The sequence below is a fragment of the Macrotis lagotis genome, chromosome 1, assembly GCF_037893015.1.
Source record: "Macrotis lagotis isolate mMagLag1 chromosome 1, bilby.v1.9.chrom.fasta, whole genome shotgun sequence".
Lineage (NCBI taxonomy): Eukaryota > Metazoa > Chordata > Mammalia > Peramelemorphia > Peramelidae > Macrotis > Macrotis lagotis.
The window spans coordinates 855,027,722-855,171,900 of record NC_133658.1 but is presented as its reverse complement, the minus strand read 5'-3'; the positions used below and the strand labels follow the sequence as shown (position 1 = coordinate 855,171,900).

At 38.7% G+C, this 144,179-nt stretch overlaps 3 protein-coding genes and 2 pseudogenes across 7 annotated transcripts; 3 read left to right on the top strand and 2 right to left on the bottom strand.

Annotated features, from left to right (window-relative positions):
* Positions 1-26,569: 26,569 nt before the first annotated feature.
* SYNC (syncoilin, intermediate filament protein) lies at positions 26,570-44,603 on the top strand. Of its 2 annotated transcripts, XM_074217729.1 has the most exons (5): positions 26,570-26,646; positions 31,447-32,620; positions 41,185-41,309; positions 41,484-41,563; positions 43,197-44,603. In XM_074217729.1, the coding sequence occupies exons 1-5, from the start codon at positions 26,576-26,578 to the stop codon at positions 43,205-43,207; spliced, it is 1,461 nt and encodes a 486-aa protein (XP_074073830.1). In that variant the 5' UTR covers positions 26,570-26,575; the 3' UTR covers positions 43,208-44,603. The 2 variants fall into 2 exon arrangements, with proteins under 2 accessions (XP_074073830.1, XP_074073831.1); XM_074217730.1 differs by lacking the exon at positions 41,484-41,563.
* RBBP4 (RB binding protein 4, chromatin remodeling factor) lies at positions 43,966-67,935 on the bottom strand. Of its 2 annotated transcripts, none has more exons than XM_074217732.1 (12): positions 67,832-67,935; positions 66,556-66,700; positions 60,556-60,701; positions 52,635-52,808; positions 52,071-52,186; positions 51,777-51,937; positions 51,547-51,673; positions 51,293-51,370; positions 46,573-46,649; positions 46,418-46,475; positions 46,224-46,334; positions 43,966-45,555 (listed from the first exon to the last, which is right to left on the bottom strand). In XM_074217732.1, the coding sequence occupies exons 1-12, from the start codon at positions 67,845-67,847 to the stop codon at positions 45,490-45,492; spliced, it is 1,275 nt and encodes a 424-aa protein (XP_074073833.1). In that variant the 5' UTR covers positions 67,848-67,935; the 3' UTR covers positions 43,966-45,489. The 2 variants fall into 2 exon arrangements, with proteins under 2 accessions (XP_074073833.1, XP_074073832.1); XM_074217731.1 differs by having other exon boundaries at positions 43,967-45,555; positions 66,556-66,703.
* A 566-nt stretch (positions 67,936-68,501) lies between these two features.
* On the top strand, positions 68,502-79,950 carry ZBTB8OS (zinc finger and BTB domain containing 8 opposite strand). Of its 3 annotated transcripts, none has more exons than XM_074217736.1 (7): positions 68,502-68,720; positions 72,754-72,778; positions 73,051-73,172; positions 75,098-75,180; positions 76,211-76,263; positions 77,991-78,027; positions 79,077-79,950. In XM_074217736.1, exons 1-7 carry the CDS (start codon positions 68,624-68,626, stop codon positions 79,161-79,163), a joined length of 504 nt encoding a protein of 167 aa, XP_074073837.1. In that variant the 5' UTR covers positions 68,502-68,623; the 3' UTR covers positions 79,164-79,950. The 3 variants fall into 3 exon arrangements, with proteins under 3 accessions (XP_074073837.1, XP_074073836.1, XP_074073835.1); XM_074217734.1 differs by lacking the exon at positions 68,502-68,720 and adding an exon at positions 68,728-69,599; XM_074217735.1 differs by lacking the exon at positions 72,754-72,778 and having other exon boundaries at positions 68,632-68,720.
* On the top strand, positions 79,271-83,986 carry LOC141508803 (deoxyuridine 5'-triphosphate nucleotidohydrolase pseudogene; annotated as a pseudogene).
* A 38,846-nt stretch (positions 83,987-122,832) lies between these two features.
* On the bottom strand, positions 122,833-123,353 carry LOC141490868 (cytochrome c oxidase subunit 6A1, mitochondrial pseudogene; annotated as a pseudogene).
* Between the last annotated feature and the right edge of the window lie 20,826 nt (positions 123,354-144,179).

Here is a 144,179-nt window from a genome sequence, read left to right as displayed (position 1 = left end):
TGGTCTTCTTTGAAAATGATGGATAAACATTATTCTCCTCTTTCTCCTCCTCCTCCCCTACTTTTCATCCTCCTTATCCTCCTTTTCCTTCTTCCCTATGATTTCAGTTGATATATGAAAAGTGAGATGGCAGGCTGGATCACATTCTGGAACATGGAGTCAAGAAAACCTGAGTTACAATCCTACCTCAGATCCTTACTAGCTGGAAGACCTGAGCAAGGTCTCTTAGCTGCCCCAATTTCCTCCTCTGCAAAATTGGAATTATAATAGCCTCTCATCCATGGGTGGTTGTAATGACAAAATGAGATGAACTATGTTAAGCATCTTGCTGTCCTCAGAGTGCAACAACAACAGCAGCACAGAAAGCCTGGAGTCACTTGTCTGAACCTTGCAGACTCTGATAGCTGTCCAGGGTTCCAAGGAGTTGTTTGTCTTGCTCATGGTCACACAGCTAATACAACAACTTGGCCCTGGACTCTTCTGACCCTAAGACCAGACTTTTTCCTCACCTGTCAACATTAGTGTGATTAACATCCTTTTAAAGATATCAAAGTTCATTCCACTTGGGTGACTTTCCCAGTCACTCAGCTAGGGAGTATCAGAGTTGTGATTCTATCTAACTCAAGATGCCTGTTACAGAAGTCCAACATTTTCCAGGTCGTCAGAAGGGCTAGAAGAAACTCAGGCTGGAGTCAAACTCCTGAGAGAGAGAGATTCCTAGCCTAGGGATGGGAGGGGTGGCATCGCTTGAATATCCCCCTTGGTTCTGTGGCCTAGAACATTCCCCAGTCTCTTCTGGGCTTTGAAGCTCTCATCTTCAAAGTGGAGCAAGCCTTGGGGAAGAACACAGCTATTAAGTTGGGGTTTGAGGGATCATTTGACCCAGACCTGAGATGTTGGTGTTCTTCCTTGGTCATTAAAGAGGACCATTGACATCACAAGGGTGATGTCTTGTCTTATGAGTGAATTGGATTTAGGTGAGGCAGAGATACCAGATTCATCAACCTTACTCTGACAAAAGTCAAGATGATTGTGATGCCTGGACTAAAATACAAGCTTTCCAGAAGCTACTGCTGAACATTTCAACTAATCACTTTGGCCAATGATGGATGTGGAGATTGGGGCCAGGGATCAGATGGAACAAGTTACAACCACCATCACCATCACATCTCCTACCACATGCCCTCAGATCCTAATGGAGTCAGCCCAGGACTCTATACAAAATGTTCTGGGAATAACAATGCCACCCATCCTAGTAAGTTTCCTGTAGCTATCATTCAGTTAGTCAGTCAGCAAGCATTTATTAAGCAGTGTGTGGTTCTAAGTATTGGGGATAAAAAAGAAAGGCAAAAATGTTATCCTCAAGAAGCTTATATTCTAATGGAGGAGGCAATATGTATATACTATCATATATAAATATGAATATAGGATACATATAGGATGTATGGAAGGTAATCCAAGAAGGCAAGGCACTAGCAGTTGGGGGCACTCTGAAAAGACCTCTTTGAAGAAGATGAAATGTGAAATAAGTAGTGGGGGGTTTTTTGAGGCAATTGGAATTAAGTGACTTGTCTATGTCACACAGCTGCTAAGTGTCTGAGGTCAAATTTGAGCTCAGGTGCTCCTGACTCCAGGGCAAGTGCTCTTATCTATTGTACCACCTTTCTGCCCCTTGGACTGGACCTTTTTTTTTTTAATGTTATTTTATTTTATTTTTTCCAGTTACAAGCAAAGATAGTTTTCAACACTCATCTTTCAGTAAGCTTTTGAATTCCACACATTTTTACTTCCCTCTCCATAATAGTGACAGGGACATGAAATGAGGGGGCAGTAGACAAGACAGATCTGAGCCTCACCTCTGATTGCAAAGGATTGAACACATACACTTGCCCTATACACTAAGTGCATGCCAGATGCATGTGTTCAACCCTTCACAATCAGATTATGATGAGGAATCTGAGATAAGTTGTATGTGAACAATCATTTTCATATTAGTCATCCTGTGAAAGAAGAGTCAGAACTAAAGGGGAAAAAAACCATGAGAAAAAGAAAACCCATAAACAAGTTTTAAAAACTGAAAATAGTATGCTTTGGTCTGCATTCAGACTGCATTGTTTTCTCTGAATATGGATGGCATTTTCTTTTTTTGTGGAACAATGGGGTTAAAGGATTTACACAAGGTTACACAGTAATTATCAAGTGTTCTAAGGTCAAATTTGAATTCAAGTCCTCCTGATGCCAGAGCCCAGGCTTTATCCTCTTCACCACTTAACTGTTCATGGATGATATTTTCCATCACAAGTTTTTCAGAATTTTCCTTGATCACTAAACTTCAGAGAGGAGCTAAATCCTTTGTAGTTGATCATCACACAAAGTTGCTATTAGGGTGTACGATGTTCTCCTGGTTCTGCTCCCTTCGCTCCAATCAGTTCATACAAGTCTTTCCAGGCTCTTTTTGAAGACTTGAACTGAGTCTTAAAAGAAAATGGAGAAAGCAAAAGGTGCCAGTGAGTGTGTGAGGGACTGTCCTTGAAAAGGTGCCATGTGATGAACTGAAAGGAGGCCAGTGTTGCTGTATCTTAGATACTGAAGTGTAAGCAGCCTGGGAAGGGGCTAGCTATGAAGAGTTTTAAATGCCAGATGGCATTTATGTTTGATGCTGAAGGTAATAGGGAGCTACAGGATTTCCTTGAGCAGGAATGGGTGACCTATGCAGACCTATGCTTTAGAAAAATCATTTTGAATTGTAAAATTCAAATAATATCTTTAATAAAAATTAGTTTAAAAAAAGAAAAATCATTTTGGATGCTAAAGGAATGTTAGATTGCTATGGGGAAAGACAAGGTAGGGAGACAGTCAAAAGTCTCCTGTAGTAAATAGTCCAAGTGGAGGTAATTATGGTTTGAACTTTAGTGGGGGCTTCTGGGTGAGTGGAGAGAAAGACACCTACAGGAGGGATGTTATGAAGGTAGAATCAACAAAATGCTGTTAAAATTGATGAGTTGTAGAGGAGCAACCTGGCAGCTGCCTCTTCAGGTGCTATACAGTCTCTGCCTCTGAAGTAGTCACAATTACTGAAGACCCAGAAAAGAAATCCTTGGATCATCAAATGGTTCAGCATCAGAAAATGATACAGTTTGAGAAATGAAAATAATCTCAACCAAGATGTTTTATTTCCTGCTTTACTGTTACACCCTAAGGACCACCAACCCTTCCCTCTCATTTGTAGCTGAAATCTGTATGTGCTGCCTCCCCCAATGAGAATGTGAACTCTTGGACCAAAGGAACCATCTTCTCTCTATTTACTCTGCAGAGAATAAGTGCGCTCAACAACTTATTTTTCATTCATTCATCTCCAGTTTCAAGAAGGTGGTAATCTACAGCTCCAAGAAACCTGTGATCTGGAACTCTACAAAAGCTGTAATTCAAAGAAGTTGATCAGGAAACTCAGGGTTGCAGGAACCCTAGGATGCTGGCATAGATGAGCTTTTGAGAAGGGAAGGATAGGATGTATCCTGGCCCTGTCCTCCATGTACACTCCCCACCCCCTTAGTCACTCACACACACACATTCTTATGGAATTTTCCAATGGAAACAATCTCTAACCTTTTTTTTTTTTTTTGTCCTCACTGTGACCTACCTAAGACTGAGTTCTTTGAGATCAGGAACTGCATTTTGCTTATCTTTATATCCCCAGCACTAAGCATAGGGTTTGGCACATAGTATGTGATCAGTAAATGCATAATCTCTCACCCTTTGGCCTTTTCCAGACCATCATTCCTGAAGAGATTAGATTCCCTTATTTTTCCTTTACACTAGCATCAATATTCCAGTTCCTGACCCATTTATTACAGATTCCAATCTTAGATTATTTACACTATTTGGTTTAATTGACAAAATGATGAATTGACCTAGAAAAAATCAAGAAATCATGTTGATTAGGCCCACTATAAATTTGCTACATAATCCTCATTACAGCAATGCAATCCTTTATATATCTCTAATCAGTTTGCTTTATCACTCATTAAAGCAGCTATTCTAAACTTTTTAAATTTTTCTTCAAACCTTCCAGGACACCTCAGCTAGAGATTTAACTTCTTCAATTTTGTTGGTTGTTTTTTTTTGGGGGGGGGACAATTGGTGTTAAGTGACTTGCCCAGGAAAAATATTGAGACTATTTGCTTAGAGCTCCCTCTTTTCTCTTCCTCTTCTCATGTCACTGATATCTTCCCCTATCTCCTTCAATGCTTTCTTGAATGATGTCCCTTCTCCTTACCCAATAAGGTAATTTCTTCTCTTTTTACTATCTTCTAAATCATCTTCAGTCTGGTTTCCAATCCCATCTTTCCACTGAAATTGATTTCTACTAAGTTAACAATGATTTCTTAGTTGCCAAATCTAATGACTTTTCCCAATGTTCATCCTTCTCCACCTCTCTCTAGATTTTCTGACCCTCTCCTCTTCTGATTCTCCTCATATCTTTCTAACCAAATCTGTTCCTCTTTTTTTTTTCCTTCTTTAGGTTTTTGCAAGGCAATGGGGTTAAGTGGCATGGCCAAGGCCACACAGCTAGGTAATCATTAAGTGTCTTAGGTCACAAGTACTCCTGACTCCAGGGCCAGTGCTCTATCCACTGCGCCACCTAGCTGCCTCTTTCTAACCAAATCTGAACCTTTTTTGTTGACTATCCAGTTTACGCTCAAGAATTGTAAGTATCCCTCAAAGCTCTGTCCTGGACCCTCTTCTCTTTTCCTTTTCCTTGCTCAGTGGTTATATTGGCTCCTATTACCATCTTTATGTTCATGATTCTGAAACCTGTTAGATGCCTGTTAGACATCTTGAATTGAATGTTCCACTAGCATTCAAAATTCAGTATGTTCAAAATAGAAATCATTATTTCTCTCCCTCCCCACCCAAACCTCTCCTCTTCCCAATTTTCTTATTACTCTGAAGAACAACATTCTACCAGTCATTCTAATCTTGGTGTCATTCTTGATTTCTCACTCTCACTCACCCTTCATGTCAAATCTGTTATAAACCTTCACAATTTATTTCCTATACATTCCCTTCTGTCTACTCACACAACCATAATCTCAGTATAGGCCCTCATCAGCTCTCTCTCTCTCTTGAAATATTTCAATCAACAACTTCTCATTCTCTTCCTCCTCCCCCTCCCCCTCCTCCTCCTTCTTTTTCTTCCATTTATTAAATGGCAAGTTCTGGGAATAGAAATACAAATAGAAAGAAAGACAGTCCCTGCCCTCAAGAAACTTATATTATCATTGGGGAAAAACAGCACATAAAAGGAAGCTGAAAAAGAGAGAACAAACAAAGGTACAGAGCATAGTAGAAGTCCAGTGTATAGCCTAGAAATGAATAAGATGTGACTGGTCTGGGCATGAATCCTCCAATCAGAGGGAAATAGCAAAGGTTACCTCCAATGTGTGAATTCTAGGATCAGAGTGAGGTTTCAGAATGAAGAACTGCAATATAGTAGAGAAAGTATACAGTTTAGCAGTTTTATATTTATTTATTTATTTCTCTCTATGCCCTGTGTCTGAACTTCAAAATTTCTCTGCAGCTCTGGTCTTTTCTTCAGGAATGCTTTGCTAGTCCTCTCTTTTATAAAAGATTCATTTTCCTCTCAGAAAATGGATGTTATTCTTGACTGTAAATATATATCTTTTTTCCTTTAAATTTTACTTATTTAAGACAGTTGGTTGTCTCTTGCCCAAGGTCACATAGCCAGGCAATTAAGTATCTGAGGCAGGATTTGAACTCAAGTTCTCCTGACATCAGGGCCTGTGCTCTATCCATTATGCCACCTAGCCTCCCTTATCCTTTTTCTTTTTTTTTTAAAAAAGATTTATGTGAACTGATGCTGAGTGAAGTGAACAGAGCAAAGAGAACATCACACACAGTCACGGTAACATTGTACAGTGATAACTATGATACACTTAGCTTTTCTCAGAAAGACAGCTTTTTTTGTTTTTGTTTTTTAGATTTTTGCAAGGCAAATGGGGTTAAGTGGCTTGCCCAAGGCCACACAGCTAAGTAATTATTAAGCGTCTGAGACCAGATTTGAACCCAGGTACTCCTGACTCCAGGGCTGGTGCTTTATCCACTACACCACCTGGCCGCCCCCCCCTTATCCTTTTTCTTAAGGAAGATTTTTCAAGTTCCCCTATGCTTTATAGTGATGATTGTTAAATTATAAGTGATCTTGACCAGGACTCCCCAGGACTTGAATTCTTTCTCTCTGGTTGCCTACAGTATTTTTTTTTCCTTTGATCAGGAAGCTCAGAATTTTGGCAATGATGTTCCTAGGAATTTTCATTTGGAGTTTTTTTTTAGGATGTATCCAGTAGAATCTTACTAGTTCTTTTTTTTTAGGGTTTTTTTTTTTCAAGGCAATGGGGTTAAGTGGCTTGCCCAAGACCACACATCTAGGTAATTATTAAGTGTCTGACGCTGGATTTGAATTCAGGTACTCCTAACTCCAGGGGTGCTCTATCCATTGCACTACCTAGCTGCCCCAAGTCTTACTAGTTCTATTTTATTCTCTCCTTCCAAAAGAACTGGGGGAGTTTTGTTTTAAGATTTTTTGAAATATGATATAAGTTCCTATTTTGATAGTATTCAGACAGTCTAATGATACTTAAATTTTCTTCTTCAGATTTATTTCTAGGTCAATTATTTTTGCTATGAAATATCTTCTATTTTTCTTCTTTTTTCAACCTTTTGGTTTTGTTTTATTTTGTTTTCGAATATTTCCTGTTTTCTTCTGGTCATTGGGTTCTATTTGGTCTATTCTAATTTTGAGGGAGTATGTTGCTTGGTTACCTTTAATGCCCAGATGCTAATTCCTTTTCTAATTCTTTCTTCCTTAGCTCTCATTTCTTTTCTAATTTCTTCTTCAAGTACTTTCATTTAATTTATTTAAAAATGTTTCTTTTAACACTTGCTTCATCTCTTCCAGAAATTCTAGTTGACTTTATGCCTAACTTGTGTTTTTAAGATTTTGCTATATGACTTTTGGAGGCATTGTCTTCCTTGCTTGTCTTGAGCATCCCTGCCATCCTTAGGTTCATTATGGTTGCGTTCCTTTTTTGTTTTGTTTTGTTTTTTTGATATTTGAAAGGCTATAGGGTTGAGTGATTTGCCCAAGGTCACACAGTTAAGCAAGTATTAAGTTTTTGAGGTCAGATTTGAACTCAGGTTCTCCTGATCCCAGAGCTGGTGCTCTATCCACTGAGCCACCTAGCTGCCTCTGTTGCATTCTTTTTTGTGTGTTCCTTCTTCCAGCTTATTTCCTGACTTTGGACTTGATGTTAGGGATAAACTCTGCTGCACTTCTGGAAGGAAGCTCTGTTACTGTTTTCTTGGCTTCAATAACCCATTCAATAATGTATTATTCTAAGTCCTCAAGGTAGACTGGGAACCTTGGTGTGATCCAGGCCAAAGTCTGATTGCTGTCCCTCAGGTCTGATTTCAGTATATTCCTGACCTGGGATTCAGTCAGATCAACTGTAGAATGCAGTTGGACTTACCACCTATCAGGGAGTTGTGTTGGTTCAGAGTCAAAGAACTTTAGGCTCTTCTTTGGGTTGGGATTCTGTCCTAATTATTCCTCTGCAGACTGGACAAGTTGCCCTGGATTGAGATCTCATTCTGTTTCTGGGACCTGAGCCATACATACTATTACTGCTGCTGCTAGCTTCTGAACTTCCTCCTTTCTCAGTATAGGTACAGGGTCTCCTTCCCAGGAATGTCACACTTGTGCTCAGGTCCCTTTCTCTGCCTGGATCTGTGACCCAGATCTAGGTAGTTGGCATCTTTCTTCACCTCAGAGTCCTAAGATAGGTCTGGGGTATCTCAGGATGGGTCTAGGACTTCTCTTTGCCTTGGTGCAAATCCTCTTCTCAAGGTGAAGTGCTCCTGCCCTGACTCAGTCAATGCTCAGTGTTAGTAGGCTTCCCTGTCTCCCTTTGTCAACCCTGAGCTGACAAAGAATTCATGACTTTTAGCAGGTTTCCCCATCAGAATTCAGTCACCAGCATTTTTATCTCTATTTAAAAGTTTTCATAAAAGATTTCTAAGTGATCTCCCTGCCTCAAATGTCTCCCCACTTCAGTCCAACTTCCCCACAGATGCCAAAGTGATTTTCCTAAAAAGCCAGTCTAAGCATGTCATCCTCCTACTCAATAAATTCCATTGATTTTCTATTACTTCCAGAATCAAATATAAAACTGTCTCTTTGGCATTTATACCTCTTCACAACCTTTCCAGTCTTCTTACTTTCTTATTTCTCTCCATGAATTTTCACAGAGAGTTTAAAATATAGTCCAAATCCCCTGGCCTCCTCACAGTTTCTCACATATACTCTGGATATTTTCACTTGCTGTTTCACAGTACTACCCTCTCACCTCTCTTTTAAGACTAAGCTCAAATCTCACCTTCTGAGGAAATCTTTCCAGATTTCATGCCATTTATCCTCTATTTATCTTATATGTACCTCATTAGAATGTGAGTTACTTAAGGGCAAGGGACCACCATGTTTTTGTCCAGATGAATACTTTTGTGAAGGTAAATGGGGCCATTTTTTACATCACAGAATAGGCCTTACCATGGTCATACTGAGACATAGAAAAGACTTTAATTTTGAAAGTCCAAGGTCACCTACTATACCCTGGGCTATCGTCAACCCTTTTGACTCTTGTCTTGCCACTGGACTCCAATGACTCTGGAGGAAAGAGTAGAGGCACGACTCTGCCTCTACAAAACCCAATTTACTTGCAAGTTAAGACATTACCCTTATGATATCACTGGCCTTCTTCAAGAATCAAGGATGGGGGCAGCTAGGTGGTGAAGTGGATAGAGCACTGGCCTTGGAGTCAGGAGTACCTGGGTTCAAATCCAGTCTCAGACACTTAATAATTACCTAGCTGTGTGGCCTTGGGCAAGCCACTTAACCCCATTTGCCTTGCAAAAAAAAAACCTAAAAAAAAAAAGAATCAAGGATGAACAACAGCAAATAACAGTACTTAGCAAAGTTCCTGGAACATTTTTTGTTGCTCAATCATTTTTGAGTAGTGTTTGACTTTTCAAGACCCATTTGGGTTTTTCTTGGCAAAAATACTGGAGTGGTTTGCTATTTCCTTCTCCACTTCTTTTTACAGATGAGGAAACAGAGGCAATGAAGAGTGTCTTGCCCAGGATCACATAACTAGTAAAGGCTGAAGTCAGATCTAAATTCGGGTCTTCCTGATTCCAGGACTCTATCCACCTTGCTGCCTGGCATATAGTAAATACTTAATGTTTATTAATTGATTCACATACAAGTGTCTTTTTTAAAAATAAAAGTTATTTCATGATCAGTCTGGTACAGAGTACTATGTATGGAGGAAAATTAATTTTCTATTATCCCTGAAGGACTAAAGGAAGAGGTGACATGTAAGCTTCAGTTTTAAGGCTTAGTAAGAATGTGACAATTAAAGAAAGGAGGGAAAATGATGAACAAAGACAAGTGGGAGAGTATAATATATGTTTGAGGGGAAAATGGTCATCTTAGTTGGATGGAGTTTAGTACCATGGAGAGGAATAGGGCAAAATGAAACAGGACAAGTTAGAAACTATGAGAAGTAGAATGGCATAGTGTAGGAATGGGGAACCTTTTTTCTGCCAAGGACCATTTGGATATTTATAATATCATTTGCCTATATTTGGTCAAATAATTAATTCACCCCTTAAAAACTCCTAGATTTATTGCATTTCAATTTCTGCCTGTGGTTGCTGCAGCAATGCCTTACCAAATGACCCTTGGGCTGGATATTCCCTGTCTCTGACATGGAAGATTGATTGGATGTCCTCAGAGTCAGAAGACCTGGGTTTGGATCTTGCCTTTGGCACATATTATCTGTGTCATGTTGGAAAAAATCACTTAACCACTCTGTGTCACCAAACCACTCTCTAAGACTAGAAGCTGTAAAGAAAATATAATGAAATCCCAGGCGTGATTTGAAAAAATAAAGGGTATGCTAGGTTGTTAGAGAGTCCTAAATGATGGACAGTCTAAGGAGTTTTTGAGTAGGCAACAATGGCTTTAAGCAGGACTAGTTCCTTTTCTTCTGCAAGGCACAGGGGTTAAGTGACTTGCCCAAGATCACACAGCTAGCAAATATCAAGTGTCTTAGGTTAGATTTGAACTCAGGTCCTCCTGACTGCAGGGCCAGTGCTTGATCCACTGCACCACCTCCCTCCCAGGATTAGCTTTTTAGTTTGGCCAAAGCTTAGACTCCATGAAGGGAAGCTGGAAAGTAGGGAACTGTTAGAAGCAGCTTGATGTAGTGGAGAGAGTCCTGGATTTATACCAGGAAGACCTGAGTTTGAATCCTGCTTTTACAGATTGTGTGATCCTATAGAAATCATTGAACTATTAGGACTCTTCATTTTCTGGTCTGTAAAATGAAGAATTGGATTTGATGACTTTGAAGTCTCTTCTATCTTTTCATCTATGATCATGGATCCTTTGACTAGATCTTTAACTTCAGGAAGAGAACTCAAGCTTCATATGAAATCTATGTTAGAGGCAGAGAGTTATATGGGGAAGAGCTGTTGAGGAATAGTCATGGTAATGACAGTCTGTACAAGTCAGAAAGGGCAGCTAGGTGGTGTTGTGGATAGAGCACTGGTCTTAGAGTCCTGAAACCTGGAGCTTGAATCCAGCCTTAGACACTTGATACTATCATTGTGACCTTGGACAAGTCACTTAGCACAGACATGCCCTCACTCAAATTCAATTTATGTGCTTGTCATGACATCACCTCCCTGATGTCTTGGTCTTCTTCAAGAATAAAGGGAAAATTGCACCATCATTAGCCAGAGAAATAAAGAGGAGGGGGATAGAGATGGGATATTATAGAGATAGAATGTACAGAGTTTAAGAATGGATAAGGCAAGAGGAATGAGTCACAGATAACATCAAGGTCTTTGATGAGTTTAAGTGATTAAATAGGAGCAGGTAGGTGGTAAAGTGGATAGAATTCGGTCCTGGGAATCAGGAAGACTCATTTTCCTGGATTCAAATCTTGTTTCAGAGACTTACCTGCTGTGTGATTCTGGTTGTCACTTAACCCTGTTTGCCTCAGTTCCTTATCTGTAAAATGAGTTGGAGAAGGAAATGGCAAAATACTCCAGTACCTTTTTCAAGAAAATCCCCCTCCCCCAACTCATTCTTGGGGGCCTGGGGAGAGTCAGGTGGGCACCCAGAGAAGGGGCTGAAAGCAAAGAAAGAAAAGTCAAGTTGGATGACTGAAGGGAGAGGAAGAATTCATTGCTCCTGTCCCCAACAGATCCCCATACCAACTTCCCTGACAAGGTTTCCAGAGGAGAGGCACACCTGCCCAGCACCTCTGAGAAGCCAAATCTGGGAGAATGGGGGCAGGAGTGGGGTGTTCTCTAACCCCAAAGCAAAGACATCACTCAATAAAGTCCTCCTAACCATGAAAAAAAAAAAGAAAATCCCAAATAATGTCACAAGTCAGCCACAGCTGAAATGACTCAACAACAACAAAAGGAAGTAAATGGGGGCTGCCCTTGAGAGAAGTAGCAGTTTTCCCACAGATAGTTTAAAATATAGGCTTGAGGCTCTGGATAGAGGTTAAGTCTTGAGATATGGATTTAGGAGTCATCTTTACAAGAGAGGGAGGAGAAAGGACAGAGGAGAGGAGAGGAGGGGGGGGAGAGAGAGAGAGAGAGAGAGAGAGAGAGAGAGAGAGAGAGAACAAGAGCAGGAAGTAGGAGAAGGAGAGAAGAAGAAGAGGAGGAGGAGGAGGAGAGGAGAAGTAGGAGAAGAAGAAGAAGAAGTAGGAGGAGAGGAAGAAGAAGTAGAAGAAGAAGAAGTAGGAGGAGGAGAAGAAGAAGAAGGAGGAGAAGAAGAAAAAGAGGAGAAGAAGAAGAGGAGGAGGAGGAGAAGAAGAGAAGAAGAAGGAGGAGGAGGAGAAGAAGAAAAAGAAGAGAAGAAGAAGAGGAGGAGGAGGAGAAGAAGAGAAGAAGAAGGAGGAGGAGGAGAAGAAGAAGAGGAGGAGGAGGAGAAGAAGAAGGAGGAGGAGGAGAAGAAGAAAAAGAAGAGAAGAAGAAGAGGAGGAGGAGGAGAAGAGAAGAAGAAGGAGGAGGAGGAGAAGAAGAGAAGAAGAAGGAAGAGAAGTAGGAGAAGGAGAAGAAGTAGGAGGAGAAGAAGAAGAAGAAGTAGGAGAAGAAGAAGAGGAGGAGGAGAAGAAGGAGAAGAAGAGGAGGAGGAGGAGGAGGAGGAGAAGAAAGGAAGAGGAAGAGGAAAGGGAAGGAGAGAGTCAAGGTATAGAAACTTGGGAAAGAGCTAGAGAAGAGACAGGGACCCAAAAACCAGCACTAGTGGGCCCTTCAGTCAGTTGAATGAAGCACAATCCAATCCATTCCTCTTCAGGGAGGAGTCAATGTCCTTCCATAAATCCTCCATAGCACCCGACATCTGTAGCTCATTTAACATTCCTCGAATGCCCTGTTGTTGTTTCTTTTTTTACTTAGCTAGACCATCTTTTGCTCCCCCCCCCCCCCCCTGGAATCAGCAGACTTCAGCTGACCAACCAACTCAGAGAGAGCCCTGGTCAGGCCCTTCTAAAGTATTGGATAGAGATTTGGGCACCACAGTTAAGGAAAGGCATGACTGACCCAAAAGAGGTTTGGGGGAGAGTTTGTTGTAGCTCATCGAACTACTCTGCCATCGTGGCTCCTCCTACCATACCCCATTCACCATGTTAGAAGAGAGACTAAACTAGCAAGAGACAATGCTTTCAGCTAGAAGACAGAGAGAAGTTGAGGATAAAGAAAAAGTTTCTAAATATTCAGAGAGGGGATTGACATGAAAAATTTTTAAGGTCAAAAGGCCATGGACTGTGATCAGTATTGGTGGCAGTGCCCACTGGATCTGGCAGCAGCATCCCTGAAGTAACCATGGCTGCGTGACAAAATTGGGAACTGAAAGTCACACAGAGACAAATTAGACAAAGGTGGTTTCAGGGATTCTACAAGATCACCGAGGTACACATAAGGGGAATTTCATGAAGAGTTCAGGATGAGAGGAAAAAGACTTCTAGGAACAAGGAACTATGATTACCTCTTTACCACATGAGTTGCCTACCTGTGGACTTCATTCAAAATTTTATCAAAAGTTTAATCCATCATCACATTCAACTTAGATCAGTGCATACCATGGAAACATTATAAAGACTAACAGACTGCCTTCTGGGGTGGGGTGAGGGGAGGGAATTCAGACACTTAATAATTGCCTAGCTGTGTGACCTTGAACAAGTCACAACCCCATTGCCTTAAATAAAATTTTAAAAAGTTTAAACCTACTCTCCCCATTGTCAAGAATTATGATTTTTATATTTATTAATATGAAATATGTAATGAATTTAATAATAATAATAATTTAGTTTCTACAGATGTTTTTTCATAGGCAGGCTCTGGGTCTGGGAAAACAATGGAAACAAAGTAGAAGTCATCTGTCAATCAGGGCAGGTTCTGCCTTTTCCCCTGAACAAGCCTGTGTTAAGTAAAGTACATCATGTAACTTATACTGTATCCAAGTCCTGATATCCCCCCAAGACTATACAATCAACTTAACCATTTCCACAAGACTTGAGGACACCTGTGTTGGCCTATTTGGACAGTCACAAGTGATGCAATTGCTGCATTGTCCTCCATGTGGGCTTCTCTTGGCAAGATCACTCTAGCCCCAATTCTGATCGCTCTATTATGTATACATTTTCTACCGGAACTAAGGCAGAGCTCCAAGGAAAGAGTAATACTATGATTTACAAATCATTTCCTTGCAAAGAAAGTAATTAACTACCATTACCTCCTTACTGGCCCTTAACACCATGGACCTTTTATGTGTTGGAAATGCATCCCCCAGTTTTGGGGAAATGTCTCTCTAACAGTTATCCTTGTTATACCTACTGAGTAAATATTTCTTCTAAAAGCTACGTCTGACCAGTAATCAATGGGAAGCACCCCTGAGGGGGATCAAGAGAGACTAGGAGGGGCAGCTAAGTGGCACAGTGGATGGAGCACCGGCCCTGGAGTCAGGAGGACCTGGGTTCAAATCCTGTCTCAGACACTTAATATTTACCTAGCTGTGTGGCCTTGGGCAAGCCACTTAACCCCATTGCTTTATAAAAACCTAAAAAAAAAAAAAAGACTAGGAATGTTAGCCCCTAAGGGGGACTAGAACTAGATACTTGTAGCATAACCTAGTCAATCTCATCTCTGAATATTTGGTAACTTTTTCTAGAAAAATTTTCTTTTTATTCTCAGGATGTTTTCCTCTACTATCAGCTGAAATATTAGAACTAGACACAATACTAGAACCCTAGCCCTTAAGAGGGGCTAGTCCCTAGAACTGGAGGAGGAGACAGTCAACCTCTTGGGCACCTCATCTGCTAATACAAATGAGAATTGGGGAAGTAGCCTGGGAGGTTGCTACATCCAGAAAAATTTCCTAACAATTGTTAAAAAATGAAATAAAATGTTTTTCTCATCCTGTAGAATAGGGTATAATTTCTGTCATATCTACTTCATGGGTGGAAAATAGACAGAGTGCTAGGTCTGGAGTCAGGAAGACCCATTTTCATGATTTCAAATTGGGTTTACTAATTTGTCTGGGCAAGTCATGTCATTCTGTTTGCCCCAATTTCCTCATCTGTAAAATGAACTGGAGAAGAAAATGCCAGTATCTCTGCCAGGAAAACCCAAATGGTGTGATGATGTCAGACGCAGTGAAACAATTGAATAACAAATTTATTTCACGGCAGTCCATGCCAAACCTTTTGCAAATCTTTATTTTCTATTTCTGAACTAAAACATCAAATAAAATGTATATTTCCATATGTGAAGTAACTTTTTAAATATTATTTTATTTCATTTTTTCTAATGCAAAGATAGTTTTCAACATTCATCTTTTTCTAAGTTTTTGAGTTCCACATTTTTCAACCTCCTTTCCATCTCTCTCCCCCACATGACAGTGAGCAATCTGATATATCACCCTAACTTTCAAAGCTTCCCTACTTGTTGTATTGACTTTGTAAATATTAACTATATAAAGAAAATAAAAATATATAAAATGTAAAATATGTATCAATAAAAAGTTATATAATTCCAGCTATTTTATTTTATGTATATATCACATCATCTTCCTTATCCCCCATTCATTTAGAACATAGCTCCTTGAGGACAGATGTGTGTGTGTGTGTGTGTGTGTGTGTGTGTATACAATATATAATTGCATATAATTTGCTGTTCAGTCATATCCAACTTGTCCCTTTTGGGGACAAAGACACTGGAGTGGTTTGTCATTTCTTTTTCCAGCTCACTTTACAGATGAGAAAACTGAGGCAAACAGGAATAAATGACTTGCCTAGACAATTATTAAGCATCTAAAGACAAATTTGAACTCAGGAAGATGAGACTTCCTGACACATGGTTCTATCCACTGTGCTACCTAGTTGCCCATGTAACAGATACAAACAGATAAATGGTTGTAAAATATGAGGGAAAGGCTATGAAGTGCCTAAATATAATAAGTTTCTGAGACTAGTTGCTGAGCAGGTGCTAGTCTGCATTGTTTCTTTCTGGGGAGTTGTCTAAACCTAAACCAAGGAAAACACAAATCCCTTTAAAAAATCATAATAACAATAAGATAGGGTTTGTATTCTATTAATTCTAGGTGACATTTATATAGGACTTTAAGACTGGCACAATGTTTTACACACAAGATCTCATCTGGCCGTTGATATGGTCAATCTGAACTGGGTCTTAGGTCAAGTCTTGGCTGAGTTAAGAAGGTTAAGGAGGTTGGGTGTTGTTAGGAAAGAGGTCTCAGATTGAGACTAGGAAGGATGAAGCACTAACAGTTCTGGATGTCTAGCTAAGGCAAAGTTCTCTGGCTTGGCTTATCACAGAGGAGGGGGGCCCCCTACCTCATGCCACCCTTAGTGTCGTTGCTAAGCTGCCCACAGCAAACATCACAGCTGGCAGCACCAATTGAGCTACTTCCCAACTGACAGAAGGCTGGAGGCAGCTGCTGTTGTTTCTGTAGTCTCCTCCCTGGGAATAGTTCAGAGGTAAGTCAGGAAATGACCACCAGCATCCAAAACCAGACTTTTCGGTTTCATGCCTTACAAGGGCTTATTTTTGCCAGCCTGGGCCCTGGACATTTATCCTGCTCAGTCTTTGAATAGACAGAAAGACATAAACACAGTAACAGCCAAGAGGCACAAGGTTCAAGCACAACCCCCAAAACACATGCACACCAACCCTCTCCCACCATTTTCTACTTCATCCCTCTGTTTAAAGATTTTTTTCGACTCATTAGCTGAGGAATGCTGGGAGTTTAAACAGATCAGTCATCAGATGTGGGCACACTATCCCTTACAGCTTTACAATCACATGTAAGCACATATACATTGGCCTTCACAGATCCACAACCACAAATGGATTCACTATCTCACCAAAACCCATCATCACACCTGGACATGCTGTCACACAGACAGACACACACACAAATCTATTCAGAACTATAATCATATATGAGTACTCCATCCTATAATCACACATCATCACAATACCCCTTAAAGTAGATTGACAATTGAGAGAGGAGTTAGGAAGATCTCAGTTCAAACTGAAATATCAAACTTCAACACACTATCCCACACATAGATCCACTATTTACATAAGTAGACTATTCTCACAGAAAGACCCACATCCTTATACAAGCACACAAGCACAATGGACCCACAATCACACATAGACCCACAATCATATTATGCCCCACACAAAAATACAACCATATAATCACATACAGACTTAAAGTCATTCAATGACACACATACTACCCCATCCATACACTTTGGGTTTTTTTTGTTTTTTTTGCAAGGCAAATGGGGTTAAGTGGCTTGCCCAAGGCCACGCAGCTAGGTAATCATTAAGTGTCTGAGCTTGGATTTGAACCCAGGTATTCCTGACTCCAGGGCCAAGTGCTTTATCCACTGTGCCACCTAGCCGCCCCCCCCACCATCCATACACTTTGAACAAGCACAGTTATCCCACATGGATTCATTATCTCAGTGAGTTATGGTCACATGCAAATAATCTAACTTAGGAACCATCTCTCTTCATAGTTTTAAACTTGGGGTCCATGAACCATTTAAAAACATATATTTTCTTTTTTTCTTTTCTTTTCTTTTTTAGTTTTTTGCAAGGCAAACAGGGTTAAGTGGCTTGCCCAAGGCCACACACCTAGGTAATTATTAAGTGTCTGAGACCGGATTTGAACCCAGGTACTCCTGACTCCGGGGCCGGTGCTTTATCCATTACACCACCTAGTTGCCCCCCAACTTATATTTTCATCATTGTATTTCAATATAATTAATTTCATTTGTAATGTTCTAGATTTTATTTGATGAATTTAAAATTCTGAGAAGGGCTTCTACAGACTGACTGCCGGGTGGGTTTTTGACACTGAAAAAGTGAAGAATCCCTTATCAAGATCTTATTCTCTGGTCTTATTATGTGCCTATCCCTGCCAACCTTTGTAAACTGGCAGCATTCCTCAGTTATTGAGTCAAAAACCTCTCCAAACAAAGGGATGAAGTGGAAAATGGGCGGGTCCCAAAAGATGACAAATGGTTTTTAAGATTCCTTAGGGGAATGGGAGTAGAAGCATTGTAAGGCAAATTTCCTGGGTTTCTAGACAGACTCTAGTCAGCCAATGGAGCTAAATCTGACCTTCATACTGATATTGGTGGGATTGGCTGAGTACAGATAAGACTTGGGGACTGATGAAGGACTGTGCAAAATTTACAAAAGTTTTTTTTTTTTTAGCAAGGCAAAGGGGGTTAAGTGGCTTGCCCAAGGCCACACAGCTAGGTAATTATTAAGTGTCTGAGACTGGATTTGAACCCAGATACTCCTGACTCCAAGGCCAGTGCTTTATCCACTACGCCACCTAGCTGCCCCCCCCAAAGCTTACAAAACTGATGGGGGTGCAGTGGGAAGGACTGGGGGTGTTTTAAAAAACAGTTTCATAGAATGTTACCTCTCCCTCCAAACTAATACCCTCTCCTCAAGTCTATTCATTTCAGTAAACAAACCCTCAGTTATGAACAAGGAAGACTAAGAGAAAATACAAATCTTGTTCTCAGGGAGCTTACAATCTAATAGGGAGAATGACAGGTTCACATCCAATAGGTATCTTGTGTTAAATGCTGTGTGGGGTCAGTGAGCAGGACAACAGAAATGACTATATGATACAAGTGGAGTGTGAGACAAGTACAAAAGGAGGGGTCCACACAAAGTGCTCTTGGAATGTGAGGAAGGAAGATAAAGGAAGACTTTGGGTTGAAAATGGTACCTGAAGAGGGCTTTGAGAGAAGGAAAGAATGTCAATGGACAGAGTGAAAGAAGTATATTCCAGGCATAAGGGAAAGAGCAAAAGTATGGAAATGGGAGAGGGTAGGACAGGAATAGGAATGGGAAATAGAATATAGTCTAGTTTGACTGGAGCTTAATATAGGGAGTAATAAAAAATTAGACTCCAGTGGTAGGTTGGTTCCAAAATGTGGAAGGCCTCAGATGCATTATGGAAAATCAATGTGGAGTCATGAAAGGTGTTTGAGTAGAGGAGTGACATATGCTGTCAATAGTACAGGGAGCTTTCATCGAAAGAAACTTCCTCTACTTATAGTCCAGCTCCTTCTCTATAGCCTTAGAGAATTCTCTGGGCCACTAACAGGCTAAGTGACTTGCCTAGGGTCACACAGACATTTTATGTCAAAAAGAGTATTGGAACTTAGGTCTTCCCCCCCCCCCCCATGTCAGCTTTCTATCCACTATGACCTTCTGCCTCAACATGGTCTTAGAAAGAGATATTAGATTATTTTTGCATCAGTATAAAGGATGCATTGCAGAGGAGATACCTTGGAAGTAGGGAGACCAATTAAGAGGATAGAACAATAGTGATGGTTGTCACTAGTTTTGTTAGGAGGCAGCTAGGTGGCACAGTAGATAGAAAACTGAGCAAGGAGTTAGGAAGATCTCAGTTCAAATCTTTCCTCTAACTTTTAATAGCTATGTGAGCCTGCATAAATCACTTAATCTGTTTGCCTCAGTTTCCTCAACTGTAACTTGGAAATAATAACAGCACCTACCTTTCAGGGTTGTTGTAAGGATCAAATACTTGTATTGTTTATTTACCAGGAACATAATAGGTATTTAATGTCTTTCCTTCCTTTTCTCTTTCTTTCCTCTCCTCCCTCTCCTTCCTCCCTCCCTCCCTCTCTCCCTTCCTTCCTTCCTTCCTTCCTTCCTTCCTTCCTTCCTTCCTTCCTTCCTTCTTAAGAGAACAGGAATTTGAGAAAAGATAGATTAGCAATTGATTATTGGCTACAGGATAAAAAAAAAATGAGAAAAGGAGGTTATGAGCCTGAGTGACAGGAAAAACAAAAAGACCCTTAAGAGAAAGAAAGAAATCAAGGGGAAGGTAAGTTTGGGGCAGGTGTGTCCTATTTTGCACAGCTTGAGCTTGAGGTGCTAGTGGGAATTTACAAGGTTTTTGTAGGGTTCTAATGACATAATCTGTGTACTGCACTTTGTAAATCTCAAAGTGCTTTATGAAGGCCAGTTATCAGCATCATCAGATAGGTTCAGATGTTCAGGAGGTCATGGGAAATCTAGGACCAGAACTCAGGGGAGAGAGTAGGAATGAAAATAAAGATTTGGGAGCTTTGACAGTAGATGAGATCACCAAGGGAGAAAGCAGAGAAAATAGGAAAAAGTCTGAGAACAGAACTTTGGAGAACACCCACATTTAAGGAGAGAGACGATGAACTCATAAAATTGTTAGGGGGAGAGCCCCTGCCAGGTAAAGGGGAGGGATTTTGCCACATCTTGGAAACCAAGGTGGGGGAAAGCATATCAGCAGTTCAATCTCAGGGAAATCTCAGGGGAAAAAAAGGAGAGGAGGTCAAGAATGTTTTGTACAGACCTGGGGATCTATGGATGTAGAATGCCACATATAATTTTAGACTTTTTGAATATGTTAGCTTTACTAAACTTTCCTCCCTTGTTTTTTTATTCTTTATTAAAATGAGTCTCTGAGAGGGGAACCAACAAAGGGGTCATGCCTATTAATCATGTATAATCACTCACCTCTCTATTAATTTTTTAGGAAATGCAGATGATGATGCAAAACCAAAATATAAAAACAAACTTTTTTTTAAAGAAGGAAGCTATATGAAATGATGCATAGAGTTCAGAGAAGATGGGGACAGGTCCAGCTTTGATGGGGAGGGGCACCATTTGATTTACTACCAAGGAAGCTATTAATTACCATAAACAGAAAAACTTTTCTTCCTTCAGTAAAAATGGAAGCTGCATTATTAGGTGTTGAGGAGGGAGAGAAAATGAGATCAAGAAACTGAGGAAGCCAGGGAGGCTAGGTGGTGCAGTGGATAGAGCACTGGCCTTGGAGTCAGGAGTACCTGAGTTCAAATCCAGCCTCAGACACTTAATAATTACCTAGCCATGTGGCCTTGGGCAAGCCACTTAACCCCATTGCCTTGCAAAAAAAAAACTAAAAAAATAATAAGAAACTGAGGAAGCCAACTAAGGGTTTACAAGGTCTCAGGGTCAAGTAGTGAAGGAAAGGAAGGACATATTGTAATAGCCTGGGGGAGAAGTAAGGTTGAGGGTAAGGTTCAATGAAAATGAGAGATTTGTGTTTGTTTGTATTTATTTTATATTTGATTTTAGAATAGGACCTGAGAATGCTTGTACATTGAGGGAAGGAGACATAATGAAAGATACTGAAGCAAGAGAAAGGATGGTTGATGGAGCCCAGACCCAGAGCGGACAGGAGAAGATGGAATTAGGATTCATGGTATGGTACAGGGGAGGAGATTTAGCTTTTTTTCCTTCTTTGTTTCAAGAAAGAAAGCTATCTTATCCTCTGAGGTAAGGATAGCAGGAGAGGATGGGTGAAGGCCTTGAGAGATTCAAGGGAGGGGCAAAATGGGAATTGAGAGAGTCCATGTAGGATGACCTCAATTTTCTCATTAAAGTGGCTAGCAATGACATTACTCAGAGTGAGGAAAAGGGAGTAAAACTGGGGTCTGATTTGAGAAGTTTGGAATGACCGCTGTGGAGAGAGTATGACGGGGATTTTATAAACGATGAATAAAAGGATTGCCAAGCAGGGGTGAGGGCCTAACTGAGAGACTCAAATTCCTAATGGATCTGTCAGAATGATTTAGTGACTTCCTCCAGTAGGGCTTGGCTAGAGCCATGTGGGGCTGAGAGTTAACAGTGTAGACATTGCAGAATAGGAAGACAAATTATGTCAGGATAGAAGGCAGGGAATTATTGAAGTGGCTGGCCATAGGGACAAAACTGGAGAGGAGAGGAGAGTTGAGGTCAGAATAGGAGGAACAAAGGGATTATAAGAGAGAAGAATAGGTATGGGAGAAGTAAAGGGAGAGGGAGGTGGGAAGGTCAGGAAAGAGTGATCAATGAGGAAAGCTCAGAGTTCAACTTCACTGACAAGGGGGACAAGTAAGAAAGTGTGATTGGTTCAATACAAGTCCCTCTACTGTCCTGGTGGAAGAACTCAATTTGCAGGTGCATATGGGCAGTTCATTCTCTTAGAGGGGAAGTAGGGGCTTTATTAGGATCCTCATTCACATAGACAGTGAATTGAATATAAACCTGGATAAACACTAAATCTCATCTTCCCCCTTACTTTTATCATAGGAAGGAGACTCAGAAGGAATATATCTAACCTGTTCCTGAAGCAGGAATTCCCCACTACACAAGAGCCTGACAAGTGGTCATCCAGTATATAACCCTCTAGTGATGGGAAATTCGTTCATCACTTAGCTTTCCTCATCTTAATCTGTAGCTTAGCCCAGATGGTCCCTTACTCCTAAAGACTTAGCAAAATGTAGTCTATGACCTAGAGCCCCCCCAAAGCTCTTTGAGGTCTCACAGGAGCCAAGAATAATCTGGAGGGCTGACTCAAGAGGGTCATCCTTTCATTGTTTGACTTGTTATACCTGCATCTAGAGTTTACTCTGAGAAACCTCCAAATGTAGCTTAGATATATTTTGTCTTGGTTCCCCAAATGTGTCTAAAGATCCCCAAGGATGAGCATTCAAGGCAATAAAAGCATATTAGGTAGGAAAACCTTTATTCCACTCCACACACACACACACACACACACACACACACACACACACACCACCAACACCACCAACAACAACAGCAACAACAACCAAAGAACTCACAGAAATCTTTAGAGATACATGCTCACAAAACACTCATAGTAGGGTACCCTTATTGATCAATTAATTGTTTTTTTCTCTTAAATAAATAACTTTGATTTATACCTTTCCTTTTTTCTGGCTTTTTGCAAGGCAAGGGGTTACCAATGGGGTTACTCAAGATCACACAGCTAGGTAATTTTTTTTGACAGAAGAATTCATAAAATTTATTTTTTTTTGTAAATGCATCATTTATTTTATTTTTTTCTTAAAGATTTAATTTTGAGTTTTACAATTTTTCCCCCAATCTTACTTCCCCCACTCCCACCATGGAAAGCATTGTGTCAGTCTTTACTTTGTTTCCATGTTGTACATTGATCCAAATTGAGTGTGATAAGAGAGAAATCATATTCTTAAGGAAGAAACTTTAAAGTATAAGAGATAGCAAGATCAGACAATGAGATATCAGTTTTTTTCCCCTAAATTAAAGGTAATAATAGTCATTGGTCTTTGTTCAAACTCCACAATTCTTTCTCTAGATACAGATGGTATTCTCCATTGCAGACAGCCCCAAATTGTCCCTGATTGTTGCACTGATGGAATGAGCAAGTCCATCGAGGTTGATCATCATTCCCATGTTGCTGTTAGGGTAACAGTGTTTTTCTGGTTCTGCTCATCTCACTCAGCATCAGTTCATGCAAATCCCGCCAGGCTTCCCTGAAATCCTGTCCCTCCTGGTTTCTAATAGAACACTAGTGTTCCATGACATACATATACCACAGTTTGCTAAGCCATTCCCCAACTGAAGGACATTTACTTGATTTCCAATTCTTTTCCACCACAAACAGAGCTGCTATGAATATTTTTGTACAAGTGATATTTTTACCCTTTTTCATCATCTCTTCAGGGTATTGACCTAGTAGTGGTATTGCTGGGTCAAAGGGTATGCACATTTTTGTTGCCCTTTGGGCATAGTTCCAAATATAGCTAGGTAATTATTATATCTGAATTTGGATTTGAACTCAGGTCCTTCTGAATCTAGATCCCATGCACTATCCACTGCTCCACTTAGCTGCCCAATTATTTATACTTTCTAAAATCATCAGTCTTGATCTGTTCTGTGTTCAGTTTGGCTGTTTTTCCCATCTTTGTTCTTTTTAGTATCACTTCAACTATCTTCTATCAGTACCTCAAAGACTGTGATGTTAGGACTCCAAATATGATGGTTCCACTATCCTCAATGGAAGAAACACTTTATTTTGTGTGTGTGTGTGTGTTTTCAAGGCAATGGGGTTAAGTGACTTGTCCAAGGTCACAAAGCTAGGCAATTATTAAGAATCTGAGACAGGATTTGAACTTAGGTCCTCCTGACTCCAGGGCCGGTGCTCTATTTACTTCACCACCTAGCTGCCCCTGAAGAAACATCTTATTGAAATAGTTTTTAGCAAACTGTTTCCATTTTTCTTCTGTGCTGCAGTCCTTGTGGTATTCTCAAATGTCCTTGGGATGACTTTGCTTAGTTGATTATCTGCCCAAGATTTCTTTAAACTGAATTTACTTTCCAGAACTTTGGGTGACCCTTCTGTGGTTAATTTTTGAGAGGTAAAGGTGGACAAGAATAGCACAGGATAGGTAAAGAGACTCTGGACCTGAGATCACAGATACATTTGAGTATTTAAACATTTGTCAATATGTCACTCTTCTCTCCCTCCCCCATCTTTCTATGTAATAAAGTCAAATATGATCAAAACCAACTGGTAAAGGACTATAGACTCTTCTTTGAGACTGAGATTGATGCTTTCATTTTCTCTAAGTTTTGAAGCATTTTAGTTATTTTTATTGATGTCAAGGCAAGCTAGTGTGCATATTTTCTAGTTCTATTCTCTTCGTTTAGCATCAATGAACTCAAACACTCAAATGAACTTGTAATTTCATTGACTTGGATTTTCTCACAATGCAAATGACCAACTCATGGCCTTCACTCATGTCCTTGACTCTTGTCTAGGTCCACCCATAAGTTCACCACAATGGGGCTGCCCACTATTCTAAGAGTTTTCCTGGCTTTCTCCTGACATTGTAAGAATACCAGTATCATTCATTTTTTCCCCCTCACTCTCACCACATAACTCACTACATATACATTCTCCTGATGATATTCTTCACTCCTAAGATCTTTGTTACCTACTGAAGCCTGATCATACCCCTTAAGTGACTCTCCATTACCTTAAGATATTCATTTTCAGGCCCACATGTATGGCACATTTTGATATTCCCTGCTAGGGAAACTGAGATTGGTGGATTATTTGAACTTGGTGGTTTTGAGCTGCAGTAGCAGGAAGGCCAATTGAATGTCCATATGAAATCTAGCTCCAATATATAATGACTACTCAGGAGAGAGCAGTCACTAAGTTTATAAGCTGCCAATCTGCCTAAGGAGGGGCATACCAGAAATAGAGTAAGTCAAAGCTTCCCTGCCCATCACAAGTAGAACCAGGCCTATGAATGACAGCTGCAGTTTTAGTCTGGGTGAGATAGGGACAGTCTCAAAACAAATTCATTTTCAATTATATGGAGATGAGTTTTTATGTCTTGATTCTTACATATAAACAAAACCAAGTCCACAGACTGCAAGTCCATTGTTCTTTCCACGAAACTGTTCTCATTCTTATGACACTGGGCAAGTCATTTAATATGGCTGAGCCTCAGCTCCCTCAGTAAAATCAAGGCGTTGCACAGGATAATATCCAAGGTGCCTTTGGATCTGGATCCTATGAACTCTGTCCAACTTTGAAACTAGAAGCTTAGGAAGATCCACTCTCCTCAGTCATCTGCAATTTCTCACAACTGTGATTGTGGAAGAAATGTATTGGAATATTGAATTCATGCATATTTTACCTATTTTATAAAGAAATCTACAGAATCAAGACTGGAAAGAACCTCAGAGGGTGGCCATCTCAGATTTCCCACAACTGAGACTCTGAAATAAATGTATTGGTGTGATGCATTCCATGCAGGTTCTACCTGGTTCTGGTTCTTGTCTCTCCTCATGGAAGAAGAGCAAAATGCTATCACTATGTTTGAGACAATCACAGTGGGTTCCACTGTGGCTGACCAACAGGAGCTCAAAATGCTTTACCATAGATCGGACACAAATAGACCAGATGAACACCTGGGGTGCTTACTTTAAACTTAGGTATGTCATGTTTCCTTTATAAAGGAATCGACAGAATCCTACTTTATATAAAGTATTTATATACTTTATAAACATATAAATATATATGCATATAATAACTATTGTAATATGTATATAATAATTATATATATTCCTACTTATATAAAGAAATCTACTGAATCAAGACTGGAAAGGACCTCAGAGGGTATCTAGTCCAATCTGCACCTAAACAACAATGGCATCCTCTCTGAGAGGGTTACTCAGGTTCAGGGCTTGGTGCCAGCGTCTCAACAGCATTTGCTATTTCAGCCTTATCTGGCTGGTCAGGCAGAGGGAGCTCTTAACTGGTCACAGGGTTGGGGGGTGGGGTGGGACAGGAAGAGGGTACCCCCTCCTCCCCTTCTGGGATCCTCAGATGGGGAGTGTCGAGCCTCAGCTGGGAGGGGTGGGAGTGGAGAGGAGGGGGGAGGGGGAATGGGTAGAGGGGCCAGCCCTTCTCGTCCTCCTTCCCAGCAACAAAGAAAAAGATGAGAGGGAGGGGTCGGAAAGGATATTGGGCCAAGGAGCCTGGTTCTAATTCTGACTCTGCCACGAATTTGCTGAGTGACCTTGGGCAAGTGTTCCCTTGTCTGCGCCCCGGTTTTCTGTCAAATGAGGCGGTTTGTGTTTTGTGGGGGTTTGGGGGCCATTGCCCCTTAGAAATGATGTCTAAAGTCCCTTCCATGGGAGTCTGGCCGCACCTCCCAGGCAGGGTCCCTTGGTCCACATTCCCCACCCGCCGGGCGCAGGCAGCCCAGGGCAGGGCCCGCTGGCCAGTCTAGGCCCGCTTCTCTCCGCCCCCCCGGGCCCGAGGCCCAAGCTGAGAGCCAAGTGGGCGCGCCGCCGGGGTGGGCCGGGCAGGGGCGCCGGGGAGGGGCGGGCAGCACGGCAGGGATCCGGTGTCTTGGGCTGCAGGCTGCTATTGCAGCTGGCAGCGGGGCGCGGCGAGGCCAGGCGCTGACCGGGATATTAATAACCCCGGGCTGCAGCTTTCCATGAGACCCTCCGGGCCATGGCCAGCGCGGAGGAGCCCCGGGAGGGCGGCCCCTGCGGGGAAGGCGCCGCAGTCGCTGGGCTGGAGAGGTAGGACTGGCCGCGGGGCAGGCTCGGCCGCGCCTGCCCAGCCCGGCCCGGCTTTGGGGAGAGCTCGGCGGCGCGGGCACTGGGCTGGGGAGGGCACTTTCCGCCCCCGACTTCTTCCCGAACGTTCCTTCACCCCTTCTCCACGTGCCGCACCCCAAGATCCTCGGTCGATCCGTTAAGTCAGGCCCCACCCAGAGCGTGGGGATGGGCAGAGGTGGGCTTCAGGGCTCCCCCAAGCGCCTTGCTTCGCGGTGGGGTGGGGTGGGGTCGGGTGGGTGGGTAGCCCGAGAAACCCAGAGAATCCAGCTAAGGGCAAAGGGTGTCCAACCCAGCCTAGCCCAGGTGTCTTTGTGCGAGTGAGCATATTCAGGAAAATCATTAATTTTGTAAGATTTTTTTTTGGGGGGGGAACATTTTCCCCCAAAAGGGAGTCAATCCTTTCCAATAGGTATGAATCATCAAATACCTATTGATGCCAAATATCGGGTCTCTTATTGTCTTCATGGGTTTTTCTCATGCACCCACCCCCACCCCCCACTCTTCCTCCAAAGGAGCAGTGACCCCATAGTCCTGAGTTATTGAGTTCTGCTGTTCCCCTGCACCTGGCCCCTTGGTCCTTGGCCAATATGAAGAGTGGCTGTGGGGTATTCACGCAGCTTGTTGCTTCTTCACCCAGCTTGTTGCTTTTGGGGACCCAAGGAGTTTTTCCTTTGAGATGGGAAAGCATAGAGGAGAGGGTCTGGTCCCTCCCTGTGGAAAGCGAGCTTCAGAGAAAAGGTTTAAACTTCTCCCTTCTCTTGTCAGGCAGCCAAAGCCCCAGTAGGGCATGGTCCTGAGTGGACTGGGTGGCCCCGCTTTCACTTGGGCTGAAACATGAAGTTACCAACAGAGAGACACACATACATATCCGCATAGAATCTCTCCCTCTCCCTTCTCCCAGGTGGCCAGCCCCTCTCATCCCCCAGGTTGCCAGCCATCCAACAGACACATTCTCTCTCTCTCTATCTCTCTCTCTCTCTCTCACACACTGAAATTTGGGGATTTTCCTTAAGGACTAGCTAGGGAAAAGGGAGGATCCCCGAGGCCCAAAAGAAGCCTGAGGTCATAGCCTTAGAGTCCCAGCTGAGCTCTTCCCCACCTCCCAGAAGCCTCACTTAATCCTGCTCCTCTTCCAATCCTGGACCTGCTTCTTTAGGGGGAGGAGCAGCTGTAAAAAGCTTTTCTGGACCCTCAGTTTATACAAGAAGCCAAGTCTTTACAGGATTCAGCCATCCTACAGACACCCCTGCCAAATGACAGGAGATTGAATTGAATAGTTGGAAGTTAATATAGTCACTTTCTCAATTACTGACACTGATATAGAAAGAAGGTATAGAAATAGGTATAGAAAGGTTGACCATATGTAAATTCTTTTTTTTAGGTTTTTTTTGCAAGATAAATGGTGTTAAGTGACTTGCCCAAGGCCACACAGCTGGGTAATTATTAAGTGTCTGAGGTCTGATTTGAACTCAGGTACTCCTGACTCCAGGGCCGGTGCTCTATCCACTGTGCCACCTAACTGCCCAATTCTTTTTTTTTTTAAGAAAGATTTTATTTATTTTGAGTTTTACAATTTTCCCCTCATTCTTGCTTCCCTCCTCCCACCCACAGAATGCCACAGAAGGCATTCTGTTAGTGTTTACATTGGTTCCAGACCACATATAAATTCTAAGCAGGAGATAATTCCCAAGCCTTTCTTGAGATTGATGGAATGAATCAGGTGTAACAGAGAGATCTACTTTAGGATCCAGAAAGCCCAGTCTCTGATACATTTTAACTGTGTGACTTTGGGTAAGTCCCTTATCCTTTCAGGGCTCTAGCCTAGAGAACTCTCTAAGATGTAGTGAAGGTGCTATTCCTTCTACATCAGAGGACTTCTTGCCTTTCCAATTTCTTGCTTAGTCATTTCATTCCTGTCCAACTCTTTTTTTTTTTTTTTAGATTTTTGCAAGGCAAATGGGGGTAAGTGGCTTGCCCAAGGCCACACAGCTAGGTAATTAGCAAGTGTCTGAGGTCGGATTTGAACTCAGGTACTCCTGACTCCAGGGCCAGTGCTTTATCCACTGCACCACCTAGCTGCCACTCTGTCCAACTCTTAATGACTCCATTTGGTGTTTTCTTAGCAAAGATACTAGAGTGGTTTGCTATTTCTTCCTCCAGCTCATTTTACAGATGAGGAAACTGAGACAAACAGGGTGAAGTGACTTGCCCAGGGTCACACAACCAGTGAGTGTCTGAGGCTAGATTTGACCTTGGGAAGATGAGTCTTCCTGATTCTACTGTGCCATCTATTTTTCCCTCAATTCAACATTTATCAAGTGCCCACTCTGTTGGGAAATGAAATGAAACGTTTAAGTAAACATTTAAGTCAGGGAAGTTGAGGAAGAATGGGAGCAAGTGAGGAGAGCCATATGTAGCCATATGACACATGTAGCTCAGTAAGGCAACAACATGGATCATTGAGATACAACTCTGTTAAGTCAAAAATTTAAAAGAGGAATGAGGGGTTGTTCTTTTCCCTTCTAAGTCCTGCTCCTTCCTAAACTGCTTCAGGAGTAAACAAGGAAATTTCAAAATATATTCTGTGTTCAGACAACTTTTTCTAAGTTGAAATGGCTCACTGGAACAGGGACAGTTACACTGGAACAGGGACAGGCACACTGGAACAGGGACAGGCACACTGGAACAGGGACAGGTACAGTGGAACAGGGACAGGCACACTGGAACAGGGACAGGCACAGTGGAACAGGGACAGGCACACTGGAACAGGGACAGGCACACTGGAACAGGGACAGGTACAGTGGAACAGGGACAGTTACACTGGAACAGGGACAGGCACAGTGGAACAGGGACAGGCACACTGGAACAGGGACAGGTACAGTGGAACAGGGACAGGCACACTGGAACAGGGACAGGCACAGTGGAACAGGGACAGGCACACTGGAACAGGGACAGGCACAGTGGAACAGGGACAGGTACAGTGGAACAGGGACAGTTACACTGGAACAGGGACAGGCACAGTGGAACAGGGACAGGCACACTGGAACAGGGACAGTTACACTGGAACAGGGACAGGCACAGTGGAACAGGGACAGGCACACTGGAACAGGGACAGTTACACTGGAACAGGGACAGGTACACTGGAACAGGGACAGGCACACTGGAACAGGGACAGGCACACTGGAACAGGGACAGGTACAGTGGAACAGGGACAGGCACACTGGAACAGGGACAGGCACAGTGGAACAGGGACAGGCACACTGGAACAGGGACAGGCACACTGGAACAGGGACAGGTACAGTGGAACAGGGACAGTTACACTGGAACAGGGACAGGCACAGTGGAACAGGGACAGGCACACTGGAACAGGGACAGTTACACTGGAACAGGGACAGGCACAGTGGAACAGGGACAGGCACACTGGAACAGGGACAGTTACACTGGAACAGGGACAGGTACAGTGGAACAGGGACAGGCACACTGGAACAGGGACAGTTACACTGGAACAGGGACAGGCACACTGGAACAGGGACAGGGCAGAACCAGCAGATGTGGGTTCTAGTTCAGACTCTCATTACCAGTTGTATGACTAATCAAATCCTTTCCCCAATTTCTTCATTTATAAAATGAAGGGATTGGGGGTGACTAGGTGGCATAGTGGATAAAGCACTGGCCCTGGAGTCAGGAGTACGTGGGTTCAAATCCGGTCTCAGACACTTAATAATTACCTGGCTGTGTGGCCTTGGGCAAGTCACTTAACCCCGTTTGCCTTACAAAAAGCCTAAAAAAAAAATGAAGGGATTGGAACCTTCTCATTCAAAAGTCCTGGGAAGCTTCTGGGCCTTCCTGCACAGATCTATCTGAAAATGTGTTGGTTTGAGGTTTCCTCTGGGGCTAATGAAGGGAAGACATCAAGAATATGGGGAATCCCATAGAAGGTTTTAGGCCACAATGGTAAGAAACAAGAAGGACCTTGACAGGAAATTTGGATTGTAAATGGTGAGGACTTCTATCCCAGGTACAAATCTTAAACTTGAATTCATCTTTCCAAGACAGAGGTATTATGGTACAGGGGAAAAAACAGTGACCTTGGAGTTAGAAGATTTGAACCAAAATCCCAGTTGTCCCATTTACTGCTAATAAACCATTTCCCTTTTATAAAACTCAGTTTCCTAATCTGAAAAACTAGGGCACTGGATTAGGTTCAATTGGACTCATAATATTCTATGAAATACTTTGCTGTGTGGGCAGTTCATTTAGATCATAAAATGTTTAGAAAGAAAACAGGTTCATCCTGTGACTCTTGTCACCCCTTTGTTAGTATACACAGACTATTGGCTGTCATGGATCCTCTGGTGGTTGTACTTTTTTTTTTAAGGTTTTTGCAAGACAGACAGGGTTAAGTGGCTTGCCCAAGGCCGCACGGCTAGGTAATTATTAAGTGTCTGAGACCGGATTTGAACCCAGGTACTCCTGACTCCAGGGCCAGTGCTTTATCCACTACGCCACCTAGCCGCCCCTATCAGTTGTAATTTCAATGAAACACTTTAGGAAGTGAGGGGGAAGGAGGGAGAGAGGGGAAAAAATGAGAGAGAGAGAGAGAGAGAGAGAGAGAGAGAGAGAGAGAGAGAGAGAGAGTATAAAAGCTACTAGAGGATGAAGGGTCAAGGTGACATCACCAAAGTCTCAGAAACCACTCTCTCATACAGAGTCCCATCCTTACTATGACTTTCCACAGACCTCAGAATTTTCTTTTTGCAGGGGTTCAGGGGCAGAGGACAATGCTTCACTCCAAGAGAAGAAATCTGAATTTCTGCAAGAGGAAGAGGTCCTGAATCCAGAGATGACTTTGTCTCAACAGGGGGACATCAACCTAGAGGACATTCTCTACCTTGGAGGCACAGATGATGCTAACAATGTACTCTATGTAGAAGAGACATTGAACTCAGAAGAGGAAGCTGAGCCAGAGGAGCTGCTCTTTGTAAGTGAACCAATCACTCCGGAGGAGACATTGTATGTGACTGAAGCAGTCCACCCAGAGGAGACATTAAACCAAGAGAAGACAGTCGTCCCAGAAGAGACACTGCATGAGAAAGAGAGAGTCAACCCAGAGGAGATTCCAGAGGAGTCAAATGCACAGGGGGTGGCAGCCAACTCTGAGAACTTTGCCTCTGAGGAGAACCTCAGGGTGGAGGACAGTCTGAGTCCAGAAGACCTGGAGCTGCTGGAAAATCGTTTCCAACAATGCATTGAAGCTGTGGCACAGTTGGAGGAGGAGCGGGACCGCCTTATCCATGAGCTAGTGCTGCTTCGAGAGCCAGTTCTACAGGAGGTACAGAAAGTCCACCAGGACATCTTGGTTGCCTACAAGCTACATGCTCAAGGGGAATTGGAATGTGATGGGCTAAGGGAAGAGATCCGAGTAGTGAAGCAAAAACTGTTCAAAGTGACAAAAGAATGTGTAGCCTGCCAGTACCAGCTGAAATGTCGGCAGCAGGAAGTTGCCCAGTTTGCTGCTTGCCAGGATGAGCTCACAGCTCGGGTTGCCCGACTCTCTGAGGAGCTGGCCCAACTCAAAGACACCTGTGAGAAGCAGAAAGGGCATTTTCGGCAGCAGCTGGAAGCCCCTCGGGGTCAGGGGGATAGCCATTTTCTACAGGAGAGTCGGAGGCTCTCCGCTGAGTTTGAGAGTTTCATGGCAGAAAGCCGCCAGGGTCTGGAAGAAGAGTATGAACCCCAATTGATGCGACTCCTCGAGAGGAAGGATGCTGGGACAAAAGCACTACAGAAAACCCAGGCAGAAATTCAAGGGATGAAGGAGGCTCTGAGACCACTACAGGCAGAGGCCAGACAACTTAATTTGCAGAACAGGAACCTAGAAGACCAGATCTTGCTTGTGAGACAGAAACGAGATGAGGAGGTGCAACAATACAGGGTAGGCCCACCAAGAATGATAAGAAATGAGGGTTGTTTAATTTGGAGAACTGAAATTTGAAGGGGATTTACATACTTTTTTTTTTTTGCAAGGCAATGGGGTTAAGCAACTTACCCAAGGTCATACAGCTAGGGAATTATTAGATGTCTGAGGACAGATTTGAACTTCGGTCCTCTGGACTCCAGGGCCGGTGCTCTATCTACTGCACCATCTAACTGCCCCAGAATTTCCCTACTTTCAAGGTTAAGGAAGAAGAAGCATCTATTTTACCCATACATAGGAAAGAGCTAGGTTATTAAAACAGTAGGAATGACTGAGGGTAGATGTTAGGGAAAAAATATTCTGGTTGGAATTCTCTAAATCACTGGCAGAAGTTTTGGAATTTCCTGACCTAAAGATCCTGATATAGTTAGGAAAAAAACCAAAAATGATATAGATGAAATTAGGTCTTGAGGCAATAGAAAATGGGAAGGGATAGAACATTAAGGGACTGGTGGAATCCAAATAGTAGAATTTGTTATCACCTAGAGTTCCCTTCTAGTTTTGTGTCTGTAAAGCACCTTCTACCATATTGTGCTAATTCAGCTAACAAACATCTATTAAGTGTTTATTTTTCTTTTTCTTTTTAGGTTTTTGCAAGGCAAATGGGGTTAAGTGGCTTGCCCAAGGCCACACAGCTAGGTAATTATTAAGTGTCTGAGACTGGATTTGAACCCAGGTACTCCTGACTCCAAGGCCAGTGCTTTATCCACTACACCACCTAGCCGCCCCCAAGTTATGAGTTTTAAATGCCAAACAAAAAATAATTACATTTATTCCTGAAAGTAGTAGGGAGCCACTGGAGTATATAGGGTTGGGGAGGTAGGGATAATCCAGATATGAAATGGTCAGATCTATACTTTAGGAAAATCACTTTGACAGCTCAATGTGGAACAGATCAATTAGGTTATTTTAATAGTCCAGGGGAAAGATGATGAAGAAATGAATTAGGGTGGTGCCCTGTGAATGGAATGAAATGAATGTTCAAGAAATGTTATAAAATTAGGAATAGGATTTTGTCAATGATTAGATATATGGCATCAAAGTGAGGAGTTGAGGATGACATCAAGGTCATGAACCTGGATGACTAGAAGAATGGTGGTGCCCTTATCAGTAATAGGGAAGTCCAGAAGAGGGATAAATTTAGTTTTAGTCTTTGTGTTTTTGTTTTTGTTTTTTTTTGCTGGGGGTAGGGGCGGGAAAGGATAATGAGTTCTGCTTCAAATATGTTGAATTGGAGGTCTCTAAGGGATATCTAGGTCAAAATACCCAATAAGCAGTTGGTGATATGGGATTGAAACTCAGGAGAGAGACTGGGGCTGGATATATAGAGGAAGGAATTATTAGCCCAGAGATGATAATAATCAAATTTATAGGAGCTTATGAGGTCACCAAATAGAAAGTATAGAGAAGGCATTCTTATCCCTTTTTTTTTTCTTTTTTTACCATGGACCCTTTTGGTAGTCTGAAAATCTGTGGACCTCATCTCAGAGTGTCTTTAAATAACTTAAAAAGATATATTACATTTCAGTTGGAAATTAGTGAAAATAAGGATGAAATTTTTTTCCTATCCAAGTTTACATACCCTCTGAAATCTATCCAGAGATGTCTTGGAAGTCTGTGGACCCCAGGTTAAGAACCACTACTATAGGGGCGGCTAGGTGGCACAGTGGATAAAGCACCGGCCCTGGAGTCAGGGGTACCTGGGTTCAAATCTGGTCTCAGAAGCTTAATAATTACCTAGCTGTGTGGCCTTGGGCAAGCCACTTAACCCCATTTGCCTTGCAAAAACCTAAAAAAAAACCCCACTACTATAGAGAAAAAGGGCAGAGTTTTGGGGGATATCCACTACTAGTGAGCATGACATGGGTGAGGGTCCAGTGAAGAAGACTAAGAAGAAATGGGTAGACAGGTAGAAAAAATGAGAGAGCAGTGTCAGATAAAAAGAGAAGAGTACCCAGAAGGAGAAAATGATCAAATACAAAATGCTGTAGAAAGATCAAAAAGCATGATGTCTACAAACAGTCCATTAGATTTGACAATTAAAAGAACATTGGCTGTGAAGAGAAGTTTCAACTGAATGAGATCATTCAGGTGGTAAAGGATTTTAAAAATAGTAAGATGAGAGGAAATGGAAGCCCAGAATGTAGATAACGTTTATTTGAGAAAGGAAGGAGGCATAAACGAGTATAACTGGTACATGGGTAATAGGGAAGGAATCATTAAATATGAGACAATTAAGAGATAGTGGTGATAATAAGAAAAATAATTGACTGGAGAAGATGGGAGGGGAGGGGACAGCATCCGACACTGAAATTGAGATGCTGGTAAAGAATGTGAAATTAGAAAGGAAGAACTTGGTAAATGGCTCTTTTTTTTTTAGGTTTTTGCAAGGCAATGGGGTTAAGTGGCTTGCCCAAGGCCACACAGCTAGGTAATTATTAAGTGTCTGAGACCAAATTTGAACCCAGGTACTCCTGACTCCAGGGCCAGTGCTCTATCCACTTCGCCACCTAGCCGCCCCTCTTTTTTTTTTTTTTTTTCAGTGAAGTGTGAGGCAAGATTTTAGTATGAAGAGTTGGGGAGATAGGAAACCATGGAAGGATTAAGAAGTGAGGAGATTTGGAGTAGTTCTATAGTGAATGGGACCAAGAATCAACTGAAGAGAAACTGCCATGTTGCTATGGATCCAGTTGAGATTAGAAATCATGAATTTGTAATGGACTAAAATTGCTTCTTTTTCTCCTGGACTTCTTCCATTTATTAGAAACATATGATTAGGAGTAAAAGAGGCAGAGGGTGGGAATAATTCAGGATTGGCAAAGCATGATCAGTAATAGGATGAAGGAGCTAGAGATTCAAGAGTAGCAAATAATAAATAATTTTATATAATGCCATAAGATTTGCAAAGCACTTCACAATTTTATGCTCACAATAACCCTGGAAAGGTGGTGCTATAATTATTCCCATTTTAAACTGAGGCAGACAGTAGTTAATTTTTGATTTTCTCCAGTGTCACTTGACTAATAAGAGTCTGAGGATGAATCTGAACTAAGATCTAGACTACTGGTCCAGCACTCTAGCCAATTGCCTCTAGGAAGGTGTAGAGTTGAACTGGTTCACTGACTTATTGAGATTAGAAAAAGAGGAAAGTGTAGCCAGGTTAGTCGTGATAACCTGGGAAAGTATTGAGGGGTAGTTTAGAGGTCACCATGAAGACCAAAGAAAGGAGATAGACATAGGGAGCATGTTGTAGAGGGAAACTGGAATGGTAAAATGACAAATTTTCATAAAATGGAAGTGAATATTTGCAGGTTCACCATCTATCCCTATGTGTTGCTAAAAGTGGAGTGGAAGAATCGATCATGGAAATTGAGTAGAACGAGGGCCTGGGAAGTTAGGATATTTGAGTAAAGAGCAGTTTTTATGGAAGTCTCTGGTAGGAAGGCAAGAGTTGGGCTAGAGGGCAAGACTGAGGCTCTAAACTCAATGAGGAAGGAGGGGAAAAGACCTGGGATTATTTGGTCATGGTCGATGGGCTCTAGAATGGCTGATATATTTGGATAGGGTAAATCTCAAAAGAGGTGAAGGTGGCAGAGAATCTGAAAGTCAAACAATCTCAGATCTCATTTCCAATTGACTTGGAAAAGTTCGAGCTACCTGGAAAATTATTCAGAGCCAGCACCTTTTCCTCCCCCAGCTGGAAGGAAAGCTGCATTACAGAAGGTGCTAAAAAGAAGGGATCAATATAGATGTGTGATATTGTCAGGTACCAGGTTGACAATCTTCCAGTGAGCAATAGGCTTAAACACCATTTACATGCTTCCTAAGTGATTTCTGCTAAAGGTCTCTTACTAGTACCTGATATTTCAAGGCTGCTCCTACTTGTAAACTTGGCCTGCCTCTCCTACCAACTTCTGTTTTATGTAGATGGTATCACCATCCTTCCAGTCATGAAACTTGTCATTTCAGATTCCCCCTTCTCCCTTTTTCCAGTCAGTTGCCAAGGCTGTTTCTACCTCCACATTTTCTCCTCTCATCTTCTCCATTTCCACAGCTACCCCGATTACTTCAGAAATTCATATTTTTGTTCCAAATTCTCTTCCTTTCTACCCCTTCTCCAGTTGAGGGCAAGAAATCCTATACTTACTATAAACATGAGATCATAATCATGTTTCTACATTAGCCATGTTACAAAACGGGGGGAGGGAGACAAGAAAAATAAGAGTTAAAGAAAAATGTTTTCATCAGTACTCAGTTCAATTCTCTCTCTGGAGGTGAATAACAGTTTTCATCATGAGTCCTTTGGAATTGTCATGGATCATTGTATTGATCAGAGTGGCTAAATCATTCAAAGCCAGTTGTCATTACAATATTGCTGTTACTGCTCACTTTGCATCAGGTGGTTTCTTATAGTATGCAACACTATTCCATCTCAGCATGTTCAACCATTTCCCAGTTGATAAGCATTCCCTCAGTTTTCAATAATTTCCTTATTACCCTTTGTTCAGCATATTGTAGTCACTTCCATATTGGTTTGGTCTCTAACCCAAATTGACAAAGTAATCTTTCTACAATTAAGATTATATCACTTTGCCAAAAAAGCCTTCTGACTTAATGTTTTCAATTACTGGATAAAATTTATACATATTCTTACATTCAAAGTCCTCTACCATTTGACCCCAGATGTATCTCACTTTATTTATCTCACTTGCTTCAGGCAGTGTGCTACCTGACTAGTTTCCATCTCATCTAACCCTTTCCTACTTCTGCCCACTTATATATGATTCCTACTCTGCCCCTCCCCTATCCCCAAGCCTGAAACAGTTTCCTCAGTCTCAACTATCAGAACTTTTCAAGATCCAGTTTATATATGCTTTGACTCACTCTTCATTGATAAGCTTTTAACTCTTCCTACCCTTTTCAGTTTTCTCAACTAAAGTGATCATTCCATGTTTTGACTTTCCCATGCTTGTACAATATTGAGTTATTTGTATAGGTCTTTTACTCCTTCCTGTACATCTTTTAAGGTTGCATTTGTTTTCTCCAAGGTCTTGCATAGAGTAGGTAGTAATTGCTGAAATCATTTCAACCATAAGTGCCTATCAATTAGTCGTCTTTGTTTATGGCCCATTGCTAGACCCTGAGGATACAAAGTGTAAAACAGCCTCTAAAGGACTTAAATTTTGGTGAGACAATACCTCCAAGGTGCCCAGAATTTCAGAGATTGAAATAGCATAGCAAGCCTAGGCAGTTGGGAAGTCTTAGAAGAAACAATGATTTTATTGCTCATTGTAGAACATGAATCACACAAAGGTTAGAGGAGTATTAAATATAAGCAACAGAATGAATACACTAGACGTTCCAGAATAATGAATCAGTCTGACTGGCTCAGGATCATTGGAAAATAAACGTCAGAGAGGCAGGTAGGGGCTCAAAACAGGGGAGTACCTTCAATGACAGACATGAATCTGAATTTCATCTTTTGGGCACTAGTAAATCACAGGCTTTTAAAACAGGTGACAATTGAATATGATAAATTAAGCTGACATGTGAAGGATAAATGGAAAGTGGCCTTCATGTCCTCAGAGGGCTCAGCTCTTTTGTCAGTGGTAAGAGTTTTCTCATTTGCATAATTGCTGCTGAAAGATATTGAAATAGGAAAACTATGTATCAGTATCATTACCCCACAGAATATTTAGACAAAATGCTATAATCAAGGGGCAGCTAGGTGGCCCAGTGGATAGAGTACTGGCCCTGGAGTCAGGAGTACCTGAGTTCAAATCCGGCCTTACAGACACTTAATAATTACTTAGCTGTGTGGTCTTGGGCAAGCCACTTAACCCCATTGCCTTGCAAAAACTAAAAAACAAACAAAAAACCCAACCAAACAAAAAAATGCTATAATCAGGGTATTGTACATGGATAATACTGATATTGAATATATATATGTATATTTAAAATATTGAATAACAGCTTCTGGAATCCAGGCAAAATTCCTCTTTCACTCATTTTTTTTTTTTAAATAGCCTACTGTGTATACTCTGCTGGAAAGGATAAAAAAATGAGACTGGGTTACTGCCCTTAAAAGGGCTTATGTAGTAGGAGTAATGAGGCTCTGCTCTTCAGTTATATGGTAGGTACTTAATAAAATAGATTAACAATACAATTGCTAATAAATTATGAAATATAGTAAGTATATAAGGGATGTGAAATGTTGACATCAGATGAGAGAGCTCTCTCTTCCAGTTAGTGGATAAGGGAATGTTCCCTCATGGAAGAGGGGAACATTTTTGCTGGGCAGGCTATCAATAGGCAGAGAGGCTGGTAATCCAGGTGAAGGACATAGCATGGGCAAATGGTCAGAAGTGGAAAAGCATAGGATGGGGAGAGAAATATAAATGAAGTAAAATGCTTTACTACTATGGACTCATTGCTGTATCACAGGTACAACATCAAGGATGACTCAGCAAATTTTTTGGCCCTTTTGAGTGAGATAGATGTACTAAAGCTGGATCACTGTTCCATTAGTCAGTCTATAAGAACAGGAAAAAACCCAAGATATATCTAATCCAAGCCCTTCACTTTTCAGAGGAAACTAAAGTCTAGAAAATGGAATCAACTAGACTTCAAAGTCTGAGGAATGTGAAATCATTGCTCTTTCAAAGTATACCTTCCAAGGGGGCAGCTAGGTGGTGCAGTGGATAGAGCACCAGCCCTGTAGTACCTGAGTTCAAATCCCACCTCAGACACTTATTACCTGTGTGGCCTTGGGCAAGTCACTTAACCCCATTGCCTTGCAAAAAAAAAAAAACCCGAAAGTATACCTTCTAACCCACACTCTAGCCATTGTCTGTGATCTGGACCAACAGCTCAACTGTTAACTGTGAATGGCTGACAAACACTTCACTTAATCACTTGGCAATTTATCCAGACTAAGCTGACTTATTCAATTGGTGCCAAGATCTGGTTAAGATCTCAGATAATGCTATTTGAGAGTAGCCTCTTATTAGTATCAACTTAATTCTTGGACAAATTCCCATAATTCTCTAGCTCAGTAGAATATGGATGTTGCAAATGAGATTCCATTTCAGATGCCTGTAAAAGTCATCATCACTACCCTAACAAGTATTTATTAAATATCTGATGGTTGATGATCTTATAGTGGATGTAGCCGGAGACACTAACTCTGCCCTTTATTGGCCTAAATTTTAACAGAGCAGAAATCAACCCCATAAGACCACTCAAGATAGTGGAGTATACAAAAATCACAGAAACTTGGAGTTGGAAAGGATCAAAGGGGTGATTTAGTTAACCTAATCATACGGCTTATCACTAAACAAAACTCTATTGCTCTTTAGTCTTGAATCAACTGCCACTACAGACATGGGGACTAGTTTTGGATTTGTCACTAGCTAGCCATTTAACTGTTTTAGGCCTGCTTCACCTACAAAATGCAGGACTTGAATCAGATGTCTTTTTTTTTTTGCAAGGCAATGGGGTTAAGTGGCTTGCTCAAGGCCATACAGTTAGGTAATTATTAAGTGTCTGAGGCTGGATTTGAACTCAGGTACTCTTGACTCCAGGGCTTGTGCTCTATCCACTGTGCCACCTAGCTGCCCCTACCCCTAACATTTAAAGAAAAAAAATTCCCCCAATTACACATAAATACAATTTTTAACATTTTCAACAAATTTTGAGTCCTCTCCCCTCCCCTTCCTGAAATAGTAATTAATCTGCTATATGCATGCAATCATGTAAAACATTTCCATATCTGTAATGTAAGAAAATGTAAACCAAAAGAAAAAGTGAAAAATAGTTATGTTTTGGTCTGCATTCAGATGCCATCAGTTCTTTGTTCTGGAGGCTGATAGCAATTTTCATGAGTCCTTTGGGATTGTCTTGGATCACTGCATTGCTGAGAACAGCTAAGCCATTCACCATTCTTCTGTTGCTGTTACTGTGTACAATGATCTCCTGGCTTTTGTTACTTCACTTTGCATCAGTCCATGGAAGTCTTTTCAAGATTTTCTGAAATCATGCTGTTTGATATAAGATTATATATACAATAGTATTACATCACAATACACCACAATTTGTTTAGCCATTCCTCAATTAATGAGCATAACCTCTATTTCCAATGATTTGCTACCACTAAAAGAGCTGCTATAAATATTTTTGTTCAAAACCTTTTCCCTTTTAAAGAAATCTCTCTGGGAATACAGATCTATTAGTGGTAATGAATCCAAATTGTACAATTAAAGATTATATTGGACCGAATGATCCTATCATTCCTGCTTTGGAATTTTAAAGTTAGCTTCCAAAGATGTGGTTCATCAAGTCTCTCAATACTAGTTTGAAAATTTTATCATAGACCCTCTTAACATTTAGTTGCTGTCTCCTTGCAATTGGAGATCTGTGGAACCTAAAGACAAGCCAGGAGACTGAGAAATTATGAAAAGTCCTTAGTCTCTTTGCTGCCCTGTCCCAGGCTCATTAGAAATTCTCTTGGCTCTTTCCTACAGGAACAGATGGAAGAAATGGAAGACAGACAGAGGCAATTGAAAAGCAGGGTACAACTCCAACAGCAGAAGAACAAAGAGATGGAAGAGCTAAGGATCAGCCTCACTGAAGAGCTCTCTATTTATAAGTCAGTTTTTATTGCTACGATCCAAAATTTGTCCATAAATGCTGGCTAAGGAGGTGGAAGAGGGAGGTAGCTCAAGGGGAGGGCTGTGAAAGGTTGCTTTTTTTTTTTAAAGGGAATGATTTTTAAAATTCTCGTCATCTGCCCTCAGATGAAAAATGGCTTTGTGTTTTAAAGGGCTATGCTACCCAAGAAGCCAGAGCAGCTCGAGGCCCCCACTCCTCCAGGAAGTGGAGTGGAGGAGACACAATCTCAAGGTGATCTCTCTGGTGGGAAAGCAGTGCCTGCATCCTCTGAATGCTAACCAACTTAACCATACTTGTCAATATTGTTCTGAATCTAGAGACCTGTGTATTGATACAAAATAGGCTTTTTAGATGCACAGCTCAAGCCATTCACAACTGTGAGAAATGAAGTCACAGTCTAAGATGTTCCTCTTTCTAACATAACTCAGGTTATTTCTATTTGCTGTTAAGACCTCTCACAATGTTGTTAGCTGGACAATGAAAGGCTTAAGGAAAAAGTCTCCAGGTTTTATTCCTCTGAATTAGTGTGATTGTGATATTCATAAAAACAACACAGTATCCTTCATAGAAGAACACAATATTTACTATCAAGCCAATCTAGGCAGTCTGACATTAAGCTCCTCATTCCTTTCCCAATTCAAAAGACTGAATCATATGAGGATCTCACATTTTGGTTAAAGTGGAAAGACTGCTCACTTTTCATCACAGCTTAGGATTCAATAAACAAGATACCCTGGTAAGAGAAGTATTCCATAGCTGCCAGAATTGGAGTACCTTACTTGACCAGCCATATATAATCACTGGTCAATGTTTCCATTTTGATATATAGATCTGGTTAATCGATTAGTCATCACTTGCTTAAAAAAAAAACCTTATCTGGAGCTCTTACCTAAACATTTTAAAATCTGATTAATTGGTCAACACTTATTTAAAAAAATCTATTAAAAGCCTCTTTACCATCAAGATCTGGTCCTAAAACCATTTCATTACAGTCATTATTCTTGACGTTGTTCAGGAACTGGGGCATAACAGTCCCTTATCCAGTTCTGTGAACAAGTGCCTTTACCATCTAATTCACTTTCTACTTATAATTTCAAAACTAACTTTTTGAGGCTTTTTTTGATTCATACTCACATAATACACACACACACACACATATATATATATTAGATTTTTCAAGGCAATGGGGTTAAGTGGCTTGCCCAAGGCCACATGGCTAGATAATTATTAAGTGTCTGAGGTCGAATTTGAACCCAGATACTCCTGACTCCAAGGCCGGTGCTCTTCACTGCACCACCTAGCTGCCCCTACATACAATATATTTTATCTAAGTTTATTCTTGGAAAAAAACACTTATGCAACTCCGATCACTAAAGAAAAGGACCTAATGAAATAATTTATACTAAAAGTCTTATGACATTTTATTATATATTCCACAACTCTATCTGCATTTCAAAAACACAAATAAAAAGCTATGTTAATGCCAAAGGAATTAAATGCCAATAGTAGAAATCCAGATATTCTGGCAGCTTGATGAGGGTGATAAATTGTGTTCAAGAAATCCTTTACTGGACACCAGAAGCTTATTTACAAGTCGTGAAAGAAAGCTTTTCATGGAAACCTAACAGCATCCCTGCCCCTAACTTTAACACGCAGAGCACTAACATCTTAGCAGGGTCTGGGGTACCTGGGCAGGACAGGACAGGGCAGGTTTCTTCAGGATATGAGCTCCCAAGAATGGAAATTCCTTTACTAATGGAGGTTGGCAACTTCAGTATTAATAGAGTTGCTTCAAAAGTATTTCTCATTATATTTCAGTTTATACAATGTATAATCTAAACCTGCCTCTCTCTCAACTTTACAGGAGCTGTTTAGAAATCTATGGCCAGATCTGTGACTCAGAAACAAAAGACAAAACCTGTTAGTGAAGGAGTACTAAAGCCTCACTGGACATTTTTTCTTTGCAGCATAAAAGGGAATGTGAGGGACCTGGTAAATGCTCCATCCTGTGAAAGGCATAAGCATCTTAAAACTTGCTGCCCCTCCTGCCAGAAGCAAATACCAGGCAACCCTCAGCTTATAGGACATAGAGCTTATTGCACTGAAGAATGGAAGCACCTGCTGCCCCCCAGCAGACTCATGTGCATGCTAAGAAAAGGATGCACCAACAGTGACCAATGTCTGCCTTGCAGTGTTCTGGAGCAGCAATTGTTGCCTTATTTTGATTCAAATCTCTAAGCCTTTGTAAGGCAGAACAAATGTCAACAAGGCAGCCCATTTTAATTAAGTGGAGTTTTAAAGTTTGATTTATCTGTACCACAAAGTGTCTGACTTTAAATACTAGTTTTTGTTAAAGCTAAATTTTATAAGGGTGCTGTAGGCTCCAGTAGTTTCGTTTCCTTATTCATAAAAATAGTTTCCACTACACAGCACACCACGTTGTCATCCTGATAACAAGGGACCAAAGTTTTCAGACCAAAATGGTGTACGGTCATTTGGACTTTCACAGAGTTTTAGCCTCATGAAGACAGCTGTGCTATAAGGCAATGGAATGCATTTGGCTAATAAAAGAAGTGGCCAAGCACCTGGAATACTATTTTGGATAAAACCACCACTGACAAACTATTTTTATTAACCTGTAAATATATGCCCCACTGAGAAAAAAATACACATTACAGGAAGGGTCAACTTCTTTTCCAAATTTAAAAGAACCATGCATTTATTTAGAGAAGGAAGAGTAATAAATTTCAAAACAAAAAGATGGCAAGTCTCTCAGAACAACACAGGCCCTGCTGATACTTTGTCTGATGTCTCTTCATTTACATCAATGAAAATATGAAGTTTTTTTTTCTGAAACTGAATTAGCTTTATTTTTGGTTTTTTTTTGCAAGGAAATGGGTTTAAGTGATTTGCCCAAGGTCACACTGCTAGTTAACTATTAAGTGTCTGAGGCCTCACTTGAACTTGGGTCCTGCTGATTCAAGACCAGTACTCTATCCATTGGGCCATCTAGCTACTTCTAAATTAGCTTTATTGATGTTCCTATTATGTCAGGCTCTAGTACTTGATGAATTCTGAATATACAATAAAAACACCAGCAATTTTTTTTGTAGAAAAACAATTTATTCCATCATAAGCACTTACAGTTAGTTATGGACAGTAACAGGCTGCTGGTTGGATAAGTTACCCCAAAGGACATTGTATAAAACGAGTGGTCAAGGACTAATTCCATTTGTGTGGGGTTTGTTGAAAAAACAAAACCACTTTTTTTTTTTAAAGAAAAAGGAAGAAGCCACCCAGAATTAATTTTTAAATTACATGTCTGCTACCAATTGTTTTGTTTTCAGATTACTGGGTAGTCTACCAGTAGTACACCTATCAGGTAAAAACAACTTCTTTATAACCTGGTGGTCCCAAGTTAAAAACAATCACAGAAAGGAAAGAAATAATATGAAAATATAACTCAAAAAATATACTAGCGAGTAAAACTATATGAGGCAAACAAAGATATTTTGCAGGTACAACTACATTTCACATGGCTGTTTCTCCCTCACCAGATGAGAAGTGGAAGGAGGGAATAAACAAGTCATTAGGGAAGGAAAAAACATTAAATAAAACAAAAAAAATTTTAATAAGAAATTTTGATTGGTTACAGAGGAAACCAGGAAGGGTAGGCCAGTCTACAATAGGATAAACTATACCCTAGAAAGTCAGCCATGCCAATTTTAGTCTTTGAATCTCCATAAAACAAAGGGAAACGAGTTCAGATACAATGCTAATACCTCAGTGGCTCAGACTCCTCACTTGGATATAAATCCTACCCCATTCTAATTTTATTAAATTAGTCCAAAAAACTTGCATTTATAGCTTAAGAAGAAAAATAAAACACTCATGGTCCATTTTCTGTGGCTAAATCAGATTTCAGAGCTGGATTTGCTCATAAAAAGTTCTTGGAAAAAAAATTAAATATGGGTCTGTGGCTCTGCTAAGTCACCCCCTCCCCCCCACAGTTAATATTCAGAAATCATTCACTCTCTGGGTTAACAGGTGCCTATAGAAGAATGTCTGGACAAAAAGTCTGTCTCAAAACCAGTGTTAAATCAATCTCAGTTTGGGAAGAAAGGGGAGTCTAAAAATCAGCACCAATGCAGACATGTCTAGGACCCTTGTCCTTCTGGATCCACGCTTCCTTCAGGGTCTTCATCATTGTATATATTCTCAGCCTGCCCCAAACAACAACAAAAGTTAGAACCACAGAGAGAAATCGGATTTTTTTCTAAGATAAGGTTCCCACTGAAATACATAAATTTATTATCATTATCATCATCATTATTATTATTTTTAGGTTTTTGCAAGGCAAATGGGGTTAAGTGGCTTGCCCAAGGCCACACAGCTAGGTAATATTAAGTGTCCGAGACCAGATTTGAACACAGGTACTCCTGACTCCAGGGCCGGTGTTTTATCCACTGCGCCACCTAGCCGCCCCGACCTTCAACTTTTAAGGGGATGCATTGATCAGATCAGCAGGCACAATTCTTTAATATCCAATCACTTAAAACTAGAGTTATAATCTACACAATGAAAAGGACTAAAGCTACCTGAGCCTTATTTCACTATTAAATGATGTTTCAATGCATTCAATAAGATGAGTATTTTTATATTCTTCTCAGGAGTAGAATTATCTGCTTTAGCATTAAAAACTCTAGCCAAGACCACAAAATTTGTCAGTGGGGAAAAACCTGGAGAACAAATCTCAATCATCCAAGCTTTCTGTCTCCAGCTACTGAGTGACAAAAGGTTCAGGCAAACATTATGTTTCAGTTCACTTACCTTGTCAACCTACCTGCTTCCCCTCTCCCACTCCTCATCCAAGAGAGTGAAAAACACTTACCATCTGCCAAACTTGCATGATATTGTCTTCTGATACAGAACAAATAACCCAAGGTTCATTGGGGTTCCAAGAGAAATCGGATATCTTGGCAGTGTGACCACCATGAATAAACTGAGAAAAGGAAAACAAAATATTAAAAGCATACAGAACTTGGTTATTAGCTAGTTCAGAATTCTTTGACTACAAAAACCTACCAATAATTCTGGTGGTCCATCTTCTGCATCTTCAGGGGACTGTTCTTCTCCAATTTTACTGCAGGAAGAAAAAATTAAAACAAACTTCACATCATACAGACATATAAATGAAATTTATTTTGATAATAGAAACTGAAATGATTCAAAAGATTTACCTTAAGTCCCAGACATTTAGCCTGCGATCAGTGCCACTAGAAGCCAAGATAGTTTCATTGTGGGGAGACCATTGAACCTGAAAGTAGGAGAAGTTGAGAATTGAGAGTTTGGTGGGGAAAAAAAAAATAAAGTTTTCTAAATATTTCTTAATAGACGAATAATGGAGATCTTTAAATTAGGTTATAGGATTTTAGAGTTGGAAAGTACCTTAGGGGTCAGTCATCTAAACTGATATATGGGATCTCAGAGGAGTGGTAAAATGATTTAAAGCTGCATGAGTAATAAGTAGCAGAAGTGGGATTTGAACCCAGATCTTCTGATTCCAAAGGTAAGTTTTTTTTAAAGAGCTCATACAATTGAGGACTCCATCCCACCCTAATAACTTTCTAATCTCCCTTTGTTCTTAAATATTTTTTCTTTTGTTCCCCTTTTGTTCTTTAACAAGTTTTTTATCAAACACTAAAAATCAAGGCCCCGAGCCACATCTTAAGGATAAAAAGACTGAAATAAAGACAGGATGTATACAGAGAGAACTACAATAAAAAAGTGTTAAGAAAAACATGAAGAAGGAGAGACCTCCTCATTGGAGGGGTCTAAGAAAAGCTCCACAGAGAAGATAGCCCTGGGGCTAAGCATTGAAGGGAAAAATTTGGAAAGAGATTTAGAAAGTAGTTTGGGGTGGTAGCCAGTTTAAAATTGCAATAGCTACTTAAAAAAAAGTTAAGTTAAAGCAGAAGTTCTTAAAACATGGTCTTTGATTCCCCAAAGGAAGTCCATAACATCAAAATTATATTCAAAATAATACCAAGACATTAATGCCTATTAAAATACTCCACTTTACAAGTACACATCTTTTCGAGGTTGGATTTTCTTCACATACTTCAACCAAAACAACATTATCATAATTAAATGCAGAAACAGATATGAATATCCAACTGTTCCCTACTAACTCAGATATTTGTAACAAATAAAATGTCATTCTTCTCATTTACTGAAACTATAAAGCATAATAAAACTTCACTAAAAATTTTCTGCAAAATTCTTTTGGTATATCATGGGTTAATTTTGATTTTTAAATGATTTAAGTATTTTAAAAATTTTAGCTTTAACTTCCAATGTGGTAAACATTAGTAGACAACCCATTTAACCTTTGGGGTCTTCAATAATTTCTAAAAGAATAAAGGATTTGAGAACACTTGAGAAACGAGCAAAAATCGAATAGATCTACTAATATCTCTTTAATATTACATAATATTCCATGGGAGATGCAATCACAGAAAATTTTGTTCAACAACCCTGTAATTATCAATATTGAGTGAAGGCATAAAAAAAGAATGATGTCAGTATCAAAAAGTGTTACGTTACCGTCATAGAAGAGATTCTTTATAGATGGTCAGGGTCTTTTAAATGTCCCCATTTGTAGATTAAATTGTGGTGAGTGAGCAAGCCACAGAATATCACAGGGCCTACTCAGTGAAACCTACAACCACTAGAGAAACCAGTCCAACATTCCACACAGGAAAGTTCAAGTGAATAAATAATATTGTAGTCAAGGCTTGACATGTCTGTGGTGGCCCATCAAGTTAGTCTAGCAATACATGCACTTGAGACAGCCACAGAAGAGAAGGTGGATACAGAATTGAAAGAGGAAGAATTTGAGGAGCTGGAAGGTGTTCCCTGACATAAAACCCTATTTTTAATACAATACTCTCCTGATGAGGTTATGTTCTAGTTGTAAATCATGAAATTATTATCAGAAGATTAAAATTATGAGAAATTCAAAAGACCAAAGTTTGCATTTGATATATGGATTAAAAACAAAAACATATACATCTAAGAGAAGACAGACAAGACAGTCTGAGTACTATACTGGTAAAGAAGAAATGTTCTGATACCTCCTGTATCAATGAATTAGTTATAATTTATGAAAATACATAGACAACATCAACCAGGAAATGACAATGTAATGGAACCTTACTGGGAGTAAGAAACAATGAAAACAGAAAAGCACATACAGATTGACTCCAAATGATATAGAAGTAATAACACCAAGACAATAATACACACACACAGTGTCTACAACAGTCTAAACAAGAATGACAACAACCAAAAAAATCCAACGAACAAAAACAAGCAAGGTTCCACAGAAAGAGCATAGCAGGGGGTGGGCAGTCCATATTGTTGATCACAGCATATACTTTCAGACCTTCTGGATGTACTGCTTGGTCTTGCTGATTCCCCCCCTCTCCTTCCTTTTTCTTTAAAGATACAATTAATTTGTTATAAGATAGCTATCTGGGAGAGGGTAGGGAGAGTTAATGGGAGAAATTCTGGTAATATAAAAAAAAATTATCAATTAAAAAATTTTGTCAGTTTATTTTAAAAAAAGAACAAGGGTGAGAATCTCACTATAGTAAAGGGGTGGATGGAATGGTGGAAAAAGAACCCCATGCAGCTAAGAACATAGATCCACAGAAGGAAAAAGGCCCATTTTGACATTCAGAAACTCATCCCAAGCCTTGTGTTTTGATCTATATAAATTCCCTTTATAAAAGACCATAACTACTCTGAGTTCTATTAATCTTGCAGTAGCCAAAACTATTATTTATGGAAAACAATGAAAATTGGAATAGAAAAGTTTTCATGAAGGAAGTAGGGCTCAATATGGGTTTTGATGAAAGGGTAGGAAAGCAGAAATGAGGAACTGAACAAAGCAAATTCAATGGTTGAGAGAATAGAGCAGAATATAGATAACACGTCATGGGCTAGAAAATTATAGTAAATACCAACTGGATGGGAATTGTGGAACTAATTCACAAAGCAGACTTAAAACAGGCAAAAAGGGGCTGTTAAGTGGCGCAGTGGATAGAGCACCAGTCCTGGAGTCAGGAGTACCTGAGTTCATTGAAATTACAACTGATAGGGGCGGCTAGGTGGCGTAGTGGATAAAGCACTGGCCCTGGAGTCAGGAGTACCTGGGTTCAAATTTGGTCTCAGACACTTAATAATTACCTAGATGTGTGGCCTTGGGCAAGCTACTTAACCCCATTGGCCTTGCAAAAACCTAAAAAACAACAACAACAAACCACAGAGGCAAAAGGTCTTAAAATTTATATAATAAGGTAACTGTCAAATTTTTCTTCTTTTTGTACAGGGTAATGACATCAGAGGCAGCATGCAATGGTGCAGAGAACACTGGATTTGGAGTCAAAAGACTTGTTTCTGGGCCAATCTCTTCATGTCTCTGGGTATTGAATTTCCTCATCAATGAAATAAGAGGGTTGATGTCTAGATTATCTCTGAAGCAAATGTGTTTAACTTATCCTATATTTAAATTAGTTAATGCTTCTGGCTAGATATCTTTGTAAAGATTTTTCATCACTGAAGAGTTACAGGTAAAGCAGCTTTAGATTCTCAGTAGAATTTGTCAATTCACACAAAGCACCATTAGCTGAACCACAAACAGAGAAAAAAAAGCACTGGAGAAAGTTGGAACAATGTCCAAATCTTACTTCAAACACTACTCTTAGGTTAATTGGTATGAATTAATAAAGAGAAACTCCCAGAGAATATCCCAATAAAACAAATGACTATTTTAAACACATGCAATTACCTATGTTTGAGAAATGACACAGAATCCTTCCTATTTCTCCATTTTCTTTTAGTTTATCTATTTTTATTAATTTTCCCCAGTCTCTGTTCTGTAACTGTTCGCTAGAGCTACATCTGGTTTACCTCAGATGTTCTAACTTCTGTCTACAGCCAATAATAAATTTTTATTTACATGGCCATTAAAGTTTATTTATTCAAATGGGTTTAAATTTTAGAATCACTTTACATCTGGATTAAGTCAATAGCTTCCTCCTGGGTAGACTCACAGGAAACAAAACAACACAACAATAATAATAAACAATTAAGCCAAAGCCAAATCCCTGGGGAAAGAAGCCTTTTGAAAAAGTATAATTACTTTCACTGCTCACAACAACTTCAAAAAGAAAAGAGCAAAACTGATTCTTATATGAATGTAAGCACCTGAATTTGACCTAATACCTCAAGAACTTGCTATTTCACTGGTGTTAAGTAATAACTCCTGACATGGACTGTGATCCTTCTAGAGGTCAGCAATATGTCTTAAGAGTCGTTGTGACTGAAAAATTCCAAATGTTTTGACCAACTTGGGAATGAGCTTCTTTGTATTTATTTAGGCTTGTTCACAGAAAACATAAATGAAGTGCAAACCTGGGCTGGGAAAAACATGGTTTTTAAGAATCTTAGGGTCATATTCATATTACAAGGAGTCAAAAGCAAGGACTTTATATATATAAGAATTAGAATTTTGCTTTTTCAAAACACTATCGCAGGGGCAGCTAGGTGGCACAGCAGATAGAACACTGGTCCTGGAGTCAGGAAGACGTGAGTTAAATCCAGCCTCAGACACTTAACCTAGTTATATGTGCTTGGGCAATCACCCCATTGCCTTTCAAAAACAAACCAACAAAAAACCCAGAAAAAAAAAAATCAAAATACTATTGTACAAGGAATTAAAGTAACAAAACTTCCCAAGTAAATCCTCTACAGGATTATTTACATGGGACAAGAGAATCTGCCTCTTGTTCAAAAGTCAAAAAATTCCCCTGAAAACATTTTTTTACACAAAATTGGAACCTGCTACTTAAAAAATACAGTCTAGATCCCCAATAGAAAAGTAATCATTCTTACCTGGAATATTTCATCTTTATGTGATTCAAAGGAATGCAACTTTAGTTTCAGATTTCTAAGATCCCACAATGCAACTGTCTAGATATAAGATGAAATGCAAAGAATTAAAAGGGGGGGGGGCGGGTTAGACAACTCAACACCAAAAAATCTGAATTCCCTAAAGGCCCAATAGCCCCTTCACCATAAGGAAATTTGGAAGAATTCATTCTATGAATTTAGGTAAGAGAAATTAAAAACCAAACAAAACACCTTACCTTATCAGCTGATCCTGTGGCAAGAATGAACTCACTATAAGGATTGAAAGAGAGACAATTTACTTCAGCAGTGTGGGCATCCACTGAGTGACTTGGTTTAGAAGTATTGTTTGACCGTGTGTCCCAGCTACAGTCAGAGGAAGAAACAGAGAAAATAACAAATTTAAGATTGCCTAAAGTGTAAGTTGGCTAAATGAGAGAAAAAGAAGAAAAAAATTAATTCTACATACATCATGAGCTTCTGATCATCAGCAACTGATCCAAAGAGAGATTCATGGAGCAGGTGCCAAGAAACATCTTCAACTACTGCTGTATGTCCTGTGAATATGGTCTTTGCATCCACTACTTTACCTTCCTTTGGAACTGCACTGATGTCCCATAAGCAGATGGTCTTAAAAAAGTAAAACAAACCTTTAAAATTTCATAAGGGCCCTCACTACCACCCATGATTCTTGTAAAAAATCCAAATCACTAACCCCAGTGTCTCACTAAGGGAAGTTTCAGGAGACGGGAAAGATACTCACATGATCATCTGATGCACTAAGCAAGTGTCCACTGAGATTTGGGTTCCACGATAGCCCATAACCCTCCTTTTGATGTCCCCGGAGACGCAAGTCTGGGTTACACTCCCCAGAAGGATCTGTAAAGGGAAATATTAGTGTTGTCATTTTGAGCCTATGCTGGGCAAAAGAAGGCCCATTGCTAATAAGTAAATTATTTTAGGGAGTTTCTCTTCCAATTCAAGATCTTCATTCATTAAATTCTATTCCCCCACCTGGCCCCCACTCTAGTCTTTCTCTCCCTTTGAAGAACACCCTTAACCAAACATGTAATAATTATCCAATGGAAATACCAAAGTCCTTTTGATTACAGAAAAGATGCTTTTTAAATAGGAGCAAAGAATCTCTATTCTGATACTGAACATAAAATGCTAAATCATGCAAAGAATAATTAACAGTTAGGCTAGATCGAAAGGAACAACATAATCCCACAGTGACTCATTATTTGGAGAACTTTTCTCTGGCACTAGGCAATTACTCCCCTCCCCAGTTGAATACACAAATAAGTTTATATGGAAAAGAGTGTACCTGGTTTCGAAGGGTGCTTGGTGTAGTCGAAAACAAGAACATCACTGGATGGAGTCTTTGTTGCAATGATACAAGGATTCTGGGGCATATAACGGGCCCTGTTCACTTCACCTTCATGGTTAATCTTGATTTCAATCTCAATTTTCCCACTAACTGAACCAAAGCCTCCAAATTCTGTAAATACAGGAAAAACTATTGGGAGGATGTCAAAGAACGAAAAAATATTACAAGAAGGCTAGCTTCAAGATATTAATATAATACCAAATACAGTCATGAAAATCTAGTGAATGTTGAAAATTATCATTTAAGACCACAAATATTATTAACTTTTAACCACAAAAGACTCAAAGGGAATGAAAACTTTTTTGAAAAGTTGTGAAACATTACAGACAGAAATATTACATATTAGTATTTTTGTTAGATATTAAGTTTAAAAGATGCTAGGTACATGAGAATCATTATTTAAAATTATTCTTCCTACCCAATTACTGACAATTTCAATTTTGTTTTCTTTTTTTTTTTGCAAGGCAATGAGGTTTAATGACTTGCCCAAGGCCACACAGCTAGGTGATTATTAAGTGTCTGAGGCCAGATTTGAACTCAGGTACTCCTGACCCCAGGGCCAGTGATCTATCCACTACGCCCCCTTCAATTTTGTTTTCTGTTTATAATTTTATTATGTACATCAATTCATAAAAATAAGAACACTCATTTTTTTCTTTCTAAAGTAATTCCACTGTCCTAAGGCAGTAGATAGTAGATAGATGGCTGGGCCTGGAATCAGGAAACTGTTGTTCAGAGTCAGGTCCAACTCTTCATTGACCCATTAGGATTTTTCTCCACAAAAACACCGATTTGTTCAGGGTCACAAGCTAGTAAATCCGAGACTAGATTTGAACTCACAAAGATGAGTTTTTTTGATTCCAAATCTGATTTCAGATACTTATTGGCTGTATGGTCCTAGGCAACTCACTTAACCTGTTTGCCTAAAAACTGTAAAATGCACAGTGGATAGAGCACTGGCCCTGGAGTCAGGAGTACCTGAGTTCAAATCTGGCCTCAGACATTTAATAATCACCTAGCTGTGTGGCCTTCAGCTAGCCACTTAACCCCATTGCCTTGCAAAAAAAAAGTTACAAAGTGCTTGGCATAGATAAATAAACTGGTTCTTAACAAGTGCTTATTCCCTTGTGTGGGATAAAAATCCACTTTAAAAAATATAGATTCCTCTGAGCAAGAAAAAAGTTTATTTTGGCTTTTCTAAAGAAAAGGGCACATTTCAAGTCTTACAAATGTAATGAATGAAGATCAAGGAGCTGCCCTGAATTTACAGTCAACCAAGATTATATGGCCTAACTCGAGCTCCTCCTCCTCCTCCCTATTGTCCCTCTGTTGACTCAGTCTTCAGAGTCATATTCTATTTGTGAAAATCTACCCCCAAAACAAAGAAAAGAATGAAAGATTTTCATAAACTATTACTTCACCATTCAGATGGTGAGAATAGCTTTCAGGATTATAACTATTTTATTGAAGTAATGTAACTTGTCTTGAACACAAGAGCCAGGAATAGTCTACCATCCTCCCATTCAGTACTTATATCATCAAACAAGAGGAGGCTTAGAGCTTCTTTGGAATGCAAGGTTTCTCATGGAAAAGTCTACTATCTTTCTAGTAGTCAGTAAAGTAGTCTTATCAAAAGTTAGCAGAGTGAGCCACCTTTGGAATACAAGGGGCTTTCTTCTAGAAATAGTTTAAGAATAATAGTTTGTTCTTTCTTCAATATTTCTTAACCCTGAGAGGCCTTCACTAGGAATATTAACCCTGAAATGGCTTTACTGGGAATATTCTACTCACCCTTCCTGGAGATAAGCAGAACTTCCATAACCAAATGTACTTCCCTAACTTTCAAAGTTAGTATGGTCCTACAAGTATCAAAGTTACCTATCTTTATGGATTACTATAAATGCTTTAAAAATCCTTCACAAATACAACTGCAAACATGAATCAATCTGTGTGACTTGGCATACCAACCATTTAAAGCTAAGTTAAATTAATACTGGAATCTTCACCTACTTTTTCTTATAGTTAAAAATATCTGTTCATTTAAGTACAATGTTGACAAAAGAAAATGCTTTAGATAAAGGTGCCAAAGTTTTCAATTGCTAAGTGAAAACAAAGACAGGACCTGATCAATAGATTGCAAAGCATCTCTGATCTCATGACACAGCCACTCTTCCCACCATGGAATAGAACCTATCTGGACACTCCCATATCCCTTCAGGAAGGTAGGTGGGTCTAATAGATACTGTGCCTATCTATATATATTATTGGATTTTTTTTTTTTGCATGCACTAATCAGTTTTGTTGATTTAAAAAATATTACTTATTATATGGAATGGCTCTTTAGTGGAAATGAGATATGCTGGAAAAAATTCTGATGCTGTTAAAAAAATTCACAAAGATATAAAAATATTTATTTTTTAAAAAGAGACTGTATATATTTTCTCCAAGACCCAGTAGAAGGCCTCCAATTCTCTGGGTAGATACTCTACCAAAGATTAATTTTAAGGAATTCTTTGGGACAAGCACACATACCCCTAAAACCTATTATGCACACAGACACAGACAGACACACAAAGACACAAGAGGTCCAGGAACAATGGCCTAATTGAAACACTGGAGGTGGGGAGTCCCTTAGAGTCTCTGAATAAAGCAGGCCAATACAGAGGAATTCTTTTCATGTTACTATGTAACTAAAGTCTAAGTGCACAGCAGTATGAGATATATACATGCCATCTCACATATTGGCATGATGATCAAGCTGGATGTGAAGGGCTAATAATCCAACGTAAGTGAGATGCTTTTTTTTGGTTCCCCAGCTTTTTCCTATCTAAAACAGGGGGATGTAATTTAATAAACACTCATTAATTTCCTACCAAGTGAAAAACTCATGCTAGAAATACAAAGGTCCTCAACTCTCTAAATTTTATAACACCTTCACCTTTTAGCTTTTGCTAAAGTCCTATAGAATGCTTTCCCCATAATAGTGCTCAGAAATGCCAAATATGCAGTGAAAACACAGGCAGGCCCGTGTCTTCCATCCAACATAACCTTTCTAAACCATCCCTTCCAGATTTAAATCAACTAAAAGGCAATGATTATTCCACAATTTCCTACCACTATAAAATATGGCCAGTGCGAACAAAGTTAAAGAAGCTCTTTTTCCACCAACAATTTTAGGAAGTTAATTTACACTGCAAATTTTATTATCTCTATTATTTAAAACATTTTACTACAAAAATACTAAAATTTAAATCACAGTTAATTAAGCAAAGCTATCTTATAATTTTTTTATTCATACAAATTAGCCATTAATGAGAAATTTTAGAAAAGGCTTTACAAATCTACTAGTAACCTAAAACAAGAGAAATCAGAGACTTAGCACAAGTCAGGAAATTGAAAAATTGACAGCCTTGACTCAGAGTACTTTGTTATAAATCTTAAAAAACCCCAACAAAAACTCCAAACTCAAAATTAGAACTTGTTGTTTTAATTTTTTTAAAGGATAGAGCTTTTAATTGAAAAATAAAAATAAATACATCTCAAATAAGACTGTTTTACAAAATACAATGTAATTGGTTGAAGAGAATGGTTTTCCTAAGTGGTATAGCCAAATTTTAAATTTTAAGCATTTCAATGTGAGCACCAACAGTAACTTCCCATTAGTCCTAGTTCTTCCTTATTAAGAAATGAAAGGCCTCTTTAAATGATCGTTTCTGACCACTTCAGCGACACTTAAATGTAGAGTTGTCAAGTAGAAGTTGCATCTCCTCTCTGTATTATCAGATGTAGATGTCTAACTCTTATCTAACTTTAATGACTGATTGGGCATTGCTGCAAACTGTGACCTGGGAAGGACCTAGCTTTGCAAAAGACCAGGGTATCTCACTGCACCTCCAAGACTCCCAGGGTCATCTCCTGTTGTCTGGATCTATATATGGTATCACCAAGATGGCTCCAGAGGAGAAAGTGAAGCTGGTGACTTAGTACAGCACCCCTCCCTCACTCAAATCCACTTCATGTGCATGTCATGGCATCATGGCATCACCTCCCTGATGTCATAGCCTTCTCTGAGAACCAAGGACAAACATCAATCAGTCCCACCATGGATTATACAAGGGCACACATACTCCTAAAGCTACTAAAATAGTAGGGGAGTAGATCATTTATACTGCCTCACAACACTTTTACCTTGGAAAAAAGTTCTGTAGAGTATGCTATGATTTTTTGCATTATGGAGGACATCTGTTGAGAATGTCAAAATGTTAAAAACAGAACTACAGTTCCATAGGGAACCAAAGGAAAATGACTACTACTCCAGTTAGAAGCCTTATTTACTGACATTTTAAATTTCAACAAGTATCAATTATGCAATTATTTTTTCTTCAAAATTTGATATTATCTTATTAATTGAATAACTGAGAGAATACTAAATGATGATCCTAAAACATAATGCTAAAAAAGAAAATGGTTTATATTAACTGTTTGGGTGTACTTCATCTAGAATGAAATTTCCACCTAAGCTCAATTAATCATTTTCTGTTTATAACATTACTATGTCCAGGTAGTTTCCACTATAAATCTATACATTCTATTTAATGACAAAAGCAGTATTTTAGCCAGATTTCACATTTTCCTTTCTTCTTTTTTTAAAGTTTTTTCAAGGCAATGGGCTTAAGTGTCTTGCCCAAGTCCACACAGCTAGGTAATTAAGTGTCTGAGGACAGCTTTGAACTCAGGTACTCTTGACTCCAAGGCCAGTGCTCTATCCACTGCGCAACCTAGCTGCCCCAAGATTTCACATTTTCACTGCCAGTGTTTCTTTGAAAATGTTTTATACAACCGACTGCCACAATTTTCCTGAAGTCAAATGGGATCAAAAAGGCTGTAGGTGTCAATCTCCTCATTAATCAACTTCAGAACCTTTGAGAGAGGCCAGAGGACTCCACTTGCTTGCTCTGGAAGATAAGAAGTTTGCCCTCCTTGGAGTCATCCAAGAAACTAGATTAATTACAAGGAAACCTCAAATAGAAGCAAGCTGCCAATATAGAGCAGGAGAAAGTGAAAGATACATGTGGTTAAGATCACAAGGATATAAGAATCAGTTCCATCTCTTTAAACCTCAAACTTTTTCCAAAAACCTCTTGCTGACTTTTGAGAGTAGTCCAAATTACTACAGAAAGCTAAAGGTTTTGTTCTGATACCAGTTACCCTTCTAGCTTTACAAGGCACTAAAAACTATTTTAATAACAGAAAAGCTAAAACTTACATTTGTTTTTATCATCACACAATAGTCAAAGTTCTGAAGATATGTGGCCCCCTTTCTTCTACATTTCCTCTTTTTTTTGAGGGCACTGCCAACCTTTTAGTCACCTAGGCTGCTAAGGTCAGTTATCCTCTCCTTTGCCTGAATTCTACCTTGACACTATCTTTTATTTAGGCCCTCTTTCACTTACATAGCTTTCATGCTAGTTCTGAGTCTCATCAATGTACTATTTTCCAAAAGCCTCCTGACTGAATTTCCTGCCTCCATGTTCTTCCGAAAGAGATACCAAAAATCATAGTCCCACTATGTCACTTGGGGGGCTCCCTAATGCCTCCTTCATTTGGCCCTTAAAGTCCTTCACAATCTGATTCTAGTCTACCTTCTTAGGCTAACTTCCCATTACTCCCTTTCACTTACACTATTCCAGTTAAACTGGCTTTCTCACTGCTTCTTGGACAAGACACCTCACCTCTCTTCTCTGGCTGTTCTCCATGCTAGAATGTTCTCTCTCTCCTCACTTTCTACTTCAGTCCCTCTTTAGCTCCTCTCAAGACTCAGTGAGCTCAAGTGAGAGATCTCCTATCTGGGCAGTATCCTGATTGTTGCTATTGTCCTTCTTATATCCCTTGCCAAAATCACATTCTGTATTGGCCAATGTCCATTTCCCCCAGGAGAATGTACCCTCCTTATTGATGGGGGCTCTCTGATCTTGTCTTTATTATTACCCCAGGATCTAGCAAAGAAGAGGCATTTAAATTGCTCACTCAGCTAATTTGACCCTTTGCCAGCGTTTAGTCCAAACTACCAGGGCTTACACTCTGAAGGTCTGATCTTTAAGAACTCAACTTTTACACCACAATGAGAAACTGGAATAGTATCCCAAAAATTAGCAGGGAAAAAAAAAAGGAAAATGTGAATAAATGAAAAGAAAAAAAAATTTAAGATGTTATAACACATGCAGGACTTCAAAAACCCAAATTTGGCAGAGGTCATCATCAAATTGCATTCAGAAAGATTATCAGGCTCACCTGATAACAGATTTGCTTTGGCCAGTGGCTCAAGACCAAGATGCACATAGCCCTTGATAAGAGTTTCTTTTGCACCTGGCAGTACTATTAACCAAAGAATTCAAAGCTGAATTGCACAATTATTCTGAAAAAGAAGTGAAATATTCTTCGGACTAGAGATAGGGGAAAATAAGTTTATCTTCAGTCCTTTGCCAATGACTCAATGTCTTCCTTTCCCAAGGGAAAGATATTAATACATCAGAAATACTTAAAATCTTATGGTCAATTAGAATAAGATAAACTGAATGGCTGACTTTGTTAATGAATACACATCATAATTTCCTGATAAATTTAACTTCTTTCACCAAGAATAGTTCCTTGCCATATAAATTATCAACCTACAGCACCAACAGGTTTATGTCTTCATCAAAAGGGTCCCAACTTTATTTTATTCTAACTGACCATAAGATTTTGAGTACTTCTGGTGTGTTTTATTAACATCTTTCCCTTGAGAAATGAAGTTGAGTCACTGGTAAAAGTTTGAAGATAAACTTATTTTCCCCCTATCTCTAGTCCGAAGAATATTATCAAACTTCAAATAATAAAGAAAATGTGGGTCACTTGAATAGGACCCTTCTGATGAAGATACAAACATGTCTGTAGGTGCTGTAGGTTGATAATCTATATAGCAAGGAAGGAAGTTAAGGATAAAAGTTTATCAAAAAAGTGTGGAAATGTATTTTTCCTCTATTGTTTGAAACTTGATAATATAAAACAGAAAGAAAGAAAACCATAGCATGCTGGTTTATACACCTCAGGGGGTAAATAAACACTTTGATGAGTGAAAATTCAAGAGATAAAAAGGCATGCCTGAAGACCTCTAACCTTTCCTATGCTGCTAATCACATCATTTAACAAAAAGAACACCAAATGGGAGTCAAGATACCTAGGCTCTTCTCTGGTTCTGTCATTTATGATTTTAATTAAGTTTACAATTCTCCAGGCCAATCGGTCTAGAAAACTGGGTTAACACTATCTGCCTTACCTATTATTTTTGCAAGGCAAATGGGGTTAAGTGGCTTGCCCAAGGCCACACAGCTAGGTAATTATTAAGTGTCTGAGACCAGATTTGAACCCAGGTACTCCTGGCTCCAGGGCCGGTGCTTTATCCACTACGCCACCTAGCTGCCCCCCATTTCTAAAAGCTATCATAAAGAGATTCACGTACCCTGTGAAGAGTTTATAAATTGTCCCATCAGCAGACAAAAGCAATCTAAGCATAGCTGAAACTTGGTATATTTCTTATGTGCCCCTACCATTATGCCAGGATTGGGTGTTGGGGGAAGGGGGGGGGAAATCAGTTCTTTGACTGAGGTAAAGGGTAAGGTAAAAGTACAATCAACTAGACATGTTTAAACTTCTCACTCTACTGTAAACCAGTAAGGATGCAGTAATTTTACTTTTCCATCCTAAAGAAGTTTTAGTATATCTTATTTCAAACATAATCCTTTTTTTATATTGTTTCCCACAACCCCTGTAGAAGTTCATGAAACAAAACACTAGAAAAAAAATTTGCCATGAATCCTACCTCCTTTCTCACTGTCATAGTGAGAGGCATCAAACTGAGCATCATCATTAGGAAGCTGCACACTAGCTATCACAAGATGGTTCTGTTCATCTGATGTGTGTGTACCCAGGACAAGTCGATGAATGCTGAAATCCTTCCCTTCAGGTCTGTAATAGGAAAGCGGATTACTCTAATTAATCTCTAAATACTGGATCTATGAAATGTTTTAAACTTAGGTAAAAAACAAAAACATAATCAGTGGCAAAGGGGGGGGAGTCTAAAGAACCTCCTGGACTATACATTCTTTTGGATTTTTTTTTTTATCATGGTGCAGGCACTTTGAACAATACTCTGACTTTATTAAAGTAATGTGGGGTGGGGACAGCTAGGTGGCACAGTGGGTAGAGCACCTGCCCTGGAGTCAGGAGGACCTGAGTTCAAATCCAACCTCAGACACTTATTAATTACCTATGTGACCACAGGCAAGTCACTTAACCCCATTGCCTAGCAAAAACAAAAATAAAAAAAATAAAGCAATATAGGGAGAACTGAAGAAGCAAAAACGCAAGGATTCATGAATTTAACAGGATAATTTCTCAGAATGGAAAGGAACCAAAAGACTGTGAGTTTAAGAGATCCTTGAAAAAGCATGCCCTATAAGAAAACTTTTGATTAAAGATCTCCACTAAGATCTCACTACTTCACTACCTCTCAAGACACTCATTTCATTTTAGTTTTTTGCTTAACTCTACAGTTTTCATGGCAATGATGCTGAAATGGTTTGTCAGGTAAGGAAACTGAGGTAATCAGGGTTAATGTGGCTTGCTGAAAGTCACCAAGATATTAAGTATCTGAGGCCATTTGAGTCTTCCTGACTTCAGACCAGGCACCCTATCTACTTTACTTCCTAGCTATCCCATTTCACTTTTAGTTGGCCGATATAGTTCATCCTTATATCCAGTCTCTGTGTTCCTTTGTACAACTTTGATGCAATGGTTCTAGTTGATCCTTCTGAGGCCAGAAACCAAATTTCATTTCTCTTCCACATGACAGCCCTTCAAATGCATACATACTACATTGTTATCTGCCCTTAAAAACATTTTTTCATTATAAATATGAATTTGAAAGATTTCTTGACTGAACATGCCAATTAGCCTAGTGCACAGACCCAGTTGAGACCTTTTAATATATTGTTCACCCTTCTCTTGGTTATCAATATTTTATCTAAAAGATGGTTGGTTCCTAGGATTGAACAATATATACTAGATGTAGTTTAAGAATGGAGAGTTATAACAGGACTATTATCTCTTATTCCTGGAAGCAGACTGATATTCATTTTCTGGATTTTCTACCTTATCACTTTTCATATCAAGTTTACAATCTGCTATGACTCTCCAATCTTGTATCTGTGAAGCTGTTTTTTGAACCCAAGGCTGTATATTTATCCTATTTGCTCCCCACTGTTAATTTCAGGTTCTCCTTTTATCTCCATCACTTAAAAACTTCTCTTCTTTGAGGATTATGCTATTCAGATCTACCATGCAATTAAAATCCTGGTAGATGTTATCCATAGATCCATTCCTTCTTCAGTGAATTTAAAACCTACCCTAAAAGTTTTCTCTCCTCTTCAACTCCTTCCCTCATTCTAGAGAATTTCAACATACATATGCTCCCTCAAATACCCAAACTACACTTATTTCTTGATCTACTCACCACCCATTTGGTTACTCCTCCACCCCACCTCAGTTACACACAAAGATGGTCATACCCTTGATTTTACCAGAATCTCCATGTTCAAGAATTCTGAAACCCCCTTATGCAATCATAATCCATTAGCTTTTCACCTCTCCTTCTGCCTTTCCTTTTTTGTTTTTGCAAGGCAAATGGGGTTAAGTGGCTTGGCCAAGGCCACACGGCTAGGTAAATATTAAGTGTCTGAGGCTAGATTTGAACTCAGGTCCTCCTGACTCCAGGGCCGGTGCTCTATCCACTGAGCCACCTAGCCGCCCCTGAAGTATAACAAATTTATAGTAGACCTAGTCAGAATAGTTGCTTGATTTTTTTTTTTTGCCACCTTCATGCAGCAACATGTTAGTAAAAGCTACAAATAGTTGGAGTGATCAAAAGACTCAAACTTAGTTGAGCATAATCAACAATATGATGAATTGGTTAGCAAGGAAGTCAACAAGGGGAGAACAATAGAGAGTGGGTAATGAAGGACAAATGGATTGGGAGAGATATTAAAGGTCACAGGACTGGCAGTTGCCACACAGGTGAAGGATAGAGTTGTAAGAGGAAAGGCAGAGGGACGGCTAGGTGGCGTAGTGGATAAGGCACCGGCCCTGGAGTCAGGAGGACCTGAGTTCAAATCTAGCCTCAGACACTTAATATTTACCTAGCCGTGTGGCCTTGGGCAAGCCACTTAACCCCATTGCCTTGCAAAAACCTAAAAAAAAAAAAAAAAAAAAAAAAAAATTTTGTTATATTTCAACTGGGCTTTCACTATTGCTAAGCAAAACTCGCCACCCTACTCTCCTCAATGATTCTTTCAAACCTTGTCATCCCTCCTCAAAATTCCCATGGCTTCTCATCCCTCTACTCTCTCAGCTGAGAACACTGTCTCATATTTTACAGAAAAAATTGAGGTCATTCTCTGTGAACTCCCACTTATCTCCTATCACTCAGAAGCATTCTCCCACTCTCACAAAATCAAATGCTTTATTTCTTACCAACGCTAACTCTAGTTTTTCAAATGATCCCATTCCATCCCATTTTCCCCAACAGATTGCCCTCATGTTCCCCACTTTCAATCTTTCCTTTCCAAAAATTTTCATTGAGTCCTCTCTCTTCTGCTCTTTGAAGCTAAACTCATTAAAAAGGCCAACTACAATAGGTGCTTCCACTTACTCTGCTCTCACTTTATTCTTATCCCCTAACAATCTAGCTTCTGATTTTTATCATTTCACTAACTGCTTTCTCCAAAGTTACTAATGATGAACAATGTTTTTTCTCATTCTCTATCTAGCTTTTCCCTCCACATCTGAACTATTGCAATAGCCAGCTGGGTAGGTCTGCTTGACTTGGCTCTCCCCACCCCAATCAACCTATTAGGCCATCAAAGTGATTTTCCTAATGCATAGTTTTGATTATGTCATCATCTTTTCCCCCTTCCCCCAAGTCCAGTGGCTTCCTATTGCCTTCAGGAGCAAATGCAAAATCAGCTGCTGGACACTCAAAGCCCTTCATAATAAAACCCCCCTTTACCTTTCTCATCACCTATCTTATTCCCCAACATATACTCTCCAATCCAATTACATTGGCCTCCAGGCTGATCATTGAATGAGATGTTCTATCTCTCAGCTCTGGGCCTTTCTCCCTTTCATGCCAGGAATGCTCTCCCTTATGAACTCTGACTCCTGACCTTCCTGGTTAGTATTCTAGTAAGCAACTTGAGGGTTGTCTTTTGCCTCTTGTTTTGTATCCCCAGCACTCAGCACAGTGTCCAGCACATAGGAGGCACTCGATGTAGATTTAGCTCAGTGTTTTATACTCTAAGACCTTTCTGAATTCTGATTCCACTGAAAGAATTACTTATCCCTCCCCCCCATCCACATGCCTTTGTCTTTATACCCATCACTAAAAAGTCTAAAGAGCTCCCTAGTCCACCAGAGGTCAACCTTCCCATCAGATCGTTCACATTTTAGATCCAGACCATTCCTGGATTCACCAAAATCCACAAGGTTAGAATCAAGGCACTATACACACCCGCAAAAAAGGGGAGCTATCTACCGTGGTAGTATTCAGTACAATGGAAAGCACTGATTCCAAACCCTGCCTCTGACAAGTCACTTTACCCCCTGGGCCTCTATTTCCTCAACTACAGAGTCTAGACTCTATCAAATAGACTTTAATGGGCCCATAATTCTGGATAAGAAAAAAAAAATTACACTTTTGTTTTCACTAACATCTAACTGAATACTGGCAATTTCTTAAATTGTAAATTTAAAACTATCGATACTATTCTGAGGAATTCAGAGACTTCATTTGGCTGTCTAAGGAGTATAAAGACAAAAAAAAATTAGGAATCATTGGACTAGGTGGTCACTAGGGCTCCACAATTAAGACCCTGCTACAAGAATTTTCAGCAAAGGTGCTCAAAAGAAAAAAGTGAAATAGTTCAATTAGTTTACTTTCAGTTGAGAAGACATAATACCTACATACATGAGTACATGTTATATAGGCTGAGAATGAAAAACCTTTGTTAATTGGCAATTTATTCTTAAAAAAAAATCATACATATTTATGTTCAAAATGAATAGAAAAAAATACCAACATAAACATATTTTAAACATCTGTAACCTCAGCAAATCAGAGTAAGGCCAAGGCTTATTAAATTAACGAAAGCTGAAATTATATAACTTTTTTGTTTGCAAATCGATTTACCAATATTTTATTCAAATCTCAGAACAATGTAAGTTCTTATCCCCTATTTCACTGATCTGGAAACTGAGGCTTAAAAAAGTTAAACAACTTGCTGACAAATACAAAACCAGGGTTAGAAGAATTTAAAACAAAGTCTGACTCCAAGTCAGATACACTTTAACCATTTTCTGCTAATACTACTTTACATTTGCTGTTAAAAAACAAACAACAACCAAAAGGGGGCCGCCAGGTGGCGCAGTAGATAGAGCACCAGCCCCAGAGTCAGGAGTACCTGAGTTCAAATTTGACCTCAGACACTTAATAATTACCTAGCTGTGTGGCCTTGGGCAAGACACTTAACCCTATTTGCCTTGCAAAACAAACAAACAAAAAAAACAACCAAAAAACCTAAGGTAAATAAATTTTTACGATCTATGGTTTTAAGTACTATACTTCTTCAGGATACTGATGACCTACAAGTTAAAGTGCTTTACTGCTATACTAAGTATAATAACAAGAAATAATTTTTGAAGGCTGATAATTAAAAAAACAAAAACCCTACAAAGCTCTCCATTTTAACATTCTAAATATACAAATGTATCTATTGTGCTGGCCAAATGTCAACAGTATTTCTGTACCTGGAGGATTTCTGGTCAGTGCATTGCAGATTATTTAGATTTAAAAGTTGGAAAGGACCTTGGAGATGTTCTAATACCAATTCTTTATTTTAGAGATTAGAAAACTGCAAGGTTAAGTGATCTGCCCATGGTACCATAAGTGCTAAGTGGTAAAGCCAAGACTTTAAATAGGGTCTTCTCCCTCTAAATCCATCATTCTTAGAATGCCAATCTATTTCAGTTTGCTACAACCTTCACAAGGCTACTCAGCTCACCAAAAAGTAAAGGCCAAAGTATTTCTTCTAGATTAGCAAACTGTTCACAGTAGAGTTAACTTCTGAGAAATTAGCCATATTATTTTGCCTCTTTCTTTCCATACACTAGTAAAAGGTATACAAATAGCAATTAACCAACTTAGATATAGCTAAGGTGGTATGGTATTGAGAGTCAGAATCTGGATTTAGTCATTATAGTAATCTCACTGAGTCCTAGTTTCTTCAACCCTGAAATGAGGACAAAAGAATTTGCCACAAATTTACCAAGACCCAACCTATGTTGATCAAATGAGACTGACTAATGAAAAGCATATTAGAAGTCTTTAAACACAATAAAAATGCTATTACTATTTTTGATAAGTTATTGGGGGTGGGGAAGAGAGGACAATGAATACATTCTGTCAGTGGAAGGGTCATTACTATGGGAAAAAATGTGGTCACAGCCACAAGACTAGGAGAGAGAGCTCAGTGGTGCAGTGGGTTGAGTGCTGGACCTGGATTCAGGAAGACAGGGTTCAAATCCAGCATGGGAAATTTACTAATAGTATAGCCCTAGGTATATCTCTTAATTTCTGCTTCAGATTCCTCAAGAGTAAAATGGGGAAAATAAAAACACCTACATCCCAGGGTTGAAGTAAAACTCTATAAATGCTAATTATTTTGATACCACTCCTAATCCCTTTATCTACTTAAGATATTCAAATCACCTGGTCACATCTGGAAGCCACTGTGCAGTTAAGCTGGGCCACTCAAGGGCATGGGTCATCACTAGGTCATAGAGAAAAGGAGTATTTTTTTTCCATATTTTATATTCTTCATTGATCACTCGTTCTTCTACAGCATCATCAAAGGCTGCTAAAAAATAAAATAAGTGGAGTTAATTCTAGGTGGAAATATTTTGAAATAATTATCCACAGTACACACTTCTTTCTTCGAAAGCTGAAGAGGAATGGGGGGGGGTGGAACAATTCTGGTAAAGGCAAGTGAGAAGGATGCGTTGCACAGCATAACCTCACTATTCTCAACATAATTGTGCAACTCACACCATCAATCACTTGGTTGGTCGGTGTGGTCCTCTTCCATGTTGAAGGACTAGTGGTGGTAGTAGTAGTAGTAGGTGTGAACCCTCCAAACCTTTCCTCTATCCCTTTTGTGTGGGACTGGGATGAACTCCAGGGCTCATTTCATCGTTTTTATGGCTGGAAAAAGCTTTTTGGAAATTGGGAAAAAAAAATGGGACTGACCCAACTTATGTTGACAATCATTACTGTGTGCTTAATATAGGAAGATACTAAGAATACAAAGATTAAAGCTCACATTCTTGGAGGGTGGGGAGAAATGAGATAGCCTCAAGTTAGACGGCACTAACAGCCTGGGAGATGGGGAAAAGTTTTTACAGTTCTGCCGTTCAGTACGGCAATGTCCAGTTTAGTTGAAGTTTAGTACAAAAATGCTTCCAAAGGTGTCTGGTAGGAGATCGGAACTGCGATGAACTTGCTAAGACGTCAGTATCAGCGAAGGAAGTGCATCCTTGGGGTAAACTCGTGGAGAAATAGATTATTAGGAGAAGAGGCTTAGGAAGCTCGGCGGGGCCGGGCCGGGCCGGGCCGGGAGGGACCCGCAACGTCAGTGGGGCATTTCTGGGGTCTCCTGGCGGCGGGACGGAGAGAAGTCGGGGGGGAAGATGTGTTCGGGGACGCGTGGGGAAGGGCGGCCGCCCCCCACCCCGGCCCCGGCCCTTCCAAGAGAAGCCGCTCTGAGGGCTGGGGCACCGGGGCCTGTGTTCCAATCCTGCCCCGGCCCTCGTGCGGCCGCGGCGGCCCCGGCGCCCCCTCCCCCACGCCCAGGCGGGGCCGCGGCGGCCCCCGGCCTCCTCCCCGGGGCCGGACGCGCAGACGCGGCCGAGAGGCCTCGGGCAGGACGGCGGCCCGGGCTCCCGGGCACGCCGCGCCCGCCACCCCTCCCTCCTCGGGCTCCCCTCACCTTCCTTGTCGGCCATGGCGGGCGCGGCGGCGGGGCCGGAGCGGCGGGCGGAGCGGCCGGGGGCTGCCGGGGTCGCGGCGCGGCGGAGGGGGGGTGAGGGCGGAGGGGCGGGGGGCGGGGAGGGCGGGAGGGCGCTCGCTCCGCGCGCGCGGCCTCTATTGTTTCCTGCCGCCCCTGCGTGTGGCCCGAGTCGCGCACCTTCGCGCCAACGGCGGCCAATCGGAGCGGGCCGAGGCGGAGGGGGGAGGGGCGGAAGGCGCTCGGGAGGAGGCCTATCAGCGGGCGCCGGCCGCGCGGCCTCCCCTCCCCCACGGCCTGGCGCCGCCTTCTCCTCGCCCGCGCGGCCCAATGGCGGAGCGCGGCGAGCGCGCGCAGCCCGGCCGCCCGGGAAAACGGTTGGCAGTCACGTGAGGGGGCGGGGGGGCGGGGAAACGGAGCGGCTCCGAGCTCCCCCGGGAGGCGGCCATTTTCAAACTCGGGCTCCATTTGGGCTCCCCCGACGGGACGGCCCCCGGACCCCCTCCCTTTGCGGCGAGAGGGAAGGCCGGGCCCTTTCCTGAGAAAAGCCTCACTTCCGTCCTCGGGGAGGAGGGCTACCTCAGCCCCTCCGCCGCCGCCCGCCCGGGCTAGCTCCTCCCTCTACGCGGCAGGGTCTCGGGGCCAGCGAGCCGTGGCGGAGGGGCATGGCTACAACGGAGGCCTGGCCCTTTAAGCGCACGCGTCGCGGGGCGGGGCCTCCGGGCGGAAGCTGCTTCGCCGAAGGGCGGAAGTGGAGCCCGGGGCGTGGCGGTCATGGCTCAGGACGGGGAAGGCGAGAGGGACTACAACCTAAATGAAGCGCAGAAGGCGATCAAGGCCAAGTACCCACCGGCCATACGGAAATACGAGTGTGAGTGCGCTTCCCTAGGATCTGGGGCTCTCCTAGAGAGGGCGGGCCCCTTAGGGCGCAGAATGGGCCCTCCCGAGCCCCAGCCCTGATGGGACTTTGGACGCTGCCACTTCTCCCCACCCCCAGGCAGCCTGAGGCTCCGAGGGAACCCCGAGACGCCCACCCTCAAATGGAGTGCCCAGTATCCTGCTCGAGATGCCTCTGCAGACAAGTCCCTCCCCGCCTCCGAGCTCCCGCATCCTTTTTTTCACTTTTAGCTTTTTTTGCAAGACAATGGGGTTAAGCTGCTTGCCCAAGGCCACACAGCTAGGTCATTATTAAATGTCTGAGATCGAATTTGAACTCAGGTACTCCCTGACTTCTGGGCTGGTGCTCTGTCCATCGCGCCACCTAGCTGCCTCCATGTATATCTTTTTGAGTTTTACAATATTTTCCCTAATCTTCCCACCCCCGTCCCACAGAAGGCAATTTGCCAAGCTCTACATTGTTTCCATGGTAGGCATTGATCCAAATAGAATGGGAGGAAAGAGAAATCATATCCTTAAGGAAGAAACAAAGTATAAGAGATAGCAAGATCAGATAATAAGATACCAGTTTTTTTTTCCTAAATTAAAGTTAATAGCCCTTGGTTTTTGTTTAAACTCCATCGTTCTTTCTCTGGCTACAGATATACCCTAATGTATATTTCTTTAAAGTTCTTTTAGAGGTTTTGGGTTAAGAGTCACATGATCTTAGATTTAAAGTTGGAAGGAATCTCAAAGATCAATGGTCAAACCCCTCATTTTACAGATAAAAGGACATGGTCCCAGAGGGATTAAGTGACTTGTCCAAGATCAAACTGGTATTAGAGACTCTGCAGAGCTTGGAATTTGAACCCAGGTATTATAACTCCAAATCTGGCATTCTTTCCTTTGGACTACACTACTATGCTAAAGTAGGAGAAACTGCTGAGTAAATTTAAAGACATTTTATTTAGTGTCTATTGCAGGGGATAAAAAATGAATTAACCAATACTTGAGTGACCACTATATGCAAAAGATTGTACCTTAAAAGAGTTTATGTTCTGGTTGGGAACCCAGGACCAGTGTTCATGAAAGAATTAGAAAGCTGTATAATAAGTTAATTGGGTGTTTAAAGAATGTAGGTTGCTACAAGAATTTGTTGAAAAGGCAGATCGATGAGGATGAGTTTGGGAACATAAGCTAGTATAGATAGATTTTGACTAGACAAGAGGAGAGGAAAGCCAGCATTCAGTTGAAGGAAACAATCTGTTTGAAAACCGGGAATGATCATAGGTATTTGTGCAATGACCTGGAAACTAGCCAGCCTAGAACAAATAGTTGGAACCTCCAGGGCAGTCTTGCTGAGGAGAAATCATAAAAAGTCCACTTGTATTTCAATCATGTGTGACTTTTTGTGACTCCATTTGGAATTTTCTTGACAAAGATTCTGCAGTACTTTGCCATTTCCTTCTCCAGCTTATTTTACAGATTAGGAAACTGAGGCAAATAGGGTTAAACAGGGTTTAGGGTTTCACAACTAGTGTCTGAGGCCAGATTTGAACTCAGGGAGGTGAAATTTCCTGACTCCAAACCTAATGCTTTGTGCATCATGGCGCCACTAAATATTGCAATAGCTCTATATAGTCTTAACAGACTACATAAAAGAGTAGGGAAGATGTCCAGTGTCTTGTTCTTTCCAATATGCTTTGTATGTAGATGAACATCTCAGTTATTTCTTAAGCTTTAGCTGGTTCTTTGTCAGTCAGTTAACATTTATTAAAGTGTCTACTATGTGCTAGGCACTAATACTAAGCAACTTGTCCAGATCACACAACTTGTGTCTGAGGCCAAATTTGAGCTCAGGAAGAAGGATCTTCCATCTGGAGCCATCTCTAGTCATTCTAAAAGTGAAAGTGAGGCTGGGGACTTAGCACAGTTCCCCCTCACTCAAATCCAATATACTTGTTTGTCAGGGCATTACCTCCCTGATGTCATGGTCTTCTAGGAAAATGAAGGACAAATATCAATAGCTGTACTAATAAGCACTGGGTATTCAAAATAGGACCTTCTAGGCACTCAAAATCTAATGGATACTGAAGTCCTGAAGCCTATAGAGAAATAATGAGATGACTGCCTTGGGCTTAAATGGATGTACCAGATGATCTGGCAGGCGATCTTCAGTGTCCACACTCCAGGGACCCCAGGGAAAGGGACACTAAGGAACTGTGAATTTCAGAATTAGTCTAATCTTGCAGGATGATGACTTTTGGGAGATCTTGAAGTCAGGAGAGCAGTGGGGTGGGAAAAAATGATATGGATGCCCTCCTTAAATAAAGACTTTAGAAGGCACTCTGGCCCTATTTTGTCTCCTATTCTTCTCATTAGAGTGGTCATATTCTTGAGTGGAAGGATTATTCACCTTGGTCGCCATTTGTTTTAGGATAGTTAAATATCCTGGTCCTTATTTGAGGTGCTATTTTTGATTAAATTAAGTTATGGTATAGAATACCACTATACTATTCACTCACATAAATATTACTTAATCATTATTGTATTTAATCAATATTTATTGATCACCTAAAGAATTTGAATTTTATCCTGTGGAGGAACAATTGAATAATTTTCTTAAATTGTTTTCAAAAGAATCTAGCACTGAATTAATTGTAGAATGATTTAGAAGGGGAGAAGTATGGAGGCAAGAAGACTAAGTAACTTAGTATGTAATGACTATAACATTTATATAGCTAAATGCCAACTATTATTATATAATACTTTGAAGTTTCTAATAAACTAAAGGAAGGACTGGCTAATGATAGTGAGAATGGAAGGAACAAATGTGAAAGATAATACAAATTTGTACCTCAAAACCATCTAGTGAAGTAGGGAAGGTATCATTCCTATTTTTAAAGATAAAGAAACTGAACCACAAAGGAAATAGTAGCAATTGAATTTATACAGGTAGATAATGACAAAACTGAGACTAAAAATGAAGTCTTTTATTTCCTAGTCCATTCGATCCCATTATGTTGCCTTCCTTAACAAAAATTATTCTCATTCTTTCCTCTGACAGCAGTCATTAATTTGTGTTTGTTTCATTGCTACTTCAGTGTTTTGTCTTTGAGCAAAACTCTTTAGAGACATTAGAAATTGTTTAGCCTATCATACTTTGTGAATGTAAAATGTAGTTTTGAATGCTTCTATGGTTTCTATTAATGAGAAAATTTTCTTATCTAGTGCTAAGTTTAAAAAAAATCAAAATTTAGAGAAAGCTTTCCATTTATTTTCCATAGAGGTATGTTCCTTGATTGACATAGTACCTAGAATATGCTTAGTAAAAAATTTAATTTTCCATGTTGGGGGAAAATCAACTAGGGAACACTGTTCTGTCTTTTTGTTTACTAATGACAGGAAACCACTTGGTTATATATATATATATATATATATATATATATATATATATATATATAATTTTTTTTTTTTTTTTTTTTTACTAAGAAATGATAATTTCTTAGATAATCTCCAGATCACTGAGAAATCAGAGTTCCTGCTATTCGCTGCAGGAATTGTCAGTTATGTTAGTTACAAGTTTGACTTGTTGAATCTAATGATACCAATTTTAAATTGAACCCATAATTTCATCAGTGTGGAGGCTTCTGGATAAGGAACTTCCATTGCAGATTATCACCTTCTCAGCAATTTATAGCTTTAAACAGTTGTCTGGGGAGCTGAGTTTGATTGATGACTTGCCCCCACCTCCATATGTGGCAGAGGCATCCAGTACTCCTTGATTCTGAGGTCAACTCTGTCTGCTGTTCTGTGCTGTCTGATACAGCTACTGAATAGCATGTAACCAGATAGAGTTAAATCTTTTAAAGTAACTATGTACAAATTGGTAATAGGGCATGAGGTATATAGTATTCTGTTAATCTTCATCAGAGTTTAGTATTTTTATAATAATGAACTAATTGTAATTTTTGTATCTTATGTGAACATCAGATTTAGAATCTCATTAGTATTTTTCCCTCCCCTAGATCTGGATCACACAGCTGATGTACAGTGAGTATTACTGGAATGTGAAGGCATAAAGTCTCTCTCTATAATATATGTATTCCTTTGAAAATCTACATTTAAATTGAAACTAAAAGGGAGGTTCTGTATGGCTAGTCTCATCCTCATTTCTCCTCCCTAATCTGGTTCCTCTGGGCTAGAAAAGTGGTGGCTTCGAAGCACTGGTAGCAGTGCAGTTAGTCTTTGTACTCACCCTAGTTGGCTACCTCTTTGCCCTGAAGTGATTCTTTTGCCGGGGTGACTTGATCCCATCTCCATAGGTTACATGCTTGGGGAGACACATTGGAAGAAGCATTTGAACAGTGCGCAATGGCCATGTTTGGTTACATGACAGACACAGGAACTGTTGAACCTCTCCAAACAGTTGAAGTGGAAGCTGAAGGTAAACACACATTTTTCTTACAAAACAAAGGCATCTGGATTGGGGTTAAACTTTGGTTTCACTGCCCAAGGGAGAGTACACTGGGAATAGAAGGTACATGTGCAGTCAGATGTGGCCACGTTATCAGTCACACTGAGTGATTATTTCAAGGCAGGGGAAGGAATAAAGATTTGTTATTCATCTACTGTGTTTTGAGAAACGTATTAGTGTGATCCCCATTTTACAGTTGAGAAAACTGAGGGAGATAAGCAATTAAGTGACTTTCCTAGGATCCCCAGCTAAGAAATATGTGTTTGAGGCAAGATTTGAACTCAGGTCTTCCTAACTCCTAGCCCAGCACCAGATTTTCACTTTGCCCTACTTTGCTCACTGGGGTAGCATAAGGGAAAGGCCTGTGTGGTTAAAAAAAAACAAAACAAGAGGTACTGCTAAAATTTATTTTTCGTATTCTTTTTTTCCTAAGAATAAGTGCATTCTGCAAAGAGGGAATTACTGTACGTGTGCATCATTTCATGTCATTGAACGTGTTAGGAAAATTTGACGGTATAAGCCCCCCAAAAGCTAATTAGCCAAACTTATTCTTCTTCTCATGTTGACATATGCAAACATGTAGTTGATTACTGATTTCATTCATGGTAGAAAACGTGGAAGTTCTTAGTTTCCCTATTTCCTGTTCATTGACTTATCAAACATACTAAGTACATATACTGTGCTGGGACTGGAGTGAGGAAAAGATAAGACTTTTTTTTTCTTCATGAAATTTATGCAGTCCTATATGATAAACTGTTGTCAGAATGAAAAAATATAAATATAAAATGGATATAAACTTATTTGTTAAAAAGATCATTTCTTTTTTTAAATTTTAGGTTTGTAATATACTTTTTTCTTTGTCTTTAGTTCTTTATATTTTTTCTTTTCTTTTTATCTTTATTCATTCATTCATTCATTCATTCATTCATTCATTCATTCATTTATTTATTGCAAGGCAATGGGGTTAAGTGGCTTGCCCAAGGCCACACAGCTAGGTAATTAAATGTCTGAGGCTGGATTTGAACTCAGGTACTCCTGACTCCAGGGTCAGTGCTCTACCCACTGCGCCACCTAGCTGCCCCTCTTTATATTTTTATTAATTTATTTGTCCAATTATATATAAAGATAGTATTCAGCATTCATTTTTGTAAAGTTTTCTTCCACCCTTCCCTTCCCCACCCTAAGATAGCAAATAATCTGATATAGGTTATAAATGCACAGTGACGTTACACATATTTCATATTCGTCATGGTGTGAAAGAAGAGTCAGAACAAAAAAGAGAAAATAGTTTATTTTGATTTGTATTCAGACTCCATAATTCTCTGGATGTGATGGCATTTTCTATCTCAAGTCTTTTAGAATTTTGTTTGATCACTGCATTGCTGAGAAGAGCCAAGTCTATTATAACTGGTCATCACTCAGTGTTGTTATTGTGTACAAAGTTCTCTTCATTCTGTTCATTTCACTCAGTATCAGTTAATGTAAGTCTTTCCGGGTTTTTCTGAAATCTGCCTGTTCAGCATTTTATTTTTTTTTTGCAAGGCAATGGAGTTAAGTGGCTTGCCCAAGGCCACAAAGCTAGGTAATTATTAAGTGTCTGAGGCTGGATTTGAACTCAGGTACTCCTGACTCCAGGGCCAGTGCTCTTATCTACTGTACCACCTAGCCACCCCCAAACATTTTTTTTATAGTACAGTAATATTTCATTTCATTCTTATATCACTACTTGTTCAGCCATTCCCCAATTTCCAGTTCTTTGTCACCAGAAAAAGAGCTGCTCTGAATATTTTTGTACATGTGAGTCTTTTCCCTTTTTAATGATCTCTTTGTAGGAAAAATCATTTCTGAATCTGAAGAACAGCAAATTTATAACTCTTTGTGATTTGACTTTGTAGGAGATGACCTGCAGTCTCTTCTTTTTCACTTTTTGGATGAGTGGCTTTATAAATTTAGTGCCGATGAATTCTTCATACCTCGGGTAAGTCATGATTTTCTCTTCTACTAAGCAGAGGGGTTTTTTGGTCCACTGCACAGAATTTCAGAAGTGGAGTTACCTCAGAAGTCATATTGTCCAACCTATGTCTGAATGATTCCCCTTTACACTCTCATAGACATTTTTGATTATCTAGTTTTTGGTCAGAATGCCTGCAGGAGAAAAAGGAACCTAGAACTCCTGAGGCAGCCCATGTCACTTCTAGAGAGCTCTTGTTAGGAATTACTTCTTGGCATCAAACCTAAGGGCAGGCTCTGCAGTTTAAACTCATTGTTGCAGATTCTTCTATTATTTCTTTTAACACATGACATCAGATTAACCTTCCAGTACTTGATGATAGCTGTCCTGTTCCAAGAATCTTCTCTTTTCCAAAGTAAACATCCCCAATTCTTTTTCTTTTAGTTTTTTTTTTTTTTTTTTGCAAGGCAAACGGGGTTAAGTGGCTTGCCCAAGGCCACACAGCTAGGTAATTATTAAGTGTCTGAGACCAGATTTGAACCTAGGTACTCCTAACTCCAGGGCTGGTGCTTCATCCACTATGCCACCTAGCCACCTCAAACATCCCCACTTCTTCAGCTAATCTATAAGTCATGAACCTTAAAGCCTTTCACCTGATTGCTCTCTAGTGAGCATTCTCTTGTTTATCAAAAACTTCTAAAATATACCTAAAACTGAATCCAGTATTCCAGATGTATTCTAAGCAGTTGACTGTGACTTCCATAATCCTAGAACTGGGCTTCTCAGTGCTGCTAAGATTAGTTTTGTGGCTGCCATTTTGCACTGTTGACTGATCTCAAAATTGTAGTTCATAGATTATTTAAAGCTAAACTAATTGAGACCATTTATGCAAATATGCAAAAAGATGTTGTTTCAGAGAAATCATCCCAATTTTTTACTGAAACATAATTTGCTCTTAATATTTGAATTCCCTTCCCTTGGGGGAAGGCTTCTGATGACCCTGATTATTTTTATCTAGAAATATAAGTCTCCTTTTCCTTCTACTCTTTCTCCTTAGGAAGTAAAAGTACTATCTATTGACCAAAGAAACTTCAAGTTACGTTCAATTGGGTAAGTAAAAGATGTTTTCAAACCTGTTTTTATTTCACTGGCTCTCTTTTGTTCTTATAACATCTTCTCCAATATCTCTCTGACCCCGCCTTACTTGGACAGCCATCTTTTATAAAAAGAACAGAACAGGAAGAGGAAGAAGAAAGCAATTCAACAAAACAAACCAAATAGGGAGTTACAAATAGCATTCCATATTTATTGAAAAGAAAGAGGGAAGTACAATCACATCTCTCTTCTTTAAGGCCAAACTTAGATCAGTCAACAAGCATTTATTCAGCACCTACTTTGTGCTAAGTAGTAGAGATTCAAAGAAAGGCACTAGATAGTTCTGTTTTCAAGTAGTTCACAGTCTGATGGGAAAGACAGCAGACAAACAGTTATGTAGACTCACGCCACAGATAGACTGAAATGGAAGTCTCATAGGAGGTAGGATTTTAAGTGAGTCTTGAAATAAGCCTGGAAGTTGACATGAGGAAGAATTCAGGGCATAATTAAGAGTGCAAATTCATGGAGAGAGTAGATGGAAGATCTAAAAGAAATAGCCTGGAGGTCAATCACTGCATACATGAGGGTGAATAAGGCATTCAAAGACTGGAAAGGTAGGAAAGGTCAGGTTATAAAACATATTTTTTATCTAGAAATGTTTTTATTATACATACAAAGTAATTTGAATATCCATACAAAGCATATTGTCCCAGTCTAGATCCTCTCTTAAAGGATGAGTCAAGAAAGTGAGTAAAATTTTGGGAAAATGTTAAAGTAGAAACTGTGTTCATACCTTAGGTCAAAGATAGACACCAGCCTAATCCCCAGATTATATGTCTATTCCCCTTTTACTTGAAATCACATTTTAAGGAGAGAGAGAGAGAGAGAGAGAGAGAGAGAGAGAAAACAGCATTTGTTAAATACCTTCTATATGCTGAACCCTGTACTCCACACTGTTTTCAGGAGTGTCCCTCAGCCTGGAATTTGGCCAAAGTATCTGAAAAACTAGGACAGTAGACCTTTCAAAATAAAATTCTTCATGAAAGTTATTTTTCCCTCCATGTGCCTAATTATTGAAATTTCAGGTAACTTATGTTGCTATTGAGAAAACTAATGATTCTGGATAAGGCACTGGGCCTGGTATCAGGAAGGCTTGAGTTCAAATGCAGCCTCAGATACTTCCTAGTTGTAATATTTCTCAAGATTGTTATGAAGATTAAATGAAATATTTGTTAAAAAAAACATTTGTCAAGGAGGTGCTAGGTGGCTCAGTAGATAGAGCACTGGCTCTGGGTTCAAATCCTGTCTCAGACACTTAATAATTACCTAACTGTGTGGCCTTGGGCAAGCCACTTAACCCCATTGCCTTGCACAAAAAAAAAACCTAAAAAAAAATTTGTCATAATAGTTCATGACACCTAAGAAGTGCTGTACAAATCCTTTTACCTCCAGCACATACTAATTATGTGACCTGAAAAAGAGCTCTCCTTGCTTGTTTTTCTCCTCTGTGTAGTACTTATTTTATTGGGTTGTTTGTTGTGAAGATCAAATAACTATGAAATAACTTAATTTCAATGATTAAATAGTATGTGTAAAGTGCTTTGCAAATCTTAAAGTACCATAAAAATTTATTTTTTGTGTTATTGCATTATTTTGTGTTGCATTATTATTTTATAATATAAAAATCCAATAGAAATTCCTAAAATTGTGCAAGATTTAAACACATCTTAATTTTTCTTAAGGTGGGGAGAAGAATTTTCTTTGAACAAGCATCCTCAGGTATGTAAAATTTCAATAAACTTTTTTGACTCGAAAGTAAAAGAGATATGATATAATTTTACTTCCTAATATTATGTTCAAAATTTTGAATGAAGCATTTCTACCTTTTTGTCTGGAGGTAAATGACTGCTGTATGTGAAGCATGTTGTAAATGCTGAAACATGGTAGAAGTGTCATTTATTAGAAATCACATGATTAAGTGAGCTATAATAAGTCAGGTGACCCAGGAGCCCCCAGGCAGCTCAAAGTCAGTCCATAACCAGGGAGCATCTGCTAATGTGCATGTAGATAGAGGGATATCAGTTATGGACCAAAAAGATTATTGTTACATAGGTTATTTTGGAATAAAAATTAGTTTAACTATATGGATAGCATTGTTTCCTGAGGCCAGACCATATAGTAGAGGGCACCAGCTCTGGGTTCAAAATCCTGCCTCTGATGTTTGCTACCTATATGACTAAGAGCCAAGCCACTTAGGACTCCATCCCCCCACTCAACTCCCCCACCCCCATCTCCATATATATCTATCCCTATAACTATACTTTTTCTAAGGGACTCTCCTAAACTTCAATTAGGAGCCTCTCCCAACAAGTTTTGAGCTCACAATGGCTTCTCTGAGCCTTGACTGTCCTAATTAGCAACTATTAGATCAGTGGTAAAAATGAAGGACTCATGAGCAAAAAGAAGATGATTATGACATCATCTAGCACTTTAAGGTTGCAAAGGGCTTTACAAAAAATCTTAGTTCATTTAATCCTTATAAGAACCCTGGGACGTAGGTATTGTTAGCCCTATTTTATACCTGAGGAAACTGGAGCTCAAGGTTAAATAACTTGTCCAGGGAAACCCACCCAATTCTCCTGACTCCAGGTGCAGTGCTGTAGCCAAAGTATCACCTAGCTTCAAAAAGGAAGGAGATGAGTAGGGAAGAAGAGCAGAACAGTATAAGTGTTTAGTTTATCCATGTTGTTTTTCTGGGTTTATGATTATATTTTACTGCCTTTTCTCCATTTAGATTTTATTTTAATTTTTCTGTCTCACTGTTTTAGGGGACTGAAGTCAAGGCAATAACATATTCAGCAATGCAAGTCTATGATGAAGAGAAGCCAGAAGTTTTTGTGATTATTGATATTTAAAACACAATGAAAAGACTTCTAAGAAGAACTGTTGTTTTTTTCCCTTGAGGAAAAAATGGAGTGATTGAAAAACAGATAAGAGAGAAAAAGGAAAGCCTTTTTTTTTTTTTGCAAGGCAACTGGAGGTTAAGTGGCTTGCTCAAGGCCACACAGCTAGATAATTATTAAGTGTCTGAGACCGGATTTGAACCCAGGTACTCCTGACTCCAGGGCTGGTACTTCATCCACTGTGCCACCTAGCTGCTCCCTAAAGAAAGCCTTCTTTATAAGAAAATGAAAATTTGAAGCATAGATGTATTCTGTCCTCTAAACAAATTTGGAGAAAAATTCAGGTGGCAAAGTATGTTTCCACATTTACGAATTTTTGGCTGATTATTGTTTGCCTACTCTTGCTGTTGAAGCATACTAGCCCCATGGCCTTTTTCTACATTTTCTATTTTTAAAACCGGATCTTGAGAAGATAAGTTTCACTAAATTTTACTTTTTACATAATTTGCTAAGATAATTTTAATTTGCACATATTAAAAATTAAATGATGGGTTTCTGTGAGGTGCACTGTTTCTTATAATCCAATTTGAATTCATTTTTAAAGAAATGGTTATACTTGCACTATAAAAAGACATTTTTCTTTGAAAAATTCACTGAAATATTTTGACTCCTTCCCTTCTTTTTTTAGATTATTTCCTTGCAGATCACCATTAAGATATGATGGTTCCCTAACCATTTTAGATAATTGGTACATTGTTAGAGACTGGAAGGAAATATATTTATGTGTGTCCATGTGTGGGTTTTTTTGTTTCTTTTTTAGTTGTTGTTTTTTTTTTGCAAGGCAGTGGGGTTAAGTGGCTTGCCCAAGGCCACACAGCAAGGTAATTATTAAGTGACTGAGGCCAGATTTGAACTCAGGTACTCCTGACTCCAGGGCTGGTGCTCTATCCACTGCACCACTTAGCCGCCCCATGTCCATGTGTTTTAATGAATAACGCAACCTTTCTCTGGTAAAGATTCCTATACATTTGAATATAGAAAAACTACACTACAGTTGCTTTCTTGGTTTCCATTTCAGTAAACTTGCTTCAGTGAGATTTTTAACTTGACCTTACTCTGTTGCTTTTACTGCAGAAAAGAATTGGATTGCAGCATTCCTCCTAGCACTGAAAATTTTAGTTTTCTATTTATACACTTGTTTTTTAAAATGGCCAGTGGGTAGTGTCAGAACTCATTTCCATAGCTGCCATGAGTTTCCTAAAAGGAAGATTTTGGCCATATAAAGGGTACCTTTTTTTTAAAAAAAAATTTTTAGACTGACGGGCTTCCCTAGTGCCTCATCCATCCCTTCTGCTTTCTGCGCAGCCATGCCCTGCTCCGAAGCCACCCCCGCCGCCGTGTCCTCCAGCAAGCGGGCGCAGCCCGAGGAGCAGCACCCTGTGCACCTCCACTTCGCCCGCCTCTCGGAGCATGCCACAGCCCTCTCCAAGGGGTCAGCGCAGGCTGCGGGCTATGACCTCTACAGTGCCTATGATTATACAATACCTGCCATGGAGAAAGCCCTGGTGAAAACAGACATTCAGATTTCTCTTCCTTCTGGGTGTTATGGTAGAGTTGCTCCACGTTCTGGCTTGGCTGCAAAACATTTCATAGATGTAGGAGCTGGTGTCATAGATGAAGAGTACAGAGGAAATGTTGGTGTTGTACTATTTAACTTTGGCAAAGAAACATTTGAAGTGAAAAAAGGTGACCAGATTGCACAGCTGATTTGTGAGCGAGTTTTTTATCCAGAACTAGAAGTCCAAGGCTTAGATGATACTGAACATGGATCAGGAGGTTTTGGTTCTACTGGTCAGAACTAAAATTATATATTGAAAGCAAATGTAACATTAAAACAGTTAATAAAATCAATTTTCACTTAAAAAATTTTAAGGATACCTTTTTAGGTATAGTAGCATTTTTTAGAACAGTAGCATTGTCCTTCTATAACTTAGCAGAAAGTGGTGAAGCATCCATTGATTGGAAAAAATCTGATCCAAAGAAATGAACATGAAGTATTATACACATGGGCTGACTAATTCACAATGGTGTGAAGTAGTGCTTAACAAAAATGATATTTTGTAAATCTAAAGTGACATTGACTCATGATTTTCCTGTTGTAAGTTTATATGTCGAAACAAAACTGTCAAAAAATAGATTCCTTAATCTTTTTTGTAATTTGTCATTTTTTAAAAATAAAATATTTCTGTTGCATAACCTGAGGACAAAAAGAAAACTGAATCAATATTTTCCCCTTTTTTGGCTTAAATTTTTTTTGAATATCATTTTTTCAATTTACATGTGAAGATTAGTTCTTAACATTCATTTTTATAAACTTCCACCCTTCCCTCTCCCCTAATATAGCAAGGAATCTGATGTAGGCATACACGCACAATCATGTTATACATATTTCCATATTAGTCATAGTGTGAAAAAAGAATCAGAACAAAAGAAAACAAACAAACAAATAAATAAATAAATGAAAATAGTGTGCCTTGATCTGCATTCAGACTCCATAATTCTCTGGATGCGGATTGCATTTTCCATCTCAAGTCTTTTAGAATTGTCTTTCATCACTGCATTGCTGAGAAGAGCCAAGTCTATCAAACTTGGTCATCACCCAGTGTTGCTATTAGTGTGTACAAATTTCTCCTGGTTCTGCTCACTCAACATTAGTTAATGTAACTCCTGATTTTTCTGAAATCTACTTGCTTATCATTTCTTTTAGAAATATTCCATTTCATTTATACACTACAACTTGTTCAACTATTCCTCAATGGATGGGAATCCTTTAACATTTAGTTCTTTGCCACTACAAAAAGATGCTATGAATATTTTTGTTCATGTGAGGTTTTTTTTTTCCTTTTTTCATGATCTCTTTGGGATACATACTTAATAGTGATATTTCTGGGTCAAAGGATGTGCAGAGTTTTATAATCCTAGGATCAGTTCACAACTCTAACAGTGCATTAATGTCTCAGTTTTCCCACATCCCCTCCAACATTATTTCCATTTTTATGTCACATTAACCAATCTGTTAGGTGTAAAGTGTTACATCAGAGTTGTTTTAATTTGAATTTCTTTAATCAATAGTGATTTCAAGCAATTTTTCATTTGACTATGGATGTCAGATTTCTTCATCTGAAAACTACCTGTTCATATCCTATGACTGTTTATCAGTTGAAAATTGTTTTTCCCTGGACTTTGCATTGATATCTGCAAATAATATGCTTAACATTTGAAGGATCTTTGCATCATTTCCTTTGAGCAACATTTTCTCGAAAAACCCTGAAAGCAGGGGAGGAGAGAGACTAGACAAAAGAATAGAATTTCAGATCTAGTCCTGCCACCTTATGCCCTGTCCTCAAGTCAGTCAGTAAATCTTTCTGATGCAAAGTTTTTTCACCTATAAAATGGGAGATTATTAAACTAGATCTAAGACTGCTTCCTACTCTTAATAATCAACAAACAGTTGATAGACAAGCTATGTCTACAAAGATAAAAAAGTGAAATAATCCTTGCCCTGGAGTTCACATTCTAACAAGGGACATGTAGTTCTAAGAATATACAGAGTAAATTATAATTTTGATGGGGAAGAACTAGCATTTGGGAGGGAATCATGGAAAAGACTATAACAAGTCATGTTGTAAGGAGTGATTTTAAGGTAAAGGATTGAGGAAGGAGTACATTCTGTGCAAAGACACAGGGACCAAATGGATGTAGAATGTGAGAACAATAGAGTTAACAAATAATCTTTGGAAAGAGGTTGGGAAGGTCTTTGGGTGCCAAATAGAGGAGTTTGTATTTGATCCTTGATGTACAGTGATACCTTGATACTTGTTTATTTGTTCCAGAGCTCTTGAGTGATGAAATCAAGTAGGGAATGATTTTTTTTTCCATAAGAAATAATATAATTAGAAATATTTAGTGAAAGTTATCCAGAACTTTACATTTTACTAGGCTGATATTAAGTAATGAGATTATTATGTAATCTTAAAACTAAATAGAACCTTAAAACTAAATAGACATGAATAAAAATGCAATTAATTACACAAAAATTAAATTAATTAAACTTGACTTTACTTGTATTGACAAATTCCTGGCATAATGGGTTGTTTGTCCTTTGCACTTGAGAACCATGACATCAGGGAAGTAATGCCATGATATGCAAGTGAATTGGATTGAAGTGACTGCAAAGTCACCAGCCTCTCTTTTTCCTTTGTTTTTGCAAGGCAATGGGGTTGAATTACTTGCCCAAAGTCACAAAGCTATGTAATTATTAAGTATCTGAGGCAGGATTTGAATTCAGGTCCTGACTCCAGGGCTGGTGTTCTATCCATTGCACCACCTAGCTGCTCCACTCTTTTTTTCCTCTGGATCAGTAGCCAGATACAGATTAGGACTACTGGAGATGACCCTGGATGTAATGGGAGACCTTGGCCTTTGGAGTGAGGCAAAGCCCATTCATTGATTAAGGCAGGTAAGATAAAAGGCAAAGAGGTCAAGAATGGCAACTTTAGCTTAGTCAAAAAACAACTGGGAAGGCAAGAGTCTCGGGTTTCTCAGTAATTAAAGTAGGTAAGTAAAATGAATTTTAAAAAAACAGCCTGGGAAGGGAGGCCCTTAGGGTTTCCTGAGCAAAACAAATAATTGCTATTTACTTTCATTGAACCAATCTAGCCCCAGACTATGAGCAAGTACGCTTAGCCTGAGCTGCTTCACTGTTTCTGAGCTACAGTGAGTCTGAAGTCAGACTTTTTTTTTTAGGATTTTTTTTTGCAAGGCAAATGGGGTTAAGTGGCTTGCCCAAGGCCACACAGCTAGGTAATTAAGTGTCTAGGTAATTATTAAGTGTCTGAGACTGGATTTGAACCTGGATTTGAACCCAGGTACTCCTGACTCCAGGGCCGGTGCTTTATCCACTGCGCCACCTATCCGCCCCAATGAGTCTGAAGTCAACCTCAGTTTCATCAGAAGGCCTCATTTTATCTTGGAAGAAGGGCAGAGTTGTGACTCAGAAGAAACAGCTCATGCAACATATCTCAAGTGTTGATTATGAGGAGTTCTGAAGCCAGTGAGAATCGAGATGCCACAGGTTAAGGATAATAACCAGTGATTCTTTGAGTATTCTTATTTAGGTCTAATGAATAAAGGCTGTATAATGATTTAGCATAGCACTTTGTATGTCTGCTGGGCTCATAAAATCATGTTATTTCAAATTTTAATAACCTAGAGGACAAAGCTTTTCTCATTGCTTTGGGTATAAGAATATGAATTCTCGAGAGCCGCTAGGTGGCGCAGTGGATAAAGCACCGGCCCTGGAGTCAGGAGTACCTGGGTTCAAATCCGGTCTCAGACACTCAATAATTACCTAGCTGTGTGGCCTTGGGCAAGCCACTTAACCCCATTGCCTTACAAAACCCTAAAAAAAAAAGTCATGAGACTATAGTCCCAAGGTGGGGGGGGGGGGGCTTGTGGATAGCCAAGAAAGCTAAAGAAAATCCATTTTGTCTGCACTTTGTCTTGCTCTAGACTGTTTGTATTACCTCATACCACCTCATCTGCAACCTTCCTTACTGTTGAAATAGCAACGACACTCCTATCAGGTCAGGGGTACAAGATATAACTAAAAAGAAAAAAGCCTTTTTTTTTTTTAACCAACCTCAGCAAAAGGCCCCATCTAATCAAGGGATACCATATCTACTATTCCTTCCCTGTAAACCTGGGGACAACAAAACAACAGATTTAATCTAATCCTGAAGCATCCCATACCAGATTCACCCCTATCTAAATTGAAACCTATATTATATATATATAAGTTTTGTCCTTTTGTTCTTCTGGGATGTCTTTGCCCATACAAGTGGGACTTCCTTCTGGTAAATAATCCTCCATTGGTTCCTTAATTTTTGGTTTGTGTTTGGTTCTGGTTCTAGTTTGGGTTTATTTTAGCACCAACAATTTTACTCTCAGTTTCATTAACTTTTAGAGAATTAAGGAAGGGATTTATGGAGAAGGTAAAGCAAAAACAAAAAATATATTTCTCCCAAAATGAGATCACATTTTGCATCCACAAATCCTTAGGGAGAGAGGTAGCAAGTGTATATGTAGAAGGCATTGTGGTCAAGGTACAAGTCCCAGTTACTGGAAATCCTTTTTTCTTTGTTGGAGTCCAAGGAATAGCTAGAGTCCATGTCTGGCATGTGTTCATCTTTGGCACTATTACTCCAGTGGCTACTGGTACCACCACCAATGGACTGTGCTACTCACTTCAGTTGCAATGGGACCTCTGATAGATCTCCTGTATTCAGTTCTTCCCTTAAGGTTTGAAAGGAAAGAGGAGCTATATATACTCATGGACAAATAAGCCAGATGAAAGATGATTATCTCCTTTTCCCTACCTGGCAGCTTACAGCAGTTCTTACTTCACTGGCAGACAAGAAGGAAAAGGGATCATTAGGTCATTCTTTTTCATGTCCTAGTGGAACTCAGTTTCAGTTCAGCAGCTCCTGCATCATAAGTCCTTCCATCCCCTTAGTCAAAGTACATTTCTCAAACCATAATTCCAGCCCCTCATGACAAGATAGCTAGAAACAGACCTCCTTCCCACAACTTACCATATATAATCATTTGGGCAGGAACCAGACAGGGAACATGTGCAATAGCTTCAAGGACTAGGTCTTTATTGGCAAGTCTTCCCTAGCAGACTCATTATACAAAGAAGCTCAGAATCAGCTAAATAAGGTGCTTCACTTGGAGTAGGTAGCTTATGTCCCAGAGAAAGAGGTTTTAATTCAGGCAGAGGAAACTTCAAGTGATATGATATAGTAGTGATGGGGAGTTTAATTATCCAGATGCCTATTGGAGTTCTCTTTTTTTTTTTTAGGTTTTTGCAAGGCAAATGGGGTTAAGTGGCTTGCCCAAGGCCACACAGCTAGGTAATGAAGTGTCTGAGGCCGGATTTGAACCCAGGTACACCTGACTCCAGGGCCGGTGCTCTATCCACTGAGCCACCTAGCCACCCTAAAGCCACCTAGCTGCCCCCCTATTGGAGTTCTCTGCCAAAACTAGAGCTGTTACTTTTTTGATCTCCCTTAATAATAATTTAATCATTCCAAAGGTGGAGAAGCCAAATAAGTAAAAATCACATTCAGAAGATGCTTCTCTCTAAAGGGAACTGTTTGCTGGGGGTGGGGGTGGGGAATGATGGAAATCCTGGGGGATGGGGTTATTTCTGTATCAGCTATAATTGCTTTCCTTTTTGGCTCCTCACTTTACACCATTTTCACAAATTCTAATTGGAAAAATCCTTGTTCTATTGCTTATTGGATCCAACACAAATGTTTGTTATCTATTCTCAAATGATCCCTCATTTCAGCAAGGCAATGTTTTTTTTTTTAACAGTTATTGTTCAGTCATGTCTGATTCTTTATGACTGCATTTGGAATTTTCTTAGCAAAGATACTGGAGTTCTTTGAGATTTCCTTCTCCATCACATTTTATAGATGAGAAAACTAAAGAAAATAATGTTAAAGTGATACAGTTATAAAGCTAGTAAGTGTCTGAGGCCAAATTGGAACTCAGATTTTCCTGATTTTCTACCCACTGTGCCACCTAGCAAGGCTATTACTGTACTCTCTAATATTTTAACTATCTCATCACCAGATGTCTTGACTGTCTTACTATGCTGGATCATGATGACTTTAGAAGAGAGAGTGAGGCTCATGAATTCATACAACTCTATCTCACTTAAATCCAATTTATTCACACAACAAAAGATATCACTCATAACTGTGCCTGTGGTGACAGGCAAATAACAAAGCATCAGGTGCTAATACACTGGGAACTGTAGTCACAACCCTGCACACAGGTGACCCAGGCCATAGAGTTGTTTCTCCACTGAAAGCAGTAGTGAGATTCCGTAACCCCCTAAGAGACTGAGCAGCCCTGCTCACCTCCTGATGTGAGAAAGGTGCACCTATGGGCGCTTGGTGGCATAGTGGATAAAGCACCGGCCCTGGAGTCAGGAGTACCTGGGTTCAAATCCGGTCTCAGACACTTAATAATTACCTAGCTGTGTGGCCTTGGGCAAGCCACTTAACCCCGTTTGTCTTACAAAAACCTAAAAAAAAAAAGATATCCCTAAAAATTGTCTGTTTACCTAACCTTGGTCTGATTACCACAAAAGGCAGGGATGACACAGTGTGGTCAAGACACAAAAAAATCTACAAAAACTTCAAAGAAGGTTCTATTCCCCATCAGTGAACAGAATGTGACAAAGATCCAATAGACCTTGAAAGATGAACAGGTCTTGTAAGAGAACTCAGCAGATATAATATCCAAATAGCAGTCCTGCATGAAATAATTGACAAATGAAGACTGGCTTACTGAAGTTGAAGCTGGATACACATTTTTCTGGAGTGGTTGCAGTGAAGGCGAACCTCCATAAGGCTGGGTAGGTTTTGTAATCAAAACTGATCTAGTCAACATTCTTGAATGACTACCAAAAGGAGTGAATGACAGGTTCATGACAATGAGATCTCCACTTCCAATAAAATGCCATGCCACCATCATCTGGGCCTATGCTCCCACCATGATGAACATTGATGAAGTTAAAAATTTTATGAAGACCTGGGAGACCCTTATCATTAAAAAGGGGCAAGTTTATAATTCTGGGTGACTCTAATGCTAGAGTGGGCTCAGATTACCAGTCATGGCAGGGAGTCCTTGGGAGTAATGGAGTTGGAAACAGCAACAACAATGGTCACCTACTCCTGAAGACTTGCACATCTCATGACCTTCTTATCACAAACACTATCTTCTGTTTACTTAAATGCAATAAAACTTCCTAAATGCACCCTGGTAGCAAACATTGGCATTTAATAGACTATGTGATTATAAGGAGAAGAGGCAGGATGTGAGAGTGACAAAGGCAGTGTGTGGTACAAAGTGCTGGACAGATCACAGATTCCTCTCTAAGGACTCACACACACAATCCTCTCTAAGCTAAATATTCATGTTCAACCTAAGCAGTGCCCCCAAGGCAAAATGAATACTAGAAGAATTAAAATCAAGAGATTAAGAGTGTCTAAGAGTGGGAACAGTTTGTTACGAACTTGAGAGGGAAAACAGCCAACACACAGTTGGTAACAGTGGAGCGGAAGAAGAGTGGACAGCTTTCAGAGATCTGGTGTACAGCACTGCATTTGCTCATCTGGGCCAGGACACTCACAAATACCAAAACAGTTTGATGAAGATGATGGGGGAAATACATATGAAAAGAGAACTCTACAGGGTTTACCAGCAGGATAGTTCATCCACTTCTAAGAAGGCAGCATTTAATTCTATCAAAAATAAACTACAAGTGAAGCTCAGAGAGATACAGTAGAAGGCAGATGAAATTCAGTTTTATGCAGACAGAAGCAAACCGAAATGCTTTTATGATGCCCTGAAGGCTTTTTATGGGCCAAAGACATTCTCAGTGCTGTTGGTATCTCAGAGAAGCTTTAATTTGCATTTCTCTAATGAGTAATGATTTAGAGCAATTTTTCATAAGACTGGATTGCTTTGATCTCATCTGTAAATTGCCTTTGCATATCCTTTGACCATTTGCCAATTGGGGAATGGCTTTTTTAAAATTGACTCAGTTCTCTGTATATTTTAGAAATGAGTTCTTGGTCAGAAACATTAGTTGCAAAGATTGTTTCCCAGTTTACTACATTTCTTTTGATCTTGGTTACAGTGGTTTTGTCTGTGCAAAAGCTTTTTAATTTAATGTAATCGAAATTATCTAGTTTGTTTTAGTGATGTTCTCCATCTCTCCCTTAGTCATAAACTGCTTCCCTTTCCATAGATCTTATAAGTAAATTAGTCCTTGATCTTCTAGTTGGCTTATAATATTGGTTTTTTATATCTAGATCCTATATCCATTTGGATCTTATCTTGGTATAGGGTATGAAGTGTTGGTCTAATCTAAGTTTCTTCCATACTAACTTCCAATTTTCCCTGCAGTTTTTATCAAAGAGAGGGCTTTTATCCCAATAGTTGGACTCTTTGGGTTTATTAAACAGCAGATTACTATAATTGTTTCCTGCTATTGCACCTAGTCTATTCCACCAGTCCACCACTCTATTTCTTAACCAATACCAGACAGTTTTGATTACTGATGCTTTATAATATAATTTTAGATCAGGTAGGGCTAAGCCCCCTTCTTTTGCACTTTTTTTTTTGTTAAATCCCTGACTTTTTATTTCTCCATATGAATTTACTTACAACTTTTTCTAAATCATTAAAGTAATTTTTTGGAATTTTGATTGGTAGGGCACTAAACAGGTAGTTTAGTGTTGGTAGAATTGTCATTTTTATTATATTAGCTTGACCTATTCATGAGCAGTTGATGTTTACCCAGTGATTTAAATTTGATTTAATTGGTGTGAGAAGTGTTTTATAATTGTTTTCGAAAAGTTTCTGAATCTGCCTTGGCAAATAGACTCCCAGGTATTTTATATTGTCTGAGTTTACTTTGAATGGGATTTCTCTTTCTAGCTCTTCCTGCTGTACCTTGCTAATCATATATAGAAAAGTTGAGGATTTATGTGGGTTTATTTTATATCCTGCAACTTTGCTAAATTGCTAATTGTTTCCAGTAGTTTTTTGGATGATTTCTTGGGATTCTCTAGGTAGACCATCATGTCATCTGCAAAGAGTGGGAGTTTTATCTCTTCCTTCTTGATTCTAATTCCTTCCATTTCCTTTTCTTCTCTAATTGCTGAAGCTAACATTTCTAATACGATATTGAATAGTAGTGGTGATAATGAGCATCCTTGTTTCACCCCTGATCTTATTGGGAACAAGGAGGTATACATTGACAATAAGGTTGACACATGCATTACCAGAGCTAGCTCAGTATTTGGGAGGCTCCCAAAGAAAGTGTAGGAGACATGTACATTCATAGCAGTTCTGTTTGTAGTGGCAAAGAATTGAAAATTGAGAGGATGTCCATCAACTGGGGAAAGACTGAACAAATTGTGATATATGTATGTGGTAGAACACTATTGTTCTATAAGAAATCATGAGAGACAGGATTTCCAAAAAGCCTGGAAAGATTTGCATGAATTACTGCTGAATGAGATGAGTGGAACCAGAATAACATTATACACCCTAGCAACAACATGAGGTGATGATCAACCTTGATGGACGTGCTCATCAGTGTAATAATCAAGAACTCTTTTTAGGGGATCTGTGATGGAGAATATCATCTGTATCCAGAGAAGGAACTGTGGAATTTAAATGATGATCAAAGATTATTGTCTTCACTTTTTTAAAAGGCTGTCTTATGTGTTACATAATTTTGCTATCTCTAATATTTTCTTTCTTCCTTATGGATCTGTTTTTTCCTCTCAACACATTCAATTTTGAGCTATGCAAATCATGGAAACAAATGTAAAGACTATTTCAGATTGCCTGCTGTTGGGGGGAAGGGGGAGTGAAGGGAAGAGAGGAAAAATTGTAAAATTCAAAAGAAGCTTGCAAAAAAATGATTGGTAGAAGCTACCATTGTATGTAATTGGAAAACAAATAAGATATATATATATATATATATATGTATATATATATATATATATATATATATATATATATATATTAAAAGGAAAGTGTAGGGGGCAGCTAGGTGGTGCAGTGGATAGAGCACCGGCCCTGGAGTCAGGAGTACCTGAGTTCAAATCTGGCCTCAGACACTTAATAATTACCTAGCTGTGTGACCTTGGGAAAGCTACATAACTTCATTTGCCTTGCAAAAAAAACCCTAAAAAAATAATAAAAAATGAAAAAAGGAGAGTATGGGAGAGAAGTATTAGACTGACTACCAAACTGATGGTCTAAAGAGCCATTGTGCTGACCTTATTGCTGTATGCCTGTGAAACTTGGACAGTCTAGCAGCACCATGTCAGAAAACTGAATTGCTTCCATTTATATTCTTAGGAAGATTCTGAAGTCACCTGGCAGGAGAAGATACCAGACTCTGAGGTTATTTCTTGAGCTAAACTGCCAAGCATTTCAACATTATTACAAAAAGTGCAATTATGGGGAGGCTAGGTGGCGTAGTGGATAAAGCAGAGGCCTTGGAATCAGGAGTACCTGGGTTCAAATCCAGTCTCAGACACTTAATAATTACCTAGCTGTGTGGCCTTGGGCAAGCCACTTAACCTCATTTTGCCTTGCAAAACAAAACAAAACAATAAAAAAGTACAATTATGATGGACTGGACATGCTATTAGAATGCCAGATGTAAACTTACCAAAAAAACTATTTTATGGAAAACTCACACAGGGCAAGTGCTCACAAGGGGGTCAGAAGAAATGATACTGAGTCACCCTGAAGTTCTCACTGAAGAGCTTTAGAATTGATTGTACAGCATGGGAGACACGGACACAAGATTGCCCAGCATGGCGTGCCCTTATTAATGAGGGCGCTGCACTTTACAAGGAAGGCAGAACTGAAGCAGCTCAAAGGAAACATGACATACTTTAAAGTTTAGAGTATCCACCCCAGGTGTTCACATGGACTATTTGTGCCCAACCTGTGGTAGAGCATTCCGTGATCATAATGGTCTAATCAGCCACAGTTGGACACACTGTACTTTGTGTCAAAGTAATGTCATTTTGGTCTTCTTCAATAATGAAGGACCAGAACCAACTATCCCAAACTCCACTTTGGACTTCTTGTTTCTTTTTAGACCACATATCATACCCCTCCTCCCATCATCTCTACTGATGACCTCTTTTTCTTCACTGGAAAAAAAAATTGATATCATTTGCTAAGGTATTGCTGTTGTCCTCTCCTCATCTTACTTCATCCAAACATCTCCCATTACCACCTTCATTCTTAACAAAGTCAATCTCTCTGCATTCAGTCGATTGTCCCCCTCTCCCATGTCCTCCAACACTGTCATTCTCACTCTTTTATCTTCCATTTCTTTCTATCCACTGACTCCTTCCCTGAAGACCACAAATTGTGCCCATGTCTTCTCCAATATTAAAAAACACTCAATTCTACCATCTACACTACATCTCTCCCCCTCCTCTTACCTATAGAACTTAAGAAAGCTGTATATACACTGTATATATAATCTTCTGTAATTTGGCTCCCCATTTCATAATTCAATCGAAACTTCCTACATAACCTGTGATCTCTTAATCACCCAATCTAATGACATTTTCTCATTCTTCATCCTTGAACTCTTTGACACCACTAATATTTTCCTGGATATACTATGAGATTTTATGAAATTTCTCATGGTCCTCTTTCATCCTACCAACCTCTCTTCAGTCTCCCCTACTGGGATCTTCATCCAAGTCACAATCATTAACTGTAGGTATTTTTCAAGGTTCTATTCTGGACTGTCTTCTCTTTTCACTCAATGCTGTCTCACTGGGTGTCATCATCAGCTTCTTTGGATTCAATGATTACTTCTATGCTGATGACTCCAGATCTATATATCTAATCCTACTCTCTCTCCTAAGTTTACAGGTAAGTAACCTTTTAGGTATCTTGAAATGATGTCAAACTCAACATGTCCAAAACAGAACTCATCTTTTTGTCAACACCTTACCCACTTTTTAGCTTTCTCATTAAAGGTGAGGTCATCTAGTTGTACAATCTGAGTCATCTTCAAGTTCAGCATTTCATTCATTCCATATGCCCAATTATTGCTAAATTTTTTCATTCATTCTCTAACAAAATTTTTCTTATTTATGCTCTTCTCTTCATCCACACAGCTACCATCCTAGTTCAGTTTCTTTACACCTCTCTGCTGGATTATTATGAAAACCTTCTGAATGGAAAACCATTCCAATCCATCCACCTCTCAGGTGTCAAGGTAATTTTTCTAACGTGTAGGTCTGACCATGTCACAGCCCTGCTCAATGAACTCCAACAGCTCCTTATGATTTCTAGGATCCGAATATAAAGTTCTGACATTTAAAACTCTTTATAATCTGGATCCTTCCCTCCCCTCACCAGTCTATTTACCCTGTTCCCCTTGGCCTCTTAGCTTTTATTTCTTCATTCAACAAAGTTTAAATACTACCTTATTCAGATCTTTCTTGATCTCTTTAACTGCTAGTGCCTTTCCTTCTTTTCTCCCTCTATATTCTATATGTTTTGATAGATAATGATGTCTCCCCAATAGGATGTCCTTGAGCCAAGGAACTGCCTTGCTTCATTTCTCTAGTACTAAACTGGCATATTATAAGTACTGATTGATTTACTAAACACAAAGTCATAATGGTGGATAAATGACAGAGCTGGGATTAGAATCCTAACCTGTGTCTCTAGCACATCTTTCTACTGCATTGCATATACTTGTACCTATATATAGTATTGTCTGTAGATGACAAGAAAATCAACCTGTAATGTGGATTTAGCCTCATTTATATAACATCCTCATTATAATAGGTTTATTTTATTTCCTTTTGTATAAAATGTGAAAGAAATCTAATGTCCATATAATAAATGAAATGTCACTTATGGATAGAGATCACATAAAAAAGTATTACCTCTAGCTCTTACCAGTGCAGGTTAGTTGTACACATGGAGTTTGCTTTCTACAACCATATACAGAAAGGCACATTGTCACTTTATTGCTAAATGAACTACTAAGAACGGTATACATAATTTATCCACCAGATAGTGCTATACTCACAAGCCACCAATCCAACAATTTAATCAGAGTGTATCAAGTACAAGTGGGTAGATTTCCCCAAAGTATCTTTGTTCCCCTAAAACTATTAAGCTTTCAGGCTTTTAGACTGTTCTCCCCTTTCAGTGACTCAAGGTTATACAGTTCACAGCACAGGAGGCTGGCTCTAAATCAATATTGATCTAGGAATATGAAAATGGATTAGCATTCTGGTGTAACACTCTGGTTCCACCCCCAAACAATGTCTGAGATAAGTCCTTCAATCCAACTAACTCTCTACATTTATATTACACAAGTAATATGCACTATGGTTACACATACATTATTGGAGTTAGGTAAATAAAAGTAAAGAAAGTGCTTCATTCAATCATCTTTAATCAACCAGCATTTATTAAGTGCCTAAGAGGAGTCAAGGTAGAGATAGAAAATGAAATATTCTCTGAGCTCAAGGGAGTTGGGAAAAGGGAAGACAACACAAACAAATGTCTAGATCTACATAGATTTTGAGAAAGAGAAAAAAATGGGAAAGGAGGGAGAAGAAGGAGGAAAGAGAAAGAGAGAAACAAGGAGGCAGGTAGGGAAAGAAAAGAGGAGAGGGGAAAGGGTCTCACTTCTACAACTTATGGTTGTTTTGATACGCATTTCTTATACTAATTTGGAGCATTCTTTCATATTGTTGTTAATAATTTTCAATTTTTCATTTGAGAACTGTTATAACTTTTAAACACCTCACTGGGGAATACCTTTTGGATTATACATTTCTGTTACTTGTCTATAGCTTGGATTCAAAATCCTTCTGTGGTATTTGATACAAAGATTTTGTTTTCCCAGCTGACTATTTCCTTTCCTTCCTTCTCTTACCTGCATTTCTTTCCTTTGTTTCTTATCTTACATGTATTTTTTTGTGAAAAAGTTTTTAAATTTCATATTATTAAAATTATTTGGCAGCTAGATAGTACAGTGGATAGATAGAACATTGGACCTGGAATCAGGAAGACACCATTTTGTGAGTTCAAGTCTGGTCTCAGACACTTCTTAGCAGTGTGACCCTGGGTAAGTCACTTAACTCTATTTGAGTCAGTTGCTCATCCATTCCTACACTGGAGAAGGAAATGACAAAATTTTCTAGTATCTTTGCTTTTTTAAAAAAAAATTTTTTTAAGGCAATGGGGTTAAATGACTTGCTCAAGGCCACACAGCTAGATAATTATTAAGTGTCTGAGGCTAGATTTGAACTCAGGTATTCCTGACTCCAAGGCTGGTGCTTTATCCACTATGCCACCTAGCTGCCCCTCTGCTTATGTTTTGTTTTTTTGTTTTTTTTGGGTTTTTTTAGGTTTTTACAAGGCAAATGGGGTTAAGTGGTTTGCCCAAGGCCATACAGCTAGGTAATTATTAAGTGTCTGAGGCTGGATTCGAACCCAGGTACTCCTGACTCCAGGGCCGGTGCTCTATCCACTATGCCACCTAGCTGCCCCCGTTTTCCTTTCTTAATGATCATTTTTTTAATCAACGAGAATTTCTTTCTCTATTTTGAAGGCTGTTTTCAGGTTTTACCTTACTAAATCAATTTATACCCTTAAAATTCTGGTGGTGGTCCTTTTCACTTAGCCTGGGCTTTGGAATCAATATTATTTAAGTGCTTATTATGTACAAAGTTTTTTGCAAGCTGTTGGTCATACAAAGATTAAATTGATAGTCACTGATTTCAAGAAGCTTACATTCTCCTTGAGGAGATATATTCTATCATATATAAATAATTACAAAATAATTTGAAGAGGAAAGATATGTTTACAGACAAGGGGTCTGGAAAAGCTTTATGCAAGTGATACCTGAAGTGACACTTGTTGGGAGCCAGAGTCTCTAAGCTGTTTGACACAGTCACAGCAAGAAGACTCAGGGCAGTCACACTGCCTGATGGAACATTTCCTTCTTCAATATATATAGGGATTTCATGCATACCAATATTTATAGGTTTATTATTGATTACAATAATTACTCATCCTAATACTGGAATGACTATAAAGGAAGGATTTTGGAAAAATTTCTTGAATAAAACAGATTGTAAACTCTGTCCAAATTTAACAGGACTGCCTCTCCCTGAAGCATACAAAAGGCTTCAACATTATGAAATCTCTAGAAAACCCAATACTGGGAATTCCAAGGAGATGCTAGAATATACATATATATATATATATATATATATATATATATATATATATATATGTATATATACATATATATATGTATATATATATATGGAAAACAGATACAAGATGGGTCAGCTAGAATTCCAGGGAAATTAATAGTTTTGCCCCCCCTTACCATACACAGGAATATATGAAAAAATAGTAAGAAAATAGTACAGGTGACCAATATATGAACTCCAGCAGTCTTAGTTTCATGGGAAAGAATAAAAAAGTCACAGAAACTGGTTTCTACCAACAAGGCCTAAAAGAAAAATTGGTTATTGTAAGAGTTAACGGATGGGTGGACAAGCATAAAGACCCTCACTATAGATTGTTAAGGAAATGTATCTAAAAACATTACTTACACAAAAAATATAAAAACTTTCCATTAAAAGAATTGCTTAATTAAAATTTTAAATGAATTAACAATTATACAATGTAGTAATAAATAAGGTAACAGACAGGTTAAGGTCATCATGGTCTGAGTAGGGATAAGAAATCAATTAACTATATGATTATTACTTAAACTTGTAATCACATGATTAAAACTTGTAACCATATGAACTATATGATTGATGATGAAAATTGTACACTCTTGTAACCAAGGAAATGATCTCAGCTTTGCTTGCTTGAAACATACATGATTCTGAGACTATAAAAATAAATCCAAGCAGCTGACAGTCAGTCAACCTGCTCCTGCCTTTACCCCCTTGTTGAATTCAACTCATTTCACCAACTCTATCCCTCCTCCAAGGACCCTGTGGAGGCTGGACCCCCACAGAGACTTAAAAAAGTAATGACTAATTTAAGAGGAGGAACTGAAGGACCACATTAGATCAGGAATAGCCTTACAAAAGCAAAGAGATATGGGATCGAATTCACAAAAAGCAAGACAGAGATGGGAACAAATGAAAAAATAAAAGGAGTGATAAAGAGATGTTTTAAAGTCTAAAACAGTGAAGAGATACCTCACAACAGATGTGATCCCTATTTTCTCAGAAAAGTAGATAGTGGTTATCACCTAGGAGAAGAAAAAAGGATGATTTATGAAGTTTGAAAATAGTAAACATCAACCAAAACAACTACTATCATGAATATAAAAGAGTCAAAGAAGACCCAAAGGACTGACAAACCATAGTGAGGGTCCAATTGAGATCAGTTAATAAACTGTGATAAACTCAGAATCGTTTTCTAATCCCCTCTAGAACTATTCAGCAGCATCAGAGAAGAAGCAGAAAAGATGGGATGATACAGAGATGGATATTGTGGGGATGGGAAAGGTAGCAATAAGGAAAGGAATTTAAGGATTTAGAGAAGAACTGACTTAGTCAATTATAGGATCAAGACTATAATGAGAAGAGGTGAGACCAGAGCACAGGTGATATATGGAGAACAGGAAGAGGATGAAGTGACTGGAGGTCACTTTATATAATAGGTTTAAAAGAAGTGAGGCAAGATAATACTGTTGTGAATAGAGAGAATTTCAATGTTCTGGTAGTGTAGCTACAGATAATGATGAATTTTAGGATATGAATACCTCTGTAAATGTAATAATGTTTGTCCTTCATTTTCAAAGAACATGACATCAGAGGGGTGATGCCATGACAAGTACGTGAATTGGATTTGAGTGAGGGAGATGCTGTGCTAAGTCACCAGCCTTACTCCTCCAAAGCCATCTGGGTCCAGTGCCAGATATGAATCAGAGGAGTGGCTAGGTGGCACAGTGGATAGAGCACTGGCCCTGGAGTCAGGAGGACCTGAGTTCAAATCCGACCTCAGACATTTAATAATTACCTAGCTGTGTGGCCTTGGGCAAGCCACTTAACCCCATTTGCCTTGCAAACCCCACCCCCTAAAAGTCCAGATATGAATCAGGACGACTGGAGATGGCCCTGAATGCATGGCAATCAGGGTTAAGTGACTTACCCAAGAGTTAAATATCTAAGGTCACATTTGAACTCTTGTCAAGTGTTGTATTCAATGCGCCACCTAGTCGCCCAATGTAAATGTGTATCATTATAAATCTGTAAATGTATCACTTAGAATAAAGGTATCTATCTATCAGTCGTTGGAACTAAAGAAACTGATAGAATTAGGAGTCGGGAGTATTTGAAAAAATGTTAACAAATATATTGGAATCCTCAAGTAAGATAAGAACTAACTCTTTCCTCATGCTCAGAGATAACAAGGGGGAAAAATGCTTTTTGAGATAGTAATAACAACTAGGAATGGGATAATGATGCCAAGGGATAAAGTATCATTAATTGCTTCTGTAGAAGGATGGTATTTAGTTTCTTCTTTGATGAGGCCTTTGTAGGAAGTATATCTGACATTCTTCTGTCCTGTTTGCTGCTCAAAATACTAGATGCTCTCTTGCATCTGGTTTGTAATTAGGAAAATTCATGATGATCTGCATAGTCTTGACCTTCTTTCTTGGCGCCTTGTTCTTATGTCACTAGAAGCAGAGGGGGTTATGGTGGGAGATTACGAATGAGTTTTTCTTTCCCTGTCCTTCAAAAGTTTTTGGTACCTCTGATCTGAGAAGACAAGCTTTTCCTTCCAGCCCTTTATTAAACAGGTAAAACTGAGGAATCATTGGTGTGGAATCCTACAAAGCATCACCATAGCTGTAGGGTGATTCTTTGATTCTTATTTCTTCCCTCAATGTTAATTATTAAAACATTAAATTTCCTGTGATTTTAGTTTGACCAATTTATATTTTTATTTCTAGTAAATTATCTAACTAATATTCTTAGTTTTTTTATTTATGTTGTGACCTGTATTTTTTCACTTGGGATTTTTCCGATTTGCTTATTTCTCATTAGAATTGCTATCGGTTCTTCAATTTTATTGGTCAAAGGTAATTTCCAGGTTTTACTTTTTTAATTCAATTATTCTTTCATTCTCTACACTATTTATTTCTACCATAACTTTAATAACCATTCTCTTTTTCCTATCCTTTGGATACTAAAAACAAAATACCTTTGTTCCTTTTTTAGGGCTTTTAAGTGAAAGCTAACTTGATTTTTCCTCCTTTTCTTTCTTGAAGAAATAAATTTACTTCTAAGAACAGCATTAGCTCCATCCCTTGGATTTTGATATATAGTTTTTTTTTAATTTATTTTTATTAAAGATATTATTTGAGTTTTACAATTTTCCCCCCAATCTTGCTTCCCTCCCTCCACCCCACCCCCACAGAAAGCACTCTGTCAGTCTTTACTTTGTTTCCATGTTGTACCTTGATCCAAATTGGGTGTGATAAGAGAGAAATCATAATCTTAAAGAAGAGAAGAAAGGTCTAAGAGGTAACAAGATCAGACAATAAGATGTCTGTTTTTTCCTAAATTAAAGGGAATAGTCCTTGCACTTTGTTCAAACTCCACAGCTCCTTATCTGGATACAGATGGCACTCTCCTTTGCAGACAGCCCAGAATTGTTCTCACTTGTTGCACTGATGGAATGAGCAAGTCCTTCAAGTTGGAACATCACTCCCATGTTGCTATCAGGGTATACAGTGTTTTTCTGGTTCTACTCATCTCACTCAGCATCAGTTCATGGAAATCCCTCCAGGCTTCCCTGAAATCCCATCCCTCCTGGTTTCTAACAGAACAATAGTGACATACCTGACACCATACCACAGTTGGCTAAGCCATTCCCCAATTGAAGGACATTTACTTGATTTCCAATTCTTTGCCACCACAAACAGGGCTGCTATGAATATTTTTGTAGAAGTGATGTTTTTACCCTTTTTCATCATCTCTTCAGGGTATAGACCCAGTAGTGGTATTGCTGGGTCAAAGGGTATGCACATTTTTGTTGCCCTTTGGGCATAGTTCCAAATAGCTCTCCAGAAGGGTTGGATGAGTTCACAGCTCCACCAACAGTGAAATAGTGTCCCAGATTTCCCACAACCCTTCCAACAATGATCATTATCCTTCCTGGTCATATTGGCCAGTCTGAGAGGTATGAGGTTAATATATAGTTTTGTTACAATGATTGTCTTTTAAATAATTGTACTTCTGATTTCTTAATCTAATCACTGTTTACAAGTTATTTTTCAGGGTGGGGGGGCTAGGTGGTGAAGTGGATAAAGCACCAGCCTTGGAGTCAGGAGTACCTGGGTTCAAATCTGGTCTCAGACACTTAATAATAACCTAGCTGTGTGGCCTTGGGCAAGCCACTTAACCCCCTTTGCCTTGCAAAAACATAAAAAAAAAGTCATTTTTCAGGTACAATCTTTGCTCATGTTACTGCCATTTACTTCTAATTTTATCCAACTCAAGTCTAAAAATATATATTGTTTATCCTTCATTCTCAAAGAGGACCATGACATCAGGGAAGTGATGCCATGATCTGTAGTGAATTGGATTTCCGTGAGGGAGGATTGTGGAAATCACCAGCCTCACTTCCCTGGGCCCAGAGGCCAGATATAGATCAGGATGACCTGAGAAGATCCTAGATGTAGCAGACATCTTTGATCTTTTTAAGCTAAGGTCTTTAACAGGTTTTTATTTTGACTAAGGCAACTCCCATTCAGTTATTCAGGTTAGATAAGAATGAAATGAGGCAAATAATTCACTGAATCATTCATTGAATCAAAAAAAAAATCAACCTGGGAGATTTTGGAAAAGTGGTTTCAGAGATTGTGTTCACACATCTGAGTCAACCATTTGAGAATGTTTGCCTTGAAGTTACAGGGTCTTCAGAAGGAGGATAAGATCAAAGACATGTCTCAAAAATATACTAGCATCAGACAATATTTTGCAGAGGAAATGTTGATGTCAGTCGTTCTTGTTCAGACAGTTCCAAAAACTCAAGATATTTGGTATAGTTATTACACATTTCATTTCCAAAAGAATAACTGAGAAGTTACACATTGGTGAATTGAGGGAATGTCTACCCCAATTATGGACTGATGATAACAATTTGTTATTAAGTCAACTGAAACGGAGCTTAGTGTTTGGTAACACAGCAAAGATGGCAATTTCATCCACTGCATCCTGGGCCATTGTCAATCTTCTTGACTTTTGTCCTGCCACTGGACTTTGATGATGTTTTGAAAAAGAGAATGGAGCTGATAACTTCATACAACCCTGTCTCATGGACTAGATAACTATTGGACTAGACAAGACATCACCCTATCATCACCCTGTGATGTCATTGGTCCTTATCAAAAATGAAGAACAAACAACAGGGCAGCTAGCCACTGGCTGGCACCATAATCTCTAAACTATTAATTGACACAACTGGCCTTTGGTAGTGCTTATAGATTCTCAGGGGAAGCAAGGGATTTCTTCCTTTTTTCTCTTTTTACCATTCTATGGCAGCAAATGGTAGAATAGATTCTAGTTGTAAAGTAAACATCCAACATGAGAATTGAGAGAAAATCAGTCTTGGAACTGATATAAAAAAGGCATGTAATAAAGACTAGGGCAAAAAGAATGCTACATTTTCTTCCCCTCCTCCAACTAAACCTGTCCTATCCTAGAGTTTCATTTATCATGGTGGGTTTTGAGGGGGAAGGTAGGGGAAAAAAATCAAAGGTCACTCTAGTTCATTTTGCATCTATATCACAGAGAAAAATAGGAGTGAAGTTTTGAAATATCTGGAGTTCACTTCTCAATTCAATCTTTTGAGTTTTTTGATATCTAACAAGAAAGGGTGATGGAATTCTAGATAATTCAATGGTAGTCTGTAGTTTTGGGGAATTTTTTCTAATCTAATTTGTTTTAAGCATTTTCCTTTCATGTACTGTGCCTTCTAAAATGTGTAGAAGAGATTATAGTAATCTGCTGTTTGATAAACCCAAAGAATCCAGCTATTGGGATAAAAGCTCCCTCTTTGATAAAAACTGCTGGGATAATTGGAAGTTAGTATGCAAGAAACTTAGATTAGACCAACACTAACACCCTTTACCAAGATAAGATCCAAATGGTTACAGGACATAGACATAAAAAACAATACTATAAGCAAATTAGAAGATCAAGGACTAGTTTACCTGTCAGATCTATGGAAAGGGGAGCAGTTTATGACTAAGGAAGAGTTGGAGAACATCACCAAAAACCAATTAGATGGGGCGGCTAGGTGGCACAGTGGATAGAGCACCGGCCCTGGAGTCAGGAGGACCTGAGTTCAAATCCGGCTTCAGACACCTAGCTGTGTGGCCTTGAGCAAGCCACTTAACCCCATTTGCCTTGGAAAAAAAAACTAAAACAAAAAGAAAACAAAAAAACCAATTTGATGATTTCAGTTACATTAAATTAAAAAGCTTTTGCACAGATAAAATCACTGTAACCAGGATCAAAAGAAATGTAGTAAATTGGGAAGCAATCTTTACAACTAATGATTCTGACAAAGGATTCATTTCTAAAATATACAGAGAACTGAGTCATATTTTTAAAACAAAAAGCCATTCCCCAATTGACAAATAGTCAAAGGATATGCAAAGGCAATTTACAGATGAGGAGATCAAAGCAATCCATAGCCATGTGAAAAATTGCTCTAAATCATTAATTATTAGAGAAATGCAAATTAAAGCTTCTCTGAGGTACCACCTCACACCTCTCAGATTGGCCAATAGGACCAGAAAGGATAATGATCATTGTTGGAAGGGTTGTGGGAAATCTGGGACACTATTACACTGTTGGTGGAGCTGTGAACTCATCCAACCTTTCTGGAGAGCTATTTGGAACTATGCCCAAAGGGCAACAAAAATGTGCATACCCTTTGACCCAGCAATACCACTACTGGGTCTATACCCTGAAGAGATAATGAAAAAGGCTAAAAACATCACTTCTACAAAATTATTCATAGCAGCCCTGTTTGTGGTGACAAAGAATTGGAAATCAAGTAAATGTCCTTCAATTGGGGAATGGCTTAGCAAACTGTGGTATATGTATGTCATGGAACACTATTGTTCTATTAGAAACCAGGAGGGATGGGAATTCAGGGAAGCCTGGAGGGATTTCCATGAACTGATGCTGAGTGAAATGAGCAGAACCAGAAAAACACTGTACACCCCTAACAGCAACATGGGAGTGATGATCAACCTTGAAGGACTTGCTCATTCTATCAGTGCAACAATGGGGAACAATTTTGGTCTGTTTGCACAGGAGAGTGCCATCTGTATCCAGATAAGGAGCTGTGGAGTTTGAACAAAGTGCCAGGACTATTCCCCTTAGGGGAAAAAAACAGATATTGTCTGATCTTGTTAACTCTTAGACTTCTTGTCTCTTCCTAAAGGATATGATTTCTCTCATCACACTCAGTTTGGATCAATGTACAACATCGAAACAAAGTAGACTGACAGATTGCTTTCTGTGGGGGGGTGGGGGGAGGGAAGTACGATTGGGGGGGAAAATTGTAAAACTCAAATAATATCTTTCATAAAAAAGCAATTTAAAATAAAAATAAAAAATAAAATAAAATGTGTAGAAGAAAAAAATGTATATCCTAGAAAACTATGTATCAAAGAAAGATCCAGGAGGTCATAATAAAGATTCCAGGAAGAACTTCAATTGGAAGAACTGATTTCCTTCCATTGCTCCTAACATTTGGGGGGAAAAATAATATCACATTACTTTAAAATATGCAAATGTTTGAAATATATTAGCCCTTTGATCTAGGTACCATTTTACCTATGAGGAAAATGGAAATTTCCAATGAAATGTGAGTAATAAATCTATAAGATTATCCATAACCTGAGAATAATATGTAAAGCAAGTTCACTACTCCAATAGAATCCATATAAAATTTCTCTTACAAAACAGCCAGTAGTTTAATGTTAAATTTTGAAGTTTTTGAAAAATGTTTATAAAGAATTCTTGTTTGAAATTGTAGAAGGGGTAAGGGAAGACTCTGGATGTGGAATATTGCATGTAATGTCAGATGCAATTGATATGTTGGCTGGTTTTGCTAAATTATTATCGTTCCTCTTTCCAAAATCATTGTTTAAAAGAATGACAGGGTAGATAAAGAGAGAAAGGGATATATTCAGAAATGAAGGAAAAACAAAAAAAATAAGTTAAAATAAGATTTTTAAAAAGAAAGATGCTGACCTATATATTAGACCTCACTGATCTTCTGACAGTTTCCCAGAGTATCAGCTCATCCTTTAAAATAAAATTCAGAGAAGATAAATATTTCCCTGACTTTACCACCCTTCTAAAAAACTACCAACATCACCCTCAACTGAAAAAAAAAATCTAGCATTGCGATACCGCTAGACCAGTATTCACAGGACCTGATGACTTGTACCAGTCCCTACTTTGTACTCTGCCATTGTAGATTATACTGAGTTCTGTATTAGGAGAACTTGCTTCTAATTAAAGGAATTTAGCTTTCCATTCTCATATTTCTTGACTCATTAAATCCCCACCTAAGAGTCTTAGGGTCAATGTTATTTTTGACTTAAGTCTAGGATTTTCCTAAAAAGGGGAGTTGGAAAAGGTATTTGAGGTTCATTGTGAACTGTGGTTGGAAAAGGTCATTAGTTCTTACACAGAAAGCAATGATAACTCTAAAAAGAATTACAGCAAATAGCAACAAAACTCTTTAAACAGAATTCTAATACAGTACTAATACAATCAGCTAATTATACCAGGAAGTTTACATTCAAGAATATTGGGACATAATAGAGTTTGCAAATTAGCAAATTATACATTTTACCTCTATCCTCTCACTTGCACTGTCTGAACACCTAGAACAACCTATTGGTAAAGTAGCCCAACTGGATCAGTTCTTTCTTTCTGGTGGTTTCCCCAGTCACTGTGGCTCTGGTGGATTCCAGTGCCACCACCATACAACAAGGTTGCTTTTATTGTGGTTGCTGCAAACACAAACTTCCAGATCTTTCAAAACTCACAAGATCTCCAGTTACTTAAGGAAAGAGGTGATCCCATCTCAGACCTTGTTTAGAAAGGGCATATCCTAATGTCCACATATATCTGAGAGGGCTGCTATCTTTTCCCCACGTGAATGTCTGGATGCAATAATCCTCAAAACAATTTCAAAACTAGAAGAAAGGATAGAGACGCAGGTCACTCTTTGTTGAGTTCCACTTGAACTCAATAGGAAATACCTGAATTATCAGCTTTTCTGACTTTTGAGGACTTTTCATCATTACATAGTGAAAACCTCTAAGCAATGAGTTTGGCACATCCAGGAATAGTTCCTCCCCACAAATTTCCATAAATTCATTTTGGACCTTCAAAAACAAATGAGCATTCTCCATGGGCGGGGGGGGGGAGAAATAAACCCTGCTGCAAAATTATAAGGAATCCTAGAATATCTGAGATGAAAGGAAATTTTGACAGATGAAGTAACTGAAGCTCAGAGAAGTGAGTTTGCATAAGGTACACAGATAGTTAACAGAGAGCTGGGACCTAACCCAGGCCTTCTGATTCCAAGGTCAGGGCTCTTTTTTGTTATACCACACTGTGGTTTGGGTGGGGTTTATGTCTGAAGAATGAAAAACAGGCAGCTGGCAATGACTCTCTTCCTTCCCTGACATTTGCTTAAACAATAAGCTAAGTCATCTTTTTTGGTAAATTAGAAGTTTCAGCAGTTTAAAGAGAGTATCTAGTCCCTAGGAAAAGAGAGTAAGGTTGTTGCCCCCAAATAAACACATTAACCTTATAAAATTATCTAGAAAAAAAAAAGAAAGATAATTATCTGAGACAGTTAAGGCTCCAGAAAACTCTATACTGTCAACGCTCTACGCTAACTTTCCCTCATCCTTTTATTCCCCACCACCACCACTCTCCATTAGTCAGCCCACACAGACTGGGGAATTACTGGCAGTAGTTGAATGTCTGCTTCCTTTGCAAATAAGAGGAGACTATACCTGATTTTTTTCCTTGGAGTTACAGAATTTAAAGTAATTAACACCAATCTAATTTAATTCAACAAGCATTTATTAGAACTATTATGTGATTGAAAAAAGTCTACATTTAAGGGATCTTAATTGAGCGAACACTCATATCCTACTCCTCTTTCCTTCTGTATCTGTGGCTCCTGCTGCCCTACTTATCTCCTTGAATTTTTCCTTATGGAGAGCGATAGAGTCACTTTTTAAAATGATTTTGGAAAGAAAGGGTTAGGTCCTCTCTTTTGGGATCTTGGTGAGCTCTCATTTACAATATTATATAAGTCCATGTGATAGTCTAAAGGAATGGTATTCTCTCTTCCTCTGACCTGACCTTGCTAGTTAAACTTCTGGGAAAGGGACAGAAGCATCAGGGGTGACTGGGGACCAGATGGAGAGGCGGGGACACCATGACAAATGTTGGCCAGATGCCATGGTGCCATGAGAGAGCCTTTGTGCCTGCAGCAGAGGTTGTGACCAGGGAGAAGTCATTTTCACTACAGAAAAGATCCAGAGTTACTGAGCCTGCCAACTATTATGTCTCCTATTGGGCTGGTGATCTGAGGAAACGATTTCCCATTTTAGTCTGTGAGTCTGAGACAGAACCCCCCTCTCCAGCCCCCTTCCCCTACACCTCACAACTTCCTTTTTCATGATCCATGGTTATGTGGGGTAGGGATTTATTGTCCCCACAGACAAAGGTCTGGGAAGGAAATGGGAAGATGGATAGGAGATGGTTGGAGAGTAATTAGTAGTTTAGTTTCCTTTTTTTCTTATACATTTTCATATCATCTTGGGGTTACAAACCTGGGATATTCATATAAGGAGAGACTCTCACAGTTTAGGTGAGATGTCTTGCCCCAATAGGAGAGCTCATTCAGTTTATATTGTCTGATATGTTCTAATCTATATAACTTCTCTGATTTCTGTTTGCTAATCATTAGGAGAAATAGGCTTATTTGCTATTCACTATGTGAGTTGGCCTTCGTAAAATTAGCATTTAGTGGGAAGGGAATCAAGTCTTCAGATTTCCTCATTAAGAGATGATGACCAGGAAAGTAGCTTAAACCCAAGAATAAATCATTTTCACTAAACTAGCAATATTTAGGTCTGATATTCTGATGTAGGGAAAACTTAATAAGCCAATCTTCTGGTCTGAATTTCCTCCCCTCTAGGCAGGAATCAAAATTTGTCACAGAAGAGATATCTCAAGAGAGATATCTATTCACGTCTCCCTGTGAATAAATTAAGACAAATCCAGTTAAACATGAACATAGCCTACATCATCCCATATGAGCAGCCATCACCCTCTCACTAACCATAAGGATGATGGGGTAAAGGGAGATGAGTAGCATAATATTTTTGTTTTTCATTCCACAGGACTTCAACATTGATTATAGCCAGTTTTTGACATCTTTGCCAATTTTCAGAGTTGAAATCTCAGAGTTGTTTTGATTTGCCTTTCTTTTATTATTTGCAATACTTCTTGTAAAAACTGTTTTTCCATATCCATCAATTATTTACCTATAAGGAAATGACTATTAGTCATATGTATGTTCATTTGTTTGTAGGTATATATATCAATTGTTTATATTGGATGCCAAACTTTTATCAGGGAAATTTGATACAAAGATTTTTTTCCATGAGACCACTTCCCTTCTTACCCTAGATGCACTTTTAATATCACCTGTACAGAAGCTTTTCAGTTTCATGTAATCAAAGTTATTTATTTTATATTTTGTAATTGCCTCTATCTGTTGTTTGATGAAAAACACATATCCTACTCATAGCTAAGAAAGACTTATAATTTATTTCTCTTCTATTTTTTAAATAGTATAATTGTATATTCATTTAGAATGTATTGTAGAATATGGTACAGATGCTGATCCAAGTCTAATTTTTGCCAAACTACTTTCCAGTTTTCCCAGCAATTATTTTTTTATCAAATTAAGAATTTTTCTTAGGTAATTTATATTTTATGCCCTATGAAACACCAAGTTATTGAAATCCATTGTCCTGATTCTCCCTATCTAGTCTATTACATTGCTCTATGTTTTACTCAGTACCAGTTAGGTTTGATGGCTGCTATTTTATAGTACAGTTTGAGATATGAAAGGGCTATTTTCTCTTCATTCTTAGTCCTTTCAAACTTTTCCCTTGATATTCTGGATAGTTTATTTTTCTAAATGAATCTTATTATTTCAAGTTCTATAAAGTATCTAGCAGTATGCATTCTTTTTAAATGTATTTTTATTTCATTATTTGCCAATTACATGTAAAACATTTAACATTCATTTTTGTAAAAAATTGAGTTCCAAAGTCTCTGTTTCCATTCTTCCCCTTCCCCCTCTTTGAGAAGGGAAGCAATTTAATATTGATTATATATGTGAAAGCATTCAAGACATATTTCTGTATAAGCTATGCTACAAAAGAAAAACACCTAAAAATCCAAGAAAAGTACAGACAGTTAAAAAAGTAGAGCATATATTCTAATAGAGGAAGACATCTCCCATAGGGGAGTGATGACCAGAGAGGAATATTTTATCCTGGGTATGTGAGGAAAGCAGGTCAGTTTTATACCTCCATAATGATTAAGAACAGTATTCCCATTCTTTTTCTCCAGGTGGTCAGGAGTGTTCCAGCAAAATCGATATTGAATTAACTCTGATGGCAATGCTATTCTGAAGAAATAATTTGACCATAGTCAACCAGGGCAGGAATTCAGGTATCTTGTGTGAGAGAAAAGTGATCAGAGGTAAAAGATCCAGGAGGGCATGAAGGACTGAGCAATTAAGGCATGCTAAACCTAATATTTCTGTTTTTTTCTGTGAAAAGCAAAAGGGTTGGTTTAATTCAATTCAATTAAAGAAATATCTATCCAGTTCACACTTATAGGGGATATACATTTATTCAGAGTCTGCTAGGTGTAAGGTCATTACTGGATAACGTAATATGATACCATGGGAAGAATACTGGATTTGAAATAAGAAAACTTGAGTTCAAATCCTGAACCCTTCTCTTTATTATATCTGTGGTATTGGGTAAGTTACTTGACCTCATTAGTATTCATTTTGCTCACCTGTAAAATTAAAGGAATAGACCAGACAAACTCTGATCTGCCTTCCATCTCTAAATCTATGATACTATAAAGAACACAATTAAACAAATGTTTGAAACACCTACAATGTGCAAAGTAGGTACTGTCTTAGAAGCTGGGGATACAATGACCAAAAATAAAATTGGCCCTTTCTCAAGGACCATCAATCCTATGGTGGAGTGGAGTTGGGGAAAACTACAACATGAACAGAGATGAATATAAGGAAGTTTGAGGAGGAAGAGAACACTCATGGATGGGAGAACGGATCAAGAAAGCCTTCATGGAGGAGATGGCAAGCACCTAAACTTTTAGGGAAAGGAAAGATTCTGCAAGTTGGAGATGAGAAGACAATACTTTTCATGTACGGAGAAGAATTTATACAAAGGATTAAGAGATGGAACAATGAGTTTGGGAGCAAGTTTGGTTGGAACATAGTATGTATGACATGGATCCTGTATATTAAACTGTCAAACTTTGACCCAGGGAAGGGCTTTAAATGCCAGGCTAAGAAATTTATGGGGTTTTTTATTAAAGATTTTATTTGAGTTTTACAATTTTTCTTCCAATTTTACTTCCCTCCCCCCACACCCCCACAGAAAGAAGTCTTTACATTGTTTCGATGTTGTACATTGATCCAAATTGAGTGTGATGAGAGATAAATTGTATCCTTAAGGAAAAAAACATAAAGTATAAGAGATAACAAGATCAGACAATAAGATATCTGGTTTTTTTTCTTAATTAAAGGGAATAGTCCTTGAACTTTGTTCAAACTCCACGGCTCTTTATCCGGATACAGATGGTATTCTCCATTGCAGACAGCCCAAAATTGTCCCTGGTTGTTGCACTGATGGAACGAGCAAGTCCATCAAGGTTGAATGTCACCCCCATGTTGCTGTTAGGATGGACAGTGTTTTTCTGGTTCTGCTCATCTCACTCAGCATCAGTTCATGCAAATCCCTCCAGGCTTCCCTGAATTCCCATCCCTCCTGGTTTCTAATAGAACAATAGTGTTCCATGACATACATATACCACAGTTTGCTAAGCCATTCCCCAATTGAAGGACATTTACTTGATTTCCAATTCTTCACCTCCACAAACAGGGCTGCTATGAGTATTTTTTTTAGGCTTTTGCAAGGCAAATGGATTAAGTGGCTTGCCCAAGGCCATACAGCTAGGTAATTATTAAGTGTCTGAGGTCAGATTTGAACCCAGGTACTCCTGACTCCAAGGCCGGTGCTTGATCCACTGCACCACCTAGCTGCCCCACTGTGCCACCTAGCCACCCCGAATATTTTTGTAGAAGTGATGTTTTTACCCTTTTTCATCATCTCTTCAGAGTATAGACCCGGTAGTGGTATTGCTAGGACAAAGGGTATGCACATTTTTGTTGCCCTTTGGGCATAGTTCCAAATAGCTCTCCAAAAGGGTTGGATGAGTTCACAGCTCCACCAACAGTGTAATAGTGTCCTAGATTTCCCACATCCCTTCCAATAATGATCATTATCCTTTCTGGTCATATTGGCCAATCTGAGAGGTGTGAGGTGGTACCTCAGAGAAGCTTTAATTTACATTTCTCTAATAATTAATGATTTAGAGCATTGTTTCATATGGCTATGAATTGCTTTGATCTCCTCATCTGTAAATTGCCTTTGCATATCCTTTGACTATTTGTCAATTGGGGAATGGCTTTTTGTTTTAAAAATATGACTCAGTTCTCTGTATATTTTAGAAATGAGTCCTTTGTCAGGACTGTTAGTTGTAAATATTTACTACATTTTACTACATTTCTTTTGATCTTGGCTACAGTGGTTTTATCTGTGCAAAAGCTTTTTAATTTAATGTAATCAAAATTATCTAGTTTGTTTTTAGTGATGTTCTCCATCTCTTCCTTAGCGATAAACTGATCCCCTTTCCATAATTCTGACAGGTAAACTAGTCCTTGATCTTCTAATTTGCTTATAGTATTGTTTTTTATGTCTAAATCCTGTAACCATTTGGATCTTATCTTGGTAAAGGGTGTGAGGTGTTGGTCTAATCTAAGTTTCTTCCATACTAACTTCCAATTTTCCCAGCAGTTTTTATCAAAGACAGAGTTTTTATGCCAATAGCTGGACTCTTTGGGTTTATCAAACAGCAGATTACTATAATCAAGAAATTTATGTTTTAATCCCATAGATGGTATGATCTGTCCCAGAGCCAGACTTGATATAAGGCCTCTCAGGATTCTTGGATACCCTGAGGAATTGACAGGTGTCTCTTCTCTATTTGTCATTTTTCTCTCCAGTCCCTACCACTGATGTAGTTTCAATCATGTCCAACTCTTCATGACCTCAACTGGATTTTTCTTGGCAAAGATCCTAGGATGATTTTCCATTTTCTTCTCCAGCTCATTTTACTGAGGCAAGTGAGGCAAACAGGGTTAAGGGACTTGCCCAGGATCACACAACTAGTAAGTGTCTGAGATTAGACTAGTACTCAGAAAGATGAGTCTTCCTGATTCCTAGACCAATACTCTACACACCACTGTTAAGTAACAAGCTATAGCTCCATTTTTATCATTCCCATTTTCATTTAACTACTTAACTTCAATTAGCTTTTCCAAACAGACATTTACTTTGAAGATCAAGCAAAAGGAAAACATCCAGTGCCTCAGGGACATTCTCCCATCCTTGTTTCTGGGTAGAATGGATTCATCTTATACCAGTTCTTTCATAGCACTGTTCCGATTGAATTCATGTCTAGAGGCAACTTGTCTGCAGAATGACTCCTAGTCTTAGCTTCCTTTGGGTCCAGAAGGTCATTTTCTTTCTTTCTTTCTTTCTTTCTTTCTTTCTTTCTTTCTTTCTTTCTTTCTTTCTTTCTTTCTTTCTTTCTTTCTTTCTTTTTCTTTCTTTCTTTTTTAAAGGTTTTTGCAAGGCAAATGGCATAAGTGGCTTGCCCAAGGCCACACAGCTAGGTAATTGTTAAGTGTCTGAGACCAGATTTGAATCCAGGTACTGCTGACTCCAGGGCAGGTGCTGTATCCACTGCACCACCTAGCGGCCCCTAGAAGGTCATTTTCAAAGGCTACAAGTTATTCTTGAGAGCATCAGTGGTGGACCAGTTGCAGAAGCCAGTCTGGATGCCAACATTTAGATTACTGAGGTCATTCTTCTGAATTTTCAAAACTCAAGATTAAAGATTTCACTCTATTCACCTATAATGACAAATAAATGCAGAGGCCAAAGAATGAGGCCAGTTTCTCAGGCCATATGACCTTAATAGGGGGAAAACCACTTCTGTTTCTGTCCTTACTATATGCTCTTGCAGTTCACTGGCTACTTGGAGAGGAAGAGGTTAACTATGATGAGTAGTCCGAAGGTCTGAGCCACAGAGCAAGGAAGAAGTCAACTGAGGTCTTTGAGTGCCTCTGCAGTCAATCAAAGGGTGCCCCATTCATTCACTGAGTAGTTAACCAGCCAAAATGAGCCAGTTACATAATGGCTACACATATTCTACAGTCTCTCCAAGGCATTTTTCTCACACATCATCTGGATTCTCCTGGAAGCAGGCCACTCAGTTACACTATGTAGAAAGATGCCATCTGAGGCAAGGAAATGGTTTGTCAGACCTGTGCATCAGGAAGATTATTTTAACAGCTGGATAAAAGATGTATTTGTAGAGGTCATAAGTTTAAAACTGGAAGGGACCTTAGAGACTAAAAGCAACCCTCTCTTTATGAAAGAGAAAAGCACAAGGAGTTTTAGTGAATCTCAGGGTCTGAAGCAGGATTTTAACTCAAGTCTACTTCCTGCCTTGAAGTCTAGAACTCAGTCCACTAAACCAACTCTCTGGAAGCATGGAAACTAATTAGGAGGCAATAATAACCAGTAACTAGAAATAATTGTACCTAAAGCATATTTGAATCTGGGGTGGAGAATAGAGAGTAGATTAGATAAAGCTTCTCTCCTGCAGGAAGATGGTTTGAAGCATCCCTCTTGTTCTGTCTACCTTTCCTCCTCTTGAACTGAACTATGAGGGAGGATGGAGTCACTAATTTAGGGGTGGAAGGAGGAAGATGAGAATATCTCCATGACTTGATGAGGCAATAGGAGAGGCCTCAAGTTCAGTGTCTCAAGGATGGTATGGAAATAACAGACTCTTCCTTCTCCCTAAAGAATGAGATAGCCATGGCAAGAAGCAGTTGGAGTTCCCTGCCAGTGACTGGACAATGAATAGAATAAACAACCTTCAGGAATTCAAGTCTATACCTGATTTCAAGTCTTTATTCCATGTTGTGAAAACTTCTGGGTCCTGAATTCATGAGTTTTATTATCTATGGATAGGAGTCGAATGACAATTAAGAAAATTGTGCCATTTTGATACTAACAAGTCAGAGAATGAGTTATAAAAGCAAATGATCAGCTAAGCAAATTCAGTTACATATTTTCTAGAACCCTCTGAGCCCATAGAGGCTTGTATAATGTCTGGAAAACAGCCCAGGTCTGGGAGAAGCTCCAGGCTCACAGACACATGTTAGATGTTTTAAGATTGTTCTAGTGCCTTTATGAATTCTATGCCAGGAGCAAACTATTTTATAAGATATCTACACATGCCTCCCAATTCATTCTTGTGCAGACATGCCAGGGTCACAGTGTTGGGTGGCTGGTTGATTCTTGTCCTTCATTATTGAAGAAGACCAAAATGACTTCACCATGTTTGAGAAAAATTAGAGTGTTTCTGACTGCAGCTGATCAGACTCACATGAGTTTGGAATACTCTACCACAGATCAGACATAAATAGTCCATGTGAACACCTGGGATGCTTACTCTAAACTTACAAAAGTCACATTTCCTTTAAACTGCTTCAATTTTGCCTTCCTCATAGAGTACAGCACTCTCTGATGAGGGCACCATGCTGGGAGACTTGTGCCAGTGTTTCCCATGCTGTACAATCAATTCTAAAGTTCTTAAGAGAGAATGTCAGAGTGACTTGGTATCACTTCTAACCCCCTTGTGAGTGTGTACCCTGTGTGAGTTCTCCAAAAAATAGCTTTTTGGGCAAGCATACCTAACCGGTTGTAGTTGTACTCTCTAGTAATGTTGCAATGCTAGGCAGTTTAGCTCAAGAAAAGACCTAGTGTCTGATATTTTCTCCTTCCAGTTATCTTCAGAATCTCCCTAAGACAATTTAAATGGAAGTGATTCAGTTTCCTGACATGGTGCTGGTAGACTGTACAGGTTTCACAGGTAAACAACAATGAGGCCAGCACAACCTCATTGCCAATGTATATCTCCCTTGAAAGGACACTGCCAAGGCAAGTGAACTTGTCCACAGTCTTCAAAACTTCTCTATTTGCAGTAATCAATGGCTCCTCATATGGATGGTGTGATGCTGGATGATGGAGCACCTGGGTTTTCTTGGTGTTAATTGTTGGACCAAAATTAGCCCAAACAACAAATTGATCCATACTTTGTTGCATCTCAGTTTCAGAGGCTTTGATGAGTGCGCAATCATTTGCAAACAGAAGATCATGCATTATGATCTAACACTCCCTCCATTATCATCTTGGCTTGTAGGCTTTTCAAGTTGAAGAATTTGCCATCACTGCAGTAGCTGACCTTGGTGCTGTGTTCATCCTCAGTGAAACCATTTGATAATATGACTGAAAACATGCTAAAAAACATGGGAGCAAGGATATGTTCTTGTTTCACTCCATTGGTGACCAAGGAATCTTGATAGCATCATCCAAGCAAGCACACTGTCATGGAACTGACATATAACACTAATGAACTTCTCTGGGCAACCAAATTTTGACATAAATTCACACAACTTATAGTATCAAAGGTCTTGGTCAGATGTACAAATATTGTGTACAGACCTCTGTTCTGGTCCTGACAGTTTTCCTTTAGTTGATAGGCAACAAGTACCATAATGACTGTTCCTTCATCCTTTCTGAAGCCAATACTGGCTCTCAGAGAGGTAGCTATCTTCCAAATCACTTTGAGCCTATTGAGCCTATTGAGAAGGACTCTGGCAAGAATGTTACCAACCAGGTGGCTAGGTGGTGCAGTGGATAAAGCACTGACCCTAGAGTCAGGAGTACTTGGATTCAAATCTGGTCTCAGACACTTAATAATTACCTAGCTGTGTGGCCTTGAGCAAGCCACTTAACCCCATTTGCCTTGCAAAAACCTAAAAAATTTACAAAAAAAAGAACATTACCAACCATGATAAAAGGAGAAATACCACTGTGCTTGTCACAGGACAATCTATTTATTTTACCTTTATAGAGATGGATGATGGAGGTATCCTTGGATTCTTGGGGATAACCTCTTTATGGCATATAACCTGAAAAATTTCATTTGGCTTTTTGGATGAACAATGGACCCCCACTATTCAACTGAAATAGAATCAGCACCAGGTACTTTGTCATTTGAAAAAAGCCTAATGGCATTCAGAAAACTCTTCTTCAGTTGGCGTTTCAGCTAGGGACTGATTGACTTCAACTTGAGGTAAATAGTCAATGACTTTTGCATTGATTGATGATAGTTTGTGGAAGTGTTCAACCCATCACTTTAGGATCATATCCCCTATCATTAATCAATGTGGTTCCATCAGCACTGAGTAGTTGAGATGCACCATACAGCTTTGGCTCATAAATAGCCTTCAGGGCATTCATAAAATAATTTTAATTTTTTGCTATCTACATAAAACTGAATTTCATCTGCCTTCTTACTGAGCCAAAAGTCTTGCATCTCTCTAATCTTTGCTTGTACTTTACTTTTGATGGAATTAAATGCTGCCTTTTTAGGAATCACTAAATTGTCCTGCCAGTAAATCCTCTAGAGTTCTTGTTTTTCATTTAGCAGCTTCTGTATTCCCCCATCACTTGCATCAAATCAGTCTTGATGTTTTCATGTGTTCTGACTCAGATGAGCAAATGCAGTATTGTACCCCAGATCTCTGAAAGCTGCCCACTCTATTTCTGCTCCACTGTTGCCAACTGTGTGTTAGCTCAGTTTTCCGTCTAAGTGAACAACAAACGTTCCCCTTCAGAGAGACACTCTAATCTCTTGATATTAATTCTTCTAGTAGTCATTTTGCTTTGGGGTCACCACTTCAGTTGAATGTGAAAATTTAGCTTGGAGAGGATGAGTCTATGATCAGGCCAGCACTCTGTATCACACATGGCCTTTGTTACTCTGTCTCTTCTCCTCCAATCATATAGTCTATTAGATGCCAATGTTTGCTATGAAGAAATTTGCATCCAGGAAATTTTATTGTGTTTAGGTGACTGGAAGACAAAGTTTGTAATGAGAATGTCATGAGATGTGAAAGTCTTCAGTAGTAAGTGACCATTGCTATTGCTGTTTCCAATTCCATTCCTCCCGAGGACTCCTGCCATGTCTGGCAATCTGAGCCTACTCTAGCATAGATGTCACCCATAATTATAAGTTTATCCTCTTTTGGTACATTGATGATAAGGGTCTCCAGGCCTTCATAAAAATTTTCTTTGACTTTATCAAGGTTCATCATGGTGGGAGCATGAGCACTGATGATGGTAACAAGGTTTTTTCCTGCAAGTGGCAATCTCATTGTCATGAACCTGTTGTTCACTCTTTTTGGTAGGCATTCAAGAATGCTGACTAGATCAGTTTTTTTTTGTTTTGTTTTTTTAGGTTTTTGCAAGGCAAATGGAGTTAAGTGGCTTACCCAAGGCCACACAGCTAGGTAATTAGTAAGTGTCTGAGACTGGATTTGAACCCAGGTACTCCTGACTCCAGGGCCGGTGCTTTATCCACTGTGCCACCTAGCCGCCCCCCTAGATCAGTTTTGATTGCAAAACCTACTCCAGCTTCACAACATTCTGCTTTACTGCAGTCACTCCAGAGAAATGTGTATCCAGATCTTACTTCAGTAAATTGGTCTTCATTTGCCAGCCTTGTCTCACTCAGGTTTGCTATTTGTATTTGACACCTCTGAATTCTCTTGTAATAAGAACTATTGACTTTCAGGTCTACCGGATCTTGTGTTGTCTATGAGTATGCATACAGTCCATGCACCAAAGGTGAGTGGAATCTTCTTTGAAGAAGTTTTTGTAGAATTTTTTTGTGTGTCTCAACCACACTGTGGGATCCCAGCCTGCTGCAGTAATCAGATAAGGTTTAGATAAGCAAACAATTTTTAGGGCACCTTTTCTAGTCCCTTCCTCACATCAGGAGGTAAGCAGTGTGATCCTTAAAAGGGCTGTTCAGTCCTCAGTCAGGGGACTGCTGAATTTCACTGCGATTTTCAGTGGAGAAAGACCCTATGGTCCGGGCCACCTGTGTGCAGGGTTGTGACTAAAATTCCCAGTATATCAGAACTTGTTGCTTCATCATTTGACTGCTGCCACAGGACTTGAAGAATGATTATGAGTGAGTAAATTGGATTTAAGTGAGGTAGGGTTGTATGAATTCACCAGCCTCATTCTCTTCTCCAAGCCAACTGGTGATGGCCTCTAAATGCAGTGAATGACTTTGGTGTCTTAGATGTCTAACCAAGCTCTAAGCGCTCCATTGAACCTGCTTCTGTTTCCTTCATGGCCATTTGGAATGAAGTATTCTCATCTGCCAATTCTACCAGTAGAATGGTCACAGGGCCAGTGCAACAGCTAAGGAAACTGAGGCAGACAGGGTTAAGTGATTTGGCCAGGGTCACACAGCTTCTGGGCCTGATTTGAATTCAGGTCTTCCTGACTCCAGCTTTCTATGTTCCATCTACCTGTCTGGGTTCAGATCCCATAGCCATGCTATACTGAGTCCATTATTTTAGCTTTTTCAGGAATCTATAAAATGAAGGGATTTAATCTGATGACCTCTAAGGTTCCTTCCAATTAACCTTGTCTGCCTCAGTTTCCTTGACTATAAAATAAACACAATAATTACACCTACTTCTCAGGGTGGTTGTGACAATCAAATAAGGTAATATTTGTAAGGTAGCTAGCATAGTGCTTGATATGCAGTAAGCATTTAATAAATACTTGTTCCTTTCTTTCCTTCCTTCCAGTTCAGTGACCTATTCACTACATCATATTTCCTCTCCTAAAATATAGCAAATTCAGGGAGGAGACAGAATTTCTTGTGAGAAACAATTCTTATTAAGTAAATTCACAATAATCTATAAACCATTATAGATAGTGTCAAAGTATGTTACTGTTTTACTCAACATTCTAGTCACGTCTTCCAGATATAATTTTTATTCATTTAATATTATTCTAAATCCTAGTATTTCTAGTTTAGAAGAATGTCTAACGTGACATAGTTTCCTTCCCTCTATTCCCCATATTGTTAGTCATTTTTCTGTCATCAGAAACTTGAATTAAAATTTATAGATTCTTGAACAAAGAAAAGGTCACCTCATGTTCAAATGAAGCTTTGGGTTAATTTTCTATTCTCCTTAATGGAACAACAATCACTTAATAAATACTCACATCCTTTTTTGACCATTCCTCCTCCAATATTTTCCTAAAGTAATCAAAGGGGACCTCCCTGTAATTAATATGTAACTATCTCTGGTGATTGACTGGACACAAAACTGTCTAGGATTTCTGGTTCTTTCCAGTTTGGGAAGAGAAGAAACTAACTTAAGATCAGCCATAGTACATAAGGTTAGCCATAGGAAAGGTGGGGCAAAGATTTTCATATATGACAGAAGTAGGAGTTTGGGAAAGTTTGGAAGAGAACAATGAGAGAAGGTAGAGGTAACAATTGTCCCATTGTAGCCACTGACATAGCAGTCAAAGTCTGCTATATCTATAGTTTTCTATTTAAAACCCTGAGAGATGGCCTCTACATAAAGGAGTAAGTTGGGCAGTGTGTGATTCTATGTGTTTTATCACAGGTGAGCACTGAAAGAAATAAGCCTGTTAAGAAGATCAGTCAGGCCCCACCCTTATCTAGTCTTAATTCTGTTTATTATTTTTATTAAATTTATTCTTTTAAAGAATACATTTCAAATTTAATGTTACTTTTCATAAACATTAGTGGTTGATTCTATCCTTATGTTTCTCTATTCCTTTGTTTGTTCCATGAGTATTTAGTGGGAGCAATACAAGAAGAGAGATTTTTTTTCCCCGCGGAAGGACTGGAAGTCAGTCCATTGTTAGAGTTTTGTTCTCTAACTGGGAATATTAAAAGTCAGCCATTTCACATTTCATATCTCTTTTAACTTTAACTCATGTGTTCACATATATATCTCTTTCTAAGTGCCTCAAACCTTTGAGTCAAGGTTAGAATTATCTTAATCTATTCCAGATGGAAAATAGGTGCTAGATGTCTTATACTAATCATGCTAAATGTATTTTGTTTTATTCTAAATTTGGTTATCACCCTTAATCCCTATTCCTGTGACCTTAGCCTTAGTTCTTTACCTTTTGTATATTTTCCTAGAATGTACAAATTTCCCTAAAGGGAAAATCCTGGAAAGGATTTTAGGCTAGAGAAATATTTATATCTCAATATTTTTTCATTTACATTAAAAGGTTTTAAAATACATTTCTATGATAGTCAGTTGGTACGGTCTCCCAGGAAGAGGTGAAGATGGTAGATAGTTATCTATTCTCTGAGAATCATACAGGTTAACACTTCTCCAACACTTCTGTTCAATGGAATGAAACACATGACCACCAAGGCGAAAATGATACTTGTCATTCAGTGAAAGATCCTTCTTACTGAATGGAATAGGATAGTAGTTAACAATGACATCTGACACAAGTTCATAGAGTCTAATCCATTCCCCTGGACTCATTTGACAGTCTCCAGTCTCCCTACATGAACCACTTACACACCTGGAGAGGGAGAAGCTTGTCCCCAAGAAGTCCAGGCCATAGCTTCACAACAGAAATGATGATCCTTAACCCTATAACTTCCAAGAAGAGGTGGTGGTGTGTAGATGTCAGATAGGAATAGTATGAGATTAGAGAAAGGTGGGCTCCTGAAGAAAAATATCAAAGAGAAAAAAATCTTAGAGGTCATAGCCTGGGACCTGGCCTAGGATTCAAGTGGCAGTCCAAAGGATTGGCACAGAAATGGAGGAGTGTGTCTCCTCCAGATGTCAGGGCCCTGGGATAAATCCCTATTTGTTGGTCAGTCATTTCAGTCATGCTTGACTCTTCATGACACTATTTGGGGTTTTCTTATTAAAGATATTGGAGATTTGCCAGTTCCTTCTCTAGTTTTACAGATGAGGAAACTGAGGGCAAAAGGTTTGAGTGATTGGCTCAGTGTCTCACAGGTAGACTGAATTTGAACCCAGACCTTCCTGACTCAAGATTTGGCACTCTTTCCACCTAACTGCCCTTAACTTCCCACTAACTGGGTTAATTACAATTGTATTAGGATGTTATTATAATAATAATAATCCTTACTAGAGGAGATGGAAGGCCTCAAACTGGGTACTTCCTATGTGAGTAGAGAGAAGTGAGGGATGTAAAGATACAACTGATAAAATTTGACGGCTTATTAGATATGGGGAATGAAGGAGAGAGAAATATCCACACAACCAGAAGGAAATATTCTAGATTTGGAGTCAAAGGACTTGAGTTCAGCTCCTGGCTCAATCCATGTGACTCTGGTCAAGTCACTTAACTTCTCTGGACCTCAGTTTCCTAATCTGTAAAATGAGGGGATGGGACTGGATGATCTCTATGATCTCTTTTAGATGTAATTCATATGATCCCATGTATCAAGAATGACTCAGATCTGGAGATAAAAGTAGGGAAATTTGAGAGAAAAGTATATTTAGGGAAGATAAATTCCATTTGGGGCATATTGAATTTGAATGCATGTGGGACATGCAGGGGAAAAATTGTCTGGAAATTAGATAGATAATTTAATTATACCCATTTTTAATCATCTGTATAAATTTGATAATTGAATATTAGGATCACCAAAGGAAATAATGTAGAGGGGGAAGAAAATAGAATCCAAGGCAAAATTGAGGAGGGGCATATTTTTAGGGGATAAAGAAAGAAATTGATTGAACAAAGGAAATGAGGACTGGTCAGATAGAAGGTAAAACCAGGAAAAATATTGTAACAAAAGTCAAAAAAGAGAGCATATCTTAGAAGTGCCTGGAAAAGCAGGCACACTAATTCACTGCTGGTGAGTCTATGGATTGTTCTACTGTTCTGGAAAACAATTTTAAATTGTAGAAGAAAATTACTAAATTGCTCATGTCCTTTGACCCAGAGATTCCACTACTGGAATTATACCCCAAGGAGGTTAATGACAGCAAGAAATGACCCATTTCTACAAAAATGCCCTTTTCAGCATTATGTATTCTTCTTTAAAAAAAAAACAGTGATTGGAAGGGTAGGACATGAAAATTATGATATATGAATATGATGAAATATTACTGTGTTACAGTAAAAATATGAAATATATTTATTGAGTATGAAAAATTCAGAGAAACATAGGACTAGAAAGGAAACATGATGCAAAGTAAACAGAACCAAAAGAACAATAAATGTATAGCCCCTTCTACAACTTATCACCAAGGAGTTAATCTATGATTCCTTACATATTTTTGACTTATTTAGGTACCAAAGGAAAAAATGAATTGGAGAATGGGAATACTTTGGGGGGGGGGGCACGGGCATCTGCCACAAAGGAAAAATTTGTCAGAGGAAACACTTTGGCATTCCAGTAGGACTTGAAAAAGGGCCAGACAAATTGTTTGGAATTTTCCCCTCTCTCTGGCTTCTGGTGCAAATATTTCACATAGGGAAGAGACAGAAAAGGAAGTCTTAAGGTCAGTCTGCTGACAGATTGAACCATTGATCTTCTTGGTTTGGTATCAGAAACTGAGTTTCAATCTCTTTGATAGTGGTACCATGATGAGATTCACCATCAATAATGAAAGGAGATTGTGTGACCTGTTTTGTGGGCAATTGTGTTTTCCTCACCCTGGCTTGTTTCTCTGAGACTGAGAATGTTTGATACTATTGACCAACAAACGACCTTTGGATGTTTCTGCCCCTTTGGGAGAACAGGGAAGAGAACCCTTAAGAAAGAATGGACATTGGAAATTCATACTTGTCACCAAGTGGCTGTGACTGATAATTAAATTGCTTTGGAGTTTAACCTTTTATTTCAATTTCATTTTATTTTATTTAGTTTAGGTTTTTGCAAGGCAAATGGGGTTAAGTGGCTTGCCCAAGGCCACACAGCTAGGTAATTATTAAGTGTCTGAGGCCGGATTTGAACTCAGATACTCCAGACTCTAGGACCAGTGCTCTATCCACTGTGCAACCTAGCCACCCCTATATCAATTTTATTTTAATAAATTCTATTTAGACTAAAATACTGAGTGAGTAAATTATTCAGGAACTTTTTCCATATCAGGAAAAGCAAGTTTGGAGAACCTGAACCAGAAATGGGGACTAGAGGCATTTGAAAAATAGAATTTCAAGGGAATTAATTCCTATGCCCAGACTTGAATTTGCATTTAGAAATGCTAGAGAGTGCATCAGAAGGTGAAAGATGATGAAAGAAACTTCTGGGCAGGGTCAGCTTTCATTGACCTGGTATAGCTCAAGCTTCAAATCTTTTTTTTTTAGGTTTTTTTCCAAAGCAAATGGGGATAAGTGGCTTGCCCAAGGCCACACAGCTAGGTAATTATTAAATGTCTGAGAGCGGATTTGAACCCAGGTACTCCTGACTCCAGAGCCAATGCTTTATCCACTACGCCATCTAGCAGCCCCTAAGCTTCAAATCTTTTACAGATAAAGAAAGAAAACTGAAGCAGTGGATTCAAGGCACATTTATTTTTTTTAAGGTGAGAATTATTTATTTTAAGCTGTCCTAATCACAAGCAAAATGATAAAAGATCAGCATGTTTGTCACTGTGTGATATAAGTTAACTTAAGGTCCCGTATAATTTTCTGATCCACGTACACAGAAGAGGATGGTCCACCAGCTGCTCTGGTCCCCAGTGCTTGATCTGTCTGGTCCAAGCAGTCCTTACTCCTCCTCATAGCCAGTGGGGAGAGGACTGAGGTGATGGTTATGAAACAGAGTATGGTTGCCATCTCCCCACGGGAAGGGCTTGGTCCGGATGCGCAGGTGGGGGTAGGGCACGAACTCGGGGCGCTCGTGATGCTCCCCCGACTTCAGGTAGGCGTTCAGCATGCTGACCGCCACCCCGGGCAGCGCCACGAAGAAGGTCAGCGTCCTCCACAGGCGGCCCGAGCCCTCCTCGCCGTGGACGGCGCCGGACATGGCCCTCGTCGCCGGGGCGCGGGCCCGGCCCCCAAACTCCAGCAGACGCCCGGCCGCCCTCGCAGCCATCTTCCCAGGCCGCCCCAAGGCACATTTATTTTTTAAAAAAATTTATTTTTTGCTAAATAGTATTATATTTTTTCAATTACATGTAAAGATAGCTTTCAACATTCTTTTTTTTTTAAGTTTTTGCAAGGCAATGGGGTTAAGTGGCTTGCCCAAGGCCACACAGCTAGGTAATTATTAAGTGTCTGACGCCGGATCTGAGCTCAGGTACGCCTGACTCCAGGGCCGGTGCTCCATCCACTACACCATCTAGCCACCCTGAACGTTCACTTTTTAAATAAGATTTTGAGTTTCAAATTTTTACTCCCTCCTATCCCCACCCCCTTCAAGATGGCAAGCAATCTGATATAGGTTATACCTGTGCAATTCTGTAAACATATTTCCATATTAGCCATATTGTGAAAGAAGTGAAAAGTCACATAAAACAACAACAAAAGTGAAAATAGTATTCTTTGATCTGTATTCAGTTCTTTCACTGGATGTGGATAACATTTTTCATCATGAGTCTTGTAGAACTGTCTTGAATCATTGCACTGCTGAGAAGAGCTAAGTCAATTCCTGATGGTCGTTGCACAATGTTACTGTTACTATATCTTGCTCTTTTGGTTCTGCTCACTTCACTCTGTATCAGTCATTTAAGTCTTTCCAGGTTTTTCTGAAATCTGCTCATCATTTCTTAGAGCACATACCACAGCTTGTTCAGTCACTTCCTATGCATTCCTTCAATGTCCAATTCTGTGCCACCACCAAAAAGAATTGCTATAAATATTTTTATACATGTTGATCCTTTTCCCTTTTTATGATCTCTTTGAGATACAGACCTAGTAGTAATACTGTTGAATCAAAAGGTGTGCATAGTTTTATTACCCTTTGGGCATGTTATAAATTACTCTCCAGAATGGGTGGATCAGTTTACCAACCACCAATAGTACTTTTGTGTCCCTCTTTTCTCGCATCTTTTATTTATCATTTTCCTCACATCTTTATTTGTCATTTTCCTTTTCTGTCATATTAGGCAATTTGATAGGTATGAGATGGTATCTCAGAGTTGTTTCATTTTGCATTTCTCTAATTAATAGTGATTTGGAGCATTTTTACATGACCATAGATAGTTTTAATTTCTTCATTTGAAAACTGCCTGTTCATATCCTTTGATCATATTTCAACTGGAGAATGAATTATATTCTTAGAAATTTGACTTAGTTCTCTATTTATTGAGAAATGGGACCTTTATCAAAAATCCTTGCTGAAAAAATTATTTCCCATCTTTCTGCATTCCTTCTAATCTTGGGTGCATTTGTTTTGCTTGTGTAAATTTTTTTAATCTAATGTAACCAAAATGATCCATTTTTCATTTTATAATGTTCTTTAGGACTTGCTTATTACCTTCTCCATATATCTGACAGGTAAACTCTTCCTCTTCTCCTAATTTGCTTAGGATATCACTTCTTATGTCTAAATCTTGTAGCCATTTTTGACCTTATCTTTTTATTTTGTGAGGTTGGTCTATGCCTCATTTCTTTTTTTTTTTTTTAGGGTTTTATTTTTACAAGGCAAATGGGGTTAAGTGGCTTGCCTAAGGCCACACAGCTGGGTAATTATTAAGTGTATGAGACCAGATTTGAACCCAGGTACTCCTGACTCCAGGGCCGGTGCTTTATCCACTGCGCCACCTAGCCGCCCCCTATGCCTCATTTCTGCCATATCATTTCCCAGTTTTCTCAGAAGTTTTTATTAAATAGCGAGTTCTTATCCCACTAGTTGGAGTCTTTGGGTTTATCAAACAATAGATGACTAAAATCATTTACTATTGTATCTTGTGTATCTAATCCATCTGATCCACTACTCTATTTCTTAGGCAGTACCCAATAATTTCTATGATTGTTGCTTTATAATATGGTTTTAGATCTGGTAAGTATAAGCCACCTTCCTGTGTATTTTTTTCATTAACTCCCTTGATATCTTTGACCTTTGCTCTTACAGACTGATTTTTTTCTAGCTCTATAAAATAGATTTTTGGTGTTTTGATTAATGTGGTGCTGAATATGTAAATTAACTTAGTTAGAATTATCATTCTTATTATATTAGCTTTATCTACCCATGAGTAATATATTTTTTCCAATTTTTAAAATCCGACTGTGTTTTGTAATTGTATTCATTTAGTTCATTGTCTATAAAATAATTCACTTACAGTTCAGAACAAAAAACACTGGTCATTGTTAGCCTGAATGCATTAAGATTTTTTTAGGTAAAACTAAGTTAGCTCAGAGGCTAGTAGGTGGTTCAGTGGTTAGAGGTCTGGGTCTAGAATCCAGAAAACCTGAACTCAAATCCAACCTCAGACACTTAATAACTGGGCAAGTCACCTATTCTGTGTTTGCTTTGGAGGCAACTTTGTAGAAGCTCAGTGGATAAAACACTGGGCTTGGAGTCAGGAAGACCTGAGTTTATATCTGGTCTCAGATACTTAATAGTTGTGTGACCCTGGGGAAGTCACCTAATCTCTGTTTGCCTAAATCCATTGGAGAAGGAAATGAAAACTATTCTATTATCTTTATCAAGAATTGCTATAGTCCTAGGGTCACAAAGAGTGAGACATAATAGAATGAATAAACAACAACAAAGTTAGTTCAAAGATATAACTTCAATACATACTATCCTATATGCAATTTCACAATTTATAGAATCTGTAGTGAATCAATATATCATATAAATAATAAACAAGTTTTTCCTCACTTTAGACTGAATGTTTTGGGGAAAGGGTTTAGTGACCATAGTACCTCTAATCTCAGGGAAAAATTACAAATGCTCATATTTCCATTTTGTTTACATAGAACTAATAAATTTTTTAAAAAATTAGTTACTCTGGCAAAGCATTTCACAGAAATCAGAAAAGCCTTGCCTAACTATTATAAGTAATCTTTAACCAAAACAATACTCTAACATCCAGATAATATATATGGCTCAAATAAATAGCATTTTATATTTTCCCCCTAAAAGCACAATGGAAAAATTTAGTATAATAACACAAAATAATGAACTTAAAACACAGACTCAAATCAGATGCTTTAAGTTTAATTAATTTAATTTCATTAAGTTGAATGTATTTCTGAGTTATCTTACAGAAAAAAATAACTTTATGAGTCTATCAAATTAGACATTCTATCTTAGGTATATTCAGAAAGAAGTATAAAATAATTAAAAATCTAGCTACAAAACTGGTTTTTATTTTTGCAATTCATATATATTTTACTTTAATGCCAAATTTAAATGCATTTTTCATCAAGCTCTGTTTTACTTTTACAGGGTCAAATGTCACAATCATTCTGAGAGGAAAAAAAAGAAAAAAATCTCACTTTAAATTAAATTGCCTTAACAATGTTGTTTTCAGTATTGCAAGAAATGAGCATAGCATACTGAAGGGTTTATTTACTCAGGATTCATAGCACAGTTCATCATTAGGAGATGGACATCAGTATCAATTTCACTGATGACAGTCATATTTTTCTTCCTTTAGAGCTGTGTTAGCCAGAGAGAACAGTAATTTCTTTTTTTTTAATTTCTATTTTTTGAGGTTTTTGCAAGGCAAATGGGATTAAAGTGGCTTGCCCAAGGCCACACAGCTAGGTAATTATTAAGTGTCTGAGGCTGTATTTGAACCCAGGTACTCCTGACTCCAAAGCCAGTGCTTTATCCACTATGCCACTAATCCACCCCAGAACAGTAATTTCTAACAAAGCAGGTATTTAGAGAGAATACTATAGGCAGATCTACAAATATCAAATAAAAAGAGAATACTTAAATTGTTATAAAGAAAAAATGTGTTTTTAATTAGTAAAGTTATTTAAGGCCAAAGGAAACAGAAATCTTTTTTTTTCTTTTTTTAGGCTTTTTGCAAGGCAGTGGTGTTAAGTGGCTTGCCCAAGGCCACACAGCTAGGTAATTATTAATTGTCTGAGACTGGATTTGAACTCAGGTACTTCTGACTTTAGGGCCAGTGCTCTATCCACTGCACCACCTAGCTATCCCATCTATCAGTTTTTGATAAGGTTTTGAATTTTACATTTTTTCCCCCACCCTCCCTTCCCTCCCCCCATCTCCCCACAGAAGGCAGTGTGATAATCTTTACATTAAGAAATCTTTTTTTTTTTATCAAATAAGATGAAGGGAACAAACTTTATACTCTTAAGCCCTGCTTGAAGTATTTGCTACATAGCCAAATTTTGGGTAACGTTCTGAAAATTCTGAAATAAGGGAATGGGAAATATAATCTTCATCACATAGTTGCTTAATCATAATTGTACATTCGTTGTAAAAAGATTTGAATATTCATGAAGTTTAGGGTTCAAGTAGAGGTAAAGATTTTACCAAGAGATAATGACCCAGAGATATTAGGAACAGAAAAGTATATTAAGATTCTCCAACTAGTTTACCTGTCAGATCTATGGAAAGGGAAACAGTTTATGACTAAGGAAGAGATGGAGAACATCACTAAAAACAAACTAGATAATTTCGATTACATTAAATTAAAAAGCTTTTGCACAGACAAAACCACTGTAACCAAGATCAAAAGAAATGTAGTAAACTGGGAAGTGATCTTTACAACTAATGTTTCTGACAAAGGACTCATTTCCAAAATATACAGAGAACTGAGTCACATTTTTTTTTAAAGAAGCCATTCCCCAATTGACAAATGGTCAAAGGATATGCAAAGGCAATTAAAAATGAGGAGGTTAAAGCAATTCATAGTCATATGAAAAATTACTCTAAATCATTACTTCTAAATCATTACTTATCAGAGAAATGCAAATTAAATCTTCTCTGAGGTACCACCTCACACCTCTCCAATTGGCCAATATGACCAAAAAGGATAATGATCATTGTTGGAAGAATTGTGGGAGATTTGGGGCACTATTACATTGTTGGTGGAGCTGTGAACTCATCCAGCCTTTCTGGAGAGAAATTTGGAACTATGCCAAAAGGGCAACAAAAATGTGCATACCCTTTGACCCAGCAATACCACTACTGGGTCTATGCCCTGAAGAGATGATGAAAAAGTGTAAAAACATCACTTCTACAAAAATATTCATAGCAGCCCTGTTTGAGGTGGCAAAGAATTGGAAATCAAGTAAATGTCCTTCAGTTGGGGAATGGCTTAGCAAACTGTGGTATATGCATGTCATGGAACACTATTGTTCTATTAGAAACCAGGAGGGATGGGAATTTAGGGAAGCCTGGAGGGATTTGCATGAACTGATGCTGAGTGAGATGAGCAGAACCAGAAAAACACTGTACACCCTAACAGCATCATGGGGGCGATGATCAACCTTGATGGACTTGCTCGTTCCATCAGTGAAACAATCAGGGACAATTTGGGGCTGTCTGCAATGGAGAATACCATCTGTAATCCAGATAAAAAAACCATGGAATTTGAACAAAGTCCAAGGACTATTTCCTTTTATTTAGAAAACCAATTAATATCTTATTGTCTGAGCTTGTTATCTCTTATACTTCATGTTTCTTCCTTAAGGATATGATTTCTCTCTCATCACACTCAATTTGGATCAATGTACAACATGGAAACAATGTAAAGACTGACAAATTGCTTTCTGTAGGGAATGGGGGGAGGGAAGTAAGAATAGGGGAAAAATTGTAAAACTCAAAATAAATAAAATCTTTAATCAAAAAAAAAAGATTCTTCAAGAGGGCTGAATTCCAAGAACTAGCCACTTGGGAGTGGACAAGTAGAAATTTTTAAGGTAAGCAAGGGAGGAATTGAGGAGTCCTTAGGGAAGGACTAGTTCTATGCATGCAAGTGTAGTTTAGGGAATCATGTCAGAAATATTCAAGAATAGTTAACTTATTACTTAGGCAATATTATTATTATCTCAACATTCTTTCTGTACTTCAGTGTCCCTTCCAGGATGATGATTCTGATATCTTTCTTTTTTTTTTTAGATTTTTTTTCAAGGCAATGGGGTTAAGTGGCTTGCCCAAGGCCACACAGCTAGGTAATTATTACGTGTCTGAGGCCAGATTTGAACTCAGGTACTCCTGACTCCAGAGCCAGTGCTCTATCCACTGCGGCCCCTAGCTGCCCTCTGATATCTTTCTGAGGCAAGGTCCTTTGACATGATTTGTGGAAATGTATACAGGATACAGAGAATATGATATATTATGGAAGTTTCTGACCAGATACAGAGTTTGTGAGATAGACTCTAGCAGCTCAAGAAGAGGCACAAAACAACACAGTTTCCCAAAGTTGTGTCAAAAACATTGCATTCCTTTAAGTTCCACAAGATGGATATTTTTGATAGGTAGAAAGTCAGCATAGAAAAATACAAGTTAACTATTTTCTGGCATAATATTTTTACTGCCTAGCAATTTCTCTTCATCAATTATGCCCTTCCTATTGGTCCCTCAAGGACAGAATAATAACAAACTATACCCAAATAATTTCATGCCGCAAATTTATTTCTAAATTATTCATTTAGTAAATGTTATAATTAAATAAAATTCTGCGAAGTCCAGCTATTTTCCTGTATCAACAAAACTATCTAATAACTGAAATAAAACTCAGAGATCAATATACACTTTAAAATTAATTGTAACAAAGCATATCTACAATTAATGTTCACAAATTTACAGATGTGGAAATATTCTCATTCTGTGATTTCTGTGAGATCCAAAACTTCTTCAAACTTTCTTTCTTTATTCCTATGGATTATGTTTAAAGCCCTATTAACTTATTTTACTCTTGAAGTATTCTCACTACTTTCTCAGTCCCTCACAATTGAATATTTTCCAATCATTTATTAAATCTATTCTCAGAACTAGTTTTCTTTGAGCTAAATTATTAATAACCAATGTTTTGGGGAGATATAGTGTTCCCCCCTTTTTCTAAAGTCCTCATTTCAAAATTCAGTCTCTGAACATTGAATTAGTTTCTCTTCAGTCATGGTCAGACTCTACCCAATTTTACATGGAATTTAATCTAAGGTGGGAAAGCTCATTTTACTCTATGTAAGTATGAGTGGTGACAAATGCTTTGAATAGATTACTAAAGACTGGACAATTTAGAAGTAAATGACATAATCAAAGTTCATTTGAAAAAGTCTAGCCCCTCATTGTAATATTCATTCCCTCATTACTTGTTAAAATTATATCTCTTGAACCTTTTAAATGTCACCTCTTCATTCCACAGAATTTTTCCTTAGCACTGTAGGAATTAAATGGAATAATTTTCCCAGATGGAAATTTAAACTCCTTAGAGATCAAAGGAATAGTCACAAGATCATGCAAATAGACTGTCTTCAATCTGGATGCTACCAAACCATCCTCTCATAAAGAAGATCTTAACTTTTTTTTTGGCAAGGCAATGGGGTCACACAGCTAGGTAATTAGTAATTGTTTGAAATCATATTTGAACTCAGGTCTTCCTGATTCCAGGGCTAGTGCTCTATCCACTGCACCACCTAGCCGCCCCAAGATCTTATTTCTTAAGAGATTTCCTGCACTATTTGATTATCCTAATTTAATTTACTAGGGGTCTTCTGATACTACTCCAAATCTTTTTATAATTCCTCAGAAATCTTTTCATAGAAGCAAAATCATTTAAATTTCTATTATATGAATTTGCTTTTTCCCCTTTGGTTTCTGCAAGGCAAATGGTGTTAAGTGCCTTGTCCAAGGTCACACAGCTAGTGAATATCAGATTTGATAGTGAGACCAGATTTGAATTCAAATCCTCCTGATTCTAGGACCCTATTCTATTCACTGTACCACTTAGCTCTCCCAATGAATTTTCTTTTAATTAACCTAGATGATTTAATTTTGTTAAATCATTCACAGAGATAAGATAAAATTATCTTAAAATTAAATTTTGCATTACTCTATGATTTAAATAGGCCTTTCTTTCCAAGATTAAAAAAAAGAGATAATCTTAAGCATCAGATAAGATTTCTTTTTCTTTTCTCTGAAAATCTATCTAGGAGCGTATGTCCAGCAAATATTTGGTTCTTGGTTCTTGTCCTTCCTTACTGAAGAAGACCAAAATGAGATCACTATGTTTGAGACAGATTATATTGTGTCCTACTGGGGCTGATCAGACCAATATGAGCTTGGAGTGCTTTATCACAGGTTGAACACTAACAGTCCGTGTGAACAACTGGCAAGTACTCTAAACTTATGGATGTCATGTTTCCTTTGAGTTGTTTCAATTCTGCCTTCCTTATAGAGTACAGCACCTTCACTGATAAAGGCATGCCATGCTGGGTGGTCCTGTGCCAGTGTCTCCCAAACTGTACAGTCAATTCTAAAATTTTTAACCAGCAAATAAAAAATATGACAAAGGTGTTTGCTGTATAACAAAAAGTTTCCTTACCTCCTAAATCCATTATGATTTCACACCACATTTTCTTTTTCTTTCTTTCTTCCTTCCTTTCTTCCTTCCTTCCTTCCTTCCTTTCTTTCTTTCTTCTTTCTCGCTTTCTTTTTTTGTTTTTGCAAGGCAGTGGGATTAAGTGACATGCCCAAGGTCACATAGCTAGGTAATTATTAAGTGTCTGAGGCTGGATTTGAACTCAGGTCATCCTAACTCCAGGGTTGGTGTTCTATCCACTTTGCCACCTAGCTGCTCCCACACCACATTTTCCAAATTTTTACTGCATGGTAAATAAATCTTCTTTCAGTTAATTTCTGCAAAGAGAAAATCTTCCTCATCTCTTCCCCCCCCCTTTTGTTTTGCTCTCACAACCTGGATAGAATAAGGAATTTAAGGCTGAAACAACCTGAATTAAAGAGAGACAAGCCAATATAGCAAAAATTATGATCTTAATTGGGGCAAGGGAGTTGGAGTTTAAGGTGCCACACAACAGCAAGTGATGGAGTATCTAAGGAGGGAACTTTAGGGTGGAGACAAGATGGTGGCATGGAGGCAGGAATTCCCAGAAACTCTTCCCCAGAAAACTCCAAATGCCATAAGATTATGACTCTATCCAAATTCTAGAGGGGCAAAACCCATAGGTGGGAACTGGATACAGGATTATTAAATGATAATTACTACATAGGCTGAAGGATATAATTCTCAGAATGGCCAGGTTACAGGTGGGAAAGGTTTTGTATAACATCTAAAAGTCCTTAAAGAAGCTTGGGAATCTTGGGAGGGGTGAGATAAGTATTTAGAAAATAATTAGAGGCTTGACCCTGGTTTACCTCTGCTTATTCATCCTTCTAGGAAACAGGACAAGGTCAGCTTCAGTCAACTAGTAGTCAGCTGAATTTAATACTTGTCATTAAAGTAAGACACTGTGATGATGGAAAAATGCTGCACTCAGGAAATTTTGGAATATATTTTGGATTGTTCTAAGTGAAAACTCACAAATAGATGACCTGACCCAAGAGTTAAGGAAGGCTAGATTTTTAATTCCCAGGTTACTGCTAGGTTCACATGTTATTACAGACATCTAGCCACATGGAACTAAGGACATATTGTTAGAGGGAGAAGAGAGAAAGAGAAGCTTAAATCGACAGATCTGGCAGCATGGAGCTGGGGCTGTATTGTAGCTTAGAGAGAGAGATAAAAGGAGAGAGGGGAAGGAACATTTATCCATAAACAAAGGAAAAGGGAAATCATTAACCTCCTTGCAGAACTGTCCATTAGGTTGCATAGTATTAAGTAGCAGTTGCTTCTCAAAGATGATCATCCTTATTCAGTACTTTGATAAATTGTTATCTCTTCCTGGACATAAAATATAAAGAGGATAGGACAAGTTTTCCACCTTTTCTAACCTTTTGTCTTCCTGAGTTTGCAATTAGCATAGGTGGAGATAACATTCCATTTCTTACAATAGGAAAAACTCGGGCTTTTTACCAGGGATTGAATTTTCTCATTTCCCCCATTTTGATCAAAGATGACTTTATTATCTCAATTGTAGATCAACCATAGAGGCGTAAAAAAAAAAATGAAGTGTATATTGGAGGGAGAAATGGCATCTCTTAAAGACCTAGAGCTGTCTGTGAGGGAACAAGGGATCAAAAACACTTTTACAGAGTTACAAGTTACAAGTTAACAGAGATCCAAAAGAGATCAGTTCCCTTTGATTAAATAACCCTTATTAGAATTAGAATTAGAAGCACAAGAAGAAGAAAGTAAAAATAAAATTCTAGTCCATTATTTTTTCTTCTGGAGACATCGGATACACTTCTATTTCTCCAGTGTTTGCAAATGATCAAGTTTACTTTTTGATAAAAGAAGTATCTCAACCCAAATTTTATTAAAACATATGTTTCCATTATTAAAAAAATGAAATTACAACTTGATTTGCCAATAATCACACAGAAAACTTGGTTACAAATAGAAAATTTGAAAACCAAACAATTTTATACAAACAACTCAATTTTATACTTTGCATTATTCATTTATTTTCCCCATTCATAGGATATTGTTCTACTAACAAAAATAACTTTCATAATAATAATAAGGATTCTATTTAAAAATTTCCAAATTAACTTGAGGTTATAACATATACATTTGGTAATCATTTTAGAAAGTGTATATCCAGTGAGTGATTTATAAATAGTTTTAATTTTTGCCCATGTTTAAAAAATTGAAAAAAAATCTTAACTGAAAATGGATTTCTCTAACAAAAAAGAAATTAAAAGACAATTTTTTAAATAGAAAGTCATCCTTCTTTGGATATATTTAGTTGAATAACATTACTTTCCTTAAAACAAAACTTGAGGGCAGCTAGGTGGCACAGTGGATAGAGCACTGGCCTTGGAGTCAGGAGTACCTGAGTTCAAATCTGACCTCAGACATGTAATAACTACCTAGCTGTGTGGCCTTGGGCAAGCCACTTAACCCCGTTGCCTTGAAAAAAAAATCTAAAAAAAAAACAAACCAAGAACTTGAGATGGTTATGATAGAGAATTATATTCTGCTGTCACAAAATCTTTATCATATTTGTTTAAATATTCCCTTAACATTTTGAAAAGCTAAAGGATCTTCATTCTTAAATGAACATATAGCTGACTACAGATGCTAATATATTAGCTTAAGTGGCTTTTAGAATTTATATTATTATAAGCAAAAAGCAGCGTAAATTTATATTATTATTTTTATGTACTGATCACTTGATATGATTACTGAAATTTACCATATTGACCAAGGATATATAAAAAAAAGGAAAATTTTCCTTTATTGAATTTAGATGTCAGTTCCCAAATAAAGTATGCTAATGACCTAATGCCCTGAGACAGATTTTAAATCTACCAGATGAAACATTGCCAAATGAGACATTTTCCAAAAAAGTTAGGAAAATCCAGCCTTAGAGTTTACTAAAAAAATCATTTTTCCCAATGAACCTGTCACCAATAGAATATCCAACACCACTGGGTTGCCAGCCTCATAGGACATTAGTCCAACATAAATTTCCTTGAAACTCAGACTCAAACAGAAGGCCAATTTTCAGTCTCATAAGGTGTTTTTTAAATTTTTACACAGCAATGGGATTAAATGACTTGTTCAGGGTCGGTTAAATAAATATTAAGTGTCTGAGGTTGGATTTGAACTCAGGTGCTCCTGACTCCAGGAAGAGTATACATTGTACTGCCTAGCTGTCCCTTATTAGGTCTTTAATGGAGAATTCCCATAATCAAGACTGAATTCAGCTCTAAAGGATCAGAATGTGTCACATGGTAGCTATAATCTTTTTTTAATTTAATTTTATTATTATTATTTTCAATTATACAATTTCTTCCCCAAGCTCTGTTCCCTCCCCCCACCCTCCACAGAAGGCAGTCTGATAGTCTTCACATTGTTTTCATGCTGTACACTGATCAATATTGAATGTGTTGAGAGAAAAATCATACCCTTAAGGAAAAATAAAATATAAGAGATAGCAAAATTACATAATACATAATATAACCTTTTTTTTAATTGAAAGTAATAGTCTTTGGTCTTTGTTTAAATTCCATAATTCTTTCTTGGGATACAGATGGTATTCTCTATTGCAGATGCCCTAAAATTGTCCTTAATTATTTCACTGATGAAATGAGCAAGTTCATTAAGGTTGATCATCAGTCAATCCCATGTTGCTGTTGTGGTGTACAATGTTCTTCTGGTTCTGCTCATCTCACTCAGCATCAGTTCATGCAAGTCTTTCCAGGCTTCTCTGAATTCCCATCCCTCCTGGTTTCTAATAGAACAATAGTGCTCCAAAATGTACATATACCACAATTTGTTCAGCCATTCCCCAATTGATGGACATTCACTAAGTTTCCAATTCTTTGCCACCACAAACAGGGCTGCTATGAATAGTTTTGTACAAGTGATGTTTTTTCATCATCTCTTCAGGATATAGACCTAGTAGTGGTATTGTTGGATCAAAGAGGATGTACATTTTTATTGCCCTTTGGGTGTAATTCCAAACTGCTCTCCAGAATGGTTAGATCAGTTTCCATCTCTACCAACAATGTAGTCTTCCAGATTTCCCACATCCCTCCCAACATTGATCATTGTCCTTTCTGGTCATGTTGGCAAATCTGAGAAGTGTGAGGTGGTAACTCAGAGATGCTTAAATTTTCATTTCTCTAATCAGTAATGATATAGAGCAATTTTTCATATGACTATGGATCACTTTGATTTCCTTTGACCATTTATCAATTAGAGAATGGCTTTTTTAAAAAATTTGACTCAGTTCTCTCTATATATTAGAAATGAGTCCCTTGTCAGAAATACTAGTTGTAAAAATTGTTTCCCAATTTACTACATCCTTTTTGTGCAAAAGCCTTTTAATTTAATGTAATCAAAATTATCTAGTTTGTTTTTAATGATTCTCTCCATCTTGGTCATAAACTACTTCTCTTTTCATAGATCTGCTAGGTAAACTATTCCTTGATCTCCTAGTTTGCTTATAATATTGTCTTTTATGTCTAAATCCTGTACCCATTTTGATCTTGTCTTGGTATAGGGTGTGAGATGTTAGTCTAATCAAAGTTTCTGTCATACTAACTTTCAATTTTCCCAGCAGTTTTTATCGAAGAGAAAGTTTCTGGCTGACATGAGGGGCAAGGGAGTCTCATGGCTGGTATCCAGAAGACAAGGAAGCTGAAAGTAAGGGAGTTGATTGGGTCCAGTCTGATGTATGAGTGAATGTGAAAGTTCCCTCAATGTGGGGAGGGAGGAGGGTGTGTTTCATGTATATCCTTTCTTGTATAAATGATCTGTATTAGGCATTTCTGGGTCTGGGGGCTCCGTCTAAGTTTTAACTGGGGATGCTGAGAGTTGGGCTGAGGAGTGTTGGAAGGTGGGAGTGGAGGAAGTAGGTCTTGCAGGGTCCCCTTTGTGGATTCAGCTCCTCCCTCACTAGACACTGGTGTGTGGAGTTAAAGACAGAAGAGGTGAGGAACTCTTAAAGAGAAAAACTGTTGTTCAGGAAAGAGTTTAAGACAAATAGAACTTTGAGGAAAAGATTGAGAAGTCATAGGAGGGAAGATTTCTTATTCTTATGGCAAGATTTCTTATTCTTATGGCTATCTGGGAAAGACTCCTCATTTTCTCACTGGATTGGGGGAAGGGGGTGATGGGTTGGACATACGGTAGTCTTGATCCCATCTTCCATCTTGTTAAGACTTGAGGGAGAGGCTTTTAAAGAGAAAGCTGTGCAGTGGAGAATTTAGAGAAGAAAAGAGAATTTAAAGGGATCATTTCTACTTTTACTCTAAACATTGAATCTAGCTGGAGAAGTGCTGTACCTGCCCAAGGAGGTGGGGGGAGACTTAAAGTTCTTGAACTTTAAAGGGAGACTCCATCACAGTTGTGATATGTGATGGGGAAAGGAAAAAAATATAAAATCCAGGGGTTAGGAGACAGGTTTATTGAAAGGAAATCATGTTTAATGAATGTCTCTATTCTGGCCACATGTCCTAACTCCATTTTTAAGTTTGACCCATTTCTGAACCAGAGTTTGAGAATCACTCTGAGGATTTTTGAAGAGGGTTATTAGTATTGTTACATTCTGACCAAATTTGTACAGAATAGGAGGAATTAAATAATCTTGATTGTTATAAAGTGTTTTGGGATTTTAAACTCTATTCTAACATCTTTGAGTTAAAGGAAGCTGGTATTGTGTTGCTAAGAAGAAAAACACATAATCATGTTATCAGCAATATTTACTAATTACTTTTGGGAAAAAGCTCTAATTCATTTTAATGTCAAGCCTAATAATGATAGCAATTGCTTTTTTATGTTGGGTGGAGTTTTTGGAATGTGAGTGCTGGATTCTCTGTATAAGGTACTCTAAAGCTTTTATCAGACTAAACTGGAAGTTCAGTTGTATAGTTGACAGCAAACTAAATGAACTGAGGTTTCATCTAATGATTTAGTCCTTTGCCATTGGATTAACCAAGGCATAAGTAAGAATTGCATTGGGTTTTAGGCATAACATATATGAGATTGGATTCTTGGAGGATCTGCTAGATGACACAGTGAATAGAGCACTGGCCCTGGAGTCAGGAGAACATGAGTTCAAATCTGGCCTCAGACACTTGATAATTATCTAACTGTGAGACCTTGAGCAAGTCACTTAACCCCATTGCCTTGCAAAAATCAAAAAAAGTAATAATAATTTGTATGTTATGGATAGTAGCTAAACAAATTTATGTATAGAAGTTTCTAACTATATATGTAAATTGAGAATATTTTGGATAATTTATGTTCCAAAACTATGGTTTTTTGCTTTGAAGTGAAAGCACCCATGTAATTTGAGAAAGATAAACACAAGAAAGATAATTTGAGATTTTTCTGTGACAATATTTAGCTTGTTATGTGAGAATTTAGGAGATGATAGTCAATCTCCTAGACAAAGGAGGTATTTATTTGTTGTAAAATACAACATATTAGAAGGAGGAACCTCTAGTCAAGGGAATCTGATACACCATTTTAATATAGAGATAGAGCAGATATGACTTCAGACAAAGGAATGTGGGTCTGGAGATCAGAGACCTTGAGTAAGAGGTAAGAGATGAGGCATGTAGGGCCGGTCACAGTTAGAATTCCTAGTTTTATCAAGGATGCAGGAAAGACACTCAGAGCTTTAGGTAGGGGTATTCATTAGTTGTAACCCCATTAAGACTATAATTGGAATTTAGTGAATCGGACTCTGTTGAGGTTCTAATTAGGTGAAACAACTATTTTAAATTATGGGATTTTTAATCAATTTTTTTTTTATGTCAGATGTCAGGAAAAAGGGTCAGTATGATGTTCTTGGAGCCAAGGAAGCCAATGGGTTGAAGATTTGAGGTGACAGGAATATACAGTCGAAGGGGTGGCTTTTCAGTGTGAAGCTAAACCCTTTTGACTTGACTTCCCTAAAGTGACATTTGGATAATGTTTCACCTGGTAGAATAAATCTGGCCTAAGACATCTGACTACTCACATGATCTCTGCCTGGACACTTGACATTCAATAATTATGTCTATAAAGGAATTTTCCTTTGATGTCTTGGATCTTTATAGTAAGAAGTTTTAGGTCAATTGGATTTAATAGCCAGATAGGTTAGGTGTGTGACTCTAACACCTACTGTTACCTGCATGTTTAGATAGGAATTAAGATTCCTTAATTTTTATGTTAGAGGGGATATTTAGGTAAGAAGAATGAGAAATTCTTAGGATAATTACATTTTCAAGGTCTAGTTTAAAGAAAGGAATGTGAATCAGATAAGTATATCAGGAAAAGGAAAATCTATGGTATATTTGGGAATATTTTGGGGAAAAAAATTCCTTTTTGGTTTGAATCATTATCGTAATGACAACAAAAAGTTAAAACTGTTATAAGCTTAAGTTAATGTGGCAATTCTCAGTGGAGTTAACTCATGCAGTGAAACAGTTATGAAATTTATTGTGTTAAAGTGAAGGATGTGTGTCAATATGACAGTAAGGCAAAATATAAATTTTAATAAGCTCCAGAATCTCATCTTGTGAAGAAAACATTTGTTTTGATCTGAGTAAAATGTTAAGCAGTTTCTTTACAAGAAGACAAGATCTCAACAAATCACCTGAGCTGGAGAGGACTTTTTGGAACAGATTCAGAAGATACAAAAGGACATGGGATGTCTCCAGGGGAGAAGAGAAGAGAGAAGGAAAGACACCGAACCAGTTCATCGCCACCATCTCTTGCTTATGTGTACATTGTTTAGTCAGGGGATCTCTACGTGTGACACCCCTACTTATGCCCCTTGCCTTATGGAAAGGAGGAGAGGTAGGGTGAAGATGTTCTCCACTGAGAGAAAAGGAAGTCGGGGTTATTGGGTGGCATGATTATATCCTACCTGAGTCTGTATATCCTATCTAGGGAGAGTCCTATGTCTTATTTAGAGAGCAGGGTATTATTAGTAAAGGTGGTAGAAGAATCTAGCTGACAGAAGTCATTACCCAGTTTTGTGGTATGGCTAACTGTTGGACTTGTGGTGGTCCACAGTAGTTTGACAACTAGCCTTGTGTGCCATCTCCTCTGAGTCTGGCCTAGATTCTCAGTTCCTGGTCAGAGGTGCACTGTGGCACAGGATTCTGGTCCAGAGTAGAGAAACACAAGTGGCATTTGATTGAATCAGTTCAGGGTGACTATTGCTTATAACAGTCTGGACAAGATATTTTCTTGGGAAGTAGAAAATGTCTGTGGATTTATGTCTAGAAGCAGGGTACACATACTCAAGACTGTGCAATTTACAGAGATAGGTGAACTGAGATCATGTGGGATGTACTGATGGTACCTGGATCCCATGTCAGGATGCATTAAGGTCCATACTCAGTTACCCAAGGGTTGGTCAGGGAGTTGTTATCCAGTCTTATGGGCCTGTTACCTGTACTACCACACTGATGACAAATTCTTCAATTTAAAATGGCTATAAGTCAAGACCAAAGTGGAGGGAGTGTTGGTGCATGGTCTTCTGTTTGCAGATGATTGTGACTTCAATGCAGCCTCTGATGCTGAGATGCAACAAAGTATGAATCAATTCTCTGCTGCTTGTGTTCATTTTGGTCTAACAATGAACACCAAGAAAACACAAGTGCTCCATCAGCCAGCACCACACCATCCATATGTGGAACCATCTATTATAGCAAATGGAGAAGTTTTGAGTACTGTGGATAAGTTCACTTACTTTGGCAGGGTCCTGAAGCAGGGCATGTATTCCAGAGATTTGCAGAGATAGGTGGACTGAGACTCATGTGATATGTAATGATGGTACCTGGATCCCTTGTCAGGATCCATTACAATAAAGAAAGTTGTGATAACCACGGCATATACCATCTGCCAAGAGTCATTCAGGGAGTTGTTACCTAGACTTCTGGGTCTGTTATCTGGGCACAGGATGGGAGTTGGGGCTATGGAAACACAATTTATATCCTGATTAGATTCTAAGATGTAATGGAAACAATTACCAATTAGACATTTAGGACCCTGGACTTAATCACTGGCTAAGCCATGCAAACAAGAAGGAGAGAGTTATTCAACATAGAGTTGTATTAGACAGTCTGTTGATTGATGAAGGAGGAATTTGTGGTCAATTGAATCTATCAAGTTGCTGCCTAAAGATAGATGACAACAGACAAGTAGTAAAAGATATCAGAAAATTGGCATGTGTTCCCTCACAAACCTGGAAAATAGGATGGGTCCATGTCTCTGATAATGAGGAAGTAAAAATCTTGATAGAAGAAAAAGTCAGCAGTTATATCATTGTGATTGTGAATTAAGAAAGAAATCACTAATAAAATCTGGAACCCAAATTCTTATTAAAAAAGAAAAGGGAGAATTGTGAGGAATATATGGGTGTTTGGGTTCCACAAGAATGTGAAGGGAAAATTGTTAGTTTACATTAAAAAGCCTGGGGTCTACCTATACTGTTGCATATGGACCAGTACTGAGTTAAGACAAAAGACTTAGCCTCAATCTGATCAAAAACTGAGATTAGGCTAGGTCTGACCTACCTAGTTCTAAATTAAACTAGGGTCTTCCACCTTCTCCTTTGCACATGCTCAAGGAGGTAGCTGTTCTTGCTCATTAGTATAAATTAGCAGGACAGGGAAAATGTATGGGGACCAATATATCTATTAGATTGTGACCTCAGCCAATGATTGGCAAGAAAGGGCAGGATCAAACTGTATAAAAGACCTAACTTTTCTGGGATTCCTCATCCCTATCCCACCTTGAGAGAAGTGTGCCTTTTAATTAAAATATCTTAATAAAAAACCATTTTAATATTCATGCATTAATTTATAACACTTTTACAATTCTCTTTGATGAATTGCTATCTCTTCCTGGAGGTAAAGTATAAGGAAGGCAGGACAAGTTTTCTGCCTTTTCTAATCATTTGTCTTCCTAATAAATTTGTAATTGATAATAGTAGGAGAGAACATTTCATTTCTTACAACAGAAAGAAATCAAGACATTTTCCCAGGAATACAGTTTGAAAAATTTATTAAACTGTTTCAAGAAAAACCTTGGGAATCAATATAAACTGATACAAAGTAAAATGAGCTTAACCAGGGTAATACTTTATACAAAAAACAGCAATATTGTAGAGATAATCAACTCTAAAAGAATTTTGATCAAGACTAATCTCAGTTCCAAAGAACTCATCATGAAACATATTATTCAACTCCAGATGAGAATTAATAGACACAGTGTAGATTGAAGCATCTACATCTTTTTAGTTTATTATGTGCATATGTAATGATGGCTAATATAGAAATTTTTATATGATTTTTATATGATCATACATATTTGCAATGGGTTTTGTTTTTCTTGTCCTCTCAGTGGTTTTGGGAGGGGAATTAGAATTAAAAAGTTCATGTGCTTTCAAAAAAAAGTATGAAAAAGAACCTGTTCTAGATGGCAAGAATACAAAAAGATTGCCTGTTGCTCCTGCCTGCAAGCTGCTTACATTTTTTTAGCCCAATCAACAAGTATACACAAGAGAGCAGACCAAGCAAATATGTGGTCAGGTCAGTTGTGGACCAAAAAGGTCCCACATGGGAGAATAGGCAGTTGGTGGTTCAATGGATAGAGTACTGCACCTGGATTCAGGAACACTTGAGTTCAAATCCAGCCTCAGACACTTTCCAGCTGTGTGATCCTGGGCCAGTCACTTAACTTCTGATTTCCTGACAAAAGGGATCCACTAGAGAAGGAAACAGCAAACCACTCTCATCTTTGCCAAGAAAACCTCAAATGAGCTCACAAAGAGTCAAATGTGAGAAGTAACTGATCAAACTATATAGGGCAGCTAAGTGGTGCAGTGGATAGAGCATCAGCCCTGGAGTCAGGAGGACCTGAGTTCAAATCTAACCTCAGACACTTAATAATTACTAACTGTATGACTTTGGGCAAGTCACATAACTTTGTCTTGCATCCAGGGTCATCTTCAATTATTCTGATTCATATCTGACCACTGAACCCAGATGGCTCTGGAGGAGAAAGAGGAGCTGGTGACTTAGCACAGCACCTCTCCTTGTTCAAATTCAATTCCCTCACCTGTCATGGCATTTCCTAAATAATGTCATGGTCTTCTTTGAGAATGAAGGACAAACAACAGCCATAACAACAAGAGTTTGTCTTGGCAATATCCCAAATATTTTATATTGTCTACAGTCACTTTAAATGAAATTTCTCTTTCTATCACTTCTTTTTGAGCTTTATTGGTCATATAGAAATGCTGATTATTTATGTGGGTTTATTTTATATCCTGCAACTTTGATAAAGTTAATTATTTCATGTAGTTTTTTAGTTGATTCTCTAGGATTCTCTAAGTATACCATCATCTCTTCTGCAAAGAGTAGAAGTTTTGTTTCCTCATTGCCTAGTCTAATTCCTTTAATTTTTTGTTTTTCTCTTTTATTTTCTAAAGCTAACATTTCTTACAATATTGAATAATACTAGTAACAATGATCATACTGTTTCACCCCTGATCTTACTGGGAAGGCTTCCAGCTTATTATACTCATTACAGATAATTAATGTTAATGGTTTTGGATAGATACTACTTATTTTATTTTATTATTATTATTTTTTTTTAGGTTTTTGGCAAAGCAAATGGGGTTAAGTGGCTTGCCCAAGGCCACACAGCTAGGTAATTATTAAGTGTCTGAGACCAAATTTGAACCCAGGTACTCCTGACTCCAAGGCCAGTGCTTTATCCACTATGCCACCTAGCCGCCCAGATACTACTTATTTTAAGGAAAACTTCATTTATTCCTATTCATTTATTACTCTTTGGTGTTTTAAAATTTTTTTTTTCTAATTTTATTTAAGGTAATGGGGTTAAGTGACTTGCCCAAGGCCACACAGCTAGGTAATTATTAAGTGTCTGAGGTCGAATTTGAACTCAGATCCACCCTGATTCCAGGGCCAGTGATGAATCCACTGCACCACCTAGCTTCCCCCCTCTAGTGTTTTTAATAGGCATAGGCTGTATTTTGTCAAAAGCTTTTTCTACATCTGTTGAGACCATCATGTTTTCTGTCGGTTTTGTTATTGATGTGGTAAATTATGTTAATAGTTTTCCTAATATTGATCCAGCCCTACACCTGGAGGTATAGGTATGACACCTGCTTCTTATGACACCCCACCTGGTTCTTATGATAAATTGCTATAAACTCTTTGCTAATATTTTATTTGAAATTTTTGCAATAATATTTATTAGGGAAATTGGTCTTTAATTTTCTTTCTCTGTTTTGGCTCTTCCTACTTTAGGTATCAGAACTGTAGTTGAATCCTAAAAGAAATTTAATAGCACTCTTTTTTTCCTATATTCCCAAAGAGTTCATATAGTGTT

Coding starts and splice junctions, on each gene's coding strand:
- ZBTB8OS (XM_074217736.1), top strand. CDS start 68,624: ATGGCTCAGGACGGGGAAGGCGAGAGGGACTACAACCTAAATGAAGCG. Junction 68,721..72,753: donor GGCCATACGGAAATACGAGT/GTGAGTGCGCTT, acceptor TCCCTCCCCTAG/ATCTGGATCACACAGCTGAT. Junction 78,028..79,076: donor CTTTGAACAAGCATCCTCAG/GTATGTAAAATT, acceptor TCACTGTTTTAG/GGGACTGAAGTCAAGGCAAT.
- SYNC (XM_074217729.1), top strand. CDS start 26,576: ATGGCCAGCGCGGAGGAGCCCCGGGAGGGCGGCCCCTGCGGGGAAGGC. Junction 26,647..31,446: donor GCAGTCGCTGGGCTGGAGAG/GTAGGACTGGCC, acceptor TTCTTTTTGCAG/GGGTTCAGGGGCAGAGGACA. Junction 32,621..41,184: donor AGGAGGTGCAACAATACAGG/GTAGGCCCACCA, acceptor TCTTTCCTACAG/GAACAGATGGAAGAAATGGA.
- RBBP4 (XM_074217731.1), bottom strand. Junction 51,674..51,776: donor GATGATCAGAAGCTCATGAT/GTATGTAGAATT, acceptor CTCTGACTGTAG/CTGGGACACACGGTCAAACA. Junction 46,335..46,417: donor ATGGACCACCAGAATTATTG/GTAGGTTTTTGT, acceptor TCCTTTTCTCAG/TTTATTCATGGTGGTCACAC.